The 144,179-nt window shown below is 45.9% G+C and overlaps 1 long non-coding RNA gene across 7 annotated transcripts; it reads right to left on the reverse strand.

Annotated features, from left to right (window-relative positions):
* Positions 1–25,457: 25,457 nt before the first annotated feature.
* On the reverse strand, positions 25,458–91,087 carry LOC124983197 (uncharacterized). 7 transcript variants are annotated; one of them, XR_007108365.1, is made up of 5 exons: positions 90,957–91,087; positions 89,285–89,432; positions 43,578–43,612; positions 27,846–28,055; positions 25,458–27,557 (listed from the first exon to the last, which is right to left on the reverse strand). It is a non-coding gene; the product is annotated as an uncharacterized LOC124983197 (long non-coding RNA). The 7 variants fall into 7 exon arrangements; XR_007108369.1 differs by having other exon boundaries at positions 25,458–26,836; positions 27,288–28,055; XR_007108367.1 differs by adding an exon at positions 42,385–42,433 and having other exon boundaries at positions 25,458–28,055.
* Positions 91,088–144,179: the final 53,092 nt, after the last annotated feature.

Consider the following 144,179-nt stretch of genomic DNA (forward strand, 5'->3'; position numbering starts at 1 on the left):
CTTCATTAGAAATCAAGCCACAAACTTCCTTATCCTACATGATGTGTGCCAATCTATGTCACAAAGCAAACTCCAATGGTTTGTGATACATCTATTTACCTAGCCACCTGTCTACTAATCCATCTCTCCATCTGTGCATCTATCCTTCCATCTATCCAGCCACCAACCACCTGCCCACTCATTCTCCTACCCAACTGTGCATGTGGTCTTATCTGTCTATCCAGCCAACAACTCTCCACTCATCCACCCACCTGATTATTTATCCAACCAAGTGTCCGTTCTCCCAATCTACCTATCATCTATCATCTATATCTATGTGTCTATCATGTATGTACCATCTATCATCTATCTACCTATCATCTATTTATCATCTATCATCTGTCTATCATCTATCATCTATCATCTACCATCTATCAACCTATCATCTATCATCTATCATCTGTCATCTATCATCTATCTACCATCTATCATCTATCATCAATCTACCATCTATCATCTATCATCTATCTATCATCTATCATCTCTCATCTACCTATCATCTATCATCTATCATTTGTCGTCTATCATCTATCTACCATCTATCTATCTTCTATCATCTATCCATCCATCCATTCACCCATCCTTCCAACCTTCCGTCTGTATGCATCTATGTACACACACACACACACACACGAAAAGAAGTGACAGACCATAAAAAATAACTGAAATTTTGCTTCAAATCCTTTGGTTAATGCCCCTCGGTCACTAAGTGAGTGACTCTTGCAAGTCTATAAACTGCAAGCATCAGGTGGAGGTTGGCCTGCCTCCTGGTCACAATATTCCTTGAAAATCTGGAAGATCTTTACGTCCATCACTACATTCAGGGTCCCTTCCCTTGCTCTCATGCTTGTCACAAAATAAATTTTGACCTCGGGTCAGTGGTGTAATTTTTTTTTCATATAAATGAATTGTCTAGAATTAAAATGATATTGATCCACTCTAAAGTCAAAAAGTTTCTCTTAGATAAACATAAACTTATTAGATGCATAAACTTCTCTGTCCTCAAGAGACACAGGGGTCAAACTTAGGCCAGGTTCAGAGAATCAGTCCCCCTGAGCAAGGGCTGTTTTACCTCTCCTCACCTTATTACAGGTTAAACATATTCTTATAGAGAGGATCATATTATATATATGGACAGAGGAAGAGAGAAAAAATAGCTTTGTAGTCATAGTAGTTCTCTGTCGGGTGTTCTGGACATTCATTTTCTAAGAAGTACTATTAGAATTAGAAGGAGCCAGTTATAAGCACATTTTTTGATATTATAACATTCTTCCTTTATCAGATAACAATGCAAATATTTCTAAATTCCTGAAGCCATGTAAGTATTATTATTTCAAACCCTATAAAAAGACAGGAAAATGGAGAAATACATTACCTTACCTTTAAAAATTGCTTAATAGTCATATCACAGAATTTTGAGCACATTATCTGACTGATAACTACTCCTCAATCTGCTGACAGAAGCAACCAGTCATAAGAGGGACAGTAAAGTTGATTTTACTAAAACCAGCTGGTAGAGTTGAACTTCTGTGAAAATATGTGGTAATAAGAAACTTTAAAAGACAGTGCTTGTAAGGATCGACTACCATAAACCAGTATATGAAAAAATTTACCTGGCACATTTTGACTTTCCACTTCGTTACAGAAAATAAAAAATATTTCAGGTAAAACTCATCTCAGGATGTTTGTTTTTGTGGAAAAGGGAAACTTCAGGCTCAATAATGCTGCAGCTAAATTGGATTATTAAAAAGGAGGTGGTGCAAGAGAGTAATGCTCTCACACTGTGATTCTAGTTCTACCCTCATCAGCAGCTGGGTTGGGAACTTTTACACTGTGCTTTGTTCTGGGTGGAGTGATGGAATCTCCATTGCGCCTGGACAGAAACGATCCTTTTTGCCCAGCATATCCACATTTTATATGCAAAAGTCTGTCTCCATTCAAGTCCCCTTCTAGTCCAGCTGTCCATGCACCACAGTGGACAGTCTCACGGTAAAACCACTCAATGACTGTGATGTCCCTTACTGAGAACACTCCAGTGTGACATCCCAAGCCCACTGGCCCTGTACTCTGTCTCCAAAGGCGGGGGCACCACCTTCTTCCATCCTGACCTCAGCCCAGGCCTGCAGCAACATCCCTACCCCACATCGGGCACCATCTGCTTCTACCTTGGCCAAGACACAGGGTCCCTCATGTGTGACACAGTGCATTTTTTTTTACTTCATGCCTTCTCTTACCTTGTCTTTTCTTCTGTCATCTCCCCAGCCCCATAAAATGAGTTCTCCACTGTCCCTCCTTGATACCTCCCTCATTTGTTCCTCTGGTCCACGCCCTCTCTCATCCCCACATGGTTGACATCCAGCCATACTGGAAGTGCCTTCCTTGCCTGCAGTGTGGGAACGAGAGCTCTCTGCATTTATCTCCCGAGCCCAGGTACAGTAACTGGCTCACAGCAGCCTTGATAAATACTACCGAATGCACGGGGGTTTTAAATATCACCTCTCCTGTTTCTCTAATCTTCAGGTAACATCATGAAATTAATATTAGCAAGGAAACACCAGCCTGTGTATATTAAAACCTTATAAATATGGGATGGAGATGGAAACAGACATTAAGAACAAGTATTTCAAAGGAAATACAGAGGGGTAAAACTAGAGATTAATCTTGGTTAGTATAATTTTTCTTTCTTTCTTGCAAAGCACACCTCATTGAGAATATATTATTGAAGATTATTGATTATTCATGACATCTTGCTTTAATGGAAAGGTCAATGGGTTTTCCATTAGGAATTCTTTTTTTTAATTTTCAAAAGATATTTGGAAAAACAAAATTTATTGTTGCAATTTTATAGTGAAATATTTATGTATAATATTTATAACCTGCATTTTGAATGTATAGGGTTTTAAAATAATTCTAGTATAAAGCTGCCATATTTGACCAAACAAAAATATAAAATAAACAGTTAAATTGAATTTCAGATAGATAATGATTTTTTATTTTAATGATATTCTATGTCATACTTTATAACATATTCATATTTTAAAAATTCATTATTTATCTAAAATTCAAATTCAACAAGTGATTTTCTATTTTGGTTGGCAACACTGTTCCAAAATGAACAAAATGAAGTTACAGAAAGTGCTAAGTTCAGAAGTCACAAAATTCCAGACTAATACTCTATCAGCCTGTCCTATGCATAGAAACAGATGTAGCTGTGAATAGAAATGCAGATACAAATGCAGATAAAGACATAAATTCCATGCAGATTCTTCCTTTGTTATGCCATGAAATTATAATGTTCCCAGACATCCTTTCTTCTGATAAATAAAAAAGAATAATGATACTGAAATTTTATGCATTTTAAACCAACTCCACACTTTCTTGACCTGTGGACTCTGTATTCTGGGGAGCTGTGCCATGGTATTCTCATTATTTATCATAAAGGTTATTCTTTTGTTTTAATATTCTTACTGAAGAGTGACCCTGAATCATCTCAGAGCAATTTCCTCAAAATAAATTCTCTTCCTATGCAGCTGAACTCAAACAACTCTTTTTGGACCAATTAGTCTAACTAAGTATCCAATAAAAGAATCCACATATTTTTCACAATTGGATTTTAATTTAATGACAAAAGAGATCATGTTCTACTTAGTCCCTCTAGTCACAAGGAAGGGGTGGCAAACAACTCATCTGCTTTCAGTGCCGCAGGCCTCTCTGTGCTCAGCAGAGAGCTAAAGGCCACAGACTAGACTGAGTCCCACCTCCAAGGGGCTTTCAACAGTCTTGAAGTCAGAGCGAGGTCACCAAGTACAGGCAGCAACAGCCCATGAGAAGCAACCTGCCCTCCTCAGGGGAGGCACCAGACCTGGGTAAAATTAGCATAATTCACAGATGAGTAAACAGAAAACAAAAGCTCTCATTAAAAAAATTTAAATCAAAATGAAAGAGAGAGAAGTAGACACAGCACAAGAAAAGGGAGGAAAGGACAGTTCCTAAAAGACGTTCAAGAAGAGTCTGCTTTAGTTCAGTTGAAAGAACATTTAAAACAACGTGTGAAATCCAGCATTGGAAAGCCACAGGGAACTCCTGACAGAACGTGGCCAAGAGGCAAGCCAGCACTCCAGGAGAGTCCGATTAAATGGCGAAAGCAAAGGTGTGATTATGGAAATTTAACCTGCATTAGACTCGGTAATGAACAGAGACCAAGACTGCAGAAAATTGAATCAGTAGAGTGGATAACCAGCCTTAGAAACTGCCCCACATTCATGAATAAGAAAGACAAATATAAGCTGAGAGGATGTGAAATGGGTGTAATGGACATGAAATTGCATGTAATTTGTGTCCTTGAAAAAGACTCAGGGCACCAGAATGACAAGCCCCACCAGACACATGACAGGAAAACTCCTGGGGAGACCCGAATCTGCTTGTCGAAGAGCTTTCCAGATAGCAGAAGAATCACTGCAAAGAAGAACTAAACATCTAGGAGCCCTCAGATGAAAGTCTCACACTTGAAGGAAAAGGGAAAGTCTTACAGGCTTTAAAGTAGAAAAATTAGATCAATGACTCAGAAAGAAAAAGTAAATTGAATTCAGATTTCTTCTTTCCAATATCAGATAACCTTCCAGAATTACAAACAGAAAAGTTTCTAGTGTAAAATTCTATATTCAGCAATGCATTCAACAAATATTTATGAAAGATCATTTCTTACCAAACGCTGGACTTGGTAGGCTTTGCCCTGTAGGTGTTCACGTTTGGAGGTAGTGGGAGGGCTTAAGGTGACCTCTACGTCCATGAGTATCCTAGTCAGAAGCCCAAAGAAGTGAGGCTGCCACAGTGGCATGACTGGAATTTAATCAACAGACAAGTGTCCTCTGAGGTTGCAGCCGAGGACGCTGAGCTTCCTTTTCCCCCAGTGTGGGGAAAACGGCATGCCCTAGTCCAGAACCACTTTCCTTAGACTGGAAATGGGAAGAAACTGAAGCAAAAAGATTCCGTTTTCTTTAAAAGGCAGGAGGAAAGTTGATGTTGACTCTGTGGGTAATGCAGTTTCTTAAGACTGGATCCTTCCTGTGTGTATTCCCACAAGCTGGTGAAACTGGCTCTTCTTCCAGAGGGAGGCCTACCCTTTCCTTAAATGGCCCAGGGGCCAGAGTCCTGAAGACAGCCTAGCCCCAAGAGCAGTCTCCTTCTGTACATTGCTGTCACTTTTATCCCTTTCCAAATTCTGTCCTCCATAACCTTCCCAAGGATCCATGCCATGGGGACACCACTGCATGGGATGCGCTGTGGTAGGGCTCCTTCCAAGGGGAGCTCTGTATCCCGCCCCCTGGCCAGTGCCCACTAAGTACCCTATGTGCAGACTCACAATGCCTGGCAGAGCCCAAAACCTCAGACCCAGCAATCAGCAGAATCAGCTACATTTTGCCACAGAACTGAAGGACAAAAGAATTGGAAGTAGCAGAAAATGCCATTTACACTTATTGTTTTCTAAACAGTTTTTACAATATAGTTATAAACCTGAGTGCAAATATCGTTTTTATATGTTGACAGATAAAATATGTAATCTAAAGAAGTTTCATCTAAGATTTCAGAACTATCAGTGAAAGTGAGTACTGGTTTAAAAGAAATAAAATTGCTCTGAATTCCATAGAGCATATTTCTGACATTGAGCATTAGAAAATGCAGCCTTGAAAATGCTTTTGAAATGCACTGAACGTCTCATAGGAACAGTGTGTCAGTCCACGTGGCCGTCATAACAAATCACCACTGACTGGGTGGCGTAAATTCTCCCAGTCTGAAGGCTGATGTCCAAGGTGGAGGTCTGCACTGGTTTGGTTTCCATGGAGGGCTCTCCTCCTGAACTCCAGATGGCCACCTTCTTATTTGTTCGCGGTGGACTTCCCTTTGTGAAGAGGGAGGCTGCAGGTACCGGGGAGAGGCGAGAGGGTGAAAATGGAGCTTAAGGCTCTCCAGGGCCTCCTCTCAGGGATAGCCACCAGGTGTCAACCGTATCCCCTCCTTACCCAAGCACAACCCACTATGGGCTAGGACTGCCACATCTGCATCTTGGAAGGACACAACCGTCACGGTTCAGAGCAAGCAGCACTTACGGTTTCTACACTACAGACCGAGGGAACAAGAGGGGGAAGCATGGGTAGGATAGAGGACACAGGAAGACAGAAAGAACGTATCCAGAGATGCCAGATGGGACTAGTTAACTAGTTAAGTTAACTAGTTAACTTAACTAGTTAACTCTGAACTAGTTAAGAGTGTGCACCAAGTGGGAAGAGCTTCTCTTTCTAACACAAGGCTCTGAGAAACCTGAGTTTCCAAAATAAACTTCCAAAAGTCAAAACAAAACATCCATAAGCTATGTCAGGCAAGGATAACCAAAAGAGACGAGGATTATAGTATAAATAAGAACAATGTAGACTTTGAGAGACAAGGATTATAGTATTAATAAGAATAATGTAGAATCCAAGTCAAAATAAAATTAAAAGAGAGATTTATCACTATCCTCTATGAAGATATAACAGAAATATGTATTCTTCCAAAACATATATCATAGCAATATATAAAGCAAAACTAGAAAGGGATTTCATGCATTTGTTTACTTTGCATTTTAAGTGGGCAAAAGATAGAAAACTTCCATTGCATACATTTTAACAAGTTTTCTACAGAGCAAACAGAATGATATGATTGTTTGCTTATACTATCCCAGAGAAGCAAATTAAAATGTGTTTGAATTAGTAAGAGAGCTTGGTGAGATAAAAGGGTTACAAATTTTTATACCAAAAATCCATGACTTCTCCTTATACCATAAATAATAATCAGAAAAGCATAATGATAAATATCACTTCAAAATATATGGGTGAAACTACATGAAGAAAGCTGGAGTCATATAGAATGTCCAAGAAGATATTTTGATAAATGGAAATTTCTTAGAGGGCAAGCAATTAACATGGTAAAACTGTCAATTCTAAGCCAATTATAAATTTTATATTATTACCTTTATAGAAGTCCCTTCCTGTGCTAGGGCTGCCATAGCAAATTATACCTGTCCCTCAGTATCCCCAGGGGATTGGTTCCAGTTCTCCATTCTGCCCAGCCCATGGATACCAAAGTTCAGGGGCACTCATGTCCCTCACCTGAAATGGCACAGGGTTTGCATATAATCTATGGACATCTTCCCATATATTTTAAATCATCTCTTACAATATACTTTTAATGCTTAATGTAATGTAAATGCTATGTAAATAGTTGTTAGACTGTATTGTTTAAAGACTTATGACAAAGAGAAAGGTCTGTACATGTTTGGTATAAACAAATTTTTTTTAAGATTTTTGTCATCTTTAGTTGATTGGATCCACTGATGGGGAACCTGTGGATTCAGAAGGCTGACTGTAGTACTGGTGACTGGTGACTTCAACAACAGAATCCTGTTTCCCAATAGTTCTGGAGGCTGGAAGTCCAGATCAAGGTGTAGACAGGTCAGTATCCTCTGTGGATTTTCCTCTGGGCTTGTAGATGGCATCTTCTCCCTGGATCCTCACATGGGCATCCCTCTGCCCTTGTGTCTCTGGTGTCTATATTTTCAAACTGGATTAGGGCCAAATTTAGGGACCTCATTTAAACTTAATCTCCTCTTTAAAGCCCTCATCTGCAAATAATCACATTCTTTGGTCAAGACTCTGGATATGAGTGTGGATATGAGCTCCTGCATTAATGAAGGAATATTCGTTAGTGGTTCTATTATGAGAGTTGTACCCTAATAAGCCATCCTATTGTAATGGACGGATTGGGTGGGAATTACAGGCAGTTAAGACATGGTATGAGGAGGTGGGCCACTGGGCACATCTTCCCTGCAGACCCTTCCTCCATCACACCTTTCCACCATGATGTTTCCCCTCACTTGAGCTCAGAGCAATGGAGTCCACCAACCATGGACTGAATATCTCAAACTGTGAGCCAAAATAAACCTTTCCTCCTCTAAGTTGTCCTTGTCAGGTATTTTGATCATCACAGCAATGAAAACCGGACTAACACAGACTCCAATTCACAAATTGGGATAAATTCAGCCTACAACAAGAAGGTAGCGGGAACGGTCTAAATAGCGGCCAACCCTGTTTGCTCTACCTGCCTGCTTCCTAACCAGTTTGCCTTTTGTGCCCAGGGGTTCTGGGTAGAAGTGATGGGCCCCATCAGACACACTGGGCTGTGCGGGCTCTCCCCTGCCACCCTCACTGGGAGGAACTTGTGTTCAAGTGGGAGGAACACAGCAAAAGTTTCCTGGATTTCTAAGTAGCCACTGGGAGGATTCCCACCACACGCCTGCTTCAGGCTGAAAGAGGAGCAAGAAACAAACTACTATTTGGGGTAGGTCATTAATTGTACTGCAACAAACGCAGATAATTGAAAGAGAACACAGGACCCAGAATACACACACCACCACATGCTCTGAAACATCATCCACTCAAGAAGTTAAAGACCTTCATGATTCTTAGAGAGCTCCCATTAGCCCTTCAAATGTGTCATTGGAGGGAATCGTAGTCTAAAGTACTGAAAAGGTTTAACCCAATCAACATCATTTGCTCATGACAAAATCCTGCTTTATCTGGGGACCAGTCTTACCACAGGAAATAAGTGACTCTCGGAGGGACTTTGAGCATTAATGTTTCTGCAGTGATAAAAGGGAAAGAACTGTGTCCCCAGAGCAGAGCCTGTAACCGAGTCCAAAGCATGCAGTGGTATCAAAATAAACACATGCCTATGAGAGCCGCAGACACACATCCATAGCTCAAAGATCCGTGGACAAGGAAAGCATGCCCAGGCGCCGAACCGTGGCCCTGTAACACTCCAGACCCCTGGGGAGCAGTGTTGTTTAATAGAGTCACGATGGACATTCCGAAGAGTCCATTATTCTGCCAACTCCTGCTTTCATTCAGTCTAAAATTATCCTCCAACTGAAAAGCTAGGGACATTAAAACTTTCTCCATACTTCAAAGGTAAACATCAAAGGGCATAGAGTTTTCTTAGCAGATCTGCAGAGCAGAGCCATGGTCCTGCGATCCCGGAGCAGAAGCTTGCTCTCAAAGAATACGGGTGTCAAAATCCACAGAGCTCTCTGTGGACAGCACCTCCGGTAACTTGCATTAATGACACTCACAATTAGAACATGGCCCTTGAGCACCTGTATAGGCAAAGACTGGGACATCTTTGAAAGAAGTAACCAAAGTCTTCATAAAATCCAAATCCTTTCAAAATGGACAGGCACAGGCAAGAACGGTGAGGTTGAAAGAGTCAAAATTATGAATTTAAAAGAGGGAAATGAAAGGAGGTGGGTTCTGCGTTGCTCTGCTCAGGCCACAGTAGAAGCTGCGTGCCACACGCGTGTGAGCACACGCACACCCAGACCCGCATGCTGGCGCCACTTTCCAGGCAACAGGGGTTTCGCCCCTCAGCATCCGTTGTGTTATTCCCCCGGTTTCCTGTCCGGATGTCATGCCTGCAGCGTGTTGGAACCACGAGCCCTGGGTGCCCACATACCTCTACCACCACACATATGTGAAGTCTTGGAAACTAGGGAATATCAATAAGGTATCACGCCATGCTGGAGACGAGAAATGAATACAGTGCTATCTGAATCACTGTGGTTGTGCAAATAGCATGTGGTTTAGATCATGCTTGGGCATTTCCAGGAAGATTCATGCTTTTTTCCTTATGAATTCCACATCAAATGTGGGACAAAAATGCCAGAAATTCGTAGTAGTGGGAGCAGCACATACAGCCAAGATCATTCATCCCGTCCAAAACAAGTACTCCAAAACCTTAATAGTACTCAAATCTGGTCCAAGCAATAAGACATAGAAGTCCTACCTTCTTTTATGTTGTCGCCATCATTCTGAAAAAAATATATATTAAATTTCTACTGCGGCAAAGCCAAGATGAACCCCATGCACATCCCAGTCCGGCATGGCTGGAGGGACAAGGGCAGAGCCTTTGGGCCACAGGAGACAGAAGAAGCTTGACTGCTGAGTGGAGCCAGAATATTCTGTGTTGCAAGGTGGATGTCATTCTGCATGTCCCCAGGCAAACCCCACAGCCTTGTGGGGAAACCTCTGCAAAGGAAACTGAAATATAAAGTAATTGGGGGGAAATTTCAAATAGCACTCTGTACACCCTCAGAAATAAGTTGAAAGTATCACATGCCAGTAGCACATGGATGGTTCGAGGAATGGAACTGAAGTTCAGAAAAGGATGTCTGTGTTCGTCAGCTTTTGTGTCGCTGTGACCAATATGCCTGACAAGAACAACTTTGAGGAGGAAAAGTTGATTTTGGCCTACAGTTTCAGAGGTCCAGTGCATGGTCAGCCGACTCCATATCTCTGTGCCTGAGGTGAGGCAGAACATCATGGTGGAAGAGAAAGGTGGAGGAGAGCAGTTCAGGACATGGTAGTCAGAAAGCAGAGAGCTTTGCTCACCAGGGACTGCCTCCAGCCATATTCCACCTGCCTACAATTACCACCCAGTCAATCCATATCAATGGATTAATCCAGTGACTAGGTTACAGCTTTCATAATCTGATCATTTCACCTCTGAACATTCTTGCTTTGTCTCATACACATCCCACATGAGGTTCTGGGGGACACCTTGTATCCAAACCATAACAGTGTCCCTCCCTTGCCGTGACGAGAGCAGCCGGATCCCATCACACCCAGGAAAGAAAACAGCTCAGGGAAAACCAAAGAGAGGAAGCAGAGCAGGAGCACAGAGGCACTGCTCTGAGTTCCGTGGTGACTGGAAGGCCACTTCTGCAGGCTCTGTGGGCACGTGGGAAACACCAGCTGGACAGGCCCAGATCCGATTCCAGCTCTGCTGGGAGAGGGCTGGAGGCCAGCAGAACATCTCTGTCCTCTTTTGTGATATCAACTTAATTTACCCTGCATCTGACAGGGAAGCCTGAATTTCACTTGGTGAAACTAAATGACTAAGCTGTGCTTCCGTGTGCTGCCATTTATTCTCTGTAGTGATGCTCATTAGCATTGGCTGGCCACTGAGGAGCAGGAGCAAGGCCTGTCCTTCCACACCGTGCCGTGTCTGTACAGGAAGCCTTCCCGCAGAGGGAGGGCCGGGCTGCGTGTTTCGTCCACTTACATCAGCATGCTGCAAGATTTAGAGGCCGCGAAACAGCTATTTTGAACCCTGGAAAGAACTTCGTAATTGAAGATTGACAAAACCAGGAAAGGAACAAAGACATAAAAATGTCTGCAAAAAATACTGAGTTTAAAATTAAGCTGTGTATTTTAGAAGTGCATTAGACAAAAAGAATTATGTTTTCTAAAGCAATCAGATAAACGGGCAAGGAGAGACTGACAAATTATATTTAAATGTATGAGGATGAACTTGATGATATTTAAAAACTTTGCAGCAGACAAAAATCCTGATGATCTATCTCTGTCCACACCTGGGCCACTCCCTTCTCTGACTGGAGGCCAAGAGCAAGACCCTGAAGAGGCACAATGCCTCGAAAAGCAGTGGGCACAGTGCACCTCACATCCACTGGTATCCTATTGGCCAAAGCAAGCTGCTCCACTAACCTCAAAGTCAGTGGGAGTACAAATTTTTATGCCCCTTCAGGAGAAGGCATGTGAAAAAAAAAAAAAAAAATCTATCACACAGATGGTCTGTAACGTCCATGTGACCTGGATAATACTATGGCCTATTCCTTAACAGATAGCCACAGTCATGTCTAAAATAAGCATTGGGGCATTCCAAACAATAGCCAAAGAGAGCAACGCAGGGAGACAGAAAAATCCAAAATTGCAAGAGCATATATAGAGAAATTTAGTAAATAATAAAGACAACACTTTGAAACAGTGGGGGAAAATCCAATAAGGATGTCAAGATAACTGGTTAGACATTTGGGAGAAAATGAATATTTCTTTTATGCTGACATCCGAGACACAACAGCTGGGACAGATTTTTAAATTTGAGAAATAAAACAAAAAGTAATAAAAGAGAGCCACATAATCATTTTGATGGTCTCTGAGAGAAGTCATCTTTAAGAAAGGCATAAAATCCAGACGCCACCCATGTAAAGACTGTCAAATTCCATATGAACACAAAGATAACTTCCGCATGGCTAAAAACAAGCCGGAGTGAAAAGATAAGAAACAGGTTAGGAAAAGGATTTGTAACATTTCCATAAGTGAAACATTAGTCTCCTCAATGTGTAAAAATCTCAGCACTGATAAGAAAATCAACCAAAAAGGAATTAGACAAAAATAAAGCTAAGAAAACATTTCGCAGGGAAAGAAGTGCCAATGGATCTTAAATGAAAGACGATACTTCTCAGCCACGATGACGGAAATGCGCAGTGGTGATTTCACAGTTGGCATTTCACCTGCTGGCAGGGATTTCAAGCAGATGAGGACATTCTCACTGACAATAGCGAGAGCAACCAGGTCAGCTGAGCCTCTCGGAGTGCTGGCCACTTCTATCAACGTCCAGAACCCCAGCGCCTTTTGACCAAGAACCCTACCTCAGCTCACAGACGCACCTCGTGTGTGTGAAACATGCACAGAGCCGTGACACGTTTCCCCTTTACACCTCAAGCACAGAACTGGACCTCGTTGGTGACGTGGTTTCGTCGTTGGTCCCAAAACGGCCCTTTAATTACTTGTCTCGCGTAATGTGATAACGCTTAGCGAGACACCAGCCAACTCAAGATGACCACCCAAGGGCGCCCTCTGGCCTCGACCTGGGCTGACCACAGTGGGCACGTCCTCCTTATGTTCTGAGAGCCAGTGCATCCATGTACCCTTAGAAGCTCAGGCGTCGAGACCGTCTGCCCTCTGGTGTGTCCTCGTTGGTGTCAGCTTTCTCATGACTGAGACCCAAAGGCCTAAGAGTGACTGACAGGAGGAAGAGCTCTTGGCTCGGTTTCGGAGGCTCAGTCCAGGAGAGGCAGAGCATCATGCAGAAGGGCAGGAGGGTTCGCTCCAGGGGCAATCTCAGAGGCCGGCGCTGTGAAAGCCCTAAAGGATGCGGGACAGGTCCCCCATGGTACCCTGCTCCATGTGCTGCTCGGATTCTGCCGAGCTCAGGTTGGACGATCGTATCCCACCGTCCAGCAGCCAGACACGCCAGATGCAGCATACTGGCAGGAGAGACCAGCGCTCCTGCGCTTGTGCCGCTGGTGGCTGGGCGGGCACGCTCCTCTCCACAGGAGAAGCACAGCTGCTGTCTGCAGGGTGACGGGCTCGCTCACTGGTCTGCACTCAGTCTAGCCCAATCCCTCTCCACTTACAGTTATGACCAAATGCTCTGCCCCTCACTTTGATACAGTATGTTGGTTAAATCATACATATAGGCCTAGTGCGCGTGCGTGGTCAGGACCCTCTTGCCGAAGATGCCATTAAGAGTCAGGCACTGAATTTATGGACAAAGTTTTAAGAACTCGGTGGTCTAGGACACACCAGAATGTCCCCTTAAGATACAAGGCAAGCTGTCCAACTCCCCAACCTTCCTCTAAAAAAGAATGATGTGTAATCCCTTTTGGATTTTTTAAGAGACATCATTTGTAAGGCAGTTTTAGATTTAGAGAACAATTGCACAGAAAGCAAGGAGAGTTCCGAGATACCCCATCTCGCCTACCCAGTTCTTCCCTTGTCCTGTCCCAACGGAGCGTGCATCTGTTACAGTGACGAACCCAAACCGACATCCTGCTCTCACCGAGAGCCCAGTCTTCCTCAGGCCTCACTGTCAGTGCTGTGTTGCGTCCGGTGTGGACACACGCTGCAGCCCCACTGGAGAGTTTCACTGCCCCACACATCCCCAGTGTCTGCCTGTTGAGAGGGGTGACAGAGGATGGGAGAGCAGTAACTGAGATCAGGGGTCTCTGATGACCTCATGGTGTAGCATGCCCAGTTCCTGGGAATGTTTCTGTGCAAGGGCACAGGATGCCTAGCTCTGTAGCAGGGCCCTGCATGAGGAGGCTGTGCAAGAGCCCTGAGTTCTAACCTTGATCTCAAGCACACAGCTCCTGGGAAGAAAGAAATTCTTAGGTTAGACAACCACAGTGTTTCACCAGCTCCGCTTCTCCAGTTCCTGCCCTCCTTACACTAACTTTAAACAATGGACTTTCTTGAGAGCTACACAAAGCTCCTAACATTGCACTTTGCAACCATGGATTGCTACTGCTTTAAAGCTACATAGATGTCCTGTTTCTGTAACATTCCCGAATATGAAGAAAAATGGCTGCATAGTCTTTAACCTGATAACGATACATATATAAATAAAGACCGCTGGAGTAACTCTTTAGACCTGCATCTCCATCAGAGAGCAGGCTCCACCTGATCCCAGCTTCATCTTCAAGATCTGTGTCTGTGAATCTTTATTTTCCAATCCCCCTTTGCCCCTTGCCAGACCCAAGAGTTTGGTCGCACTGGTAGCGACATCTGCCTATTCATCTGGCCTCCCCTGAGTCCTGGCCACCATTGGTCTCACACTGTCCCCGTCTTTCTGTCACTTCCAGGTCATCATACAGCTGGAATGACACAGGATGTAGCATTTGTTGGGTGTTCTTCTCAGCAGTATGCATTTAAGATCCTTCCCTGGCTTCTCATGGTTTGATGGTTCACTTATTTTTCTCACTGAAAAATTTTCTATAGCTTGGATGTATATTTAGACATTTCCTAGATATTCTTGACCATTTTCCTCCCATATAATTTTTAAATAAGATTGTACAATTCTATGAAAAATATCTTCTAAGGTATTTACAGCTTTCTATTACAGCTCTACATCAACTTGGTAAGACTCAAAGGATGTCTTTGTCGCTTCCAATTTTTGGAGATTATGAATAAAACTGCTATAATCATCTGTGTGCAAGTTCTGCTGTGCATGGGAACATTCACCTCCTGTGGGTAAACTCTTGGCCGTGTGGTGGCCTCTTCAGCGCGCAGCACTTGGAAGTCCGCTCTGTTCTTGGGTAATGTGGGAGGCTGCCATGCTTGAGTGCAGGGAGAGCAAGAGATTTCCAGCGGGTCCCGGTCTCAGTGCCGGTCACCAGGTCACACGGTCCCGCCGAGCAGAGGAAATCAGGACGCTCTGTGGAGTCTCGGCCAACACCTCACAGGAGAGAGACCACAGAGTCCCCTGACTCCAGGCCCCGGGACAGCAGGAGAGCACACATCTGGAGCTGTCCACTAGAAGGTGGTGTGATCAGTGTCTCTAGGGTGCTGGATCTTGGGGCCTCTAAGCAATTCACTTCCAGACAAGCCATGCAGGGCCAGAGGCATGAGTGAGTGAGTTCAGGGCCAGTGGCCCCAACACCTGTCACCTGCCTGTCTGTGCTGCACTGACACCCACCCCCTTAATTCACAGAGAGTTCCTCATGGCCAGTTGAGAAAAAGGGACAGAATGTCTGCCTGATCCATAGATGGGTCAGCACAATATGTCATGGCTACCAGCAATGATAAGCTGTGACATGGCATCTGCTTTCAGAAACTCCTTAAAGGGCAGGCACGGTAGAACCCTCAGACAGTGCTGGGAGGGAGCCCGGATCTGAGTGGGTGTAAACTGAGAGACACGCGGATGGAGGCTCCTGCCCGACTGGCTGGCCAGCAGCCCACAGGAAACCTAAGACAGGACAAGGGGAGAAGCGTGACCTTGAACAGGAGGAGGGAAAGTCGCATGAGCACCCCTGCCTGAGCTTGCACCAAGACACCCTGGATGACCATGTGGAAGGGTGCTGTCTCTCAGCTTTCAGCCTCTTTTAGCCTCTGCAGTGCTGGGGCAATGGGTCCAGGAACTCAGTCTCCATTAGAGGCAGACACAGAGCTTATATCTGAGACCAAGAGCCGGGGCTGCCACAGCGGCCAGTACTACCCGATTTCTAACCGGTAGCAGCACAGATGCACTGACTCCCGAGGGTTGCAGCCTCTTCTGAGCAGCTCTCCTAACACAGGAGGTTGGCAGGCCATTACAGCACCCCTGCTTCGCCCTGGACAAGGGAGCAAACTTTTTCTTCCTAGAGTCAGTCTGTACCCTAAATATGTACTTGACTTCAATACCCACCATGCCCTGACCAGCACAACCCACCCAAAAACTACATAATGCTTATATAACTGCAAAGGCTTTATATTCCAAATACTTTCTCAGACAGAGGAACCCATTTTATGGTTCACACCATAGAAGTCTAAACATGACTTACCTGTGTCCAGTCCCATGACCCAATAAAGGGTCAGATAAGACGCCGCCTAAAGGAACCGTGTCCTGCCTCCCCAGGGGCTCCAGCAGTCAGGAAGCATAAGCAAGATCCACTCTTTTCGCATCACTTTGGTGAGCAGAATCTGCTTCCTGCTCCCTAGAAGTAGGCTTTCTGGCTAGATGTCCTGGAGAGCAGGGGGCATACAAGTGTGGGTGCCATGGACTCTGAAACTCCAATCCTACCTGGCCATTGTAGGTCCATCACATGGGCAGACCTGTGGTCCAGGAAAGGCTGGAGCCCACCGAGGGAGGTCACCAGGCTGCCCCGAGGAGGTGGCAGTGCCCCACACCATGGGCAGGGCTGAGGACTCGAGTCAGCTGCGATTCTGCATTGTGTTCTTTTCTTGGTGCTTCTTTATGGAAGGAGAGTAATAAATGAAGACTCATAGCACACTCAGCTTAACAAGGTCACAAGCCCCTCAGGACTGATGGTCTGGGTCGCACCACCAGCCAACCTGTTCTGAGGAGCCAAATGCTGAGACAGGGAAATCTGTACCCGGCAGGCAACTGTTCTCCGCCACCTGTGTCCCATTGCTTGTGGTGCCTTCATTCCGTCCTGAGACCGTCTTTGAAACAGGAAGGTCTTGGGAAGGTTCTGTGTGCTCCCTGCTCTTAGGGCTCAGTGAAGGGCATTCCATCCTTTGAGGGTGAATTTGAGGTTCTCGAGAACCGGAGGTAATGAGGAATATTAGTCTAGGTTCCTCAGAGGAGACAAAAGTTAATGGTGGCACCACCATTAAGTCCTGTGAAATTCACACAATAATTCTAATTCTTGTAGCACAACAGGTGAGAATAGATACTCTTGTTCCACTTTCGAGTAAGAAGGTTTATTCTCCTCTAGAGGACAGGCTTAAATTTCAGCAACAAATTATAGGTATCCACGCACAAATAGATCTCAGCTGAGGGCCATCAGGCAGGGCAGTCCAGAAAGTGGCTTCCCTGTCCAAACTGCAGTTGGGGCGTCAACTTTCTAAGAATCGTGGACGTAGAGAGATGGAAAAGGAGGTACAGATGCTCAGAGATTTCCTCAAGAGGAGAAACCAATCAAAGGAGTTGCTTTATCAATAATCCTGGTAGAAGAGGCAGCCAGCAGTCACTGTGGAGGGAGGAGCCAGCCAAGGGCAGGTCGGCCGGGGAGCAGAGGGACAGCCAGGCTGGCTGGGCTCTGGAGAGTCCTCCAAGTGCGAGGAAGGAGCAGAGACAAGCTTGACTTGGGCTTTCACCCTGGCTACAGGTAGGTGTTGAAGCAGCAGACCCACAAGGAGCCCGGAGAATGGCCTCAGGTAGGCGCAGCGCAGCCTGGGCTGCTGACGAGAGAAGCAAGGACAGCCAAGGGTGAGCTCCAGGAGGACACTTGCGGGGAAGGACCCCAAGTGTCAGCCGAGCGAGGGGAGGGCAGTGACCTCAGGCCTCTTTGAAGACAGCAGACCCGAACCCATGCAGCCCTGAACCACCAACAAACCTGACTCGTCTGGAAGGTGATCTGAGCGCAGATCAAGCAGGGCTCCCCAATTCCAGGAAAAATAGTGACAAGGTTAATCCCAGCTGACAGCATCCTGGAAAAATTCTGAATTTTGAGGACATAGGAAAGTATCCAGGCACTTAAAAAAAAAAATGTTACCTACAAAGGAAGAAAATCAGACTTCTCTTGATCTCTAAATGTGAGAAGACAACCACAGCACATCTAAAGAGATTTGGTGAGCAACAGATGTGATCCCGGAATTCTCCACACAACCCAGTGATCTTTAATACATGAAAACAAGAAAAATATCCTCAGATATAAAAAGAAAGACCTCAGGAAATATTTCACCTGTTTAAATCTGTAAAAATTCTTTAACTATATAAATATAAGTTGAGAACGGAGAATTCATAGGATTAAGTAACTGATATTCATTTTCACCTTCTGAGAATCTTTCACAAGGAAATATATTTGAATGCAAACATTGACAAATGATGACATTACATTTTTATCATCAATAGCAAAAACTGAACAAAAAAATTCTCAATTCCAAAATGTGGGTAATATCTCCTCAATGGCATATACAATTCAGCCGTGAGAAACTCTAGTGTGATAAGCAGAATCTAAAAAGTGGATCTCATGGGAGTTGAGGGGGGCAGGTGCAGGTCAACAGGCACAATGTTACTGCTGGATAAGAAAAATGGTTCTGGTTCTCTGGCACAACAGGTGAATAGTGCATTATTCATCTCACAATGGTTAGAATCTGGTTCTCTGGCACAACAGGTGAAGAATAGTGCATTACCCATCTCACAATGGTTAGAAGGAAGAATTTGAATGTACTCACCACAAAGAAATGATAAAAGTTTCAGGTGATGGACATGATGATTTTCCTAACCATTAACCAGCACACATACGAATTACGACATCATGCCATACCTCATAAATAAGTACAAATCTTACCTGTCAATCAGAATTTTTTAAAAAAATTTAAACCTCTAATATGGTACATTTTAATACTGTGGGAAAAAATTGCAATGCAATGTTCAGAAAAAACTGTACATTATTTATAGATACACACATATACATGTTTTATGGCATAATACTACGTAAAGAAAATTTCAAAAATTAAAAAGAAAGGTAAGAAAGAAATATCTCAAAATACGACAAGTGGAATTTCAGAAAGTTGGGACCCTGTGTGCCCTTTTCTCGCTCCGCTTTGACACTTCTGTGTTTCCTGATGTACCACTTTTGTGATAAGGAAAGAGAAGTAGAAGTGGGAACAGCACAACCCAGAGCTGGAGGAGAAAGGAGAGACGGACCCGTAAAGAGCAGCAGCCGTGCATCGAGGACTGAAGCAAGAGAATGGAAAGGGGACCGGCGCTAGACCTGAGGTAGGCGTTGAAGGCGCTGCGAGTCTAGAAGTGAGAAGGACTGACTACGCTCCAGAGCAAGTGAGCAGATGCACACGGGAAGCCCAGAGAAGCAAGTGAGCAGATGTACACAGGGAGCCCAGAGAAGCAAGTGAGCAGATGCACACAGAGAGCCCAGAGAAGGCGAGGGGGAGTTTTTTTGAAGCTGGATTCCTAGGGTTTCTTTGTTACAAAACTTTCATATCAGAATATAAGGTTTTGATAGCCCAAGACTCCTTTAAGAAAATGTGATCCCAGAGGGGTGGGAATTGAACCAAAGCCAACTGCGGCAGGTGTGAAGGCAGCAGAAGAGCCAGAGACCCTGGGTTTCCTACAGGTGCTCCGCCCAGGAGCTCAGAAGAGGGGCTCTCAGAGTGTGCAAGGTGGAGGCCCATAGAGAGGACACGAACCACCTGGCGCGAGGAGATTGCCGGGACGCCTGGTTCACAAGGATGAACAGCGAGTCCCAGTGCAGAATCTGGAGAGGTGAGCGTGTCAGGAAGGTGGGTGGTGTGTTCCCGACAGAGCCAGAAGCCAGTCAGACTCGGCAGGGGAGGTTGCTGGTGGTGTAACTGTCAGTGCCGGTGAGACAAAGGCAGCATTTTAGGAAGCATGGAATATTATTTGCTCCAATTCAGTCCCCAGTGCTTCCACTTTTCCTCCCTTTCTCACTCTGCCTTCCCTCACCTCTGCTTTACTTGGTCTTCTGACTATTGCTTATATATTTTTAATGAATTCTTTATAGATAGACATAAAGGTGACAGTCACAGTGGCACATTCACATCTGTACATAGTATAGTTTAGTCAGCTTCATTCTCTGTTCCTCCCTTTCCTGTCCCTCTGCTCTCCCCCTCTATTCCCCTGCTCTACCACACTGATTTCCCTTCTATTTTCATGAGATCCCTGGCCCTGGTTCCCCGCATGTTTCTCTAGCCTATGAGAGAAGCATTTGGCAATCAGTTTCAGAGCATGGCTTATTTCACTTACCACAATGTTCTCTAGTTCCATCCATTTACCAGCAAATGCCTCAATTTTATTCTTCTTAATGATTGAGTAAAACTCCACATTTTCTTTAGGAGGAAAAGTCTCATTCGAAATCTGCAGATTAAACTAATAATGAGTTGGTAAGGAGTCCAAGGAGACAAAGGAGAAGTAAGATAGCAGGAAGACTCAAAATTCCTATCCACGGGAAGAAACTCAAGACATACTGCATACACGGAGACCAGCAGATGGCTGAAGGGACAAGGAGGCAAAGGTCTGTTTAATCCGTACTAGGGAAAGTCTTGACATCTGTGTTCCTCAGACTTGAGCATTTGGAGTGGCCACACCTTAGGGTGAAGTTGCTGGGATTGGACAGAGGTCCCTGGAAGCTCCTGCCAAGGCTCCAGGCTCTGAGACCAGTCGATAAGCTGAAAGCCCAGGTTACAAGGTCCTGCGCTGGACTGAACAAAAGCCACCAGGCCACCCGACTATCAGCCTGACAAAAGTCCTGGGTGAACTCACCTAATTCCATGACCAGGAAGAAATCTACGCCTACATTACTCAAGGAAACTGCTGGACAGTCTGCAGGCAGTCCTGGCTTCTGTCTCTGCCTCTGACCCACACCCAGTGCTTCCCCCTACTCTTTGCCTGGAGGGAAACAGAATTTGCTCCTGGTCATCCCCTAAGCCTCAGCAGAGATTCCCTAGGTTTGTTCTTGGGTGAAATAATTATCCTCTACCACACTTTCAATGGGCCAAAAATTCTCTAGTTCCAAATCAGGAAAGAGTTCAGAGGGAAACCCCAGCCCCTCCTATGCCGTGGGCCTTCAGAATCTGCCTGCTCCCAGTCAGCTGTTGGAGAGGTGGCTGAGGACCTGGGCCTCGCCACACTGGATGAACGGTTCTTCTTCTTTCCAGTGCTGGTGTTCAAAATAAACTATGCCATGGAAGCCCAGATGTCCCCCAGCCAGGGTACTGCTTCCCGGGATCTCCATCTGTCTACCCTGTGCATTGGCCACTAGCCACATGTGGCTACTGAGCCCTTGACATGTGGCTGGCATGAATCAAAATAAGTCCTGAGTATAAAATGCACTGTATTTCAAAGATAGAATACCAAAACAAATCTATGAATACTTTTATAGTGATTACAGGTTGAACTGATATTTTGAGTTTAATGCATTAAATAAAATATATAACTGAAATCAGTTTCGGCTGTGTTTGCCTCCTATTTTGTTTGTTCGATGTGGCTATTAGGACATCTTCAGAGACACGTGTAGCTCGCGTTCTACTTCCGTGGAACAGAGTGAATCTAGATGGTGCCCAGGAGGTCATACATGACAGCAGCCGTGCCGCCCACCTGGAGCAGGCCAGAGGACCACTGCAGGGTGGTTCCGTAGCCCGCCGGACCCACCTGCACCACTCTGATGCAAGGCACTGGGGCAAACCCAGGCGACTGTATGTTTCACAACTTCCCGGGTGACATGGTGCCACTGGGCCAGGGACCACACTTTGTGTTACAGAATATGGTAAAATTTATACCATTTCCCCCAGTGGCCTGGGCATTGTTTTAAGAAAAAGGTTTTCTTTGAATTATATGGTTCTTCTATTTAGTGAACACAAAATTTATTTTTTTAAGATGGAACAGAGGGACACAGGAGAGGAGTCCATGTGAAGACAGGTGCAGACAGTCCCGATGCTGCCACAGCCAGGCAAGACCAGGCCCCCGGAGCTGGAAAGGACAAGGAGGAATCTTCCTGAGAGCCCTGCAGGAAGCACGTCCTGCCAGCACCTCAGCTGGGACTTCTGGCCTTCAGGGAATCAATTTCTGTTGTTTTAAGCTAAAAAATAAAAGCACACAAACAACAACCTTGGCAGGGCAGACAGTTCCTGAATTTACTCTGTAATATCACAACAAACAGGGTTAAAGTCTCAGCCACTATCAAGCATTCGAAGGGTTATCGTCAGGTGAACTGCTGCAGAAAGAGATCCATTCCCCTTAGAAGAAGAGAGAACACATTCAGAGTAGGCTGGGCTTCGCGCTGAGACGGCCAGCGTAGGTGTAGACTCGCGCAGCGGGCTTTCCTTCAACTTGGATGGAAACATGGAGGCTCTCTCCTCCGCCCCCAGGCTGGTGGCCAGCACAGTGCTGCGTTGGCAGCTTTCGACTCTCAGCCCCACCTGGGTCAGATTCCCACTCTCCCTTCATTCATGTTATAGTCAAAGTCTGAAAAGTTACTGCAGAAAGAAAATCCCAAGGCAGGAAGGGTCCCCCCACCCCCATTGCAAGTCCCCAAGGGCTGAGAACACACGTCACTGGAGCAGGTGGGTGGGAATGCATGAAATGCAGGGATGAAAGGGAGAATGTGCTGGAGTCCAAGAGCAAAGGGAAAGAACGGAGCCCGAAGTTATCCGAGCTTCAATTCCTCCACTGGCCAAGGGACCTTGGGCACTCAAACCAAGCCATTTCCTGCCCCTTTGCAAAAGCAGGAAAAGAGCAAGCTTGGGTGGCAGATGTGTGGTTGTTCTTGGAGACAAGGACTGACGAATGTCAGGCGGGGTGAGGAGGAAAGTGTCCAGAGCGGCCCTGGGCAGGAGCAGGAGAATGGATGAGCCCTGGCCACTGGCTCTGATTCTTGGGGGAGAGGAATTCCAGAAAACCAGGGGCAAATTTGTGAGGAACTTAATTTAATAAAATCATTTTGAGTAGTAAGGGTGAGGTCATGTCAAAGAAGGATATTCGGAATTAGTCCAAGAAATAAGATAATCCAACTGTAATAATGTTAATAAATATAACACGGCAAACTAAAAGAAGGTATTGGCACCGATTTACTGAATAAAAATTAATAAAACAATTTTTATTTTAGGACGAGAAGGAGAGTGTCTGTCGATTTTTTTAGTGAACACCATAATGGAGACCATGCATCTGAGCAGGTGAAGTTGGATATTAGCTGTGACCTCCACCAAGTCTTTTGAACTCTTTGATTTTCTATTACCTTGTTTTACAATGAAGTTTAGCATAATTTCTTTTTTTATTAATTTTTTATTTGTTCTAATTAGTTACACATGGCAGTAGAATGCCTTTATGCACCTTGATAAATCATACATAAGTGGCATATAATCTGTCATCTTTCTGATTGTACATACTGCGGGATCACATGGGTCATGCAGTCATATATGCACATGTGGTCATAATGTCTGTTTCACTCTACCATCTTTCCTATCCCCTGCCCCTTCCTGTCCCTATTTTCAAGTTCATTGCAATTATTGCAGATGTGATAAATAAAAGATACGTCACGTGTGGTAGAATTCACAAGCTCACCAAGAGGTCATTACTGCATTGCTGTTTTCTTTACTGTAGCTTTTATTATTTTTTACTCTTAATAGCAATTCAGAGCCCAGTTTCACTCCTCACTTTGTCAACAGGTTTAAAATAAAGTCTTTGCTTATTGGGCTGGAAATGCCAAAGGGAGTTAATGCGGAATGTGGGACCACTGGCCAGCTGCGGCAGCCCAGGTCAATGACCAGGAGCCCCACGCCCACTCTCCCTGCTGCCTCCAGGGCCTCAAGCTCCTCATCCACCATCTACCTGCTCTAAATAAATAGCAGCAAAGCCCCGGATGCTGTGTTCCCTGGACAGGTGATGACGTCCGTCCACTGCCTACAGAAGCCCGCCCTCCCTTCTTGGGGAGGGCAGCTGTCCCCAGAGACAGCTGTCTGATTCCTGAATATCAATGGCACTAACCTTTGATGCCAGCACACATTAACCTGTTGTTGGAAACCGATTGCTTGATCCTCAGACTAATGAGTTCTCAAACAGCCAAGAGACATCTTAAGTGCTCAGAAATCATCTGGCAGGTGGTAGGAAGGGACACCTCTGATGGCTCCCACCCTCAGTTTGCCTCTTCTGATTTGTCAAGGAACAGAGGCATCTGTGGGAAGATAACTCAAACCTTCCATGTGCCCACAGGGCCAGTGTCCTACAGTCCCTCAGTGAACTGAGGGCATCAAGGGCCACTGCCAGGCTTCTAAGAGAGCATTATAAAACAGGCTTAGCCACTGGTCGAGGAGAAGCCAGGGCCCTAGGCTGCAGCTGAGTCTGGGAATTTGGAGACTGCCCTTGGGAGACTGAAATGTCAGCATCTCCAGTGACTTTTTCTACTTCACCCAACCCAAGGAGTCACCACAGGGTGTGCATGCCTCAGGGGAAGGCTCTGTAAAAGTAATGAAAATTGTTTGACCTCATACCCAGTCACCCCGCTACAGTACCCTAGGAATAAAGAGTCCGGAGAGACTCAGGCTTATGTCCATCAAAGAGGCTGCCCACCACACTCTGGGACAAAACACCAGTGGAGTATTAATGCAGAGGACTGGACCTAAAGGGATGTTGTAGGCCATGCAGGTATTCACCAAAATGGGGTGAAGGGGAATGATGTTGGTGCAAAACGTAAGCAAGATGGATAGTTGGGTGTTTATTGAAGACTGGCATTGGAGGAGGTATCAGCTTGGTTACAATGAAGTAACAAGCATCCCCAAATCTCAGTGGCTTAAACAACAAAGTTCTTCTCACTGAGATTGCATGTACCCCTGGGGTTGTTCAGGGCCTCAATTCAATTCCTCCTCACAGCAGAAACCAGGTCAGAGGGATCATGATAATCATCCAGAACGTTTCCTGTTACAGTGCTCAAGAGAAAGGAGCGCACAGAACAGCGAAAGTCACAGGCACAGCCTCTGGAGTCTCCTGCAAGCGCTGAGGACAGTGCAAACAGGGGCAGGTGGTCCCAGGAGCACATGGGTGAGAAAGGCGGCATGTGCGCAATCCTGATGGACGCGGCTGCATTTGCTCTCACAGACCAGTCTTTACACAACTACCAGGCAAAATATCGAGGCATTGGTCACTGCTGGACAGGTCCTCAGACGCTTGTGTATGAGGAGCCCTAAAATAGTCTGCATCACAGCTGTGGGCACCGCCGTTTACCGGTGACAAGTTCTGCTTCCTCAGACGTGGAAGTATAAAGTCAGAGAAGCACGCCAAGGCAAGCAAACGAAGCAGGCTTTATTTAAAGGTGATAACACAGACTTCCACCAGGAGGCAGAGGGGTCCATGGCTGATGTTCCAGAGTCCCAAGAAGTGAGCACACCCTGCCTCTTTTATCGATTAGGGTCTCTTTTGTTCTCCTGTTCTCTCCCCCGCTTCTCTCTCTTCTTCCTGCCTAGTGACTAGGCCCAGGAGATGCCATGACATGGCAATAAAGGTGAGCAGCAGATGGCAGGGGAGGGCCGTGGGGGGCTCAGGCAGGTGGGGCATGAATTAGCAACTCCCTGCCTGCAGCTTTACTGGGAAGGGTAGTTAGGCAGGTGACCTTGGTGATCAAAAAGGTGCTGGAGACCCTGACATTCCAATCTCCCAGGGGCGGCCTCCAACTTCCCAGACGCAGACGGCCTTCATTCCTCCATTCGACCAGATTTCTTATTCTACGTTACCTGCCTGTCCTCACTTCTGACTTCACTGTGACACCCCAGAGCTAGTGAAGGGCCTGAGGTACTGGGCCACAGAGGCAGGAGAAAATGGCCACATCGAGCGTCCCAGGGGGACTAAAAGGAAAATGGGCTTTATTCCCCCGGCTGCAGCACAGATCCACCACCTAAAGTGGCTTCTGCTGAGCGTGTGCTCCTGGGGAGCAAACCCAGGGCCACTTAAAAGAAGAAGAAAGCGAGACAAGAACAGCTGCTTGGGCTGTCAGTTTAAACTCGGAAGTGGGATTCTCAATGCCACCAATCCTGCAGTGCCCCCATACAGAGCAGCAGCACCTCAGCTAACAACCCCAGACCCACCGAACCCCCAGATGGTAAAATAGTATTTTCTGGATGAAGTTTAACTTGTGTCAAGAGATCCTCACCAGCAAATGGGAGCTTCTGGAGTCTCCAAGTTTCCCTCTGCTCGGCTGACCACACACAGTTGGTGCCACACCTGGCCCTCCTCTGCCTTGCCAACCCACTTAACTGAGAGTGCAAAGTTGGGTGCTTTGAGACTGACCCTTCCCTCAGGATTTCATGGAGGATATTAAATTAAACTGCTTTGTCCAGCGTTCTGGCTCTTGGAAGCACAGTGTCAGTGCCGCCTCATTAGTAAGTAAACTAATCCAGACCTTGGCGGGCCGCAGGATTTGGCTCCCACCATTCAAATGGACTCAAGATGGCGAGTCCCTGTGCCAAAGTGCTGATTGGTTCCCACATAACCCTTAGCCAAGGCTTCCAAACAATTTGCAGAGACACAGTGCTGCTTCCTGAGCATACTGGAAACCCTGTGAAAAGAAAATAAAAAGCAACTTAGCTCTGCCTAAGTGGTTCAGCATTTGTTTGCTGCCTTTTTTGATAAGGAAATGTGCAGAGCTGAGTGAGTGCTGTTCGCCGGGGGCCAAGGAACACTGCAGAAACTTGGAACAAAGCCCAGAAATTGCATCCGAATGGGTGAGAATGTGCAAAGGACTTGCTTAGCAGACTGCAGAGGGCCAGGTGCTGGCATCTGGGGGGGCAGCGAGGCCTCAAGGATCCTTGGAGAGGTTTGCCAAGATGAACCCCTGAATTCTAGTCAGAAGTTGGTGGGTGTGTGCCTTTTCCAGGGAGAATTTCATCTCTCTCATCAGATTCTCAAAGCCATCCAGGATGCAGAGCCTAGGAGGAAGCTGAGAGACAGCATTCAAAGCTTTGGAAACATGAACCAAGTCTGCTTTGCGAGTCAGACTTTTCTGATTAGGATGGTGACGTTTTAGAATAACGCGCCCTCTGTGGGCCAGACGCGGCTCTCCAGCCATGCCCACCCTCCACTTCTGTTTGCCCAACATTTGCTAGTGTGGGGTCTCTGCTCCCGCCACCTCAGGCCAGCTAGGGCTTGCACTGTTCGTAGCAGCATATGCTGTCCACCGTCCACCTGATGGGAGGGAACGTTTAAGTTTAGTGCCACAGTCACTTTTTGGCTTCTGCTGAGGTCCTTGATGCTGCCTATCAGGGGCCCAGGGGACTCGCAGGGTCAGAGCCAAAGGCCTTAATCTCCCTGCCTCATCATGCAGCTGCCCCTCTTTGCATCTCAAAAGAATGCCACACTGGTCAGAGCCATATCCCCAAATAATCACTCACCTAGTTAGCTGAACACACCCTACTCCTGTGTCCAGACTTCTAATCAATTTCCTCTTTCCTGGCTACAACAGTGTTTTGTTGTTTTTTTTTTTAGTGAAATCACTAATGTCTTCTCTCCACATTTCCAATCTTCAACTCCTGCTTGATTTCATGCTGAACGTACATAACTGTTCAGTAGGACGTGTACTTATAGAGTGTCTTATGCACACAAGAGACATGCTGCAGCCAGGTACCATCTGATTCAAGACCCTGGCCACTCTGGAATTCTCACTAATAAACACAAGGCAAGTTCACAAGCAGTTAGTACAGAGAAGACCATGAATCTGTCACAAGAGAGCTGCATGTGAATTCTCTCAGGGGTAACCAGGCCCAGTGCGTTCAGCCCTGGGTGTGAAGCCCATAAGCACAGCCAGGAGATAAAAGAGTAGAGAAAGGTTCATTACTTGCAGCAAGTAAGGAGTACTCTGGGAATAATTCTCCAAGCAGTCTCTCCAAGGAATAAAGAAACAAGGGCTTTTATTGGGAAGACTGATTCATAGAGGAAAGATTCCTCATCACCTGGGGAGGTGGGCACGTTCCTGAGCACACTCAGCTGGAGACCACACTTCTTCAAACATGGTATGTTCCAAAATGGCGGACCATAACACCTCCTGAGTGGGAAGTGTAGTTCACAATGGGCCAAGCTTACTCTACCTCGCCTGGAGGAGTAAGTCACAGTGACTGAACGCGTTTGACTGGCACCTTGGAAGTTTCTGTGGAAGGCCTTATCTGAAACGAAACAACAAAAGAAAAAACTATAAAGGAATGATAATAGTCATCTGAAGGAGCAGCAGTGTCCTCCCACCACCAAGCCTGGGTAAATTCCCCTAAAAGTACCTGCCTAGTGGCTAACAAGGATCTGAGAAGAAAGGGAAAACATCCAAGATAATAATGTGAAATAAATATCTGGTCTTCATTCTGTTTTTTGTCACATATCTCCTAAAATGCTTGTCATCTCCAGAGAAAACATGTCTTTTGTATGGTAATGAGGCAAGTGGTGTGTGGCACAGGGCTGGGGTTGGAAAGTCTGAGGACAGCCTGGGGTCACCCAGCAGGACGAAGGCTGGGTTAGAGGGCTGGGACTTTCAGCCCCGCTCATTCTTCAACTTCCGGGGCACAGGGGCTGAAAGTGCAGCGGTGACAATGGCCAGTGGTTGATCAGTCGTGACTAAGTCTCCACGACAGGACTGGGTTTGTGGGTGTTCCTGATAACTGAGCACTGGCAGACCTGACGAAGGCGGCAAAGCTCAGGCCCTTCTTGCCCCACGTTGCCCTGCACATCTCTTCTGTCTGGCTGCTGTTCATCTCTTCCTGTTCTAATATTTATTGTAATACATGGGTAAAAACAAGCACCATAGCCCTGTGTCCACAGGTTCCACATGTTCCGATTCAACCAACCACGCATCAAAAAGTTTTGAAAAAAAATTACATCTGTACAGAGGGTGAACAGACTTTTTGTTATTATTCCCTAAACAATACAGGGCAATAGCTATTTACACAGAATTTCCTTTACACTAGGTTTCATAAGTGTGGTTTAACGTTTGCGCAAAGAGGATGTGCATAGGTCATATGCAAATGCTACGGCACTTCATAGGATGGATCGGAGCATCTGCGGGTGTGGAAACCACCAGGGGTCCTGGAACCTGTCCACTGTCGGCACCAAGGGACAACTTTGACACATTTCTCTGAGCTCCGTGAGCCTCTCCGGCAAGTTAATTTAACCCAATGCGGGGGTCCTAGGAGCCCCCAGTTGAAGCCATCAACTAAAAGCACAGTAGACAAACTTATACTTGTGACTGGTTCCTGAAGTGGGCAGACAGAGCATGCACCTGAGACTTAGCTACCTCCAGGTGGGTACTGTCAGAACCAAACAGAAGAAGGGGCACCCAGCTGGCATCTGCTGGAGAATTGCTCAGTGTTCACGAAGAAAAATTCCCACACATCCGGTGTTGCAAGTGTTCTGTGGAGTGGCGGAAGTTGAGGGGAAGCACTCCTTGGTGTGAGAAAAGCCTTTCCGGAAGAGGTGCCACAGCCCAACCCTGGGAAGTGGAAGGAAATCTCAGATCTAGGTGCAGAGTTGTCTTAGGCCATAGCTTGTATTTTATTTGGGAAGATCATGAAAATTAAACTCTACAGTTGGACAGTGGTCATTTGATGGAGATCCTGACAGGAAAGAGTGTCATGAATTCATTTGCCTTGTTAGCATGTGATGAAGGTGAGATCCCGGTGATATCCGTGCTCTTCAGAGTCTCCTTGCTTGATCTTAATGAAGCGTAGTTAACTCGAGTGAGGGCTTCCAGGTGGGAGGGTCTCTCACACTAACACTTGGCCTTTCCAGTCTTTGTCACTGGGCGTCCTAAATCCTTCTACACTGGGTGAAGCACATTCTCTACTGTCCATCTCCTTCAACATGTGAACTTATAACTTCCTTTACACTGGGTCTGTTTGCTCTTCATTTCCTTTGGGGGTTTTCTTTCCCTATCCTCCCTAAAGAGCAAGGGATGTCCAGTTGAGCCCTCAGAGCCCTTGCCTGGCCCTAGGTGTGAGTGCTCTGAGCCCCTTCCCACCCCTCCCTGCAGGGCTGCCAAAGACCACCTCTGTGTTGATTCCCTCTTCCACCCAGGCTCTGTCCCCTCTCCTACACTCAGATAATCCTGCCTGTTGGGCTGTGCCCCTTAGATTTTGAGACACATCTCAAACTCAGTCTCTTTAGGGCTCAGTGGGCTTCTTTTCCCACCATAGCGTGCTTCCTCTCTCTTGGGAAGAGATGGTGGCTCAAATTGGAAACCACATTGTCTCCCATGACCCTGCAGCATCCCTAAGGGCTCCCATCTAAACTGTCACCTGATTTCCGATTCCTTCCATGATGCCACAGGGCGTTAGGCATCCATTCCCACCCCACCTTCATCACCTGAGACCTGAGACAAATCCCTTGTTACTCTTCTCTGAAATTAGTCAAAGGGATCCTCATGATGAATCCCTTGCCCTGGGTCACACTCCCCTCAAATCCGTCTCCACTCAGTTGCCAGAATCTTTCTAAAACATTATTTATTTACACTGTCCTTTTCCAACTTAAAACCCATCCATGCATCCTGGAAGATGGAAATTCAAGCTTCTCAAGATGATTCACAAAGGCACCATGATCAGGCCCTCTACGCCCCACACCCCCGACCCCATCTGGCTTCCTGGTCAAGCCAGGTCCTCAGGTGCCTTGCTGCTCCTCCTGGCTCCCTGGTCCCATCCTCTGTGGAAGATCCAGGTCAGAGGTCCTCCCCAGTGTTCCTCCCTACAGCATGCGGTGCGTGCTCTGGTATATGAAGTGAGCACTCTTGCTCTTTCCCTCTCCGCCCACTCCCGCTCCACATTCCGCCGTAAGCTCCACATCATAACCTCACACAACCCAGCATGCCTATGGTTGGCAGAGTCTTTGCCCACTTCATGGACTCCCCACAGAGAAAGCAGTGGGCCAGGGTTGCTGCCCTCTAGGGTCTGAGATGCTTTTGTATGTAAATCCAGGTAGATTATCACACCCTATTAATGCCACATACCAGATGCAAGTCTGACTTCTGAGTGACCACAGCACTGTCTCATGTCAACCAGGGATTCTCAAGGATTGTTCCTAATGGGGAGTGAAGCTACGGGCCTACAATTCCACTCAGAATCTAGGCTTTACTGATTTAGAAGATATTCAATGTCCATTTCTGCCCACATTTAGCTTTAATTTGTTGAATGTTGAATAAAGACCACACTATTGTTTAAATACTTTTTCTAATACCTTATTTAATCTTCACAACAACTTTGTGAGAAAAAAAATACTGTGAATAATATCCTCACTCTGTACTTGAGAACACCGACACAGAGTATGCAAACATCCTCCACCACAGGGCGCCACTTAGATGCAAACTGGGATGTGGTCCAGGTCCTCTGGCCCACGGCCCCAGGAGTCCTTGAGCTCAGCTGCTGCTCAGGGCACCTCCTCCTTTGTGTAGCTGAGTAGTTGCTGGTTGTTTTAGTCAACCTTTGGGCTGCTGTGACTAAATGACCTGACCAGCACAGTTATAGAGAATGAAGAGTTTATTTGAGGGCTCACAGTTTTAGAGGTCTCAGTCCATAGATGGCCAGCTCCATTCCTCAGAGCTGGAGGTGAGGCAAAAGATCCTGGCAGGAGAGGGTGGCAGAGGGAAGCAGCTGGCATCATCAGAAGGCAGAAAGAGAGAGATTTCACTCTCCAGATACAAAATACATACCTCAAAGTCGTGCCCCCCATGAACTACTCCCTCCAGCCACACCCCACCTGCCTCCAGTTATCACTCAGTTAATCCCATCAAGGATTAATCCACTGATTGGGTTAAGACTCTCACAACCCAATCATTTCTCCTTTGAACCTTCTACCATTGTTTCACACGTGAACTTTTGGGGGACACCTCACCTCCAAACCATAATACCAGTTTTGCTCTTTTTACGCAATATTTCAACAAACATCTTTTTCATGTGCTCAGAAACCATGAAGTAGCTGCGAATTTACATTCCAAATAAAACAGAATAAGTGATGTTGTAAAAACCCTTATAGGTACTAACACTTGTTTGCTGTTTGTGATATTTTACTAAAATCATCCCATTGAATTCCCATAACAAAGTCCTGGCTTATCTTCTTTCCCCCCATATTTCAAATATGTTAAATCCTATTCTCCATTCTATAATGATGATATAAAGTTGCAGGATTCCTCTTTGGAAATGATAAAAATGTTCTCTAAAAATATCATCAAAGTTAGCTTGCATAATTTGTTTTAGTAATAAGCCCTACACTTTTTTTTTCATTCAATTATAGATCAAAGGATAGAGACATCATTTTGGAATGGGTAAAATCCATCATAAAGCAGGATAAACCCACTTCATGGAGAACAAAAAAGAAAGAAAAAAGAGAAGTAAGTGCATTTAAATGGAAGCACATAATCAATTAGTAAAGACATTAATTAATTAAATAATTCCTCTATCCCATCTCCTGTGGGAGATCTAAGTCACTAAGGTTTTAGTAAACACCTGACAGATCTGCAAGGGAGATTTGAGCAAAATTGTCAATTTTGAAAAATTACTTTGACAGGTGCTAATCACATGATCAAGGGTCGGTAAAAACTGTGGTTTCAAAACATAGTCCTCCTATGAACACCGGTCCTTACATTTTCTTCGCATGTGCACTATGGTGGGTTCCCAGACACGTCTTCCAGTTGGGGTGTTTTGCACCTGTCCCGCAGGAAAAGCAAACACAGGCTTCCTCCCTTCAAAGCTGGAGGCAGCAGGTTGGCTCCCGGCTATGCTGAGGCTGCTCCTGCAAACCCCTTGTACCAGACACAGAGTCAAAATGTTGTTGGAGAAACACCCAGGAAGTCAAAAGAGTCCAGAATTAAGTAATGCAGGGATGGTCAGGAATGTCCTGTCCAGTGCCATCGGGTTAGAGAAGCCAGCACAGTAGGGAAATGAGCTCCTGATGGCCATGTGACAAGCACAGGGACAACCCAGGACTCAAGCAAGTCCCATCTCCTCGCCCAGGGACTCTCCCACCACTCCAGAAAAGCAGAGCACAGCAGACTGAGAGCTCTGTCACAGCATCCAGACCTGCCGCCTGTCCCCTGGCCCCTCCCTCCCTGCTAAGGTTGGAGTGATTTGATTTCAAGAAAGAAACCCCACACCCAGGCACAGACAAAGTCACAAAGGAGGCAATTAAAATCACTCGGGCTTTGCTTCGCGTCTACCTTGCACTCCCAGGCAATGGCAGGGTGCCTCACCTGATCTCACAGAAGCCAGGCTCACCTGCCACGGAGCCTTCTTGCTGTCTCCTAATAATTAGCTCCTGTGAGACCTGCATCCGACTGGGCCAACCCCTGCCTTAAACCACCTCTTTAAAGACTCCCCCAGGCTTCCAGCACAGTTTTGTTCAACTTTTATTTAAAGCCGTCTCCCTCCAGCAGCTCATTTCCCCTGGTCTCCGGAGTGGCCCCTGCAGGCGGACTTCATCATCAATGAAATGCGCACCGATCAACAACTTTGAGCCCATGACAAAACCTAAATGTGTCTGATGTGCTGTGGACACGGAGGAGGCAGAGAGCTTGAGAAAGGGCAGAGTTTCCCGCAGCTGTTACATAAATAGCAGAGCCAATTAAGATTCCAGCTGCAGAGAGACAGAGATACAATCTGGAGCAATAATGACTCTGGACTGTGGACGGTAGGAAAACAGATTCGCCTTTTACCCCCAGGTTTGGTGATGAAGACCGTGAGCAGGGCGGGCAGCTGGCAGCCCCAGCGAGTCTCTCCTGCCTGGTCCAGCAGAATCCGCGCCCCTCCCGCGCGGGTCCCGAAGTCCACAGCACCTTTTCACCCCTCTGCAGCTCGGCTGCTCTTCTCCAGTGAGGTCAAAGAACTTGCCTGAAATAGTTCTCCAGGGAGGAATTAGCCTTTGTAAGGAGAGAAAACTGGAAGGAAAAACCACTTCCCTGGCCATGTCAGGGCATGAGTGAACACGAGAACTCCGCTGTGGATGGGTGTCCAGGCCTCAGGCGCCTTGGCAGGAGACTCACCTTCAGGTGTGCATGCGGCCCACCAGGGCACCAGGCCTGTTTGTTTGTTGTTTGCTTGTTTGTTTTGTCTGGTTTAAGATGCCAATTTATTAAAATGATGGAAACAGGTCGGGCACAATGGTACACACTTGGGACGCCAGTGACGCGAGGCTGAGAGACGATCATAGGTTCAAACCAGGCTCAGCAACTTTAGGAGGCCCTAAGCAACTCAGAGAGAACCTGTCGCAAAATAAATAAATACATACAAAGGGCTGGGCTGGGGACGTGGCTCAGGGGTTAAGAGCCCCTGGGTTCAATGCCCAGTACCAAATAATAATAATGAAAGTAACATTTAGCAAGACGGCATTGTGCACTCGTTCCAAGCAAGCTCTTGGTTCTCCTGCCCTGTTCCTTAGGTATTCCCCACGCACTTTGATTCTTTCATATATTTCTCTATTATCAGTATTTTTCCGATTTAAGGGAAAAATTCAGGAACACAAAAGATCTGTCCCTTTGGTTTTAGGAAACAATGAAGCCACAAGAGTCTTGACTGACAGAAAGGGTTACTTTGTTGTTTTTATACTTTGTTTTAATTTTCTTCTATTAAACAACCTCAAAATCCTTTTTAAAGTAACTCTACCACCTTTTTAATTTTTATTTGGCAGTCCCTAGAGCCGAAATGCTATCTCCTAACTGAGCTGCAAAACTTCCCCTTCCTGGCTGCCAGGCACTTGTGGAAATCCCATTCAGGTTTGAGTCGTGAGCATGGGTTTCTTGGGCTTCCTCTCCGCCCACTTTGATACACTTGCTGAAAATCTTCCCCCGCTGCCCCACCTGGACGCCAGTCTATTTTTCCCTAGAAGTTTCTCCTGAGACTGAATCACTGTTGCTATTTCCTGCCCCTGGGCTGGAACAGACTCATGCACCCTCTGGCTTGGCGCATTCTGGAAGCTGGGTAACAGCGCTTCAGACAAATGCCCTGCTTGGTATTAGAGCCCGGGAGGGCACAGTGCTGCCCAAACCCTCCTTTGTGGGACAGCAAGCGATACTTCTATCATTCCCCCAAACTGCTGACCTCCTATTGGCACCACGTCCGTCAACAGCAGTGAATCTTCAAAGCTGCAGCTTGCCAGCATAGATTTTCCCTTGATTCTTGCTCTCTAAACATTGTCCCATAAGCTAATTATCATATTCCCAAAATACATGCGAAATGCCTTTGTTCCCATTGACTTCAGCTGGTTTCTGCTGACTTCATCTTGCCGGCACTCTCACGGACCCCCTTTCCTGGGCCCCTGAGGTGCTACTCACTGAGACGGCCACTCAGCCCTGTACCATTCCCTCATTTGCATGTGAGTTGAATCAAGTCATCTCCTTAAACCAGAAAACCTTCCAGCATCTTCCCATTATCTTTAGAATGAAGTCAAACTCCAGTGGTGAGCCTCAAAGCCCCTGGTGCCTGGTGCCTGACAGTGTCCTCACCTGTCACTCACCTGGTGACAGTCTAGACACACCCACCTATTTTCTTCTTCATACCCCAGGGTTCTTGGTCTCCGGGACTTTTTCATGACAGGGAGCTCTCTCAAGTTAGCAGGTTGTGCGACATCCTTCAAGTGTTCAGTAGTGTCCCGTTACCCTCACACGTTGACAAGACCGCAGCAGGCCTAGGAGTTTGCTCCCAGAGTATCATGGCTGGAAGTGGGAGAACCACAGGAAGTAACCTTGGCTACTAGGCACCATCTCCTCTATGGTGTCGTCGCTGCTGCTGGCTGTGGGCACAAGGTTCTTCGGCATGAGTTCTGCACTGCCATCCACACGCATGTAAAGCTTCTGACCGTCTGGGCTTACCTGTCATTGCCATGGGTGTGGGCAGCCATCCACTTGATCCTAACCCCCATTCAGCCCCTGAATGCTCACAATGGGTGCTCAGCACGGCTCACAGGGATAATGTGAAGGATCCACGTTTTCCCTGCAACTATTAACAGGGCAGCTCAAAGCTGTCCCTAATGCTTAGTGATTAGGCCAGATGTCTGCTTCTGTCTCCATGCCAGGAGCACAGATGATGTTTTTAAGGTAGCTGTGGCAAGAAAACGGACACTCTGACCTCCTGCAATCTCTTTCAAGATGAATGCTCTAGTTCTGACATTCTTGACTGGTGGGTCTTTATTTTGCAAGTTAAGAAACAGAGATCCAAAACAATCACTGATTTGCATAATCTGATATGCAAGAGTGCCAGGGAGGAAGGGAGCTCAGGACCTGGGCTTTTCTAAGCACCCTGCTTCCTCCGTGCGGGCTGTCTCACTGATTTTGGACGAATGGAGGAGTGAGATTTGGTTAAGAAAGAAAAAGAGAGGAAGACACTGTAACGAGACAAGGAAATAATAGGAATTGCTGTAGTCGTGTGTTATGTAGTGATAATAAGCTGTATGTGACATTTGCCTGGACTTGCGGCAGGATGACCCTCCTGATCAATGCCAATATGAACCTTTACCTACGATTTGAGTGGGGGCTCCTAGTACAGTCGTGTTCTGGTCTTTATCAATGAAAACCAGAGCATGACTGGGTGAAAATCACTACTTAAAACCCTGGACTCTTGGAGCAAACTGTCAGCAGTACCATGACCAGAGGACTCCATGTCGCTCTGTCTCTTGACTGCTGCTGTCCACTCCATCACTGATTGCTGATCGATCGTTGTCACCGAGGCCAGATGACTGACCACCTTTCCCACGGTGATGACTGCCACCCAACCTCCGACTTATCAGACACCCAAGGACATCCAAAGACATCCAAGGAGCTGAGAGAGGCTATGGCTGAGAAGAATCCCCTCGGTCTTGCTGACTTCTTGACTAAGAGACGTTGCATTGAGTAAGTGCATGGGGATTGGCCTCTAGGTGAACAAGGGAGTGACTTCAATGTATTGTGACTTGCTATCAGTAGGGATGTTAAGCTGAGTGTGCGCTGCATGAATAAAATCCACTTGTTGAAGCCAAACTTGATTCCTCTCTTACTCACTGCTTGCGACAGACACCATTTATCAAAAGAGTAGACACCGGAACATCCCTGAAATATGACCCTTCCCACCGCCTTGCAAGGATTAGAAAAGGCACCAGGTGTGGGTGGAAACAGGCCCTTCTCTGGTCCGCCAGGGGCTGGGGGTGGAGAGGCGCCATCTCTGTGGGAAGCAGTGTCGCAGTGCTGAGTGGGAAAGGCCGTGTCCACTGCAGTGCTGCCCGTGGCCTGGGAAGCAGCTAGGAGCTGCCCACGCCCATGTGCGTCAGTAAGACCAGGACCAGGAAACAGGTTTCCACACGGCACAGCCCTGCGCAGCTTACGAAGGCGTTTCTGGAACGTGGCAAGGCCACGGGGACAGATGAAGAAGGACAGGAGGAACGACGCTCTTGTGCTTCAGTCCTCACGGGAGAGTTCCAGAGGGCTGCGGAGGGTAACAGGGCAGCAAGGGCAGCATCTCCAGCTGGGACTGGCCGGGACACAGAAGCGAGTGGAAAATTAGTTTCATCCATTCTGTAACTTTACTTTATGCATGTGTGCTGTATAAAAATAAAAATCAAATAAAAATTCACAATGCTCACAGTTTAGCAGAAAATAAGTCCACTCCGAAACTGCCAAGGAGAGGCCACCTGCTGCTGAGGCTGCGGGTGCTGCTCAGCGTGAGGAACGGCCCCTCGAGAAGCTGGCTGTCAACAGCAAGGGGACATGAGCACCGCTTGCTCCCCACTCCTGTCTTGTTTTGTGTCCTACCACCTCCAACTATTTAGAAGCTTGGTGGTTTTTAACAACGACTCTCCGTTGGAAATCAACATGTGTATCCATCAAACTTGGCACACGCATCACACCACACGTGCTCTGATAAACCGTTCCCTAAGTCTCATGGATGGGCAAAGAGGTAAAGAAAAGGTACTGCACACATAGAATGCAAAGTTACCTGACTCTAGGAACCGTTCAATGTGTCTTCTAATACACACGGACTGACTTTGCCAGTCTCCTCTGACATACGTTATACCATATATATTTTCTTAGAAACTGTCTCAGAATATTTTTGAGGATGAAGCTATGTACATATAACTATAGTAAATCCACAGCTACAGGAAGAGATCCTGAATGTTTCCTTCTTTTAGGGCTACATAGTCTTCCACAGTATGTCTATGCCCATGTTTCGTTACCAGTGCATCTGTTGATGGATATGCATGTAGGTATCCAACCTTGGTTTTGAATCATGCTACATGCACAGGTGACTGTGGATAGCTCTGTCAGATCCCAACCTCAATCCTTTGGGATACATCAAAGATGAACCTGGAGACCATTAAGTTAAGTGAAATAAGCCAAGCACAGAAAGACAAATTTTGCATTGTTCTACTTAGGCGGAACATCTAAAGTAGTCAGACTCACAGAAACTGAGTAGAATGTGGTTGCCAAGGGTCAGGGAGGGAAAAGGAAAGCTCTGTTCAAAAGATAGAAAGTTCCAATCATATAAAATGGATATTCTAAAGATCTGCTGTGCAACACTGTGTCAATAGCTAACAATGTGCACTTTAAAATGTTAGGAGGAGCTCATGCTAAGTGTTTGTAACACAGTTTGAAAGAATAGAATAGAAGATATCATGAGTGAATGAGCTTGAGTGAACCTCACAAACAGAGTGACCTAAATACACACCACACTTTTCATTTCCAACAAACACATACTTGAAAGATTCTTGTAATACTTTGAAAGGGAGAGTTCAGAAGAAACTGAAATTTGTAGAACACATGAATTGCCTGCCTATGAGTTTTCTTCAACAATAATGCAACCACTGACCAGGATTCAGGAACTTGGTCAAGGTCAATTTCAACTGGCAAAATTACTTTGAGTATTTGAATGATTAAAACAAAAAAAGGTAAATGTTTATATAGTGGTTACATCATCATACATCTCTGAGAAAATGACAAAGGACAATTCCTTTCTAATATGAAAAGACTGAGTTTAAATTTTTGTGATATTTTGGTCAAAAGACAAGTCTCCCCAAGTCGAAAGCTGGTCTGAGTCTGCTGGCAAGCGGGCAAAACCCTGTTGACAGACAGCTCAGTCACTGTGGACTGTAGGGGCCACCTCCACTTCCAGGTGGTCACCCTCTCAAGACACAACTCAGCACCTAAGAAATAGACTACTTGACCTTCACTATCTTGGAAACAAGTAGAAACATCTCATAAAGGAACACTGAAGAAATTATCTATTGCTGTTAGTCTCATCAAGGGTGCGACCAGATTAGCTGAAACACAGAGAAATGAGGCTCTTCCGCATCATGTGAAATTTCCTGTTGGCTCTCATAGAGAACAAAAATGAATGAATTCACAAGATCAACATTTATAGATGATAACTTAGACAAAAACACAGTTTGCAAATGAGTAAAATAGAATCTTAGCTGCCAAGAGCTTATGATAAGTTTTAAAAGACCTAGTAAATAATTTGTAGTGCAATTGACATTCATTTGGTGATACCGTCCCCAAACTGAATTACATACCTGGAAAAAATAATATGTGACTCTATCTAGAACACAGAAGAGTTGTTGGCATCTCCTAAATGTATTGCCATTGATGTGAGCTTAATGGTGCTCTCCTGTGTGAAAGCCCATCAACCGAAAAAATAATTCTGCTCTAATGGGCCATAGCTCTGTTCTCTAAAATTATGAAGACTTAAACAGCTAAAAATTGGTGTCTGAAACATGCTGACTAAAGTGATTTTAGATGGCAAATCAAGAAACAATTTAACCCCTATAACTCAAGAAACACAAATTTATTTTTTTAAAAAATGCAGATGCTTACAAAATGAACCAAACTTAAAAGTGTTAAGTTAAAGATTTATCAAACTTTCATTTGAACAGGAAATATGAAGAAATTAAAACTTTGATCCCCACCAGTAAGGAACACACTGTTTAACAATGCCTTTATAAATAAGCGATTACAGAATGGAATTCTGACACAGACCCAAGGTGTATGAACCCTGAGAGTACACCCTGTGTGAAATAAGCCAGACATAAACCTGTGTGGTTCTCCTCACACAGGTACCTAGAGTCATCAAATTCAGAGAGACAAAATATAATGGTGTTTGCTGGGGACTAGAGGGGTGGTGAGATGGGAGTTCAGTAGACAGAGTTTCAGTTTCAGAACATAAAGGCAGTTTGGAGATGGACACAGTGAAGGCTACTCTACATTGTCTATAAACACACACTGCAAGTGTTAATGCCACTACTCTGTGTAGTGTGTGTCCGTGTCCATTAGACTGATTTACATGCACACATCTATACAGATGTATGTCCAACCTATTGTGCAATGATAACTAGTTGATATCCTGAACTAGAAAATTTACTCCCTATTCGAAGTAACTCATAAAAAAACAAAATGCCAATTTTAAAATCGAAATGCTGGTTTGAACAAAAATGTATTTTTCATTTATAACTTTTCCTCCTTTCTCCTGTTAAAAAATGACTTGAAAATCAGTTAAGAAAAGAAACTGAGTAGAAATACTTTAAAGTTTCTATCTTTAATTTATATATTTTTTGAAAAGTATTTACATATGAGTAATATAAAAAAATCACACATAAGTGATGGAGTATATATAATGAATTGTATACATATAATCATAAACATATACAATAAATGATTCTCAAATATTTTAAAATAGAAGAGAAAATACAGCAGAACATGTGATTTGAGTTTTTTAATGTCTAGCTTGGACACCTACCTTCTGTTGGAATACGGATGGGAAGAGGGCCTTGGAGCCTGCTAGCTCTTCCAGCATGCACTGGTCAAAGGGCAGAGGTCAGGCAGTGGCAGTTACTATTCTCCTATGTGAGCTAATTCAGATTTAAATGTAGGGTGGAAGGAAGACAGGAGGGAAAGAGGGAAAATAAAAGAGAGGCATCGCTGGGAACACAGAGTAGCAACAACCTCCAAAAGTCTCCTCTCCATAAAAGCAGTGAGGATGCTGCCAAAATTGTAAAGTCAACTTAAGCTCTGGAAATTAACCAGAGGCTTTCAACAATGTAGGGAGGATTCATGCAGAAAAAATACAGGAAGGTCAGTAAGAATGGGGCATTTTGTGGCATTTTAACTTATCCTAAACCCATCTCCCTTTTCTTGGCCCCACAGTATCCTAAAAAAAGCACAGCCCACAGCCATGATGAAAACCAGCCGCCATGCAGCCCTCGGAGGGTCAGCTCAAGGTCCAGGCTTCCCCAGGCCCCAGCCTCAAAAGTCTGCCATTATTTGACATGTCTGTCAGTTCCCTGGAAACCCCACTCAAAGCGTTTTCATGGCTCAGAGCTCTCTCAGTGCCAACAGCCCTTTACCCAAAGCTGTTTGATGAAATTTTTAAAATCAGCACCAATTGTTGCCTGAGGCATCCGAGGTGACAATAACCGTTAAGACAAACAGAAAGCTAACTACAAAAGATAAAAGAAGGCTGGGAACGACAGGGCTCTGAAAAGATGGGATGCGCTCCTGGGATCTGGGAGGTCGTGTGGATGCACAGGGCTGTGCACGCGCCTGAGGAGCACAGGAGCCTGACAGAGGGCTGTGGAGGCTGGGCTGCAGCTCAGGGGTGCTGTGCTTCCAGGCGTGCATGAGGCCCTGGGCTCAACCCCAGTACTGCAAGAGAAACCTGAGAGGGCACTGAGCTCTCCTGCCAGCCATCTCTGAGCGGTGGAACAAGCAGGAAGTAAAGGCCACAGCAGAGCTATAAAGTGCACGGAGTACTAAAGGGTGCACCAAATACAAGAAGCCCCTTGGAAAAGACAGACTTAAAGATTCCAGCATTTAAGAAACACCTGCCTGATTGTTCACTGACTGGTCATTAAGCTAACTGGCCATATATGTCAAAGAACACAAACTTCACAGCATTTGGAAAGTTAATGCATAAATAAACAGCAAAGATGGTATAAAAACAAAAAACCCGGGGAATGTCCAGTTTTCCACAAGAAATAGTGTGATAAGCCATGAAACTAGAAATGATCACACATATGCAGAGTAAAAACAAGTTCAATAGAAAGTGCCCTTTAATAAGTCAAACTGGAAACAGTCCACAAGAAGTTCAGATGTTGGACTTACCAGACCAAAGGCAATAGATCAGCCATTATAAATACGTTCATAAAACTTAAGCGAACCCTGCCTAGAGAACAATGAGGAGTCACCAACTGAAGAATATCAATGAGCAGGTGGAAATTCCCAAAATAGCCAAATACAAACCCTTGAGTTGAAAAATATAATAACTAGAATTAAAAATTCATTAGAGGAGCTTAAAATCAGATTTGAGCTGGGAAAAGAATGGGAGTTTTAGAAGAAGAGAAGAAAAGGAGGTAGAAGAATATTTACCAAAGTAATACTTAAATGCTTTCAAACTTTATGAAAAATGTTAATTTACAATCCAATAATTGAAAAGTCCCACCTCTGTATGTACAATAATCAAACTTTTGCAAGACACAAAAGATAATTTTGAAAAGAGCTAGATAGTGACTTACCATATAAAAGAGACTCAAAAAGATAAATAGCTGTTTCTTATCAGAAACCCTAGAGGACAAAAGATAGTGATATGACATATTTAAACTTCTGGGAGAGAGGAGATGGAGACTGTCAACCTAGAGTTCTATACCCAGTCAAATTAACCTTTAGAATGAACAAAGTAAGACACTCCCTGATGAATAAGAATGTGCATTTTTGATAGAAGAATTTCCATGAGATAAGTAGTAAAGGAATCCACATGAAAAAATTAAAAGCACCTACAAAGGTATATACCTAAGAAGATAAAAAGTATGCATAAACTTATTTCTTATTTCTAACAATTTTGCTCTCTTATCTGCTTTAAAAGAAAATAGTGCAAAGTCATACTCATCTATGTAAACATACTATGTATGGAGGTTTAAAATGTTTGATAGCAACAGTCCAAATGAGGGAAGAAGGTAATAGAGTTACAAATAGCAATGTTTTTATATAACACTAAAATTAAGTACTAACTCAATAGAGTGTGTTATAAATTAGTATACTAATTGTAATCCCAAGGGAAACCATTAATAACATTACTCAAAAAGCAATAGACTAATAAAAAAGTAAAGGAATTTAAATGGCACATTGAAATATTTATTTAAATCAAAAGAAGCCAATAATGCAGAAATAGTAGACTGACAAAAACCTATGTCATAGAGAAAATAAATATCAAAAAGGCAGATGTAAAGCTTATCATATTAATTACATTAAATGTAAATGGATTAAAAACTTCAAGTAAGAGAGAAACTGGAAAATTTATTGAAAATACATAATCCAACTTTCCATCTAAGACACAATTTAGATTCAAAGGAAAAAATGGGTAGAAAAGTAAAAAGTTCAAATATATACATTTGAAATTAATAACCAAAACATTGTTGAGTAGTTATGTTAATATCATGCAATGAAGACTTTAAGACAAAATACATTATCAATAGAAAGGATATAAACATTATTTTATTATTATAAAAGAGTCAATACACCAAAAAGAAATTTTTAAAAATATGCAACTAACAAATGAACAATAGAACTCCAAAAGAAACACCTACATTTAATCAACTGATTTTCAAAAACAATGTCATGATAATTCAATAGGAACAATTACAACATTTTTAACAAGCAATGCTGGGACAACTGGATATCCATGTACAAAAGAATGAAGTTGAACACTTACCTCACACCATGTATGAAAATGTACTTGAAATGTACCTAAGACATAAAAATAAGAATGAAAGCTATAAATCTCTTAGAAGAAAATATCAACATAAACCTTCATAACCTTGGAGTAAGTTATGATTTCACAGATAAAAATACAAGCAACAAAGAAAAATAGATAAATTGAACTTAAATAAAACTTACAAAATTTTATACCTAAAAACATATAATGAAGAAAATCAAAATAAAACACAAAAGAGAAAATATTGGCCAATCATCTCTCCTATAAGACCATTATGCATGTCTTATGAAGACTAATGTGTATGTGACATATTATGTTGTATTATTATACATATATCTCTCTGGACATGTTTATACATACATTTTAAACTCTTACAATGCCATCACAAAAGAAAAGAAACCTATTCAAAAATATAGAATGGATTTAAATAGACAACTCTCCAAAGATTTATCGATGAGAAACACATGAAAATATGTTCAACATTACTATTCATTCAGAAACTGTAAACCAAAACCACAGTGATACAATACTTCATGCCCATGAGACAGCTCTGATCAAGGAGAGGAACACTAACAAGAACAATGAAAATGTAGAGAAACCAGAGCCCTCCCGCAATGCTCCTGGGGAAGTCTGGAATGAGTTCCCATTGACCTAGTGATGCCACACCTAGGTTTAGAAAGCAAAAGAATTAAAAGTATAGATCCACACATAAATTTGTAGGTAAGTATTCATAGAAACATTATTCACAATGGCCAGAAAAAAAGAACTGAAGGGTTCATCAACTGAGAAACAGATAAAACAGTATATACATACAAAGGAGTCTCAGCTATGAAAAAGTGAAAGTCACAACATGGACAGGTCTTTAAAATATTATGGCCCAGTGAAATAAGCAGACACGGAAGGCCTCATGTGTTTTAACTTTGCCGTTTTTCAAATGCCAAGGATAGGAGAATCCATAAAGAGAAAACCTACATTAGCAATCGCCAGGGGCTGGGGATGGAGGGCTGTAGTGCTTGCCAGTGAGCACAAGGCACGGAGTCCCCATGAATTTTAGTGTTACTCTCTCACCTGAACAAAATTTCAAATTTCACTACTAACATCTTCTGAACAAAAGAAAATCAAAAATCACTGCCCCAACACATTTCCTTGTGCTTTCTTTCCTTCTTCCAGTGTGGCTGTGTTTTGAAGTCACCATCGGGGCCTCCACCAGCACCCCTGGGAGTCACTAGCATCAGTCATTTCTATTCCTTAAGGCAAAGCCACGCCTAGAGCAGCTCTCTGCCAAGGTGGGGCTTCTTGGTCCTACCTGCACAGTTTCAGGGTGGAAATAAAGTGACTTAGCCATGTGCCATGCTGACACTGGCCACACTCAGGGCCCATGCACACTGCTCATGGATCGAAACAGGCAGGGAGAGAAACAGGCAGGGCTCCACTCTTCCAGGAGGTGACACCCCAGAATCATATGCCTGACTTTGCCTCGTGTCCTTGTTCCGGGGCTGGTATGCATACCTAGTGGCAGCTTGAGGCCATGTGACAATTTAAGATAATTTGTAATTATGAAATACTTAAAATATAGAGAAAGTGCATCTGATGATTTAATAAGCCCATTATCTCATACTTGATGAGAAAGTTTCTAAAAGACTAAAATCCAACAAATGCCCTTAATGTTCCCTTATGTGGGTTTACCTTGATCCCACTGTCTTTTGTTCCCAGAAGGGAAGAAAGGGAATCATCCTGAATCAGCATTTATTATGGATACACGTTTCCTTATGGTTTTATATGATGTGTGTGTATGTGATGTATAGACACCTATCTCCATAACCACATAGGGAATCTCATACTACACGAACTTTTACCACTAACTTTTTCATGTATCTTTATATTTTTAACAAGTCATTCTATTTTATAAATGTAGCTCTGGTTCTTTGATGTTTATTGCTGTTATGATTGAATTTTATGTATATGCCATGATTTTATCTACTTATTACTCTGTTCATGGATTTTTATTTTTTCTGTTATTTTGTTTTCTACGTTTGCTTTGTTACTCTGTTTCTTCTTTCCCTGTATAATTGTTTTTGCTGTCATGAGCACATTGCTATGAACCCTCTCTGTTTTGCCTTATTATGAACTTCAGACAGCACTTCTCGAGGAAAGACCTACCAGCTCAAGTGCCCACAAACTCTGAAGCGTCAAGCGCCAGTACACCTTGTTCCTTGTCTGCCGGGACCACGGTCCATGCTGGCTGCACGGCTGCTGACCTCCTGCATCCCTGAGCCTCGCTTCCTCAGCTCTTCTCCCCTCTACGTCACCTTGTCCAAACCCTGGGGGGATGTATTCCCTTAGCTTATGCAGAATAGGAGGATCTCGAAGCAGGGCCTTACTAAAGGCTGTGGCATCACCGGCATAAGCTCCAGGTCCAGCCCTACCCCGTGCTTTGGCAGTCCAGGCAGGGTGCACCCATGTGAACCACCATTCTGCTCGATGTGCTGAGGACCCATTTTAGACTTTCCAGAGGAGGTGTCCCTAAACTGATCCACCATACTCAGAGCTCAGCTCCAACAGAGGAGAAAGGGTTAAGCTCTTACCATATCTAAGTGCTGTGCCCAGTACTGGCCCCCTGTTCTGGGAAGTGCCTCTTCCTAAGATGACCACATGTAGATGAGTAACCCTCCACTTGTCCCATGACCCCAGCAAGTCAGCTAATGTGAATGCGCTCGACTTAGGTGGTAGCTTATTTCTCAATGTGTGAGCTGTTTAGACTGAAGTAACATCCGAATATTATTAGTTCATATCAGCACACACACACACACACACAAACACACACACCAGGAAAAGCAAAAGCAGACAAGGACAACAAAGGTTCTCAACTAGGCGCGGGGTAGTGATGCTGCCTGCCAGCACTGCAGGATAGTTTAGCTGCTATCAGATATCCCACACACGGTATCCCCACGGTAGAGTAAAACTCAGCAGAATGAAGGACACAGCTCTTCTCAGGAACTGGAGAGCCGTGAAGAGGGCAGCAGTGCTGGAAAGGGGAGGCTCATGGGGCTCGCCCACCGGTCCCTGACTCCTCTGTGAAGAGAAGCAGAGTAACAGCAAGTAGCTGTCTCTGATGGAGACGAGGGCAATGCCGGAGCGCCCAGAGTATTGAGGACCTGGGGGCAGTTTTCCTGAGAGCAGGTAACCACAGAAAAGACATGCTGGGAGTCTGGTGGGGCTTGAGTTTCATAAAACACTACTGATCACCTCAACAGACCCTAGTGGGCTGCTGAGACCCCAGCACTGCCAGGCCTGTCATGCAAGTGGAAGTGAAATGTCTGAAACCATAGCAACAGGAAAACTGAAAGGGGCTCGTACCTTAGGAGTCTGCACTCATTGGGAAGCGGTGAAGATGTAGCTGTTGACATACTCGTAGGTTCAAGTCCCACAGGGCCTTGTGTCGATTACCCAGGAACGGAATGAGACCTCCCCACAAGTGTTCCAAAGAGTTAATAGATCAAATAAATAAGTAATTAAAAAGTGATCATAATAAAAAAAAGAGGCTATCCTATACAGGAACAAAGAACAGATGAGACAGATTTTAAAAACAAATAGCAGAGCGCTAGACTCAAATCCAACCACATTAGTAATCCACTAAATGTAAATGGATTAAGCATAAAATTGAGACATAGATGGTTGAACTAAACAATAATGAAAAAAACCAAGATTCCGTTGTATATTCATAGGAGACACACTTAAAGGACACAGATCAGATGAAAGTGGAAAAAGGGATATACAATATGAAGATGCTTCATAAAAAATAGTTACCTAACCAATCCACATAAGAAGGTGCTCAGCGGGCAAACTGAGAACGGAGTGAAATACGGTGTGCCTGCGGTGGAGTGACGAAAAGGACCAGAGACTGCAGGCGTTGGCAAGTCGTCGGGCTCTCGTGGGCTGCTGGCAACTCAAGAACCGCAGAGAACTGCTCTGCAGCATCTAAGAGGGCCAACGCCACGCCCCGCGGAGGACCTAGAAATCCCGCTGGGTGAGGGGCACAGCGCCACACCTGATATCCACGTGCATTTTGCACTTAAATTATGTCTCGCTGTAAAGATAAGAAGTCAAGCATCTCTCTGCTCGTACTTCTGGGTGTTCTGTTCTCTCCCTCCTGCACCCCGCCCAGGTGGGTGCTCTCCCAGGTCCTGACCGTGTAACGCGTCTGGTCTCCCTCCGCCCCCTCGGCTCTGGTGCCCTAGCCCGTGAGCTCCACACCAGTCGCCTTTGCAGAGCGGGTCATCTTTCCTCGCCCTCTAATTTCAGTTTTGAACTCTTTGGATTTTTCCATAAACATGGTTTATGGTTCTCAGAAGTCAGAAACCAGCATACCTAGATCTTAAACCTGCTTCAGATTAAAAACAAACACAATCTCAAGTCCCACTGTTCCCTGGAGTCTGAATGTGGAGGGGACACACCCGGGAATCTGTACTTCAAGGCGGCAGACGGGACACCCACAGCAAGAACTGGGAACCTGGGGATGTCCAGGTGATCTGGTGTAGGAGACCCAAGTAGTCACAAATCAACTCCCCTCTGCTAAAAAGCAGGCACTGGATCAGATGCACCAGAGTACAGGAGCTGTCCCTGGCAAGCACAGAGAGGAGCCCACTCCTGGTCCCCTTGCCCACTCCCCAAGAGCACACAGTATGCCGATCCCCATGCAAACCCCGTGAGGGTCACCCGACATTCCTCTTTCGAGGCTTCCGGAGTGCAAGAGCCAAGGAAGTAACTCACTGAGAGCTTTCTCCTTCTGACTCAAGAAAACAGCAGCCTTCTCCCCAAGTTCCTTGCAACTGTGGCCCAAAGCCAACACCTCTAACTGAGCTTAAGTTTGCAAAAGTCTATAAGCCATTACCTCTACTCCTATTAAATACATGAAACTCAATTCGAATGCCCTGTTCTTCTTCCTGAGCCCCCACCCTCAACTGGAACAAACCAGAGACGACTGCCTTCTCCCCACTGTCCTCTGGGAGGGGTCGGACTTGTCATGAATCGTCAGTGTGCCCCCTTCCATCACCATCAGGAAGCAGGCGGCATCTGACGGTGCCCAGCTCCATGGAGGTCCTGAGGGAGGACCTGGAGGTCCAGAGGCCAGGCCCAGCCTCTACATCCCAGGTCTGTGACATCACACCCGGCTCAGGGGAAACCACCTGCCGTCCTGGACTTGCTTCTGCAGGCTCGGTAACCGCCTTCAACATATCACCTGACCTAGGCTCCTGCCTCCTGCTCTGGGCACAGGGCTTTCCCTCCTCCTGGAAGCTCCTGATGAACCATGACAAGCAGCAGAAAGCCGAGCCAACCTTCTCTCTCCCTGTAAGAGAGCTGTCTCACGGTGGCACAGCCCCGAGGCCAGTGTGGAGGTCTTTGTTTCTAGTTCTCTATTGTGGATGTTTCCCACTCTGTCACACAACAGGAAAACAGAATCCTCCCCAGCCTTCTCAGTCCTCCATCCCTTGAAGACGTCTACAAATTCACATTTCTAAACAAGTCCCAGTTGAGCTGTGTGGCCATGGTTGATGTGTGCAGCTTTCCACATCATTCTTTTATCAGGATCTGGTTACACCTACGAATCTTTTTCTCATGAAAGAATGAGAAGTTAGATGGTTTTGTTTACATGTGTGATCGAAACTGTGGGGCTGTTTTGTGATTTGTTCCTGACATCTACTCTGGTTCCACAACGTGGTTTTTTAACATTGATTCTTATCGTTTACTGGGTCTTAATTTTGGCTTAGCAGACAATCATACAAATATCTTTTGCATTATTCATACAGAAATTGTCAAGTGCAGGGATCTGGTTTTTCAAGTTGCAAAATAGCAAAATGATTAAGATAGAGACTCTAAATCTTTACTCCCACATTTACCAGCTGTGTGATCTTGGATGAGTTACTTCACCTTGCTGTGCCCCAGTTAGCATAACTGATAAATGCCCAGCATACATGAGATGTTATACAGGTGTTAGCAGTTATAATTCAAGCACATGAACTTAAGTTGCTTGGATCATGCAAGTGTTCTTTATCCTTAAGATTTGTTGTGTTTTATTCACCAATTACTGAGGTAGATGTTTTAAAACCACTTCTTATGATGTTATCTCAGCCTTATTTCTTCCTAAAAGCAAATCCCAAAACAAGGATTTTGGTTCGAGTGCTTTGCTTGGGAGGTAATCCCGAGAAGCATCTAGTGCAAGTGGAGAAGTGGGCAGTGGTGGAGGGCAAGCAATGAACCTGCGTTAATCAATACAATGCATGAATTACTGTCCAGTGGGTCATTCTCCCTGGAGACTGAGTAATGGCCGACTCCAATGAAACCCACATCCTGATTTTTGGAACTTGTGACTGTTACCTTACATGGCCAAAGAGAAGACTTGGAGATGTGCTGCTAAGGAATTAGAGGAGTGGGCTCCCCTGGTCATCCAGGTGGGCCTGGTGTGCTCTTTCTTGGAGGGCCAGGGGAGACTGGGGATTGAACCCAGGGCACTTTACCACCAAATTACATCCCCAGTTCTTTAAAAATATTAATTTTGAGACAGGGTCTCACTAAGTTGTTGAGGCTGGCCTTAAACTTGTGATCCTCCTGCCTCAGCCTCCCAAGTCCCTGGGGTGACAGGTGTGTGCCACCACTTATGACTTGGGCCTGGTGTATTCTCATGAAAGGGACACTCACTGCAGACAGAGAGGTGGCAAGGTGACCTCAGGGAAGGAGAGGCTGGAGTGGTGTGGCCACATCCCAGGAAGGCCAGCAGCTACCCGAAGCCACCGGAATGACCCCAAGGACCCATGGAACAACCTCCACCCACCTCCCTCCTCTTTTATTAAAAAAGAGAGTGAAAGAAAGATGTTTTTAATCTTCAAATTATAGTCACATATCTACCATTTTGTGATCTTCATCTAATATTTTAGTTCACCTTAAATTCCAAAGTTGACAGGATTTTTTAATTCTGACTTGTTTTGACTCACTAAACTGCGCCCCACTTCATTGTTAATTACTAATGCTTGACTTCACTTCCCACTTCTGGGGTTGATACTTTTCTTCTTTCATATTTCTTATGAGAGTTTCCGAGTGGCCTATTCTCTCTGTCAAAATCACATTTGTTCTGTCTTCCTTCCTCAACAACAGGAAGGCTCCCTTGCAGCAGAGAGGCTGGTGTGGACCACATTATTCTATCAATGCCAGGTCTTTCTTCCCAACCCCTCCTTCAAACTCTATATGCTTATATAAATACATATATGCACATGCATAAACAGACGCAGGCATACATGTGTATGCAGCATGCATACCCTTTCATAAATGTGTGTATACATACACATATAAATATGCATGTAACACATAAATATGTAATCGTGCATATACACAAATGTAAACATATGTATGTCTCTGCACATGTCCCATAAATATCTACTTATATTTATGTACACCATAAAAGTGGTGTGAACATGGTCCTGTTACCCACAGGTCTCTATTCACCCAAAGGGCTCCATATGCTCAGATTTGCTGGAACACTTGTGGCCTGTGGAATTGTCACAGGAAGACAGATCTGTCTGGAAGAGGGCCTAAGGAGTTCCCCGAGAGGGATGTGGTAGAGGGGAGTCACCTAGGACCAGGAGTTGTCCTTGACAGACCTGAGGTAGAGAATTTTGGCATGTGTCAGTAGAGGCACAGATTTATTTAGGAAATCAATGGTTACACGTTCAAGGGAGAACACAGGGCATCCAGAGAGAGGAGTGTTTGACGTGTTTCTGGGGAAACTGCGTGTGGGGTGGGCTTGGGAAGGTGTGCTAGGGTGCCATCAGCCCTGTCATGCTGAGGACCCTCTGACTGACGCAGTCTGTTATCTGATAGATATGTTTCGAAAGTCCCCTAAATTTCAGGTTTCTATAAAAAAAGTCGTAAAAAATGTTGTTAATCTATTTATTAGTGGGCTGATTAACAGCACACAAGGTAATTATCAGCGAGTAAATTTATGTGTTAACGTTAAGGTTCAAATATTTCCTAGGAATTTGGAAGTGGCAGGCCTGGAGAGAGACTGGTGTGTGGGGTGAAAGGCCTGGAAGCTGTGCAGAACCTCAGGTTACAGTCTTATTGCTTCGTCCTTCCTTTATGTCTCCTCTGACCTCTTTTCAAATGTTCTCTATCCTTTCTCAGTATCATGGAGGACATCGGCTCTCAGAGCTCCTGTGACCCTCAAACTTTCCTGAATGCTGAGAGTGATTGCAGCGTCCTTTGTCCTCATGAAGCCATGCCTGGTGGCCCCCACAGCACCAGGAGGGACAATGGTTGCCAGAAAGATCAAGCCGGGTTGCAAGCGGGAGCCTGCAGTCCCACCCCAGCCTCTGGGGAGGGAGAGGAGCTGGCGGCTGAGGAGAGTGGCAGTGGCCAGTGCTTCCATCGGGCATGCCTGTGTGCTGGGACTCCCACAGGCCTCTGGGCAGCAGGGGTGGAGAGCTCAGGGCCGGAGCCCAGGTCCAGGCGCAGGGCCGGCGGTGCCTCTGCAGAGGGAGTGACGCCATCCCTTCAGCTCTTCCTCAAGAGCCGACTGATGGGCAGGAGCAAGCTCTTCCCGAGTGCTGAGGTGTTCAAGGACATCTTCGCACCCAGGGAGGGCTGCTGGGAACCTCTGACAGTCGCTGAGGGTGGCTGGGGCGCCCTTGTGCTGTGGCGCCTGTGCTGACTCAGTTAGTGTCAGAACAGACTCGAGCTGTCAGACACCCCGTTGGAATGAGAGAATCAGAGGGGGCTGGTGTGGAGAAAAGCCCACCAGAACCGGAGCAGGTCCTGTGAGGTTGGCAGAAAGTCTTCAGGAGGGAGGCGAGGAGTTCGGAGCTTGGGTAGCAGCCCAGGCCATGGGAGGTACCAGAAGCAGCTGCTGCTCTGACCCCCACAGCAACTGGACCCCACTAGTGCATGCACAGCCCAAGTATTCACTGCAGCAGGTACAAAAATTAGAAAATTGTCTAAGACTCCAGAATCTCACTTCATTCATTTGGCTGTGGCTGCTGCAGAGTTTTAAGGAGGGTCTTCAAATAGAACTCACATGGCTGTCTCTTCCCGGGTGCCTGCATCCCATGAAGATTTGCTCCTTTCCATGAGTTTTTGTGGAATAAAATTTGATACATTTCTTTGAAATGTCACATAGTTGTATCCCTCCGTCTGGTGAATAACAGGTTCATAAATATCAAAGAATTACTTTCATTTCAAATAAAAATGTTGGTATTAGGACTTAAGAATCCCTGAAGCTAAGGAACCCCAGCAGAGAAGTTAACCATTGCTTTGTGAGAATGTGTAGTCTCAGGAAATAAAGGGGAACAATCACAATATGATGACAAAATTGTGAGGCACGGTGCTGAAGGTCAAGGGCAAAGTCAGGCAGCCTTGTCTGGACTGAGTCAGAGAGCAACGGGTGCGTAACCACTCTACATCACAAAATAAAACACAGTTACGAACTTTAAATACCATTTAACAAAATAATTTGTTTTAGACTCCATGGTACTATGGTTTGATAGATCTATTCTCGAGGTATAAAATACTATTTTTTTTTAAGTAGCTAAGAACTCAGTAAATTTTCCCTACGTAAAGGCCAAATCCTTTATTGAATCCTTTCTTTCATTAGGAACTTCCCAACATAGCTATGTTTTTCCACCGGACACAATAATTCATCAGTTGGGGACGTTGTGTGTGTGGAATCTGTAGGGTGTGAAATGTAAGGCTACGGTGTAAACTAAAGATCTGGGTTCCTGAAATTCATGTTGCAACCCGAACCTCAAAGTCATGGTAAGGGGGCGTGGGACTGCGGGACCCACCGGGGAGGCATAAACAAATGGGTGCCCTCAGAGACCGGCCCAGAGAGCTGCCTGCCCCTTCCCAGGGGGAAGACGGGGAGCAGGTGCCACCCACGAGCGGAGGTAGGCCCTCCCAGGCACCAAATCCGCTGCCTTGATCTTGAGCATCCTTTCTCAGAGCAGCAGGGAGCAGGCTCCTGCTGTGTATGGCCAGTTGGTCTTTGCTACTTTGTTACAGACGCTGACACAGACTTGGACAGACTGTGAAGACAGACTCCCTGGGTTAGAATTTACCATTTAAGCATTTTGTAAGACTGAACGAATTATTAGGATCAGTTACCCTCTGCTTTGTTCTCTGTAAAGTAGATAATAACAATAAATAGATGACAATGACAGTGAGACACAGGATCGCCATGGGGACTCTGCAAGGTAGTCAATGTGTCATGTTCAGCAGTTCTGGCACAGATGAGCTCTGGTAAATGCTTCCTATTTTATCAATTTATTTACTTTATGTCTTTAAAAAGTCAACCATTTAACAGAAACACAAAACTTTCCATAGTTCACACATAAAGGAGGAAGCGGCAAGAGCAGGGTGAGTGTTTCAGACAGCCTGCCTCGGGGGTTCACCAGGAGCCACTTGCTCCGGTCACTGAAGGAGGGACCCTGGAAAGGTGGGGGGAGCGGCCTTTGAGACAGACGGACTTCAGAAATGGCAGGACCTGAGGAGAAGGAGCAGGGCCAGTGCGGCTCAGGCACCTGCGTGTCCTGACCTGCCTGCGGTGACGACAGATAGGTTGGAAAGCGCAGACCAGGGGGGCTGGGAAGCCCAGGCTGCGGAGGGCACCACCCACGTTGATGTGACTAGTACCGCGATTTGCAGGACCCCAAATGTGTTGCATTCCCTGTCACCATGGATGATCACCCGCCTGCTATGCGCTAGCACTGTAATAATGACGTATCCACCTGCATATGCAGGACATATCCGTTTGTTGGTATCCCTAACAGCCCTGTCCGGTGGTCTGGTGTGAGCACCGTCCGCTTCCACAACAAGGTCGGGGAACCCAGAGCTGCTGCGGTCACACCACCCGGGGCCCAGCTAAATCCCTGAGGCCCTCTCCAAGGTACCTGGCAACACCACACCCCCAACTAGAATTCAAGCTGCGGTCTTCGGCCGGCAGAGGCCCTGCGCCATCCAACCCGACTTATCGCGTCCCCTGCCCGCAGAGAAACACGAAACCGGATCAGGGCAAGTTCTTTATTTTCTGCAGTCTGCTTCTTCTGGCTGGCCAGCAGCGGCAGGCCGCTCTTGCAAGTGCCTTACATTACATACAACAACCAATCAGCTTATAGATCACGAGGGGAAAGCATGGACAGTAATGGAGCACAATAGTGTGGATATAGCAATCATGCAGTGTCCACGAGGACCCATGGCCAATCATATTAACTTCCTCAAAATACGCCACTTGTTGGCAGAGAGTATTAGTCTGCTGGAGGTACCTGGTTTTGTTCTCAGCACTTCCTTGGCACCTTGCCAGGCGCCATCTTGGCCACGCCGAAGGGCTGGGGGTCTGCAGTACCCCGACAGCTCCCCCTTTTTTATTTATTAAAAGAATGCTGGCTTGGGATCGTGCCTGTCTTAGGCGGAGTGGTCAACCATCGTCCTTACCCGTCATCGGATAACTGTAGAGCATGCTACAGCTCCTGTCTTAGGTCGGTACGCGGTTACCTCCTTCCTTACCCGTCGTTGACTACCGATCCAGCATGCTCAGCCAGACTTGAGGAGAGCTGCCAGCCTCTAAGGCCATCATGGCTTGATGGAAAATGATGCGATCTCTGGCATGAACTTGGCGTATATGCATGATAAAGCGTGTGAGGAAGATAATTGCAATAATCATTAGCACACACAATGCTCCCATTCTTGCCCATTGCTTTACAAAACTGAAGGAAGAAGATAACCAATTTTGCATTTCAGATATAGGGGCTACATTAACTCTAGTAGAATTAAGGCTAACAATTTGTGATCTAAGAATGGCAGTAAGATTATCAAATTTATAAGACCAATTGGCACGTAGCTGAGTAGATATGATTTTAGACAAATTTGCTGCATAACTAAGATTATGATAAGCTACAGGTGTAACGCACAGTCCCGGCAGATGATAAATACACCCCACGCTTAACAGTTCTTGTAAAAGGTCCATTTGTTCTTGAAGTAAGTCCACACGCTGGTTCACCAAAAGTAGTCCTGCTTTTAGGTGTTGATCCACTGTTTGTTGAGTAGACAGAGCAGTAGCTGTCTGCTGGACCACTTCATTAAGCTTAGTTGCTGACTGTACTGATGTTGTCAAGGCTACAGCTGCTGCGGCGGCTGCTGCTGCTGATGTAACTATGATGGTAATGACTGCTACGGTGATTCCAAAGTCCCTCTTATTTCTGGAAAGCAATACTGGCAATTCATCATCTGTAACAGAGACTGGGACTGGTAGGAAGGTAGGAACACACATTAAGTCTGCCAGCAGGAACTTAGAAGCATTTTAACATTGAGAGATAGCACAAATCTGAAGTACAATTGAGAGAAGCAGTTGTTTTGTTACATAGTTGAACTGTTCCTCCTAAGAGACTAAAAAGAGGTTGTAAGTTAGTTTATTCCGTGGAAACACACAAACTGAGCCGCAGCTCCAGTAAAGCACCGGGTTACCCTTATTACCCAGAGTTAAAAAACCCCAAACAAAGAGACAAAGAGAAAGTTTATCTTTAGGGGACCTGAAGGTCTCCTCTATTCCCCCTTTTTGTTTATCATGGATAGAATCTTATATCCATTTGTCCATCCTGCCTCGGTTATCAGTTTGCTTAATCATTTGGTACTGTTGAGTAAGGACCATAGTTTGGATTGTTTAAAGGGAATAATACAGACTTCTCCCGGCAGGGAGAAAGCTGATATTTCGAAAGTCCCGAGAAGTGAGCGCACCCTACATCCCCTATAGGCAGGTAAATTTGGTAATCAATGGGCTCCGGAGATCCTTGACATTTGTAAAGGCAGATGGCTTCATGGCTTCATTTCCTCGAATTGACCCGATTCCCTATTTCTACACTAACTACCTGTCCTTAATTCTGGCTTCATTCCCCGCTTTAGCTATAGGAACTCCCAACTGCTTTAAGGAAAAGGGGGCGTCGGTCGTTCTGGCTGCTTCGAAGCTGAAAGGGGGCAGTGAGGGGCAAGCAGTTTGGAGTTCCTTTTTTAAAAATCGGGTCAATCGAGGGGTCTGAGGCCATCTGGGGGTGGGTGCTTCTATGATAGAAGAACAAAAAGACATGAGTACTGAAATGAAATTAGTACAAAGTAAATGTTGCAGCATCTGGAACATGCCACTGAGTATCATGAAAATGACAGAAGTCAATCTTTCACCAGGAGGTGGAAGAACTGAGAAATTGTTCCCATAACTAGACCTAGCAAAGGCTGGAAAGGACAAGGCCTTTATTTGGGAACTTTAACATTGTCCAGGTTATCAGGAATGTAAACACAACATTTAACTCTTAATGTCATAGATATCCCAAAAAATATAGTTAAGCTACTTAAGTCATCTGATTGTGTAAAATATCCCTTTATTGGTATAACCTGTGTTTAGTAGAGAGCTCTATATTTCTGTTACTTAGGGCTAGGTAATCATACGAGCAAACATAGATTAAGTCTACCTGTGTAGCTTAGGAAGATCTGCAGGCCTTAAACTGACTAAAAACTTCTGACTCTGGCAGTTTTTCTTGATTGTTATCAGGCACATTTGTTGAAGAATCTTTTTTTTTTATTTGTAGCTTCCAGTCTTTATTCTAGTGGACTAACATAAGTGTACATCTTAAGTTACATTTAATTATTATTTTTTTTAAATGCCCAAGAATGGCTATATTTTGGTTTTTACTGTTTTGCTGGGTGTCTAGGATCAAGCTGGTCAAATTGACCTGGTTCCTGTCTTGTAAAGGAGTCAGCTGAATTCCCACAGGGGTCACTTGTAGAGAACTGAAGAGCAGCTTCTTAGCTCCTCCAGTACCATTGGTTAGGCAGGGTCTCCTTGATGAGGTGACTTCTTTAGGAAGCATTAAGGGATGTCTCCCTTTTTTTATGACCCTCCTCTGCAGCAGATGCACTGAGTGATTTTTTATCCTCTAGTCTCATAATTTTAATCTCTAAGTTTGATCTTAATCATCTAGCAAGCCAGTTTCACCAGTCATAAAGTGAGAGTACTGGACTTTAACTTTAATGTTCATAACTTTACAGTTATTTACCCTTTTATCTAACTGGAGTCTGCATTAGTTCTGGAAGTTACTACTATCTGTTCTATAGGTGATGGCTTATTATCATAAGTTACCTAGGTTGCGTGTTTTTGAAGCAGCTACTTCTGCAAAACATTAACAGGTAACAGTTTTACAAAATGAAATTAGCAAGAGTAAAAATATATTTTGTTTGTATAATAGCTATCTTGAATTTTGACTGAGAACCACATTATATTTCCTATTTGAGATCATAGTAATTTTACAACAAAAACCAATCTTTTGATTATAACTTTAAATAAGCTGAAGTCTGACTTATTTTGGAGTCACTCTAACATGTAGTAAGGTGAGAGGGAGAGCCTTATCTCAGGTAAGGCGTGACTCTTTATAGATCTTAAGTGTTCTAATTTTGATGTTGATCTTTGCTTCTTCCTTAAATATCATTAAGTAGTTTACATATACTGTTTCCTGAGTCTATACAAACTTTATAATTAACACAATTTAACATTGTATCTAAAACATGAATCAAAGAAAGGCTGAGAGAGCTTTTAACTTTCCTTTTGTGTGTCAAAGTGGCAAAATATTTTTATGTTTTACAAAATTAACCTTTAAACAAGTCAGGCTCTAATGTTTAGAAATACATTTACATTTGAAATTTTTTATCTCAATGTAAAGTATAACCAATTTTACATATATCCTATTGATAACAGGTCCTCTAATAGAACACTAAATGACAGAAATTAATCCCCAATGAAATTTACTCTTTATAAGCTTAAAATTACCATTACAGACAAGTTTATCTGGAGAATAGCAGCTTGATAAATTTCCTGCTTTAAAACTTGTATACCTGAAAAATATGAACACATTTAATATACAACTAGAAACCATTTACAATTACCTTGACACCTTTTTTTTCTTACCAAATTTAGTTTTTAAAGAAAAATTTAGACTCTGTAACACAGTACAATACTTTAACAGTTGTTTAACCATAATTGTATACACCCCAATTTTTAAGACTAATAGTTCTAAAGAATAAAACTTAAGAGACTTGTTGAAACTTGTCCTTTACTTACACACAGACTTTCTTACTCAGAAACATTTCCTTTTTTTTTTATTTACCAACCTATGAAAACACCAAGAATGTTTAAGTATGATACCCCATGTAATTTAAGAAGTTAAAAGTACTTGATGTTATTTAACAATTAGCATTTTAACTTTGTAAATTAACCAGACGTCTCTACAAACACATTTGAGTAATCCCATACATGTTAACTCCAATTTATTTATTTTATAAAAACCAAGATATCAGACAAGTGTCCTGAACAGGATCCGTTGTCTCTTTCCTGCTGAAGAAAAGTCCTAGAAGCAATTGATATTAGACATTGTTTAACATTAACATTTCATTAGTTTGACCACCTGGAGACTTGTAAGTTATTTTTAAAGATATTTTACTTTTATTAGTTTACCCAATTTAAATTGAACCTTTTTAAATCACGTGAATAAAAGTATTTGGATCCATTTTTAAATTTTAATTTTAAGAGCTCTCAGTTTTGACAAAACATGACATTAGACAGCACGACATACAGATAACATAAAATTAAAGGCCTTGTAACTTTATAGGTAAATGTTCATTGCAATGAAACAGATGTTTAAAAACTTCAGTTGAATAAAAAATAGAACTGATCAAAAAGAAAAAAATCATTAACCTAGGTATGTAGGATCAAAATTATGAGCTCAAAAATACAGCATTAAAGAAAAACAAAACAAACAAAGAATCCTAGAAAATAAGTTAGTTAAGTTTAAAACGGACACCCCTTTTTTTTTTTTTTTTTTTTTTTTTCTTTTCTTTAGGTTACCCCTCCTCCTTCCCGCTGATACTGCTGTAATTTATAATCCATTGTAGGCTTTGACAAGGCCAGGCAGGGGGGAGGGAGGATCACCCAGGACTTTTTAACCCTTTTTTTACCTGGTTGAGAAATCAGATTAGGTTTGAATGCAGAAAATCATGAAACAATTATCTCCCAATACTTGTGGGGACTATGGCTACTATATTATGTTCCCACTCTTTTTGAAGACTGAGAACATGATCGTTCCTCTTTAATTTCTTCTAAGATCTGACTTCCTTCTTCTAAAGGCCCCTTTAAATCCCTAAAAGGGTTTTTTGATTTACCTTGCTGCATCAAACAAGATTATTAACAAGTGACCATATTGCCAGAGCTCCCATTGGCAAAGGCTCGCGTCTCTCCGCGTCGCGCAAATCCTCTCCTAGCTGTTCCCACTGAGGAAGATTTAATAATCCCTCGTCTAAAAACCACGGAGAGACTTTCTCTACAGTATCTAGGAACTTGAAGGCCGTGTTTGCCTTCAATGGTGTTCCGTGATTTTTTTTTTTAAAAGTTCTCTAAGAGGCCGCTGCATTCTAATCTTAGACAGATCCGTTCCCATGACTACGAGGTAGTTTACTAGTTTAAACACACAAACAAAAGACAGGCGCGCGCACGCACACACGCTCACTCACACACGCACACAGTTTGGTACCACTTGAATCGTCCCTCCCACGGGGAACCTTTTATGATGAATCGTCCCTCCTCTGGGGAACCTCTTATGATGAATTGTCCCTCCGCTGGGGAACCTCCTGTGATGAATTGTCCCTCTGCTGGGGAACCTCCTGTAATGAATTGTCCCTCTGCTGGGGAACCTCCTGTGATGAATTGTCCCTCTGCTGGGGAACCTCCTGTAATGAATTGTCCCTCTGCTGGGGAACCTCCTGTGATGAATTGTCCCTCTGCTGGGGAACCTCCTGTAATGAATTGTCCCTCTGCTGGGGAACCTCCTGTAATGAATTGTCCCTCTGCTGGGGAACCTCCTGTAATGAATTGTCCCTCTGCTGGGGAACCTCCTGTAATGAATTGTCCCTCTGCTGGGGAACCTCCTGTAATGAATTGTCGCTGCTCCGCGAACCTCGAGACGTCTCACCTTTTGAACTCTCAAACTAATTTTTCTTGATTTGAAAACTTATGTGAACTTACCCTTATATTTTTTCTCGTTCCGGGTGTTCGGCACCATCTATCGCGTCCCCTGCCCGCAGAGAAACACGAAACCGGATCAGGGCAAGTTCTTTATTTTCTGCAGTCTGCTTCTTCTGGCTGGCCAGCAGCGGCAGGCCGCTCTTGCAAGTGCCTTACATTACATACAACAACCAATCAGCTTATAGATCACGAGGGGAAAGCATGGACAGTAATGGAGCACAATAGTGTGGATATAGCAATCATGCAGTGTCCACGAGGACCCATGGCCAATCATATTAACTTCCTCAAAATACGCCACTTGTTGGCAGAGAGTATTAGTCTGCTGGAGGTACCTGGTTTTGTTCTCAGCACTTCCTTGGCACCTTGCCAGGCGCCATCTTGGCCACGCCGAAGGGCTGGGGGTCTGCAGTACCCCGACACCGACTCTCCCCAGAGAGTTCGGATATCACATCCCAAGCCACAGGGTTTCTCCAGGTCTTTGTCAGCAGCAATGAGCTTCAGAAATAAGAAGCAGCTGTTTGACGGATTTTTTGAGAACATGAGCAAGAAAAATCAGCAAGGTGAGGAGAGGTATGCTTGCCTCACTGCAGGAACCTTAGAATTAGTGTGCACGTAGGCTGTTTAAATGGCGCAAGAATCTGTTCTACTACGAATACACAGAAAGGGGAATGAAAATCTTAAAACTTTTAACATTGTCTAAGTCACAAACAAAAAGAATGTATCTGTATCCTGCATCTCCAGCGCGGCTTCTCCTGTTCAGTCCCTGCGGCACCAAGGCGTCAGTGATCAGCATCTTCTCTGAGAAGGTCCCTTCCACTCAGCCTCCTCGTTCGTCTGGTATTCCTCCGTGGTTCCTGGTCTTCATGTCACCTTGAGCTGACCATGCCCACTAGCCACTGGCCACACTGCTCACTTTAGAAGTGTCATCTGTTAAGGGGAAACAGGGCTTTTCCTGCTGGAAGCTAAAAACTCATCCAGGGACTCCACCTCATTAGCATGGTGAATTAGCCTACAGGACAAACTGCCTCAAGCCATATGCTCACAGACTGCAAACAAAAGGGAAAGAAATCTCTGGAAGTCTTCAGCCTGCCCAAATGGCTTTCAGGCTGGGTTTCCTTGAGGCAGTCAAGAGTAGAGTTCCCACCAGTACTAACTAAATCACTCCCAGGCCTTGCTGCAGACTCTGACAGGTTGGGAAAGTGCCCTCCACACTTCAACTGAGTGCTTCAGCTGAGGAGGATACCAAGGACTACCTTGCAAATGCAGAACCAGCAGGGACCTTGGGACAGAGCCTTATGGGTGGCAGAGTCTCCAACACCCAAGCTGCTCCTTTTCCTTCTCTCCACCCTTTTGCGCAGTGGGACTCTGACAGCAAAAGTACATTTACTGAGCACCTACTAGGTTCCAGTCCCTGTACTTAGTTACTTTGCTTTAGCTAATGAGGCATATATTGTTACTTCTGCCATCCCAATGAGAAATCTGTCACTGAACATTGCCAAAAGTCACAGCTGGGAAGTTTCAGGGGTGGTAAGTGAAAGAAGTCATTCTTAACTCCTCGGAGGATGGAAGAGAAAGAAACTTGAATGAAAGTTTGTCGAGTCTTCTCGGGAGCATGCTGAATGCAGACACCGAGGTGCATTTCTCTTAGACCTGGGGAATGGAGGGGCCCCTGCAGTCCAAGAGGAAGCTAGAACAGGAAAGCCTGTCTGGCACCACATTCTATTTTATTTTTATTTTTATTTTTACAGACTGCATTTTGATTCATTGTACACAAATGGGGTACACCTTTTCATTTCTCTGGTTGTACATGATGCAGACTCACACCATTCGTGTGGTCATACATGCACAGGGTATTGATGTCTCTCATCCCACTATCTTTCCTTCCCTGCCCCCTCCCCTCTCCTCATTTCCCTCTTCACACTCCAGCACTCCTCCATTCTTCCTTTACCCCACACCCTCCATTATGTGTCAGCATCTACTTATCGAGAAAACAAAAAGTCCTTGTTTTTTTAGGATTGGCTTATTTCACTTGGCATGATATTCTCTAACTCCATCCATTTACCTGCATATACCATAATTTTATTCTCCTTTATGACTGAATAATATTCCATTGTATATATATGTACCACAGTTTCTTTATTCGTTCATCTACTGAAGGACAACTAGGTTGATTCCACAATCTAGCTATTGTGAATTGAATTACTATAAACATTGATGTGACTGCATCACTATAGTATGCTGATTTTAAGTCCTTTGGGTATATAACCCAAATTGGGTTAGCTGGGTGAAATGGTGGGTCCATCCCAAATTTTCTGAGGAATCTCCACAATGCTTTCCAGAGTGACTGCACCAATTTGCAACTCCACCAGTGATGTATGAGTGTACCTTTTTCAACACATTCATGTCAACACTTATTATTGCTTGTGTTCTTGATAATAGCCATTCTATTTGGAGTTAGATGAAATCTTAGGGTGGCTTTAATTTGCATTTCTCTAATTACTAGTGATAATGAGCTACATTCTAAAATTCAACAATACAAGTTAAATCCTTTAACCTTCTCCCCAGATTCTTCTATTTAGTTTACCCGATCAGAAGATAGGACGAGATTACCAAAGATGGTGTGTGACAGAACAAGATGCATGCATTAAGATTCCTCATATCATACTTTTCAGAAAATTGAGCAGAGGAGAAAGACAGAGGCAGAGAGCAAGGTTGGGAGCTTCAGAGGAAGACGGGAAGAGTAAGAAAGAAAGAACACACACCTTCCAGGTAGCCTCCCTGGGACCCTCCCGAGGCACACATCTTCCATCTTGAACTATATAGAGGGACGCACAGCAAGGCTAGCTCCCGCCCAGAACAAATAGGGCTGGTGAGCTGCAGAGGGGAATCAGACACCAAAGGTGTCACAGAGCTTCAGAATAAACAAAGACTAATGGGACACAAAGTCTAGAAAAGGAGGAAATATTAAAGGGTCACCCAAGAATTTGAAAATCCCTTCCCTAGAGACATTGCCCAAGCCCCTGAGAATGTGGTTTACTTGAGGCAGAATTTAGTTGAGTTTAGCTATGGAGCTGGAGGCAGGAAAGAACAGTGGAGGCCGTGCTGTTCACAGGGAGTTGGAACTGGAGACCTGCTGACCGTACAATCAGGCCCCTCTCAACATGTTGTCAACTTCTGCAGCAACAGAAAGGAGGAGGCTGTGAAGTTCAGTTAAGGAAACACCATCAAGTATTAGGGGAAATACCCGCCATCTCTGTCCCAGGAGACTACTTGTGGCCCAAGCCCTGTCACTTGTGGCAGTTGGATGGAACTGGATTGCCTCACTCATGTGCAGAAGCTTAGAAGTCCATCCCACAGAAGGAGAGAGTAGAGGGGCAGGCACCATAGACCCAGAAAGCATGGGGGCGGGAGGCAGAGAGGGTGAGCTAACAGGAAAGTATAGAAAATAAAGTAATCAAAAGAAAGTACAGAAAATAAATGTACCGCACAGGGTACAAACATTGGAAGTAGTAGACAACAACTTTAAAATATCTAGGAGCTATATGTTCAAAAATTGAGAAAAATTCACACAAAAGAGATGAAAAAATCAACACACATTTTATAGGTGAAAAACACAACCTTTAAAACCACAAACTCGACAGGAAGGCAGATTAGGAAATAAAAGACATAGAAGCAGAATCAGGGGACATGAAAAGGGAGTAAATTGAAACAACAAAAAAACACAGGCCATGGATGAAAATAAAAGAGGGTTACAGGAAATCTTAAGGATAAAAAAATAGAAGTCCAAGAAACAAAGAGCAGAGAAACAGAGGTATGGAATTATCCAAAAATGTTGGCAGAAAAGTTTCCCAAACTCAATTATAGGACTTTTCAAATGGAAATTTATTTTTGCCCATCACAAGTTAGAAAAATAACCAAAAATAAAGCACATTGTTGTAAAGTTTCAAAATATAGGGATAAGAAATTTTAAAAATTAAAAGATTCAGAGAGAAATGCAGGCCCACTATAAAGAAAAATTTCTAGATCAAAAAAAGCAGAAGGGATTTTAATATATGTGATGTGAATCATGTGCATTCACATAACATCTGAGAATTGAAAGAATTCCACCTCTTAGATCTCAGTGGTTATGAAGTACACCTTGGGATTTCTGGGAAATAAATGCTTGCAAAAACAACAAACAACCCCAGACACAAATTATGTCTAATACATCCCAGCTTTTTAAATTGTACCAAACAGCAACTGTGTATTGAAGTCTTCAAGATAATGATGTAATTATCTTTCCAAGAACTTTCAGACGTGTGTTCAGTAAATATCAGTTGAGCACCTACTAACTTACCGTGCACTTAGAGTACAAAGGTAAAGTTAAAAACAGGTTTTGCATTGGTGAGACCAGAGATGCTCGTGGCCTTTCACATTCACACTATCTCCAGGCACCCAGACGCTACATCAGCCTACGCTAGAATTACCTTACAACTCAATCCCAAGCCACGTCAACATCGATGACTCTGCCCCCAAAAGAAAGCCTATTTAGGGAGTTTAGTGTGATGATTGCCATAGGAGCAGTGTAATCCCCACACAACTCGACCAGCAGCCGATTCCTAAAGGAACCCTGACGTGAAGTCGGCAGCTGCAGTAGGAGCCATGTCACTTGGTTAAATGGAAAACAAATGGGCCTCTCCAGCTGAAATAGAAAAATCAGTCCTTTTAACAACCGCAAAATAACCGGTGTTTTTCCACTCTCACACTCTGTGTGAGAAAGAACTAAGACCAATGCCTTCTCTTCCAGAGCCTGGGCATAAATAGCCACCTAAACAACTTCTAGGTTATCACAGGCACCACCATCATTAATATCCATGAAACTGAAGAGAGAAGACGCTTTCCATAAGCCCCACGTGGAGATCAGTAGAATATCTCATGGTTGTACTCCTACTCAAGCTGTCTTTTCTTTTTTAATGAAATGAGGAGGAAGGAAAGGAGGAGAAAACCTAACAAGACCCTGAAGCAAAAATAAATCCAAGTAAGACTGTGCATAAGATATTGTTATCTGAGGAGTCCTTTTGTTTGGATATAGAAACAAAATAATAACAACAATAAACTCATTTTGTTTTGTTCAAGATAATTCTAACTTTACCTGTGTTTATGTGCAAGGATGTAGAACAAGAATGTAATAATGCATTGTTTGCAGTTCAGTATATTACTTAAAAAAAGGAAAACCAGGGTCCATAAAAATCTTATTTAAGCTGATCTTTCTTCCTTTCTCCTTAAGGAATGGAAACCTGAATGTGGCATGCAATATTAGCTTCACCTTTAAACTTGAGAAACAATTAACTAAACCTCCCCTCCTAGTCTAAGGAGCATTTATAGGAAAAACACAGTGCACTGTCCCAGGAAGTCCGTGATGATCGAGAGTCCATCTGTATCAGGACCTGTGACTTGATTCTCCTGCAGTGAGGATTATGGGAGAGGAGTCTCCAAAGAGAAACAGGTCGGTTTAACTTGAAAAGGCCTTATTATTTTTTTTAAGTTTACAATTTATTTACCATAGGAAACAATACTTCAAAGTGGCTAGGAGCTCTTGGAATTAGCCTAGGTCTGAGTCCAGATTTGGCTGTTTGTCCCCTGAGGTAATTCACTTTGCCTCTCTAAGGGCTAGCCAGAAAGAGGTAATAAAAATGTGTCCCACAGAGGCATGCTGAAAATCTGGGCACGCACAGCAGCAGCCGGTCCACGTTACCCATTAGTGACTCCTTACAGCTATGACCACTATCCATGCGCTTATGAAAGCGCTTCGTAATTTGTGATATTGCAAATCTACAAATTGTACAATTACATTTTCTTTACATTTGTAAAGGTATTTTTAACAGACTTGAAAGGATTATCTATTAATTAATATTCATTTATTCTGTTTACTTTTAAAAGTATAAACTTACTTTTTGGTTGTGTTTTATGAAATAAGTCTAATGTTACTTAATTTTTAATTTACTAGGTTTTGCTTCTATATTCACGAATTTCTTTGATTTAATTCTTCATTTACTGTGTTGTATTTCTCAATGTTTTCCCTAAATGTGTTTTAGCTGAATGCCGAATGTTTATTCACTCTGATGGTATTAACAAATATCTTCCTCATGTTTTTTCAATGTAAAATGTTAGAAGAAATCTTATCCATTTTTGTTCTAACTATTGTTTTTTGCAATAACAGAGGGCAAAGCCTCAACTGTGAATAGCCCTGCTTTGATGGTCCTGGTCTCAGTCTCATAAATGAGAATAAAAATGTTTGCAGGAAGCACACCATTCTCACCCAGGATGCCTAGGGAGCTGTCAGAGGCTCCTCGGTGTGCAGCAAACACCTCCCTTCTAACCCCCGTGGACTCTGGGACGAGGCTGCTGTCAGAGCCCTTCAGCTTCCCTTGTTTATTTCTAATTCCATAATGCTTCCAAGTTGACGTACTGGCAGCAAATGCGTGGTATCCATTGAGGTTTCCCCACGTTTTTGTAAATGTCGCCTATATTAAGTTTTTTTATCTTTGCTCTATTGGTTGTCTGCTTGGCCGATTGCTGAGACAGGTGTATTTAAAGTCCCCCACATTGATGTGACTTTGACATTTTCTGAATTCTGTATTTTAATATGTCCTGATGCTATGATGTTCTGAAAATAAGAACTTTGAAATGTATATCTTCAGTGACTATTTGTCTCATGAAAATAAAGTAGTATACAGGGTTAATATAAATATCAACAAATTTCTAATATACTCTTTCTGCACCTGAATGGATTTCTGTGAGTACTACTCTTAGTAATTATTAGGTAGATGGATGAAAGGTGATTGATAGATGATAGATGAAGTTTGGCTTTTTCTTTAGGTTCTAATTGACAACAAAAGACATAAATGAGGAAAATCTTTTGTTTAAGCTTGGAATATGAATAGAATATAGTTTCTAGGACTTGGAATGTGCTAGTTCTTTTATGTGACAAATAAAAGCATGATATTAATTCAGACATTCAGAAAGGTACAGCCATCACACAATGTAACCAGTGCCTGTTCCTATCATCCAAGTTAATCACTTGGCTCTCACCCTCGGTCCCCTACCTCCACACTCTCCTGTTTCCTGACATCAGTGTTCTTGGTTCTCATGCACTTCTGTGTAGCATCCCATGTATGTCAGTACATGACTGTCTGCACATATGTTTGGATATTTTTAAGCATGTTCCCAAGTGGGGTGACAATCTAAATAGACGGCGACCCCGTGACATACTCCAAAGCTTTGGTAGTCCAAGCATTATTTCTAAAGCTGCCAGGTCATCTACAAGTTAACAGAGTGCCAGGAGAGGAGCCAACCCAGCTGTTGTGACAAGAGAATAAGTGAGCTCAGCACTTGTCATAAAGAAGTATTTCAATATTTAACAACAAATAAGACTTTATCCTTACATACCAACCTACTATCAGCTCTAAGAATCCAAAATTATGTCCTGCAATTTCTTTATTCTCACTGGACACTGTTAACACATTTAATTCAAACACATTTATTTTCTTTGCCCCACCTTAATCCACCCTATGATCTGCCCCAATTGTTGATCCATTTTGTTGATGATGGAAATTTAACTGTTTCAGCGTTTCTACAATCATAAAGTTGTTCTAAACATTTTTGCACCTGTACCTTTACCTAGGAGTTGAATTCTTTTACAGTACTGTATTTGCATTTTTAACTTCATTAGTTCAAAATAGTGCTTGTGCCAAGTCATACCCCCATAGCTACATTTAAATGTTCTTAGTGCTTCCTTCTTGCCAACACTTGATATTATCAGACTTTAAATACTTGCCAACTTTCCAGATTTTCTCTCTTGTCATTCCCTGGTTACCCATAAGCTTGACAATCCTTCCACATTTGTGGGCCTTTGATTTCTTCCTGGGTGCATTGCCTTGTTATATTTCTTGGATGTCTGTTATTGAAATTAACTTTGTCATAATTGACGTGTAATGGGGTTTTTTTCTGACTGCAAATGTTTGTCTAGAATATGTGCCACAAACATCTTTCTGTGTAACACATCTCCTTTCGCTTTCTCATGTTCTCAATAAGAAGTTGGTTATTTCTTTTTTGTAATATAATTGAGAGTATCAATTCTTTTTTCTCTATCAATCATGTTTTTGTCTTTTATTTAAGAAATGCTGATGAAAAATTATTCTTCAATATTTTCTCCCAAGTTAATCTTGGACTTCCAAGTTTAAATGAACTATTTAAAGCTCGTTTGGGATGGACCTTGAGGTTTTTTATGAGGCTGATAAGTGCCCCAGGCCATATGAGCAATGATACCTTCATATATGTGTGAGTAGACATATTGGCTTTTCAATCATTTGCCACTGGCCTGCTTGTCAATTTCAGCATCTACCTCATACTGCTTTAATTACTATAACTTTGTAATAAACCTTTCCATATAAAAATAAGGATACCCATTTTTCTCAGCTATTTTTACTTTTTTGTTCTTCCATTAAAGAAAAAAACTCCTTTTCAAGTTCTGTTAAAAAAAAAAAAAAAAAAAAAAAAAAACTTGTCACAGTTTAGATTGGCATTACATTCAATTGATGGAATTATTTGAGGATAAATAATACATTCATCATAAGGAATCTTTCCATTACAAAATATTATATGTCTTCCAAGATTTTTGAAGTTTTAAATTTTTCTATATATGGCTAAGACAGTTAGATGGCATGTTTTATTTTATACAGTTTTCTAAAAGTTGCTAGAAAATAGAAACTGTAATCCACTTTTGTAAGTTTATCCTATATCTAGCAACCTTGAATCAGACAATAAAAATGTCTCTGTTAAAAGTGAAAAGTTAATACTGTATTTAATTTCTCTACCAGAAGAGGAAAGGGAATCTGGAAGGTGGGGAGAGTCTTTCCCCCCCCCCACCTAATTTTCTGACTGCCTTCCTATAGGACTCAAATCTTCCTTTGCTACTGGGTTATTCTGAGGTTATTGGAGAACATTCACTTATGGCGGTGTCCTCCTCCCTAGTATGTGTTGTGGATTCTTTGGTGGGCTTGGGTTTTGTCTTCAGTTTCTTTCCCTCTTCCTTACATTTTTCAGATTCTGATTCCAGTGCTAAACACTGCAAGAAATGCATATTTTTTATTTCAAAAATAAAAATGTGAAGAAGGGGAAGACATAAACACTCCTGTTTGGTGAGCTATCTGGTACCACAATGCCAACACTTTATTCTCCAAGTTTTTAAATATTAAAACCAGATGCTCACAAAGATATTTGCACCTGAAAGTATAACTTTCCAAGATGCTTTCCAAAATGTGCAACAAGTTCTCTCCTTCAAAATTATGATGTCCATTTATCCCAGTTGGACTTTCACAGCTAATGAGGACAACTGGCCTAAGTGAAGTTTCCTACTTCATGAAGGGAAACTTGAAGTGCCCGCTCTTTCATCCTTTTCTCACATCCTGAAAAATGACAAAAGGCAAAAGCAAGTGTCCTGCATCCAGACCTCTTGATTCTTTCCATGAAGTCACTAGTTTGCCTGCCAGGTAACTTGGAAGGTTTCCTTGGCTTCCTCTCCAGGGGTAAGATGCATTTTCATTATAACTTTAAAATAAGAAAGATTCCTAAAGATAATCCAAAATGTGTTTATTATAAAGGATAAATTGGACCATATTAAAATCAAGAAATTCTATCAGCAAACATCTTCAAGAAAATTAAAATGCAAGCCAGAGATGAAAGAAGATATATGTAGCATGTATATTTGTCAAAGAATGTGTATTCATGGTATGTAAAGAGTTCCTCAAGTCAATAAAATAGGCAAACAAACCAATAGAAAAATAGGCAAAATATTCAAATAGGTACATCACAAAAGAAAATGTAAATTCCCAACAAGCATAAGAAAAATACTTAACTTTTGTTAGTTGTCATGAAAATGAAAATGAAAATCATACCTACCTAAGTGACAAAATGAGTCAATCTCATGCATTGATTGGTGGGAGCATAACTTGGCAAATTGTTTGACAGTGTCAATCAAAGTTGAGCATACGCATGTCCTATGATACACTAATTATCGTCCTAAGGACATAGAAATGTGTACATGTATCCACCAAGACAGGTGCAAAAATATTCATATTAGTACTACTGCCTTACAGTTCAAAGTGGGAAGCAGCTCAATGTTCATCAAAACAGGTGGACAGATAAATCATGCAATAAACCTTTGCCAATCTCTGTTATGTTGTAACAAGCAAGTGCAAATTACCATGGCAACCTACGGACGATTCTCCCAACACACCGATGAGGAAAAGAATCCCAGACACACCCTGGGCACTTGATCTGTGCAGCATCCTACAGGCAGATAATCCACAGTGTCAAAAGCCAGAGGAGTGAACCAGGCAGCAGGTCAGTGCCTGACCAAACACCGCTACATTCCCGGGCTCACTTTGTACATGTGATCAAACTGTTCTTTTATGGTTTGTCTGTTTTCATATAAATGTCACATGCCCATTACAAGTATCTAACAAGGAAAATGAAATTTACCAGGGTGCTGTTGGGCTGTTGGATTGTGTCACTGTGAAGAGGTGAAGTAGTATCATAAGAAAAATTAGTCAAACAATTCTGGAAAGAAAAGCCAGACCGCAACACAGAGAACATTCTCTTCCCCTCTTTTCTTTTTTTATAGCTAAGGACCTTGAGTTTAATGGAAGTCACTTGCTTTGCCCACCCTGATACAACTACTGTGCGTGCGACGGTAAATCAGAACCAGTACTCTGGCTTCAGGTGCTCTGCTATTTGCTTCAACCACGGAAGAAAGTAAAGCAGCCTCTCGACACTAAGTTCTGTGACTTGTCATGATCAATGTCCATCTTCTGAAATTAGCCATTTACTCTATAGCAGCAAATGTTTCAAAGAATCATTTCTTTAGCCTTGATGTTCCATTTTTTTAAATAGGAATATAGAAACAAAGATAAAAGCATCACAATGTAAGAAAAGCCAATGGCGAGTTAGAAAGCAGGGCAGAGGCCATCCCTTGCCTTCACAGGCCCTAAGTTTCCATCGTCACACTCTAAGAAACAGAAAACCCCATCTTGGTTTCTAAACATTTATCCATGAACTATTTCAAATGTGCAGAAAATACTATGGTGTAACTGGCACCGTCTCAGAGTCTTACAACCTGGGATTCACTGGCTGTGAACCTTTTGGTCCCTCAGTCATGACTGATTTTATTAAAGACATGGCAGCCGGAGTCATTTGTCCCTATCCCACAGAGTTCCCCAGCTGCCCGGAGATAACCACCAACCTCTATTTAGTATTCATGCATGCTTTCATGTATAATTTTTCAAACTCTTTAAATTCCTATGTCCTCCTATAAGACTGTTTTAAATTACATAGATCGATGTTCTGAATGTGTCTTTATCTTAAGATTATTTAAAATGGAAAGTTCTAAATGACTTGCCTCAGGATAATTTTTCAAACATTCCCATGACAAAAGTCACTTGGGGGTTCATCCTCTAGGGCTCTGAGAGGCAGGCGATAATTGCAATGTCCTGTTCTGTCTGTCACATTTTATTTCTTAAGCTTCCTACATGTACGTGCAGTCTCGTACCTGTTTATAATTAATTACATCTCGAAAGAGAAAGGGCAGTAGAGAATGCGATTCTGTTGTTGACAACATCAGAATTGGTTGGAGGTTTCTTGGTATTTCCTTTCAGCCTCTGCCACCATTTCTTGCTTCACAAAATCTCAATAAAAAAGAGAATTGTTTTCTATTCCCTGACTTCAGCAAGAAGGTCATTATTCTTTTATTGGGTCGCTTTGCAGTAAATAGATTTCATTTCTGGAGCTCTGGATTCCTGAGCTGTGTTTTCACTTTGCTGCACTGTTGGACAAGCAAGCTCCTTTTCTGAGTCGTCCATGACACCTCCCGCCTCACCTCCCATACCCGAATCAGCCTCATCTTATGAGACAGGAGCAGCTCTGTCCCCTAACACCTGTCCCTCTGCTCTGTCCCAACCTCCTCCTCCTCCTCAAGCCCAGAGCTGTCAGTCGCCTCACGACACAGTGACTCACCCGCATCTGCTGCTGTGTTTTGCTAATCTGTTCTCATCATAGCTTCTCCAAACAGAAAGAAATCTCAAGCTCATACCGTTCTTTATGTCCCTGCGTCACCTGGCTCTTGTCACGTCTCCACCCTCACTTGGGGTCTGCCTTCCTGTCAGCCTCAGCTCTTGAACCACGGTGCACCTGTTCAGGCACTCCATGCACCTGTGCCCCATCCCTGCCCGAGCCTCTGCCTACCCCAGAGCTCTGCCTTCGCTCCCCATGCAACCCTTTCCTGAGAGGTTCCCCTGGCCCAGGATCCTCCTGCGGTCCCCTGCGCTCTCCCTGTACACACCTTCCGGTGCGTGTGTGTGTGTCAGCCTTTCTCCAGCTCAACACAAGCTCTGTCAGAGCCAGGACCACATCCGTTCTAGCCACAGTGAGCACCAACACTGAAACCCAGCACTCGGCAAACTCTCACCTAGGGCAGGAGCTAAGTGAGCAGTCTTTGAATTGTCAAGCACGTGTGTTTGCGTCACCTCACTAAGGTGAGCAACTCGTAGGTACGTCGTCAGTACCTACAGTACCTTGTTTCAAAGCCCCTTATGCAAAATGGCCTGTGTTGACATATAACCCAAGCTGCTCCTCCCATGTTCTCTAAATTATCTCTAGATTACTTACAGTCCCTACGACAGTGCAAATGCTATGGAAACAGGGGTCGTGTCACATTGGTTAGGGAACAGTGACAAGGAAAAGGCCTGACTGTGTTCAGCACAGGCATAATTTTTTAAGTATTTTTCATATTTAGAAATATATGTGCAAAGTACCAGGCTCACCAGTTAGAGAGCAAGTAGCTGCCATTATGGCTCAAAGGTGGCTACCCCACTGCCTGCCCGGGAATGGGGCACCCTGCCTCCCTCAGCAGCTCTGGGCCAACGAGCATGCCCCATGCATCCCAAGGCTTAGCCTGTCCAGGGAGGACCCACGGGGAGGTGAAAGAGCACAGGAGTGTGATCAGGGCAGGAAAGCAGACCGTCCGAATGCTGGGAATGGAGCAGCCCCTGTGTGCTAAGGGAGCGTGAGCTGGCCAGTTACAGTTCTGGAAAAGGCAAGGAGAGAGGAAGTGGACCCCCCCCCCCAAGCTCTGTGCACTGCCCAGGCCTGCACTACTTCTTCACCTGCCTTCTGTCCTCACAGAAGGGGGAGTAGCACCCTCTCCCATGCTGAGAACCTCAGGCTCCTCGTGGTTGGTATATCTTAGACCACTTGTGCAGGAAGCCTTCCTTAGAGAAATTGTTCATACTTACATATTTATACATTGAAAAGAAGCAAATTAGGAAGTTTTTTTGTTCCTACATGATTTAAACCTATGCATACATGTGATTACATCCATAATCATACCTAAAGGTATGGCATGATAATTTGATTTTCCCCCAGTATGTCTTCCATGTATTATTAAGGAGTCTAAAAAGCAGAAACACCTAAACTTTCTGAAAATTTTGCTTTCCTGTGGATTTACAACATTCTGTCCACACTTAAAGGTAATAACAAAGCACTACTAGAGGTAAGTTTGACACCTTTTGAAATTGAGCAAAGAGTAGTATGGTTGTTAGTCATGAAATGGGGTTCATCCTCCAAGGGAAGCCCTCCTCACCTGGAACAGAGACATGTAGAAACAGATTGTGTGCCAAGAATGTGCACAGATCCTACAAAAGCTCAAAAAACCTAACCTCAAACCACAGAAGCAAGATGACCCTGGCTTCAGTTCTGACATCTTTACGATTCTCTAGGCATGGAAGGCATGTACTCCGAAGGGAAGTGCTGAGATTTACCTTTCCAATATTAAAAATTAAATATAAAATTATGTTAACAGAACAGTTAACTATAGAGCAAAATAGACAAATGGAACCAAACAGAGTGTCAAAAATTAAACCCATGTATATAAACGAACTTGGTATATGATAGACAACTCAGAGGGTTTTTTTGTTGTTTTAAGTCATGGAACATTTGCTATCTTTATGGGTAAACATTTTAACAAACTGCAGTGGGGTGGGCTAGCTGTTCACACAACTTCTTCTCTGGTCTCCACGAACCATGGCTAAACACCACCTGGGCTCCAGAGCACCTGTGGCCTCATGCCTGATGCCTGGCTGGTGGAACTTGGGCAGAGCCAAGAACTCACTGGGAGGCCCGTGGCTCTCCCACTCCTCCAAACACCTCAATGCCCTGTGCCACTGGCGGAGCTGCCGTGCAGAAGGAGCCCCAGTCTCTGAGCCTTGTCTTAGAGGACAGGCCCCTGCCAATCCAAAACATTCTTCTTGGACTTACTTGATAGAGTCGACGTTTATTGAATTAGACCACCAAGATTTGAAGGTTTGTTTGTTAAAGAATCCGGCATTGCCTTCTGAGATATGGATTTTTCTCTTCACACCATATACAATGTAACTCCTGTCATTAAAGATCTTCAAGGTTAAAACATCTGACTATCTCTAGGTATAAATATAGAAAAATACATTTATGACATCAAGGTAAGAATGGAATGCTTCAGCAAAACACTGTGGTAAAACCACCACCAGAAACAAAAAGCTTAGCGGCAGGCGCGCTGGTGTGCGCCTGTAATCCCAACAGCCGTGGAGGCTGAGGCAGGAGGACCACAAGTTCAAAATCAGCCTCAGCAAAAACAAGGAGCTAAGCTACTCAGTGAGACCCCATCTCTAAGTAAAATACAATCGTGCTGGGGATGTGGCTCAGAGGTCAAGTGCTCCTGAGTTCAATCCCTGATAACACCACCCCGCCAAAAAGCTTAGCAAAGTTAAAAGTAAAAAGAAGGCTGAATTATGAAATGTATTGTAAGCATTCTAATCAGATTCTAACCAAGATGAGACAGGAAGAAGGCGTTTCAAGAATTTTTATCTTTACCTTTATAGATTGAACTAATCTGAGGAAACGGTGAAGCATTCTGTGAATCACTGCCTTTCAATACGCCCGGTACAAAAAGACAAGGCAAGTGGCTTGATTCCATCTGAGACAGAGATAGAGTAAAATGGACCCCACGTGGAGGGGACAGACGGAATTCAACGTGAAGAATCAGAGGCCCCACTTTGGGACAGGTGCTGTCTTTCAATTAGCTTGAAACTTGGCTGATTTGGGGTGAAAACTGAATGACGATATGATTAAAGTCATCAGCTGGGCATTTGATAGTGCTCCATAAACAGGATCCAAAGACAGCCAGGAGGGGCTTGATGGCCTGGAACACAGTGAGCATTTTAATTTAGGGCTTGGCCTCTGCCTAGCACGCCACCAAGCCCTCCGCACCAAGGGCACACACCTGCGGTGACAGATCAAAGAGCCAGCTTGTGAATTCATCGTCCATAGCCATAGGACGGGTAACCAAAGGTCTCTTTCAACTTAGACATCCACGGGGTCTTTGCCAACTGGTGATCACCACCAAGTGCAGGAGGGAGGCCCAGGGCACCTGCCGCCTGGTCTGTGCTGCGGGGACTAACAGGGCTGTGGGCCCACCCCACCAATCCCCAGGGAAATGACTTTCATTTTGCTAATGACTCATGTTAAAGGTGATGTTTCCAAATAAAGTGCACATTCCAGTGGCTTCTGACTCCTCCCTGCATGCAATACATCTGTTTTCTCCTTACTCTTGAATGGGTCTGCATGTAGCTCTCACAGTCCCCTGCAATCTTTCCTAAAGGAGAAAAAAATATCTAAATCCTTGACACGCACCTGCTGCCCCATACGGTAAGAACTAGCAGGTCCGTGGCTGAGTGCCCTCTTCTCCCATCCCGTCTGCTTCCAGCCCTTTAAGACGCTGCTCTGACACTGGCCAGGACCCAGGCCTGCAGGAACTGAAAGGCACAAATCACTCTGGAGCAGGCTCCTGGCTACAGAAAGTCCATCTGCATGTTAGCCCATGCAAATCAAGCCACTGGAAAGGGTCTTTCTGAATAAAACAAAACAAAACAAAACAAAACAAAAAAAACCCTAAAACAAAGCAAACAAAAACAAATAGAGCTTCTTTTTAGGGTTCAAGAAAGAAAATGCAAATTCAGAAGAAACTGAAAGGGGTTTGTGTGGGGTCATGACTTCAACACATTGAAGAGACCAGACCAAATTAAAAAGGAAGGCTGATGAGCTTGCAAGATGCAGGCAGAGAGTGCGCAGTAGCTCTGAAGTTCCCGCTTCCCAGCAGGCTCCTGGCGGGAGGTCACAGCACTGCCTAGGTGACTTGCCCTGGCATTTCTTTCTGCCATGCCAGAGGAGAGAACATTGAGGAAGAGCTGGAGTCCCGCGTGGTGGGTAATATGGTCTACCAAGTAGAAACCCTGATAGTGGACGTCACGTAGTGACCACAGAAAGAATTCTACATCTATCTCTTTCTTTTCTTGAAAACAATGCGCTCAGCAGAGTCCAGCTGGAATCCCCACTACCCTGACCTCTGGTGCAGAAGCGGTAGATGATCAGGGGAAGCGCATTGTCTTCGCCAAGCCTGAGAGAAGGCAAAGTGTGGGGCACCTAGGGAAAGGAAGTGACCACTTCAGATTTTTACAAAAGAGTTGGTCTGTAAAAACAGAAGGGGGAATTCTAGAGGTTGATGACCTCTTGGTTGTGAGATTTTTTTTTTTTTTTTTTTTTTTTGTGGTACTGGGGAATCGAACTCAGGGCCTTGTGCTTGCCAGGCAAGCACTCTACCAGCTGAGCTATCTCCCCAGTCCAGTTGTGAGATTTTTGTTGATAATTATAGCACAGGAGTATTTGTCAGGCAGGAAGCTTCATTCCACCATCATGCTTTGCAAAGCCAAGGAGAGCATGCCTCTTGCTCAGAACACAGATTCCTCTCCACCCATTTTTTTTCTCTATCCTGTTTTATTAGTGAGCATTTTACTTACCTAACATGTAACACTTTTATATTTAAAATATCCAAAATTTCCAAACCATAAACTTCACTACATTTTCAAAATTTGCATCCCCTATGAAGTCCACTTACTGTATCTTCACTTCATCCGAATGACAGCTCGTGTGGTGCCTAGAAATTCTGTAATTATTTTAGTAGACATGTCATCATAGCAGCATCTATATTTACAGGGGGCTTTACAATGAATTCTCACCCAGTGGCTCCATTCTGTTTTGTTTCTCTCAAGGACCCATGAGTAACCTACGTAAAGCATGGGTCGCTATGACCCCTCCACCATATGTTGTCACCCATCCAAGAGATGGTCACAGTCACATGGTGTGAGGCTCTCTCCTTTCACAGTATCCCTTTGTCAACCTGTTTCATTAGTCATATTTCTCCTTATCAAACTATTAGTGGACTTGTTTGAAATCTAACTTCATAGCTAGTGGAATTAGCTATGAAGCTACAGAATGGAGCCACTGGGTGAGAATTCATTGTAAAGCCCCCTGTAAATATAGATGCTGCTATGATGACATGTCTACTAAAATAATTACAGAATTTCTAGGCACCACACGAGCTGTCATTCAGATGAAGTGAAGATACAGTAAGTGGACTTCATAGGGGATGCAAATTTTGAAAATGTAGTGAAGTTTATGGTTTGGAAATTTTGGATATTTTAAATATAAAAGTGTTACATGTTAGGTAAGTAAAATGCTCACTAATAAAACAGGAGAGAGAAAAACAAAGATTCCAGAACAAAGACAGAAATGCATTATCTTAACTATAAAAAAGACCCAAAGATGACTCTAAGCTTCCATTATTAGGAGACACCAGTGTACACTTCTCTCTTCATGGCTGAAGAGTTGAGGTGCTTTCAGGCCTTGTGAAACTCCCCTGAGGCAATCCTCCTCCAGGAAGTAAGTGCAATGGCCCAGGAGAGACTGTCTCCCAGCAGCCCATGGAGACTCTGAGGGCCTGGCTGACCTGGGATCTCTGAACAAATAGGAGACTGAAGATTAATCAGTGGCTTCTGAAGCACAGTTGATTATGTAAGATTGCATATGAGCAAGGAACAAGAAGCATCTAAATCTGTTTTCATTTCTGACAGACAAGACTGCAGCTTTATTACCTCACAGTTCCACTCAGTCTCAGTACCCCAACCTTTGGGGCATGTGGGGGCCAGGCCAGTTCACAGTGGCGCTTAACCTGGGCTCCAGGGCGCAGCTTTCTGGATTCCTCCGGCTCCTCTGCACTCACACAGGCACGCCCATGGGTACACACACACACCTCTCTCAGTCCCCCCCGCCACAGTGTGTCCCCTGCTCCGGCCCTTGCGAGCTGCTGCCTTCACTGGTCTGGCTTCTGCTGCTCTGTGGATTGCTGCTTCTCCACCAGCACCCCTCGAGGGACTCACTCTTCCTCATCCCCACCACCTGCTGTCACTCACTGCTTCTCTGGTGGCCTGTGCCTTGAAGATGGAGACAAGTATTCTCTGCAGTTAGGGGCTGCAGAGTCCCCAGGGCCACCGAGGTTTTCGCTTCACAGTTGTCTTTGAAGGAACTTGACACGTCTTCAGAATGGCCTGGAAGAGTCCTACATGTTCTTGCTGCAAATGGCCAGGCCTGTTCCCTGATTGTTTCTGCTATCTCTTACCAACCCTTGCCAATTGCTGGGGACCATGGCATATACCAACCCATTTTTAATCCCTGAATCTCAAGGGCCCAACCATCGTTCCCCATCATCTCAGTCCTAAGGCCCCACTGCTGGCAAAATGCCAGGTGAGCCATCTTAGTATCCCCAAGGTCCTGGGTAGACATGAGCACTGAGCCTCAAAAAGTCTCCTCTGGGACATCAGAATACAGAAAATCCCCAGGGACCATGGCATCTCTGAACTTGCCACTCAGACACATCCTCACAAGCCCCTGCTGCAGCAGAAGGAGGCATCAGAGCTAATTTCATTCTGTGCGTGACGACAAGCTTGCTAGGAGAATGGAATAGATCTGGACAGATGCAGGGAGCAGAAGCAGAGTGGGCTTGGAGCTGACAGCCATCAGAGGAGAGAGCAGCGCCTGCAGGAGGCGCCCCTGGGAAGGCAGTCACCCTGAGACTGGGAAAGATCAGGTCAGGCACACAGAGGACCCGGATGCTGAGGCTGAAGACGTGGGGAAGGGATTCTGCACTGGGGGAGGGAGAGGGGAGGAAGTGGTGGCAGACCGAGAGCAGGACGTCACAAGATCGTGGTGTCCAGATGTCCCCTGCAGAATTGTCTAGTGTGCAGTCAGTGGGGAACTGAGCTCGGAAGTCAAACCAGCTTGAAAAGAAAATCAGTCCAGATGATGTTTCTACAAAGAGGTTTTCCAGTTCACGAACTATGCATGGGAAGGGAAATAGTGTCCCCATTCAAGTTTGTAAAAGGTCCCAACAAACAGCTTTGAATTCATTACACCATTAATGGCAGCAAGTCCTGTTTTCTTGGCTCAGATATAAGAGCAACATGGTTCTTATCATTCTTGCTCTTGCCTGTGGGCTTAATATCGGTGGCATCAGCAACTCTAAGATGCTACCCAAAAATGATTTGTTCTTCTGCAACTTAACCACAATAAGTCTGGTGTATGTGTACTTTCACTCCTTACTTTGAAGAGTCTGCACCTGAGCACTCATGACTAGTCAATCAACACAGGCTAGGGGGTGGGAAATTGGATGTCATTTCATGATCCATTTGAGAAGAGTATTTTCTCCCTCAAAAATTGAATAGACTGCATCAGAGGGCATCGAGCTCTGATCAGAAGTTCAAAGTTTAAACCTGCCGTGATATGTATATTAGAAAAGAACACATTGCATTTTCCAAGTGTCACCCTAGATTATTTCTTTGTCCTTATTTTACATCATTCTGCAATTCTTATACTCATAGGATCCTTCAAATGACAACTTAGTAGGATCTTTCAATTCCAAAGTCGATGGAAATGATCATATTAAATATCTGAGTGTAAAAATTGCATCTGTCCAGTCATTTGAGAACTTAAGCATCAAGAATTTTGCCACAAAAGAAGTTGATGATATCAACTAAATATGTGCAATTAGTCATTAAGACACATTCAATGTGTCGTTCTAAGGGTTAAAGCAATATGCTAATACATGAATTTGATCAGTTCCTGTCATGGAAAATGTAGGTGATAAAGGCAGGCACACTAAGCTTAATTAGATCTTCTTTAGCACCAGGCTCCGAGCTAAGCACTCTGTGTGGACTGTCTCCCGGGATGGCTAACATTTGCATCCCTATTTTACAGGAAAAAATGAACCACAGAATTTACATAACTTGTCCAGGATCACTTGTCTAGCAAGCTGCATGTAAACCACTCAAGTGGCTCCTGTGAGAGAGGACTGCAGGCTGCCACAGGCTCCCCAAGAGGGGACGGCAGCAACAGGGATGCAGGCATGTGTCACAGGGCGGCAACAGTCACACAGGACCACGAGGGCCTGCATCTCTGGACAAACACACCAGTAGTACAAGTCCTCCCTTATGATCCTGGTATTCCTACCGAAAGAAGAAATATAACTTCCCTGACATGCTCTGCAGATGGCTAGTTGTTCAGCTCGGGAACACTTAGATGGACCCTCCTGTGGCTCAAGTACTGAAATCTCAATCTCTCTCTGTCTCTCTCTCTCTCTCTCCATTTGTCTTTCTTTCTCCTGCCCCATGTCCACAAATGGCAGCCCCCTATACACCTAGCCCTGTCTTCAGCGGGTCCTTTTCCTGTTAACTCCCTGCACACAGAGATATCATCTGCTTAGATGATCTTGTTCTTGAGCCCTGAGGAAGAGGAAGAGGAGAGAATGGCCAAGATGCAGGAAGATCATCTCTGAGTGCATTACAACCGACAAAGGGGCTCCCTCAGTTGACCCCCTTGAACAAGAACACCCTCCGCCAGTGTTTTCTCTGCTGTGGTGGAGCGGAAGGGGAACCTCAGCAGCTCCGGAGATGACAGGCTGGGCTTTTACCCACCAACACAGCAGCTCTTACTGCCGTGCGGGAGGCTTGCAGTGGCTAACGGGAACCTGTCAACGATGACCACAATAGCAGAAGCAGGAGACAAGGCAAGGGGACTGAGCAATCCCCTTTGGACTTAGTGCAGTACAGCCCCTGAGCTGTGTGAACTGAGAACACCTAGGTGGTTGACAAGCTAGTACGCACCCCATACAGGAAGGTAGACGCACCCTCCAATAGAATAGCACCAAGTCCCTTACCCCGATATACCCACAACTTGCTTATGTATAAAAATAAAAGCTCTGCTGTGCTCGGGCTTCAGACTTTAGGAATGAACCCTCTGGGCCGTGGCTTCCAGATCTCAGTGTCCTGACCCTCATTTCCCACGACACTAGCCTTCTGTTTTACATGGTCAGTGACTACTGCATGGATCTAGAACTCAGAAACACAAGAGCTCAGAACCTTGCAGCTGTAGGATTTAAATAATAAACTCCATCACATTTTAAAATTAAAGAACCCTAATGTTTCAAAAGTCATCATATGAACAGCTCTCCCTCCCCTTGCATTTCTTATAAATATATCAAAGTAAGTTAAGCTTTCTTAATAAAGAAAAATAAAGGAACAGCTGTGCGAAAAAGATAGACATTTTCTGGTTTATTCCAGTATCTCTTAAAGTTAATTAACAGTTTTTATTCCTTAATCACAATAAACCACTCTTTTTTTTTTTTTTTTTAAACCTTTCCCGGGGCCACTACCCACACTCAGTGTCCATTGCTGCTAACGTGAGGCAGAGCAATGACTTTGTGGCTTTATATATACCGTCCTGGTTGCCATCTGCTCACTTCAATACCCTACCATCTTGCCACCCAAGCATCTTCCTGAGCATCAGACTAATTATTTTCCTGCTCAAAAAATTCTGATGGATTCTGTTTACGTATGGGACTAAATTCTTAGCCTAGCATTAGACTAAGTTTCATCTTTTTTTTCACATTTTTTAACTTTTAATTGACATATTTATGGGGTACGCTGTGGCATTTAAATACATGTAGACACTGTGTGATGATCAGATTAGGATAATTGTCATATCTATTACCTGGGATAGTTATCATTTCTCTGTGCTGGGAATATTTGAAATCCTCTCTAACAGCTCTTTGAAGCACTCCAGTAGTTGCAGTGAACCACAGTTATCCTAGTGTGCAACAGAACATCCATGCTATCCCGCTCATCCAGCTGCACTCTGGACCTGTAAGCATCTTCTCACAAACTGGAGACTTTAAACTCATGTCTTTAATGGAGTTTCACCTTTACACAGTCTTCTTAAGCAACATTTGTTGAATTTAACTCTTCCCACCGCTGAACTTCAGCCTTCCCTGCTGGGACCATTCTGGCATTTGTTGGCCAATTGTACTTCTCTTCTCAGCGCGAATGAGTCTTAGAGAAAAAAATCCATCTATTGTCTTGTTGTCAGGCCACATATCCAGCCCATCTGTGCCTATGCCGCAGACAGCTTGAGGGACATCTGTTAGCCACATACGTTAATGAGACTCTATAGCCACATATCCATCAGAATCAGGAAGTCAATGAAACTAATTTAGCACCCCACATTCTCTAGCCAAAGGCCTGCTAACGATGAAACCCTAAGATATATTATGCCCTCAGTTAATTCCTTTCAGTTAACTTTGAAACTTTGAAATAATCCTTTCCAATTGTCTCATAAAAACTAAGCAATTCAAGCACCAATGGGAGACGACTAATGATATATTTATCTCATGATGGCTCAAAATATTCGTTTAGTTTCATCTTTAAGCAGTCTTCTTTATCTACATAAGTTGGCTACCTCCCTGTTTCTTCTCTTCTAATAATTTATCACTTCTCTGCCTCTGTGCAGAGTAATTTATTCTGAAGATTTGAGATTATTTTACCTTGCAACTCCCAGGAGGAAGAAGATTTCATCTCAACTGTATTTTTTTAAGAATTAATTTTTAAGTTTCACATATAATTCAAACTACCATCCTATGCCATTTCCATTGAAATGTTTATTCTGGCATTTTTTATACTAATCAAGAGATGAACATTGTTGGAAAAAACTTAATCTTATACCACAGTTTGATTAACTAACAAATAATTCTCTATTGCCAGCTTGTTGATAGATGGGTGATATTGCAGGAAACAGCATATTGCATCTATCAACATACAAGATGGAAATCTAAACACTGACCCAACATCTGAGGCTAGAGGGCACTTGATGAGGAGCTTATACATGCGTGTATCACTTCAGGATGAGGAATTTTTAGTAGGTGAATTCCTCCCATGTTAGAAAATCTCCATAATGCGACTCGAGGAGAAATATGAGTAGTGTTTCCAGGAACCTTGATCTCTTTTTAATGTCTTCCATTATTATGTAAGTGATTTGCTGTCTGTTTTGCAGATATAAGGAACTGAATGAAGATATACTATAGTAAGCAAGATTCAACAAGAGACAGGTAAGATATAAGTAACCCAAACTTCAAGATGGACAGCCTCCATGGAATAAATGAGCCAGTTGAAAAAGCCATTCAAAGTCAGCTAATAGGTAAGCACTAATTAATTGAATGACTAAAAATTACAAATATCTAGAAATGTGTAGAGGCAGGTCCATATAAGTATTCAAAAATGGAAAATACCCTTATAAGTTCTGAAAGCTTGACTATTTCCATAAATTCAAAACAGTCAAAGTCATATTGAATTGAATAAAAACTAAATATCACAATATTGTACTAGAAATGAGACTTAAATAAATTTCATTAAATACAATCATACTTAATTATAAAGTTGGGATATGATGGAAGAATTTTTTCTTCAGACCGTAGGTGATGAATTCATTCTGGGCATGAAATATGATCAGCAGCCTCTCTTCCAATAGACATTGAGCCCTGACGGCACACTTCATTTGTTAATAAAGCATGTTTTCATTTTTTACGATTTTCTTCCAAATGTTCTCAATAGAATGTTTGAAATTATCCATGAGCTAATGTGAAATCATTTTTAAAAGATAGTATCATTTTCATAAGATCTAAAAGTACATCCAAAAACACCAGAGCAATCAGGTTAAGGAGACTGAATCCATGTAATACACCTCAGTTGATAAATTTGGAGAACTTCAGTTGAGAGGAAATTCACACACAACCACCTCTAAGTTGTATTTTATGGAGCACGTAAGTTCCCTAAGTGCTATCTTCACACTGCCGATGGCCCATCTATATGAACTATGCCTTCCCACCAAGAGTTCTCCAAATCTACCCACATTTTGAAAATTGTTATCCTTTCTCCTTTTATTGTCAGCTATAGAGTCATAAAAACACAATGACTCTGTGTTATCAGAACGGAAGTTGGTTTCATAGCCTCTCCAGAACCACTAAGTCATGCAGTACTGCAGAACTGTGGCAGAATCTAAGGCTGTAATGGATTAACTCGGACAACTTGGCTCTTTAATTCTGTCTCTGTTTTAAGCAAAGACACAAGTTCCTTAGAGGTGTTTCCCCCACCGTGTGCCCTACTTTATGTTTTAATCATGTTCTGTACTTTTCTTTCTTGCTGTTTTTGTTGTGTTCCTTTCAGTACCAGGGATGGGGCCCAGGACCGTGCAGGCCAGTTGAGCCTCTACCCCTGAGCTGCACCCAAGGTCCTTACTTTGGTAAAAAAATAAAAGTTGCCCTTTGGAAGCTAAAATTCATATAGCTATTTTAATCTGTGGAAAAGGTTGGTGTCCCCCTGGGTGTCGTGAAAGTGTTTGTATCCAAATAGGGCGCTTAAAACAACTCCAAAGTACATTCACCCTGGGACTTTGTGGAAACCATCAGGCAGTCCTACATGGTAATTGAATTCTAGTGTTATTTCCCCTGGTCTTGGTGGCTCATGAGTCCTCTCAGCTGAACAGAACTAAAATTGGAACTGAATATTATGTCAAGGAGTATGGAGCCAGCAAGCCACCATGGTGCGAGGACAAAGCCAAGATGCAAACATTCTGAGCAAAAATGCCCAGAGGAGAGCATCTAGGGAGTAATACAGCAGACACCTCCTTTTGCCAAAGACAGAGAGATAAACCTGATCCTGCAGAGTTTGTGGCAAGGTCTGTAAGTTGGCTGGTGTTGGCGCTCCTCCGAGCAAATGGGAGCTGGAGCTCGGAGAGTAGAAGGGAGTTAGCTGTTAGAAGCAGAACACAGAGGAAACCCAAGCTTCCCCTCGTCAACCAAAGACACACATTTAGGTTTTAAATGCTAAAGCATTTATTTAGTGCATATCACACTTGTTGTGTGAGCTTCCTGTAGTCACTGCACAAATGCCACAAATACAGTGAATTAAACAACAGAGGTATATTGTCACATAGTTCTGGAGGCCTGAAGTCCTAAGTCAGTACTCCTGAGCTAAAATCAAGGCCTCAGAAGAGCACGCTCCCTGGGTGGCCCCACGGGAGCGCCCACCCTTGCCCCATCCTGCTGGGAGGGGCTGACACATCCTCTAGCTTGTGGGTCAGCAGCCCTTTAGAAGCTCTGCTGCATCACCTTGTCTTCCATGGGTCTGGAAGTCTCTTCCGGGGACATTTCTGATGGCAGTTTACAGCCCACTTGGAAAATCCAGGATCATCTCTATAATGGTTAATTTGGATCGTCAGCTTGATTGGATTAAGAGATGCCAATGATTAAGAGGCTCCTAGGTGTGTCCATGAGGGCATGTCTAGGAATGATTGGGATGTGGGATAGTGAACTGGAGATCCTCCCTATGTGTGGGCAGCACCACCCAATAGGATGGTGGCTTGGATGGAATAAAAGCTGGTAGAACAAGGAAGCAGAGGCAGATGCAAGCTCGGCTCTTCTTGAAAGGGATCTTGATTGCTGCTTCAATTGTCTTGAGGATATCAGACTCTGGCTTCTTCGCTCTTCCAAAGCAAGTCTGCCAGTGGTTCTCCAGGGAGATTCCAGAACCCTTGGTCTTGGACTCGGGTAGCACTGTTGATCTTTCTTCTTCTGGGACTTCTGCATCTTGAAGTGCACAGTTGCTGGTTCCTCCAGCTCTGCAGACGGTCATTGTGGACTCTCCAGCTTCTGGTCTTGTAAGCCAATCTAATAAATCCCCTTTTTATAATCATACTTCCTGTTGATTCCGTTCCTCTTGAGAACTCTGACTAATACAAGTCCCCATCAAGATCCTTAAATTAATCACATCTGCAAAGATGCTTTTCCCAATAACAACACAGCTTGCAGGGATTAAGACCCTGACATCTTAAGTGTTGGAGGGGTTCTTCTGACCACTAACTACACAAATTAGATGCTTAGCCATCTGTTAAAACCAGCACGTCTGTTGGACATTGACTTATCAGCTTTTTATCTTGACATATGGAATCACATGAAATATTAACGAGAACGACAACAAAGAGTCGCTTTTTCAGCCTATCCCACCTCTGCTCACACTTTTCCGTGTGATGGGAAAAGGCAGTTACCTAAAGGCAGACACTGGACTTTGTGTTGTCACGAGCACAAAGTGGGTGTGCTGTAGCCCCTGTGGCACTGCAGGGCTGCGGCCCTTGCAGCAAGACTCCCCGCGTCCACTGACGAGCCTCATCAGTGCTGACAAATGGTATGTGGTCATCATCCCCTACATTGAGGATTGCATTCTTATGTTTAAGTCAGGGTTTAGAAAGAAAAAAAATTACTCTTGTTGATTTCCCCCGTAACTGCATCTTCCAAAGTTCTAAATATGAGTAATACTTACACTCTCATCAGAATGCGAACACGGCAATATTTTGGTTGCCTAAATGGGGTCCCCGACAGAAAATCGATGAGGTTACTTTAAGTAACATCCATTTTAAGCTGCTTCACAATCCTAGAAAAATTCATTCCAAAGTGTTTTTATGTGAGCTAAAAAGATAGAAGCATATTCTTTCTTCTCCTAGTTACACAGAATGTTGAAGGCCGGTGCTGTGTCAATTCTCAAAGAACATGGCTTGCTTTCTGGAGCATTCACTCTCCCTCTCCTCTACTGTGAGCTGTGATTTGTTTGCCTTTGTTTCCGTACCAACTATAACATTTATCTCAAGTTAACTCGTGCCAAAACTGAACGATGGCGCACCCTTGCTCCCCCTCTTCAGGCGCCAGGTAGAATTACAGGCAGTAGTCGCAGGAGCAGAGTGCTATGGTCTGAATGTCTGTGTCCCCCCAAAATTCGTAGGCTGAAAAGCTAGCCGCCGTGGTGATGGTGTGGTGGGCTGGGGCGCTGGGAGGTGAACAGGTCAGAGGGTGAGCTCCCCGATGAAGGAGGTCCCAGGGAGCACCCTTGCTGCGCCCACCCATGAGGACAAGCAGGATGGTGCCGCCTCTGAACCAGGAAGCAGGCACCCACCAGAACCAGAATTTGCTGGCACCTTTATCTTGGACTGCCCAGCCTTCATAACTTTGAGAAATAAAGTTATGTTCTTTATAAACTTCCAGGTCTAAGATATTTTGTTATAGACATCCAAATAGACTAGGATACCCAGTGTTTTCAAAGGACGTGTAAACCCATCAACAGCACTTAGTAATTGTTAATATTATGGTACTCATTGCACGGGACTAAAATCAGAAGGTCAAGGTAAGTTCACCCTCTGAAAGTTCATTGAAATGCGCATCAGATGAGGTGAGCTGTCTGCAGAAATCCCTTCACACAACCCAATGTCTCTGTTGGAAGCAGAAAGACAGACACCCAGCAAAGTCCTGACCAGGGAGGTGAGCACTTAGTAGTTTTTGAATCCTGTCCTTTTTCATTTCTTCAGAGGAAAGGTAACTTAAATTCCTAGGCAATAGTTAGCCTGGAGTCTTGAGAAAGGATCAGTAATTTGTCAGGTTGTTTCTGATACTGTTGGGAAGAATGGTATCCCCCTGACGTGCTCAGGAGTTCAGTTCCCTTCCCATGGCTGTTGGGACCCCTCAGTGAGGACACAGGTGTCTGGCCATTCTTCCTTCTTCTCCCATATTCCCACAGGCTTCTGAGCATCATTTTTGGGTACATCAATGTCTATGGAGAAAACACCCTGGTGGGGGTGCTGACCTATGCACTCTGGCCTTGGGCAAGAGGTGGCTCCATCATCAGTTCAAAAGTTAGCCTTCTGGCTCATCGCAGTCTCCCATGAGGACAGGTGAGTCCTGACCCAGACAGTCCTCAGGATTAGAAACCTATAGAGTCGCGAATCCAACCTAGGGACATGGGGACTACACCAGGCTGTACCGCCCAGAAAGCCCCAGGAGCAGCCCATGGTCCTCAGACTGTCCATCTCATATTGGAGGAAATCGAGCTGAGCATATGTGTCAGGCACTGCAATGGCAACTGCAGCGGAAATGTCCACCCACCCTGGCCCCCACGAAGCTCAGAGTCCAGCAAGCAAAGCAGCCTATAAAATGCTCACAAAGCCTAAGGGTTTGGGTAGGATCAGCCAGCAGAGTGAGGATCAGAGTTTACAGGTGAGGAAAGGCACAAATGAAGAGTAACGTGGAAAAGAACCAGGTGCACCCAGGAGAGGAACCAGCTCTGGAGTTCAGTGAGAGAAGAGGAGCAGCCCAGAGCACGCTGGAGAGGCCAGCTAAGCTGGCTGGGTGTGGCCAGCAGGCCACCTTAGCATTCCTGTGATTTGCTCTGGATTCAGGGGGACACCTTGAAGAGACTTCATCCTTGTAAAGTGCACCTACCAGGCTCTTGGCTCAATCTTGGCTGTAAACCTCTAACAGAGAAGCAGAAGGTGAAGATGAGAAGGAGGCAAACTTCCTTTCCTCTTCCCAAGGAGCAGGAGGTGTCTCAGGTGGCAACCCAGCACCCACGAGCCAGCAGGTGACTACACTGTGGAGCAGAATGTATGTTTTGTGACTGAATTAAATACGCCACCTCTTTCCATACTGCCTGCAGCCCCAACCTCCCCACTGTCTGTACACGCTGTGTAAGTCATTTTACGTGCAGGACTGCAGAGGACTTGAGTCCCTAATCAGTCTCAGTCTGCTTCTTGTGCTGTAAAGGACTACCAAAGACTGCGTAATGTTTAATTAACTGAAATTTACTGGCTCATGGTTCTGGAGCCTGGGAAGTCCAAGGTGGAAGGTTGGCCCTTGGCAAGGGCCTGCTTGCTGCATCATCATAGGACAAAGGGGAAAGACTGAGGGAGAGCAAGAGGGGAGGGGCACATCCTTTCCTGAGGAACCCACTCCAACAGTACGGACCTGTTCCCAAGACAACAGCTTCAGTGCACTCAGGAGAGTGAAGCCTCATGACTAGTGACTCCCATCAGGTCACCTCCCAATGCTGGAGATTGTACTTCCGACCTGTGTTTGGGGGACACACCCAAGCTATTGCACAGCCCGTGTTCAGGTTACCAGGCTGTATGAAGCGTTCATCTAATCACACTGAAGGAACCAAGCTGCACAGACACAGGAAGAAGTAATCATGAGCCCTCCTGGGATCTGGAATCCTTTGAGAACAGCAGGCGCTGTCTGGCCTCCCCCAGGAACTATGCGCATGAGCAAGCACACGTGCACACACGTACACTCTCGCACACACTTTAGCTACACAATTCCAGAGAAGCACACGTGACCTAAAACCACTGGAGGACCCAACTAAGAACCTGTGGACATGAGCAGCCACGGTCAGCTGAGAAGCCATAGGAGGCCAGGAGAGGAGACGGATTGACCCAGTGGGACTTTCCCCAAGGAAGAGATGAGAAAGGGAAGCTGTAGCCACGGCCTCTGTTGAGCATTCTCCTTTCACACATGGCCCACGGCTGCCTAGAACTCTTCTGAAAATTCTCCATAAAAAGAAGAGCTCTACAGCTTCAAGGGTTCTCATAAAGACGGTCGAGAAACGTCCAGCCAGCATGACACATTCACGCATTTTCTACACTCAGCCCTCAGATCAGACCCGCTGCTGGAAGGTTCTCAGGGGGAAGAGTAAAGAGCAGAGGCCATCCCAAGGATAAATACACTGCTCTCCTGTCCTGCCATCCACCCTTGTCCACCTCCACCCAGGACGCACATGTCAAAGATGTAACCACCTCAAAATAAGTAAATTGATTTTCAGAACCTGACTCCCTCTTAAGATCTCTAAATCTGACTTCTTCCAGAAGCAAAGGTCCAAGAAATTCTGCAGTTTTCCAATGAATTCTGCCAATGAATCTGTAGCCACCCTACTGCTGCTGAAAATGAGGAACCCATCCAGGGTCAGCTTTTCTCAATGTCACCACCATTAAGTACCACATTTAACTACTGAAAATCGCCCTCTGAGATTCCCAACACAATCTGGACTGCCGAATTTTAAACAAACACATGTAAATTATATCTAAATCAAAAACCCATCCCAGGCAAAGTTGTCACTCACCTCAGAAGACTGAAAATGACACACAAGTGCCCGCACAGTGTGCACAGTTGTGCAGCAACGTGGACATAAGGGCCTTCCCCCGTGTCAGCAACCTGGAACTCTGAACGCTGCACCCGGTTACCACACCTAGCTCCCTCTGTGTACTGCGTGAAGCACCCTGGGAAACGGTTGAGTGGGACACAGCCCTCGTCTGAAGTGCTCACCAAGGAAGGAAGCAAAGGCGCTGCACCCCTCCGCCCACCACCAAGCTCCTCACCAAGGTAAACGTTTCCCTCCTACGCCTCTTGGGATTTTCCCTGGGCAGAAAAGACTCACAATGGGCCATCTGTCACTGGAGACTTCACTAGAGAACACATTTTCAGGAGAGTGAAAATTTTCAGAAATGACTTCCAAGCCCTTGGCATGGAGCCTTGGAACCAGAAGATCTTACAGAGCAGACTTTGGAGCAGAGAACAAGAAGAACGTGTCAGCAAAGACCCTGCTGAGGAAAGACTGGTGTCCTGCCTCCAGATGGAGGACCTCAGACACGTTGAACGTGGAGTATCTCAGAGGCTAGCAAGCGTACTTGCAAAGCAAGGTTCCAAGTTAAGATGCCAGCCAGCTCCAGAGCTCTGGGCTCACGGTGGGCCAGAACATCAAGGAGGAAGGGTGTGCAGGAGGAAAGCAGCTCAGGACGTGGCGATCAGGAAGCAGAGACAGCTCTACCACCAGGGACAAAATATAAACCCCAATGCATACTCCTAGTGACCCACCTCCTCCAGCCACACCCTACCTGCCCACCAGTTAATCCATTCAAGTGGATTAATGTGCTGATTAGGTTAAGGATCACATAACCCAATCACTTCACCTATGAAAACTGTTGCATTATCTTACATATGAGCTTTTGCGGGACACCGCATATCTAAACCATAACAGGAAGTAACAACAACTAATACGCAGAGAATGGGAGAGAAAGTGGGAATAAAGATTCCTATCCTCCAACTTTAGGGGATGGGGTGGGCAATAGTCCTGAAGATTATAAAGAAAGAGTGGGATGGAGGATCGGGGGGAAACTTGAAGTGCTCACAGACAGGCGTGGGCGCCTTACTTTGACAGTTATGCTTTCCTTTGCAGGAATGATTAGGAAAGTCGCACCACATGAGCGCACTAGGGCAGCTCGACAGCCACCATCTTTGAAGTTGGCCCTATCCCGTTAGAAGCCCGGCCTGCCTCCATGCTCACCGGCAGCAGGCACAGGCTCTGTGGTGAATGGGGAGTGAAAGGCCCTTCTGGAACAGCCTGGCTGGCAGGTCTCAGGCCCCATCCCCCTAAGGAGTTGAGCGGGGCAGCCTGCACACCCCAGTCTGGGCCCTCCCAAGGTCGGGGTTCACTCCACTCATCTCACCACCACCGCTGCTCACTGAGGCTCTTCCCAGTCCAGTGTGGAATTGGGTGGCTGGGACCCCAGCTGTAGGGGAGACACAAGCAGCCCTATCCCACGAACACAGCGGGTTCTCCTCCTTCCCGTTTCTCTTCTCACAAATACTGTCCTACTGCAAGTACCAATGAATAGGGTGTTGGAAAATCACTCAGCCAAGGACGGTCCCTGCATGGCCAAGTATGGAATGGATACTGGGCAGCCCCAGGGCAGCGCAGCAGGGCCTGGGTCCCAGGGCTCTCCCCTCCTGCCTCCTGGTACCATCCGGTGTGACTGGCACCCAGCAAGGCCCAGCTCACCTGAACCGTGGATCAGGATTAATGGCAGAAGCAAATACCTCACTTAGATCCTTGTTTTATTCAGAGAGTAGCTGTCTTAAGTCGACAGGAATTACATCAAAAAGAATGTCTTCCTCCTCAAGGACGTCTTCCTTCACTCCCGTGTTTAGGAAAACAACTGGAACAATTCAGTTTCAAATAAAAAGTGAAGAGACTTCTTTCCCAAGGTTGGAAGATAAAAAGAAAATAAAATGATATGGGTTTGCTACTTTAAAAATGCTCTAAAGGTCAGCGATACAGTTTTGAACACTATCAGAAAATTCAGCATGACACTAAATCACCATGGAATCCTAGCGGGGGCTTATTCTCCACGCCATACCTGGGCAGTGCACAGCCACGGAGGGGCTGGGCGCACGAGAAAGGATGCTCACCAGGCTTCTCTCTGGGTTGGTGGTCGTATTCTAGTGCCTCTCCAAACCCCCTCTTCAGTGGGGACCTCTTCAGTGGTCCCCGTGGACGAGGCACATCCTCTCTGTCTTGTCCCTCAGTCAATGGGAAATCGTTAGGTGTTGGGATTCTTTGTCCAAAAGTGCGATTTCTTCCAAACAGCTGGAGAAGGAGAAGAAAAACAAAGATCCAGCAGCAAGTATCTAAAAATTTGACTTTCAGGGACCCGCCACCCATTTGCCCCCAATTCCCTGTGGATTAAAGTTGTGACATTTTTCCAAAGAGTGGAATGAAGCCATCAAACTCTCACATCATTCTCAAAGAAAGTCATCTGTCTGATACACTGTTGAACAAAAACATCATCTCTGTTTTCTTGTAAAAACTTGTGAAACCCGGGTCTGGTCGAGAGGACGGAGCAGAGAGCACGTGCCACGTGAACCTCCAGACCCTCCTCCGGCTAGGCACAAAGTTCAAAGGATCTCCAGGATGTCTGTTCAGAGGGAGGGTTCCCAGGCTGAGCGGCCTCCGAGTTCACCCCCGTGGAGTGTGTTTCACCCCACGGTCACCATGGAAACCTGTCCTGAAGGCTCCTGACATACGTTCAGAAGACTGGGTTTCCTCTGTGTGCCTGGCGCGTTCACCCTTCGCGCACTTGGGAGGAGACTTGCTTCCTCCGTGTCTGGAGGTGTTCCTCGCGGGGACTCAACCCTCTTCGCCTCCTGGGTGGGTATCGACCCCGACCTGGAGCTTCCACCTAGCGGTTGGTTGGTGGAACCCACCGCAGACTGGGTGGGCGAGGCGGGACTCCGCACACACCTGGGCCTCCAGCTCGTCTCCTTCACAGATGTGGTCAGAGCAAAATTTCTATACCACCCAAATCCCCAAATTTCCACAACCAAAGGAGGAGCCAAGGTTTCCCCTCTGCTCGCTGACCCCATGTAGAGACTACTCAGTCAGCTCCCCGGGTCCTTTCTGGCTTCAGTTCCTTTGGAGGTTATTCAGGACCCTCAGAGGTTGATCAAGCCTCTCGTCCACCTGCTTAGGCCTCTGTGGGGAAGGCAGGTGGGCTACCTCTAATGGGCCCGGGTCCTACCTGGTCAGGCGGCTGCTCCCAGCTCCCTAGCCCTGGTTCCCGCTCCTCTTGGCTGGGTTCTGTTGTGCTCTGCGGACAGCAGCTCCGTGCAGGGTCTCACCTCGCCTACAGAGATTGGGAGAAGACAGGCATGCTCAGGCCAGCCCGGGACCCAAGGCTCAGTCCAGGAAGGAGGCTGTGCGGCTGAGGCCACCCCAAGGCCTTTGCTTTTCTGCTGTCTTCTCTCCATTGAGCAGACATGAGGACAGATCATGGAGCATCTTATGAAGCCGCGTTCCAACACTGCACTTGAACTTGAGGCCCAAGTCAGGCGGAACACGTCCGGGGCATCATTCCCGTAACCTGGAAAGGTGCGGCGTGCCCTGAGCTTCCCAACTTTTGTGCGCTCATGGAGTTAGTGTCTGAGCGTCTGAAAGTTTTCTCAACAGGAAAATGCTTTCTAATCGCCAACCTGTGTTTGGTAACATACCAAAACAACTTCACAGAGTCACCGGTTGCTGCCACTCCTGACGGCCTGAAATGGTAAAGATTTTCTATCTCATCAAATAAAAAGAGAGGAAAGAGCCGGGGTCCCCATGGAATCAGATGACCCACTGAGACAAATCCAGATGCTTCCCAGACTCAAGTCCTGATCAGCCCTTTCGATGCTGCGTGTCACTTACAAGAATTTTCACTGCTGCTCAAGATACTGTTTTATTTTTACTTAAAGTGATAACTTTTTATGAGTTTGCAGACCACCAATCCCAATGGTTTGAGAAATACCATTGAAGATACAAACACAATTTTCAATTAATTGGTAAACACCCTGTTTATCTTTTTCCTGTCTTCTTCTTGTTAATTTCTCATAGCTCTTCAAGTTATGAGGAAAGATGTGTTTCACATCACATCCTTAGCACTTGTCAAGGATCAAACAGCACCACATATAACGTAACATTCCCATAAGAAATCATGGTCGTGTGGTGTCTAAGACACATTTTGTCCAAACATGAAAGGTCAGAGAAAAAAGGGACGGTCCCTTTGGGAGAGATTTGGTGAGTGTTGAAGACAGGTGACACCTTCCAAACCAAGACGTTTCATACCTGGAAAGTTTTCAAGGAAAGAAGAAACCATGTGTGCTCACACAGAAAAGAACTGGAAGATTTCTGATGAGCCCGAGAGTGGAGGCATAAGAAGAGGAGGGCAAACAAAAGTAAACAATCTGAGCTAGTTGAGGCACAAAGGACACATTTATAAGGACTGGGGGTATCTCAGAGAGTCCCATGAAAGAGATTCTGCCAGGATGCAGGAATGTACGGAAGCTAACTGGCTACTATGTGCAGTTACTGAAGTCGTACACTGCACAAGCACCTGGTCGTTGCCTAGGGAGCAACTAGGGTGGGGCAGGGAGAGTGTCCTGCCCTCTTGCACACGGCCACATTCACCTGTGTCAGTGGTTATCACCGGGGCAATTTTTTTCCCAGGAGACACTTGCCAGCGTCTGGACGCAGTTTTGAACATAGATTTCGATTGTCACCATAGTGACCACTGTTGCCGAATGCTAGGAACAGGGACGCTGCCATAAACACGAGTCAGCCTCCACCACAAGGAATGACCAGCCAGATGCCTGAAGTTCTGGCCAAGAACCTCCAACCTGGAGGGAATGGCATTTTCTAACTCCCAGCAGGGCGCAGCCCAGTGGGCTGACGGAGTGCCGCTTCCTGGAGGGGACCCTTACTCTAATCCACAGGAAGAGCCCGTGGGCCCCGTGCTCAGTCCACCTTGGACCCTCATTGAGATCCATTGGAATTTCTGGAGATAAAACCCACCTGATCCGAGGCTTAGCAAGGGCCTTCCAGAGCCCTGGCCCCTCTTCCCACCGCAGGGGTGCAAGAGGCTAGATGCAAGGGCAAACGGTCCAGGGTGTGCCACCGAGATGCCCTGGGGCGACCCCTCGTGAAGAGCTGCTGACCACAGGCCGTGTCCCCTGAGCTGGGGGTCAAGAGCACCACAGGCCCCCCCACTCGGGCAGCAGCCTCTTCCGAAGACGCGGCTCTCCTGGCCCAGGAGAGGGGAGGTGGGAGGAACAGCCTGGAACTGCCTGGCTTGTAGGCAGAAGAGCTCTGGACGAGCCCAGCGGTCGTCTCCGGCGGGAAACCACAGCTCAGGAGGGCAGGGCAGGGCCGAGGTTCACTTTGTGGCTTTGACACAGACGAGGCTGAGCACAGAAGAGGGTGTGGCGGAGCCAATCCACTTGACACACGAGTCCGCGGGCTCCTAGGCAAAGCCCTGCGCTCTGAGCAAAGCCCACCAGGAGGAGCCGAGCGCGGACGAGGCCTTGGCCCTTCTGCACCATCTGCTCTGAGCACAGGCTTCGCCGTGTGAACAGTGAAGGCAAGTCGGCCATTCAACGTCAGAGCCTCACCTCCCTCTGCGAGGACGTCCTCCTTCAGAACACTGGGCCTCCTGGCCGGGGCCTCTCCTTGCCTCCCTTGAGCACAGTCCCCAACAGCAGCGTTAGGTGCAAAGCATGGAGCCTGAGGAAACATGCAAAGCAGAGCCACCAGGTTCCGTGCCAGACACGGGCCCTTCGAGGTCGGTCTTCAGGTTGTGGCTGCCACGCTGCCGGCACACGGGGTACTTCTTAAGGGGGGGGAGCAGGGAAGGAGGCGGGTGGATGGCACAGGGCAGAGCAGCCAGGCTCCCAGGTCCAGAGCTGCCCCAGGCCGGGAGGACAGGCTGCACGCTCTACCTCCAGCGGTCCAGGCACCCGCCACCCAGGAGGGAGAAGGGTCCAGGTGGTTCTGCAGCCAACTGACCCTGGAAGAGGCGAGAGCCTGTGCACTGGTCACCCCAGCACCAGTGGCAAGGAGACATCACCGCAGGGAACAGGACAGCACATCCCCACACCTGCCACACCTGCTCAGTCTCCCCGAGGTGCCTACCTTTATAATGCCCAGAAGGCTGAGCGAGGTCTCACGCCCAGGCGCTCATTCACCCTGCCGGGATTTAGGGCTGCTGGGCACCCCGTCCAGCACTGTTATCCATGGAGCAGACTCCATTCAGGGCCACGGTGTCGACTGTCCCCAAGGCCTTAGTCACGGGCTGCCATCAGAGGCCACCAGGAAACCAACTAATTCCCTAGGCTTCAGGACCCCAGGGAGTCCAAGGTCAAGGCACTGGCAAACCTGTGCCGGGCTTTTAGATGGCCATCTTCTCACCACGTCCAGTTGCTGTGGGGGCAGAGAAAAGCACGGGACAGGGGGCCTCTGCTTTCTCCTGGGACAAGACGAGGACTGGGCAGAGCTGCAGAGACAGGTGGCCCGCTGACTCCGGTTGCTGCCCCTCCTGGCGTCTACACCTGCTGTCCTCTGATGCCCTGCTCTGCTCCAGCTGTTTTCCCCTTAGGAGAACTTGTTCCACTCAAAGATCAGGTTCAAGTCAGAGGAGTTGTGCCCTCTCCCCGGGTCTTGAGCACATGCCGTAGCCGCAACTCCTGGGCAACCATACCCACAGCCCTCCGGCGTATCTGCTCTGGGCTGCTGAGGGGAGGCTCCCTGAGCCAGGGGCCACGGACTCCTGAAGCCCCCGCCATACCCAGTGTAATGCAAAGCCGATCTCCTGCCCCTTCTGTTGCACCACAACCTAACTTGCCAGTCTGAAAGTTGCTCCGCCAGCCCCTTACGCTGCAGGAATTTCCGGCCTACGCTACAGCCATTTCCTGCTTCCCACGTTACAGCCTAGCTTGTCCGTCTGAACATGCTAGCTAGCTATTGTTTCATCAGCCAGCTTGCAAGTATTCTCCTCCGCTATTGGTTCCTTCCAGCCCGGGAGATTCAATATCTGGGAGAAGCGTCTGCGCCATCTTTCTCTTTCCCTTCTTTTCCAACCCCGGAGCGGATGCACTAGTCATCCACCTAATAAAGTCTCTTGCATGAGGTCCTGTGTCCATCGTGGATTTTTGGGAGCTATTGTTGAGCCGCAACTGAGACAGGGTGTCCAGAGCGCCGGTTCCATCGGAAGGGCTGGAGCTACCAGGGGTCCCGAGCTGAGCTGCATTTTTCCTTACACCCAGCAGCTCTGCCAGTGGAAATGGGGTGACCACAGAGTAAGTGAAAGTCCAGGAAAAAACAAAATCCCCCTGGAGGGAGACCCTAGCCTTGAGGAGAAGTGCGGAGTCTCCGAGGGAGACCTTAGCCTTGAGCACTCAGATTGCTCCCTAAACTGTGGTCCCAGTCCTGCCTGTGAGAGGAAGAAGCAAATGTCACAAGAGACACAGAAGGCCACCAAGGAGAACTGCGCTGCCAAAAGACCAGATGGGTCCTCAGAAGCATGCGGCAGTGTCAGGCCCTGCCTCGGTCTCTCGGAGGTCAGTGCTACCAGTGTGAAGAGATCAGGTGTGAGTGTGGCGTGGGTGTCACGGTGCCCTGCTTGAGCCCGAGGGTAGGGACAGAGCTCCCCTCCAGCTCTCTGTCTTGCTCCGCGGTGAGGCATATACAGGGTTTGCAAGAACTGACTTGTTGGGGTTCGTAGCTAATTACAGGGTGCCATTTGATGTTTCAATACCTGTCTATGTTGTGCAGTGTTTCAATCAGGTCAAACAGATCTGTGTCCTCAAAACGTGTCATTTCTTTATGGAGAAGGCAAGATCCTTCCGTTTGGCCCCTGTGCTTATCCACAGTCACCTGCTGTGCACCTGCACACCAGGACCTTCCTCCCAGCTGCCTGAGACTCTGTACCTTTGATCAGCCCCTCCCGAACCCCCATCCCACTCTCCTCTGCCTCTGGTGACCGCTCTTCTACTTAAAAGAATTGAGCTTTAAAGTAAAATTTCCATTACAAAAGTCCAGATTCCAGTGGGTTCAAGTCCTAGTCTTTGAAGATGCGGCTCATTAAGCATTTCAACCATGTTCGGTAGTTCCTTGCATTGTCTTCTTCTCAGTACATCAATTTTTGTCTCTAATTATATTGATTTTAGCAAATTGCCGTGTCTGTCTGAGCTGATTTTCAAATATGAACAGCAACAGCTTTCAATGAAAAGGAAAAACAAGCGACGTCCTCCTTTAAGGCAGAGCATCCCCGACCCTTCGGCAGGAGAAAACAGGCCTTAGGAGGGAAGCAAGAGCTGCCTGATGAAATGATGGGATTCTGCAAAATAAACAGCCGCTCCAATTCCAGGCAATCATAGCTGCACCCCTTAAGTGTTCGTTATTCTTCTTGCCTGAAAACTAGGTAAAAATCAAGGGTTGAATCTATATTTACAATTTCAAGTTTATGCCTCAGAGGGTGATCAGGCGACAAATCAAAAACTAAGCGATGTTTTAAAATCAAACTATTGAGTGCTTTCATCAGCCACGGAGAACAGCCAACCGCTCATCTGCCGAAAACACCAGCTTTCCCTTTTAAGAGCAGAATGCATGTCCGCCTAGCTTCGCTGCTGCCTCCAAGTTCTCTGCTTCCCACACTTGCCTCCGGGTGAACCCTCCCTCCAGCCAGGACCACCTTTCCTGCGGCCAGCATCATGGAGACACCCCCGGCGTGCCTCCCGCCATTCAGTCCTTTTTAAATATTCTGCGAACATCTAGCATCACACCTTTGCCAGGCGCTGTGCAAGGAGCTCAGGATTGGGCTGCGGGACAGGCATGGTTCCCACCACCGTCTCCTGAACCTGGCACATGCCGTTTCCCTCTGGGACGCTCCCAGTCTGCTGGCCACACAGACCAGAGACCTGCCAGGCACCTGGGCCTCCTTTCTCCTGCTGAGTCCCAGCAGTAGTCAAAGGCCAAGTGCGACCTCCACAGGACAGCCCTGAGGCCCATGGCCTCCCACCCCAGCTCAGGGCTCCCTTGCTGAGTCTCTGCTTGTCTTCCTCCATCACCTTAAGAGATGGATGCCTGTCGAACGGGGAGAAGATGGCGAGGTCTCGAGCTGCAAGCTGGACCCCACTGACAGAGCACACGCCTTTTGTAATCGTGCCGGCTTCTGAGTCAGACAAAGAGGAAGAGGAGGACTTAGCCACCATCTCCCTCATGAAGCACCTCACACTCCATTGGCCAAGGCCAGTCAGTGGCACTTCCTACCTGGAAGCTGGGCAAGGAGAGGAGGCGAGTGACGTGATCCTGCCAAGCGTCGGGGAAGAGAACTGCAGTATTTAGAGGCCAGTACTGGAGCCACCATGGACATCTGCTGGGCACTGGCCTCTACCGAGGACTGATCCCCCCTGACTGAACACTGGTCCACTTGAGGAATCTCACACTCTTCAGAGCAGGACAGTCTACCAGGAAATGACACCTGATTCCACAGTTTGGCCCAATATCCCCATCACCTGTGATCACCTACCCTGCCCAGGGCAATGTCCAGTTTCCAGGTCACCACTCAGAGAAGTCAGGTTAATGACCAAGCCACAGATTTTGGAGGAGTGAGTCCACTCCACACTCTCCAGCAGAGGAACTTGGCCTTGGCCTTCTTACTGAATGTAGCATGGTAGGACTGTGCTGTCACTGGGCTGTTGTAAGAACTAGTGGATAAACATACCCACACCAGCACCGTCCTGCCCGTGGAAAGCGCCACACAAGCACCTGCCCTCTAGTTACTATCCCCCTCGTACCAGGTCAGCCTGCAACACTGCCTATGAGCTTGAGTTAAACTGAATTAAGTGCCGGAAGATTATTTTCTGTAGTCACTACTGCAGCAATAGAGAGGTAGTCATTAACTGTCAGTTCTCTGGAAAATGAGACACTGCCCTAGGATAATAACAACACCTGCCTACCTACTATGTGCCCACCCCACGGTTTTAGAATAAGTGTCTCTGGAAATGCATTATTCTACACAGGTCCACATACATTTCCACCGCATGCTTAAAAGTCTTTTACCCCCACTTATGAGAGGTAAGATTCTGAGCAACAGAATTCTATTCAGTTCTATTCAAACTGAAGATGAGATGCAGATTCAAGGTTTAGGGGCAGAAGTTTAAGAATAAACTGAGAACTGTATGACAAAATGCTCTCAGGACCTAAAGAATGTGTAGAACAACCAAAAGTTCACTGCGTATACATTGCCAAATATCTTAAGTCATCCTCAAGAATTTCACTGGACTCTGAGTAGAAATCCTACAGCGGCAAACTTCTAAATTTAAGATACCTGCAGGGTCCTGCTCTTCGTAAGAGTCACTGAGCCCACCACCATCTTCTCCTGGGCTGAGCGTCAGTCTTAACTCCTGGGAAGGTCATCACGAGGTTCTGGTAGAGGAGGAAGAGTGAGAGTGGAGAGAAGCCCCTCACCGGAGTAGGAAGCCCAGAGGGAGCAGTGAGGGTCCACACAGCAGGGCGACCCCATTGTCCACACTTGAGAAACTTGTTAACGTATGCAGGTGGGAGCGTGGCCACAGGAATTTACGATGGCGGACTGAGGCACAATCCTGTCTGAAGGCATCCTGGAAACTTTCTGCTGTTGCACACTGATCTTCATCTAATATTGATACAATTTCAATTGTCCATATGAAAAATGAGATCTTAGGTAGATGGGGACAGCACCTCCCAACCCAAACACCCTTCTAGGCCACCAAGTCACCAGGGCCACAGCGAAGCCAGGCTCACCTTGGCCACTACCAGGCTTCATGACTTTGCCATCTTTTCAAAGTTAGAGAAAATTCACAAAATATCCCCAAATGTTCCATAAGCCCCTGATTCCCTAGATTATAAATTGCTATACCTTGTCCCATTTGCCTCTCCATTCTCCCCACACTAAGTTGGATACATCAAGACATGGAGGGCTTCTGAAGATATTCTCAGAATGAAGACATTCTATATAACAAATTCTCTAGACAACAAAGACATTCTCTCTTCTGTGTATAACAATCCTTGAAATCAGAAAATGCCTATATATATGTAAATATATATAGGTAAATATAACATACATACAGTATGTATATACCTGTATAAATGTGTGTATACGTGTACATACGACATATACATATGTAACACATATGTATATGTTTTTCACACACTTACATATACACATGATGTGTGTGTGTGTGTGCATGCACAGGGCTTCCCTTAGGTCCCTGGTAGAGGTGAGGCCCCTCACAGGCTGGGTCCTGTGTTGACTGACTCCAAGAGATCTGATGCTAAGTCTGCTCCCCTGCAGTCCCTGTCCATTGACCACTGAAACAGCAGCCGAGTTTGGGTGCTCAGTCATCCCTCAGTATCAGGGGAATTGGTTCCAGGATCCCAACAGACACCAAACCTGTGGAAGCTCAAGTCCCCTAATAAAATGGCATAGTGTTAGCACATGACTTACGAACCTCCTCTCGCATATTAAACCACCACCACACTACTTATAATACCTAATACAACATAAATACAATGCAAACAGTTGTTATGCCATTTTGTTCAGGAAATAATGACGAGGAAAAACCCACACAGGTCCAGCACAGGTGCGATTTTTCTGACTCTTTTCAATCTGCAGTTGATGGGATCTGCAGAGACAAACCCATGGAGATGGAGGCCAACTCTGTGAGAAATATGTCATCTCCCAGATTCTTATTAATCTGACATAAAAATCCACAGCCCTCTGTCCTTCTGTCTTTTCCTAAAGTCAGTTGTACCATCCTAGAAGTAGATACCTTGCTTAGCTTTAGTCAACAGACATCCTTAGCCTTTTCTCAGGCACAGTTTTATAGCACTTCCATTTTCTGGGCTATGGAACCTGCCCTGGCACACACAAATACACACACACACACACACGCACACTCATATACTCACGCACACACATACACACACACTTATATACTCATACACACACATACTTACACACACACTCATACAATACCCCACACACACTCATATACTAATATACACATACTTAAACACATATGCACTTACACACATATCCCCCACTCATATATTCCTGCACACACATACTTACATACATACACACTTACACATACACTCATATACTCATGCACACATACCCACACACTCATATACTCATGCACACACTTACACACACTTTCACACACACACCCCACACACTGACATATTCATGCACACACACTTATACACACACTTGTACCCCCAAATATACTCATATACTCGTGCACATGCACACTTACACACTCACACTCCCCACACACTCATATACTCATGCACACACACTCACACACTCACATATTCATGCACACACACTTATACACATACTCATACCCCCAAATACACTCATATACTCATGCACACTTACACACATCCACACTTACACACACACACTCCCCACACACTCACATATTCATGTGCACCCACACACTCACACACATACGCACACACAAGCACACACTCCCATATTCATGCACACACACTCACACACTCACTCACTCACACTTGTCCCCTCAGCAGCTCACTGATGCCCACAGCACCTCTCCTTTCCCCCTAGGAGGCCCTTCCCTGACATCAGATTCCATTCTCAGCATGGACCTGAGAAAACTCCCGCAGGTACCTGTCCCTGTGAGCCTGGACAGCAGTGCCTCCACTCCACCGGCTGCTTCCCATCAGCCTAAGGAAAGCTGTGCTTCCTCCATCTTAAGAGTAGTGAGACCTTCCACTCAGCATCTCAGTAGGCGTCTAACCAGCATCTCAGATTCAGCGTGTAAGCTGAGACCCCCATCTCACTCTCCCCACCAGCAGTGCTTCTGAGAGTCTCCCCGTCAGTGTACAGCAAATCCACTGCTCAAAAACAAAAGGTCTTGATGAAACCCGGAGCCTCGCAACTCCCTCCACTCTCACCCGATGCTCAGTCCATCCAGAGGTCCCGCTGGCTCTGGTCTGAAGGCACGTCCAGACTCTGAAGCCCCAGCAGCCCCTCGTGTGTCTGATCCAGCACAGACCTAGACACGCACACACAGACCTGTCCCTGCTCTGCCCCGGCCGTGCAGACCCTGTGAGGCTAGGAATGCAAACAGTCCTGTGCAAACCCTCTGCCCAGAATCTTTCCAGGGCTTCCATCTCACCCAGAATTAAAGTCAAAATTCTCACGGAAACTTCCAGGTCCTTCCCAATCCGCAACCCCCTCCTTAACTCCTTTGGAGTCCCCCTGCCCTGCTGTGTATGAGGCAGCATACGGGGGGCACGACGGATCCCCATTCCCTGTTGTTCTCTGAACAGGGAACTCCTCTGAATGCTCTGTGCTCCCACCTCAGACAGTCGATGGTAGGCACTGCATGCACATGACCTTGACTTCCTCCTCAGCGTCCTTCTCATTTTGCTTCTGCCTCTTCAGCTGGAAAACTAATAATAATTATAGGGAAGGCAAACTTGCTAACACCCTCTTTCCTTTTGTGGGAAAAGTCCAGAAAAACGGTCACACAAAACCTATGAAAGACGATGAAACACAACTTGGTATCCAAGGGTTGATGCAAGAACTGAAATGACTCAGCCTGTGCAAAGGGGTTTCCTGTGCATGACCCTCGCCCTCCAGGGAGGTGGCTGCACTGGGACACGGCCCTACTGCACTTACTCGACTGTCTTCTGAAGAGCTAAGATGCATGTTACCAGTGGTGGCAGCCACCCATGGTGATAACACGTGCCCAGTCTCAGCAATACACAAACGTGGCCAATGCCAGCAAACCAGGAGGAGCCTGGCCAGCCCACAGGACGTGATCACACTTGGAGCGTCTTCAGAGAATGGTTCTGAGGTTCAATCAGTCAAATGTTCAGCATGAGTCATGAACTTGTACCAAGTTGGGTGAGCTCCTGATCCTCGGCAGACTCCTTTGGCCCTGATTGCCAATAATGGAATCTCAGCAGTGCTTCAAACCTTGAGAAGGTCACTCCTCTTTCACAGAGTTCAGCTTGTACCAAAAAGTGAGCCTGGCAGAGGGGGAGAGGTGTCCTGACTGACTTCTTGCAAAACGCTGCGGGGATCATCTAACCAGGCTGAACGGGGCAGAGCGTGTCCCGGACTCTCACGTCTGCCAGCAAGACTTCTGTACAATGTGGAACTGGAGATCGCCTGGGGAGCGCTACAGAGCACGTCTTAGTCATGCTTCCCGTGATCAAAGACACTGGGCAACACTGTTCATCACCCTGGAACACAGGAAGTCAACCAGGGGACAAAAACCAAGCTGAAACTGCTGGGGTGAAAGCAGGCTCTGCCCTGGCCGGCAGGCCGAGGCACCTGATGAACCGCGTTCCTTCATGAAATGAGAAGAGGTCTCAAAAGGGAAATGAGCCAAGAAGTCCTCAAAGTGGTTCTCCTGGAAAGTGGTGTGATATACTGGAAGTCCTCGCCACCCTGCGACTCTGCCCGTGCACCATGTCTGTGATCTGTCAACAGCAAGCCTCACGCTTCTTGTACCTGGAAAACACGATTGAGCATCATCCGTAATGCGTTTCGTAGGGGCTTGAGAGGGGAAATCACTGGTGTGATTTACTCCATCGGAATTCACAGCAGTTCCCTATACATTTAACTATATACAAAGTTTAAACTGTCTTTTAAAACCATACATAAAACCCAGACGAATCATAGAACCACAGCAGGAGTGGAGGTCTCATGTGCTCACAGGGTCCAGCAGGGAAAGCTAATGCATCTCTAGGGACTGGGTCCGGGTGAGCCCAGAGTGCCCAGACTGTCTTGTGGGCTACAGAAGGCACCCTGCCCTGCCCAGGATGCCTGCGGAGCGAGAGTGAGTCCCCACCCGGCAGTGAGGCCCTCGGATCTGCTCTCCCATGTGTAAAGTGTGGTCCCCAGCTTGGCGCTGCCAGGAGGAGATGGAGACTTTGGAGGTGGTAGAAACTCTCAGGGGGGCTTGTGGAGCGTCTGACTCTCACTCTTTCTCCGCTTCCCAGCTATGCAGTGAACGGCTTTACTCCAGCCTGGGCCTCCTCCATGAAAACTTGCCCAAAGCAATGGGCCAGCTGTTCGTGGACTGGACCCTCCAACCTGTGAGGCAAAATCAATCTTCTGTCGGCCGAGACCTCAGGCCGTTACGGTACTGACAGAGGCCCTGAAGACACCGGGGGTCAGGCCAAGTGCAAGGCCAGGGATTTCGGGGATGACAGCAGACAGGACAGTGTGTTCCTCCCATGCAGGAACTAGGACACAAATTCTTAAAAAGGAAAAAAAACCAAAACTCCCATATAGGAAAAAAAAAAATGTATCTCTATGGCTCAAGTCAGCCTGCTAGACTTCAATATGTAATTTCCCATCACGTTTAAAAGATAAATGTTCACCCCAAAAGGAAAAGGTTGGTATGTGAACAAATATTTTATCTTATGTAGAATGACAAAGTATTCCATTTTTAGGTGATAAATAGCACGGTTACATAAATATGTAATATAACATTTACTGTGGGGTGAAGATCCTGGTATTTCAAAAAACAAAATGGAAAAATACACACTAATGAAATCTTACACTGCGACTCTGTCTCAGATCGTGTCTGGACCTGCTGCCAGGAGCCTCCACCCGTGCCTCTGAGGGCTTCATTCCCACTGGTGGTCCTAGGGCAGAGTGCCCAGGACCATCACATGTGACTGGCATGTGGTCCACAGAAGGCGCTCATCTCGCCCTGCCCAGGATGCCTGCAGATCCAGGCCAGTTCCGACACAGCAGTGAGGCCCTGGGCTCTACTCTCCAAACAGAGAGGAATCTGCCCTCTTGCCCTGGAGTCCTTCCCTACGGAGTGCACATCAGAGCTCTGAGTGTCCTCTGAAGTCCCCACTCCAACCTTGGGTATGAGGACAGCACAGGCCAACCCTTCCCCATGCAAAGAGCACCCTCCCCAAAGAAGTCACTCACTAGATTCCTCTCCAAAATCCTCTTTAGATGCAGGCACCTTTAGGTCCTTGACGTAGCTAAGGAGTTGAGGGACAGGTGCCCGTGGCTCCTGTTCAACGTCGATGGAAACATCAGAGGAGCATAAATGGGGGGATTCTGCAGGATACCTGGCCAGTGTTCCCCAAGATGAATCAGGCCATGGCTAATGCAGAAAGCCGATCCCCTGCTGTAGACTGAACAGAACTAAGAAAACACCACCACCTCATGCAATGTGTTCTTCTGGAGTGAATCCTGAATGGCCAAAGGACATCAGCGTGAAGCGCCAGTGATGCCGCCTTGGTCTTGACACAGGCGCCATGGGACTCCTTGATGTGGACATAAAGGGACCTGGGTGAGCTGTGCAGGGGAATGACCTGTATTGCTTTAGTATTTTGTTGCAAATAGAAATTTTGCTCAAAACCAGAGTTTTTGTTTTAAAAAGAAGAAAAGAAAATTTTTAAATGAGAATTATAAGTAAAGGAGTGGGAGCTTTACTCTGAGATGTCAAAGGACAGCTCCAAGACCCAGGGGCTCTGCCAGGTCCAGCTTTAGGATTGGCTGCTGTGTCCTTCCATGAGGGACAGCATGTGTGGACAGTCTAGCAGGCATTTAGTGCCTACCTGGCTTTTGCTATGCATCACCACTTTCCTTGTTCCTGAAAAGGAAGAAATTGCAAGGTAGGTCTCAGCTCCCATGCCCAAAGGCAGGGAACTTTCCAACAGGTTACGGTTTGAATTTTTAATGTCCTCCCAAAAGCCAGTGTGTTAAGCAGTGTAGGGATGTTTAGAGGTCAAATGCAGATTTGAATCTCGGGGGATACTTCATGTCAAAACCATTACCTGCCCCTTGTATAAAATGGTGTAGTGTTTACATGTAACCTATAAGCACCCTCCTTCTACACTTTAATCAAGTCTAGATCACAAATAACTCCTAATATAACAGAAGTGTGTGGAAACAGTATCTATATTGCTTAGGAGTAATGTCAAGGGGAAAAGTCTGTAATGTTTGTACGTTCAGACATTTTTTCCAAATATTTTTGATCCAAAGTTTGCTGAATCCTCTGCTGTGGAACCCACAAACACAGAGAGCCAACTGTACCCCTTGAGAGGTCCTCTCAAGAAATTAAGGGACATACAAGAGGACACTTAATGTTTTTTCAAGTTATCCCATGTGTTGCACAAAGAATAGGACCAATTATCGAACATCTTCTAAGATCTTCATGACAGTCATACAAGCTATTTGTAGTGTCATTTGCATAAGAGGCTCTGAGTTTGGTCAACTTAAGAGAAAGTCAAAGAATCAGTTTCTGAACAAAGCTCTTGAGTTTCCTGTAAGGTCAAATGCCTCCACCTCAAATAAAGACCTAGAGATCGAAGCAAGAGGAACGAAGACACAGGCAAAATTGCCCAAGCAGACAAGTGAAGGCCGACAGTGTAAAAACGTCATGACAAAAGAGTCCACCAAGGGAGGTTAGGTCAGCTGCAGTTGACTTTCTACCCAGTACTCCCTTTCTCCACCTTCCCCTGTTGTATTTTTATTTTCATATCTGTCCTTTGGCTTACAGCCAGTCATTTTTCTTATTCAAGGATTAGTTCATCCTTATGTTTTGTGCCAGGGACCAATGATAAAGTCACATAAATTTTGCAATAAATTTCCTATTTCCACACATCCTATTTTCATATGAACTGTCAAGCTTAAACAAAACAGCCCTAAGAGTCCCTCCAGCTGCACTGAGCTTCACACAGGCTTCTTCCTGCGGGAGGCCCCAGGCCTCCCTCTCTTCACAGCATTTACTTTAGAAAACTTGACATTGTAAGCTCTTTCTCTGCTCCTTTGAGATGCAAATCTTCTCCCCGCCTCTAGCCAGGTTTACAGACCAGAACTGTCTTTCTCAGGGGCCTTTAGCCATCTCCTGAAATGTAGTCATCCCTAAAGGCAGGGTCTAGGCAGGGTCTAGGTAGGGTCTAGGCAGGGTCTAGGCAGGGTCTAGGCAGGGTCGGTTAGCAAAGCAGACCCTGCCTCCCGCTGACTCCTCTCTTCTAACTCACTTCACCACTTGCAAATTCTCCCCAATTGCAGCAGAGTTGACTTCCAACTCTCTTCTATCTACTACTTTGTCCCCCAAATTGCAGTATTTTTGAATGGCGTTTACCTTGCCTGTTTACCTCCTTCTGGTATAACTGTTGCTGAAAAACTAAGGAAATCTAGATGCCATGAGCCATCTCCAAATAATAGGAGGGGTCTGTGCCTTGATGCTGGAGGAACCACAGATGTGCAAGTGCCCCTTGGCTCTGCACATGTGTAAGGTGGCAACAGTCACATTGGTTTACACCAATGTTCCATCCATCAGTCATTTCTTATGACAACTTCTAAAATTCTCATCATGACTAATTTCAATTCATTTGGGAAATAGACTGACTCACATTAAATCCCTATCAAGTTTATTTTCAAGTCACAATATACGCCAGACACCTTAAGGCGTCTTGCGAGTAAATTTACACCACATGCTGCCAGAGCAGGTAGGAGATGGCATAATTGCATGAGTAACTTGGAGGAAGAAAGAAAAAGTGCATGGATTGCAACTAGGACTAAGCAAAGTCAGAAAGTGACAAAGAACAGTATCAGAAATCCAGAGGAAAATAATCAAGTAAAGGGAAGGGGGAATAGGTAGATCAAGGGATATGGTGACATATAAAACTTAGATCAAACTTCCCACCCACCCTCCAAAAAAATCATCCCTTTATAGACAAAAAAGCAAATGCCAAAGAAAGAGTAGGTTGTGAAAGGGGAAATACTAGGGAACGACATTGACCAAATTATATTGTTATATTTTGTGCAGGTACAATAGGTAAAGATGAATCTGTGCAATTATGATGCACCAATAAAAATATGGAAAAAAATCAAAATCCCCACACAAAAACATGAAAGCATAGGTAGCTTGGTTCTTTATAGGAATAGGAGTGCCCTCCTTCAATGGATCTTCCATTTCCAAAACACACTGCTGTACTGCGTAAAGCAAAAGGTAGAAAGGAAACCCGGGGAGGGAGGAGAAATGGGGGTTGCTGTGGTTCAGATCAGAGGCCTCCCCAGAAAGCTCATTTCTGTGTGAGATGACACAGGAATGCTCAGAAGGGACAGGTGTAGAGTATGAGGGCTGCAACCTAATCAGGGGACTTCGCGACTTGATAGGTTAATAATTAAAAAGATCGCTGTACTTGGCGGGGAGGTGGGTCACTGGGGGTGTGCCTTTGGGTTTATACTTTGTCCCTGATGAATGGAGCTCTCTCTGCTTCCTTTTTGCCATGTCCTGAGCTACTTTCCTCTGCCACACTCTTCTGCCATGATATTCTGCTTCATCTCAAGCCCAGAGCTGTGGAGTCAGCTGACCATGGACTGAACCTCTGAAACCATGAGCCAACATCAACTTTTCCTCGGCCAAGTTGTCTTGTCAGATCTTTTGGTCCCAGTAACAAAAAGCTGACTAAAACAATGGTTATTCCCCTAAGGTGACTAGGAAGTTAGGGACAAGGCCAGAGCAGAAAATCAGGGCTCCTGATTCACCCTCAATGCTTCACTTTGTGACCCCAGACCCTTGATGCCAACAGAGCTAATTACTGAGCATGGTAATTATATTCTCCCTCCCTAACTTTCCCCAGCAATTTCAATTACATAAGGTGTTGTTCCTTCAATTCAATCTCTCGCTGATAATAAATAAAACTCTCAATAATCCAGTTGAGGTAAGATGTAATCTCATCCCCTTTGACTTCAAGAGCCCTGGAGAGTTCACCTTCCCCCAGTGCTCTCCAGCAGGAGGATACTTCTGTGCAAAGAGTACTGTGGCTTCCCACTTCTGATCTTGTCCCTGGGGTGCCTCTGAATGAATCCACAGCCTTTGGGTTTCGGTTCATTGTCATCATTTTAAAATGCATCTATTACTTGCAGATTCCTGAGTCAAGGTATAATGAAAAACTCAATTCAATTTAAGAGCAAAAGAATAAAATTCCCCCAGAAGATGGGTTGGGATGATAGGCGGTACAGGATTGAAGGGAGATTGAAAAGGGTCCCAGAGGTGCAGAAGATTAAAAACAGGGAAGTTTAGTGTGAAGAGATCTGCAAAACCCAGACAGGGCATTGGAAGAGGATTTCACAGAACACCTGACTTCCTCAATTCCAGTGGTGCCAACCGGGACTGTGGCCCTTCCTGACCTTGACTGTCGTTGTGGGGAAAAGGTGAGTTCTGAAGTTGCCATAGCAACCTTCCTTTTCAGACTGTGCCTCTCATTTTCCTCAAATCATCTTCTGTGAGCTGCTTATCTCCTCCTCTTTATCAAGTTGCTGGCTCCCCTTCAATTATTTTTTAAATTTGAGTTAAAGTCCCAGCTGTATTGTTAAGAGTTCTATACACATTAGTAAAATAAAATCACTTCCTGCCATAAACCAGTGGCTCCTGGCGATGAGCTTTATTAAATAACTGCCATTGGAAGCTCATTTTAATTGTGAGTTAGTGTCCTTGAGTGGAGTGTGTGAGAGAGAAAGGATGTGGGAGAGGAGGAGTCTGTCCCAGGGCCCGTTTATGTGAACAGACTTGCCCTCCACTGTTGCACTGAGTCTGTCTCCGTTTTGAGGTTCCACAAATCCTTCCTGTTGCATTGATCACCTCAGGGGCTTCAGGAGGGGAAGTAGGAAGGAGGAGGTGGCCCCAGCAGGGTAGGGCTTCCCGGTGGCCTTTGGTGGGTGGTCCTGCCCACTCCCCCTGGCCGCCCGCTACACACGCCTTCCTCTGCCAGGGATGTGTTCAAGGAGACACTGCAAGAGAAGGCCCCGCCCCTGTGAGCCACCGTGATTCAGTTCCATGTTTCCACTGCCCTCGAGACTTATTTCAGAGTGCCCCCTTCAGGGACAGCCCCCTGCAGCCCGTGAGGCCTGGGTGTGAGCCGTCAGCTTCCTACATGAGGGAGGTTTGTCTATGAAGAAGTTCCCGACGTTCAGGATTTTTTTCTCCATCCATGTTTGTTCACTGGTTTTAAATGCTGGTAAAGAAGCTGCTACTGACAGTGAATTAAAACCGCCTTCATTTCATTCCTTCCCGAGCCTTGTTTACCCCAAGCCTCAATTGATTGTTTTGCTCAGTGTGTTTAGATTTTTTTTATTATGTTAGGTGGTAAAAGCACAAAGAGAAATGTGGATCAATGCTCAAGCTCTTTGGGTGATTCAAGTTCCGTAGCATATTTTACGTAAGATAACACATGTCATATGTGCATGTGATACATGTCTGTACATGCATATGTGGACTTGAACACACGTGGAAGATCTGAGAACACTTCGGTAGACTTGAAGCCCTTTTTGCACAGCCATCGTGGGAAGACTTGGGATCTTTGAAGAACTGTACCCACGACTGAGTAATCTGAAGCTCTAGGTGTCAAGTCAGCTCTGATGTGCATACATAATGTTTTCTTGTGGATCTTCTACTAATGTAGGCATAACTTGTCTTTGTCATTTATAGGTTTTAGGGTCTGAAAAAAGTCACAAACTTTCAAAAGCATGGGGTCCATCTCTCTATAAATAAAGATGTCACCAATATCCAGGCTTCGCTAGGCGATCAGGAACGACGTATGTGCCTGGCACCAGGGAAGTTCCAGGAAGCAAGCTGTGACGGGAGCAGACCCACAGGCCGCGCCAGGCTGGCAGGACTCCTGCCTAAGCAATGCTCCCGGGAGGAGCAGAGCCTCAGCTCCTCCACCTTCCTCTGAGCCCAGCAGCCTGCATGGAAGGGGAGAGCCAGATCCACAAGCCCGCCTCCCTCAGTCTGAGTGTGGACCTGTCTGTCTACAGACCACTAGAGGAAGAAGAAAGGGCAACCTTTGAACCTGGCTCTTAGGGGTTAAACCACATAAACCACATTGCATAAACCACAAAGCTAGTTAGTGGCAGAGCGGGCAGCCATGCCCAGCAGATAGGCCTGGTGGCCAGACCCTGGGGGAGATCAGATCCTGACTGGGGACCCTAGACCCCCACCTCTCGCCCTGCCCCATGTGACCTTGTCCTCTCCAAGGTCCTTCTGCAGAGACTGCTGGGACAACAGAAGGCCCTATGTCGGAGTTCATTCTTGTGCCATGATTTGGGAGGTCAAGGGGTGGGCCCTTCCTCGGGACCACTCACCTAGAGCATGCCTTCCCCTCTGCTTGGCTCCTGCCTGTCCACCTCCTGGCTCACTCCCTTCCTCCCCCCAGGACATGGGCGTGAAGACATGACCTGCCTCTGTGCACCAAGATTCTGTGTGCATCACACCAACTCCTTGGTAAGACGTCGGCAAGGCATCTGCTCCAGCGGTGCCCCTGAGGTTTAGCTTTCCTCTTAACTCCTGATTACCTGTGAGCTGTCCGTGAGGAGGCCCATCAACAGGAAGTGCCCTGCAGCTGCTGAGAATCTTAGCCACGTGACATCCACTGATCTTTAGCTGACCAAAATGCTCTGAGCAGAAAGGAAGGGCGAATTGCAAGCTCTGGCCTGGGGCGTCCCATAAATAAGACAAAGGGCACAATCAAGATCACTTTGCCACACAACAGGAAAAACTGGCCTTAAGTCAGATTACAGAAGAACGACTTCCTCAGCCAGTAGCCTCCCTCACTCCCCAGTTCTCCCCAGGCCGTTCAGTTCCAAAGGAGAAAAGGAAAGCTTCCAGAAAGCAGCGGAGCTCCTGGAGGGCAGAGGCTCCAGCGACGCTCTCAGTGAAGAAGTGGACCCCGGGGAGCTGGTTTCCAGGGCCGGCCACCGCCTCACTGATGAGCAGGCACGGTGGGAAGGCAGAGTGCACTCAGTCCACATGGCCTGCTGCCCCACATCTTCATCCAGTTACTGTCCCCCACCGTCCTCCCTGCGGCTTTTCACATTTGAACTTCCCACTGGCAGATGCACTAGGTACGGAAGGAGGAAGAGCACCCACCCCTTTAATAGTATTTGATGTCCAACTGGTCTACCTACAGGAGTGTTCATCCGTGCTGGAGTCTTTCCAAAGTTCTCAAAGCCATTTTAGAAGACATCCTTCCTGCTGGCCTTTCTGTGTACCCTGGCCAGTTCCTCCAGCTGGCATTGTGTTTGTTTGCTAGGGCTGCCATAGCAAACTACCACAGACTGAGCACTTGACCAGACCTGGGCTGCCTCCGTTCTGGAGACTGGAAGTCTAAGGATAGTGCATAGCACGCTGGTGTCTCCAGACCACTGTTTATTTGTTTTTTTTTTTTCCTTTGGGTACCAGGTATTGAATGAGAGAGGATTAACCACTGAGTCACATCCCCAGCCCTTTTATATTTTATTTTTGAGACAGGATCTCACTGAGTTGTTGAGGCTGGCTTTGAACTCGCAATCCTCCAGGCTCTGTCTCCAGAGCCACTGGTACTCTGTTCCTAGCTTGCAGAGGCTGTGTTCTCGCTGTGTCCTCGTGTGACCTTTCCTCTGCACACTCCTGGTGTCTCTTCCTCCTTCATAAGGCCTACAATTCAGGCTCCACCTCCAAGACCTCACCTAACCCTAGTCCCCTCTTTCTAGGTCCTCTGTCTGAATGCAGTCATGTTCTGAGGGGTTGGGTGAGGGCTGCATTCCTGAATCCGAGGAGGGCACAATCCAGAGCACAGGGTTCTACAGCACGGTCCATTCCACACCAAGAGGGGACCTGACCCATCCCTGTGCCTCTGCTCTTATTTGCCTGGGAGAAGCTTAGGGCAGGTGAGGGTGGACGGGTGCATCTTGAAGTACAGTCACTGCTGTGATGGGAAAGGAGCCTGGGTCTTGGGAGACCTGCTGACTGGAGCACAGGCCACGTGGAGACATTGCTGTGACTTCGGGACTTTCTCCTGCTGCCACATGAAGATGAGAGAAGCATTATCAATTTGGAGGTTTCATGTGAGCAACCCAAAAGCTTAATGAGGGAAATGAAATGATCATTAGAAACAGAGAGAGACTCAAGAGCACATTTAACTTGTAACTGGAGGCAGAGAACTTTTGATAATTACCACGTGAACTTGGTAGAGTCGCTGTCTTTACAGGAGTCTCAAGTCAGCCCACTAGCGGATGTGATGCGTGGGCTGTCTGTCACAGACACTGCAACGAACAGAAGCAAGCACCGCATCCCCATCCTGCCGAGCGTTTCTGCTTAGCTTGGTCACTATTCTTGTCATTTTCAGAGTATTCTGAAGAACACAGAGCGAGAAAGTGAAACCAACCCCATTAGAAGAACAAAGACTAGGCCTGTGAGTGTGAGGTCCTGGGTTGGATGCCCCAGTATCAAAATAATAATAATAATCTGGGGGCGATCCAAGATGGCGGACTAGAGGGTGACTGCATCTCCAGTCGCTCCAGAACCCAGGAGTTAAGAAGGGGAGGCACTGAGAGACTCGGACTAAAATAGAGCCACGCATGAGTCTGCCCACTGGGTAAAGCTCGGCCCGGGTGGCAGGCCCAGATAAAGGTGGCTTATGGGAGCCGGGCAGGGCAGCTAGAGTCTTCCACAGGCAGCCCTGCGCACTCCGGCGGTGGGCCCCGCCCACTAAACCAGCTTCTCCAGGTTCTCGGAGCAGGCCTAAGTGAGAGCCTTTCTGATCAGAACAAGCTCCAAGTCCCGGAGCCAGCGCAGCGTGCTCCGGCCCGCAAGCGGCTTCAGGGACCAGGACGGCAGCCAGAGACCTCCCTAAGCAGCCCGGCCCCCTGCGGAGTGAGGTGCCTTTCAAGGCTAGCTTCTTGGAGCAGACCACCCAGTGAGAGCCTTTCTACATAGAGCCAGCCACAAGTCCCCGAGCCAATGGAGAGCTTCGATCCACAAACAGCCTCTGGGATCAGGGCAGGGCAGCCAGAGACTTCTCCAGGCGGCTCTGCCCACTCCAGCCGCAGGCTCTATCCACGGGGTGATCCAAGATGGCGGACTAGAGGGTGACTGCATCTCCAGTCGCTCCAGAACCCAGGACTCATGAAGGGGAGGCATTGAGAGACTTGGACAAAAATAGAGTCACGGGGTGAGTCTCCCCCACTGGGTGAAACTTGGCCTGGGTGGCAGGCACAGATAGGGGTGGCTTATCAGAGTAGGGCAGGGCAGCTAGAGTCTTCCCCAGGTAGCCTTCCACACTACGGCGGTGGGCTCCTCCCTCATGGCCAGCTGCACAGTGCAGGCCCCCAGTGAGAGCCTTTCTGCACAGAGCCATCTCCAAGCCCTGGAACCAGTAGGAGGCTAGGGGCAGCTTTCTTCGGAAGCACTGCATTATCAAGTTCCTCCAACACTTCAGGCTACTGAAGGCTGGGAGGTGATACACTGGAAATCTACCCGGACACTATAAGCCAATAGAGGAAATCTGCAATATCTCACAGTCCCACTGACAGCTGACCAATATGAGAAAACAAGGGAAGAAAATGTCCCAAACCTAGATACTACATCAATAAAACCCAATGACAGCACAGCAGAAGAAATGTCAGAAAGGGAGTTCAGAATGTACATAATTAAAACAATCAGGGAAGCAAATGAGGAGATGAAAGAGCAAATGCAGGCATTAAAGGAGGAGATGAAAGAGCAAATGCAGGCCTTAAATGATCGCACCAATCAACAGTTAAAAGACCAAATATGGGAAGCAAGAGATCATTTCAATAGAGTTAGAGATACTGAAAAAAAAAAAAAACAAACAAACTGAAATCCTTGAAATGAAGGAAACAATAAACCAAGTTAAAAACTCCATAGAAAGCATAACGAATAGGATAGAACACCTGGAAGACAGAACCTCAGACATTGAAGAAAAAATATTTAATCTTGAAAACGAAGTTGGCCAAACAGAGAAGATGGTAAGAAATCATGAACAGAATCTACAAGAATTATGGGATATCATGAAAAGGCCAAATTTAAGAATTATTGGGATTGAGGAAGGCTTAGAGAAACAAACAAAAGGAATTGAACAATCTATTCAATGAAATAATATCAGAAAATTTCCCAAATCTGAAGAATGAAATGGAAAACCAAGTACAAGAGGCTTATAGGACTCCAAATATACAAAATTACAACAGACCCACACCAAGGCACATTATTATGAAAATACCTAACATACAAAATAAAGACAGAATTTTAAGGGCTGTGAGAGAAAAGAATCAAATTACATTCAGAGGGAAACCAATAAGAATATCAGCAGATTTTTCAATCCAGACCCTAAAAGCTAGAAGGGCCTGGAACAACATGTACCAAGCCCTGAAAGAAAACGGATGTCAACCAAGAATCTTATACCCAGCAAAACTTACCTTCAAATTTGACGATGAAATAAGATTCTTCCATGATAAACAAAAGCTAAAGGAATTTACAAAAAGAAAGCCAGCATTACAGAACATTCTCAGCAAAACATTCCATGAGGAAGAGATGAAAAACAATGATGCAAATCAGCAACAGGAGGAACTAGCCTAAAGGAATAGCCAAATAAAGGAGAAACCAAATCATGTCAAAAAACAAATATGAGTCAAATGACTGGGAATACAAATCATATCTCAATAATAACCCTGAATGTTAATGGCCTGAACTCATCAATCAAAAGACATAGACTGGCAGATTGGATTAAAAAGAAAAATCCAACAATATGCTGCCTGCAAGAGACTCATCTCATAGAAAGAGATACCCATAGACTAAAGGTGAAAGGATGGGGAAAAACATATCATGCACATGGACACAGCAAAAAAGCTGGAGTATCCATCCTCATTTCAGATAATGTGGACTTCAAGCCTATGTTAGTCAGAAGGGATAAAGAAGGACATTACATGCTGCTTAAGGGAAGCATAAATCAGCAAGACATAACAATCATAAATATCTATGCCCCGAACATTGGCTCATCCACATACGTCAAACAAATCCTTCTCAATTCCAAAAATCAAATAGACCACAACACAATAATACTAGGTGATTTTAACACACCTCTCTCACCACTGCATAGATCTTCCAAACAAAAATTGAATAAAGAAACCATAGATCTCAATAACACAATCAACAATTTAGACTTAACTGACATATATAGAATCATCCAACAAAGAACGAATACACTTTCTCCTCAGCAGCACATGGATCCTTCTCTAAAATAGACCATATTTTATGCCACAAAGCTAATGTCAGCAAATACAAGAAGATAGAGATACTACCTTGTACTCTATCAGATCATAATGGATTGAAATTAGAAATAAAAAACAGAAATTAGAATAAAAAACAGAAACTTCTCCAATACCTGGAGATTAAATAATATACCATTGTATGATGAATGGATAACAGAAGACATCAGGAGGGAAATAAAAAAATTCTTAGAAGTAAATGAGAACAAAGACACATCATCTCAAAATCTCTGGGACACTATGAAAGCAGTACTTAGAGGGAGATTTATTTCATGGGGCGCATTCAACAAAAGTAGAAATCAACAAATAAACGACTTAACACTACAGCTCAAAGCCCTAGAAAAAGAAGAGCAGACCAATACCAAAAGTAGTAGAAGACAGGAAATAGTTAAAATCAGAGCCGAAATCAACAAAATTGAAACAAAAGAAACAATTGGAAAAATTAACAAAATAAATAGTTGATTCTTTGAAAATATAAATAAAATTGATGAACCCTTAGCCACACTAACAAAGAGAAAGAGGGAGAAAACTCAAATTACTAAATTCGGAATGAACAAGGAAACATCACAACAGACACGTGTGAAATACAAAACATAATTAGAAGCTATTTTGAAAATCTATACTCCAACAAAACAGAAAACCTCGAAGACATCAACAAATTTCTAGAGACATATGAATTACCTAAACTGAACGAGGAGGACATACACAACTTAAATAAATCAATTTCAAGCAATGAAATAGAAGAGGTCATCAAAAGCCTACCAACAAAGAAAAGTCCGGGACCAGATGGGTTCTCAGCCGAGTTCTACAAAACCTTCAAAGAAGAGCTCATTCCAATACTCCTCAAAGTATTCCATGAAATAGAAGAGGAGGGAACCCTCCCAAACTCGTTCTATGAAGCCAATATCACCCTGATACCTAAACCAGACAGAGACACATCAAGGAAAGAAAATTTCAGACCAATATCCTTAATGAACATCAACGCAAAAATTCTGAACAAAATTTTAGCAAATCGCATACAAATATATATTAAAAAGATAGTGCACCACGATCAAGTGGGTTTTATCCCAGGGATGCAAGGTTGGTTCAACATCAGGAAATCAATAAATGTCATTGACCATATCAACAGACTTAAAGTTAAGAATCACATGATTATTTCAATAGATGCAGAAAAAGCATTTGATAAAATACAGCATCCCTTCATGCTGAAAACACTACAAAAAATTGGGGTAGTGGGAACATTCCTTAATATTATAAAGGCCATCTACGCTAAGCCCATGGCCAATATCATTCTAAATGGTGAAAAACTGAAAGCGTTCCCCCTAAAAATTGGAACAAGGCAGGGATGCCCTCTTTCACCACTTCTATTCAACATCGTCCTTGAGACTCTAGCCAGAGCAATTGGACAAACCAAAGAAATTAAAGGGATACGAATTGGAAAAGAAGAACTCAAACTATCCCTGTTCGCTGATGACATGATTATATATTTAGGGGAACCTGGAAATTCCACCAGAAAACTTTTAGAACTCATAAGTGAATTCAGTAAAGTAGCAGGTTACAAGATCAATGCTCATAAATCCAATGCATTTTTATACATAAGTGATGAATCTTCAGAAAGAGAAATTAGGAAAACTACCCCATTCACAATAGCATCGAAAAAAATAAAATACTTGGGAATCAATCTCACAAAAGAGGTGAAAGACCTCTACAATGACAACTACAGAACACTAAAGAAAGAAATTAAAGAAAACCTTAGAGATGGAAAGATCTCCCATGTTCCTGGATAGGCAGAATTAATATTGTCAAAATGGCCATACTACCTAAAGTGCTATACAGATTCAATGCAATTCCAATTAAAACCCCAATGATGTACCTTGCAGAAATAGAGCAAGCAATTATGAAATTCATCTGGAAGAATAAAAAACCCAGAATAGCTAAAGCAATCCTCAGTAGCAAGAGCGAAGCAGGGGGTATCGCAATACCAGATCTTCAACTCTACTACAAAGCAATAGTAACAAAAACGGCATGGAATTGGTACCAAGATAGACAGGTAGATCAATGGTACAGAATAGAGGACATGGACACAAACCCAAATAAATACAATTTTCTCAAACTAGACAAAGGGGCCAAAAATATGCAATGGAGAAAAGATAGCCTCTTCAACAAATGGTGCTGGGAAAACTGGAAAACCATATGCAATAGAATGAAATTAAACCCCTATCTCTCATGCTACACAAAACTCAACTCAAAATGGATCAAGGACCTCGGAATCAGACCAGAGACCCTGCATCTTACAGAAGAAAAAGTATGTCCAAATCTTCAACTTGTTGGCTTAGGATCAGACTTCCTTAACAGGACTCCCATAGCACAAGAAATAAAAGCAAGAATCAACAACTGGGATAGATTCAAACTAAAAAGCTTTCTCTCAGCAAAGGAAACTATCAGTAATGTGAAGAGAGAGCCTACAGAGTGGGAGAATATCTTTGCCACTCATACTTCAGATAGAGCGCTAATTTCCAGAATCTATAAAGAACTCAAAAAAATCTACACCAAGAATACAAATAATCCATTCAACAAAGGGGCTAAGGAAATGAACAGACACTTCACAGAAGAAGATCTACAAGCAATCAACAGATATATGAAAAAATGTTCAACATCTCTAGTAATAAGAGAAATGCAAATCCAAACTACCCTAAGATTCCATGTTACCCCAATTAGAATGGCGATCATCAAGAACACAAGCAACAATAGGTGTTGTCGAGAATGTGGAGAAAAAAGTACAGTCATACATTGCTGGTGGGGTTGCAAATTAGTGCAGCCACTCTGGAAAGCAGTATGGAGACTCCTCAGAAAGCTTGGAATGGAACCACCATTTGACCCAGCTATCCCACTCCTTGGCCTATACCCAAAGGACTTAAAATCAGCATACTACAGAGATACAGCCACATCAATGTTCATTGCTGTTCAATTCACCATAGCCAGATTGTGGAACCAACCTAGATGCCCTTCAGTTGATGAATGGATAAAGAAACTGTGGCATATATATACAATGAAATATTACTCCGCAATAAAGAATGATAAAATTATGGCATTTGCAGGCAAATGGATGAAATTGGAGAATATCATGCTAAGTGAGATAAGCCAATCTCAAAAAACTAAAGGACGAATGATCTCACTGATAAGCGGATGAGGACATATAATGGGGGTGGAAGGGGTTAGCATTAGGGTTAGGGTTAGGTTTAGGGTTAGGGATAAGGAGTGTGGTAAGAATGAAGGAAAGAAGGACTATATAGAGGGAAAAGAGGGGTGGGAGGGGTGGGGGGAAGGGAAAAAAATAATGAATCAAACATCATTGCCCTATGTAAACGTATGATTACACAAATGGTATGCCTTGACTCTATGTACAAATAGAAAAACAACATGTATCCCATTTGTATACAATAATAATAAAAATATATAAATAAAAATAATAATAATAATAATCTGAGGGACGTGCCATGGACTCACTCAGGGTCCTTGCTGTGGTCTCCTATGGACCCAGATGCCTTTCCCTCTGAGGTCCCAGCTCAGGGTCCTCCAGAATACAGCGGAGGCCACAGGTGCCACCTGCTGCCCACACTCCTGGCTTGTTCTCGAGCTTACTGTTTATCTGTTTAACCATTAGGTTTGTCCCTACCGGGAGCAAAGGCAGAGGAATGCAGAGAACTTCACGCAGGGAAAGGCACTTGGCCATTCTGGCACTGATGGTGCAGACGGAAACTGGATCCGCAGACACTGGGAGGTCTGCCTGGGGTGATGTCGCCAGACGGCCACAGAACCCAGACAGGAACCCAGCTCTGGCCCAGGCCCAGGCTCTTCCCACCCGTAAGCCTGGAGGGCCACAGGTGGCCTTTGGTCGCTCCCCACAGGCCTTGCACATGAATCTGCGCCCACAGCCAGAGAGGAGCTGCCTCCTGGCACCGAGCAGCCTGAGCAGTGGCAAGAACAGGCACGGGAGGCGCTGGCCGTCCCCGTGTCCCCGGACTCCCATCCAGGGCTGAGAGCTGTTCCCGAGTCTTTCCCGGCCCAGCCCTGCGTCGCCCACACAGGGATGTGGTAAGATTGCTCCACATCGACTGAACCTCATCTGCCAGCCAGCAGAGTTTTATTGCACCTGGGACGTCGATGGCCAGAGGGAAGTCATTAAGAACGGGAGTTATTCTCTGGACACGAGCTCAGAGATGAATCACCGCTGCATCTCCGCCTCTCCCCAACAGCACCGCGGAGAGAGGAGGCCAGCTGTGCCCCCTCGCCCGCTTGCCTCCCTGGAAACGCCAGCCCCGCTCCCTCGAAGTGCGTCTGCTTCCCGACCACTCTCCGCTGCCACCTGGAGCTGCCGCCTCCCAGGGGTCTGGTCCCGAATCCAATTTGTGGCCTCCAGAGACACGTCTGCTGATGAACAGTGTCTGTTCATCATGGAAGAGCAGGTGTCTGGCCCGAGTCTCCCGCTGTGGCAAGGAGGGGTGACAAGGGACAGCGGGACGCTTCTTACAAATCACTCACCATCCCATAAACACCTTCTCACAAATCGGAGTCTGGCTGTGGCCGGCTCCCCCGCGGCTCCAGCTCCGCCGTGCCATCCTCGCAGCCTCTGTCCTCACTCCACCCGGGAGCTGTCCTCGCCGTCCTTCCCCCTGCCTGCCACACCACACTGGAGTCTGGGTTCTCTCCTTCCCCCAGGAGAAGCTGAGTCGCATCACCACGGTACACAGAGGTGACGTGGAAAAGCGTGTGCAGCTTGAAGTCAAAGGTCGGCTCTGCAACGCCATGGGGGTCACTGAGCGCCTTTCCTTCCGTCTGTGGAGGGGAGCCCCGCTCTGGCCTCAGGGGCCTCCCCCAGGACTCACAGACTCCATGCCAAGCACACCGCAGGCGCAGGCACAGGAAGGGGCTCGGGAGCCTGTGGTCGTCAAGTTCTCCCCGCCTTCTCCCTGACAGCAGCCGCACCGCCCCTGGTCATGGCCTGTGACAGCCCAACTCAGAGTCACGATCCTGTGTCCAGGGTCGCGTTCCTTTAAGCACCTAAGGAAAGCTACTCTGCTACTGAGAAGTAGTAAGTAAGCGTGGCAGCTCAAAGCCAGACACGGCTAAACGTCATCCCATAGACCGAGCTAAGCGGCGGGCAGGACTACCCGTTAGGCACCAAGAAGTCCCCGCAATTTAGAAACCACAATCCCCACATCAAAAATCTCAGAGTTCCACTGCTGAGGTATGAAACAAAATGGGGACGCAAGGCATCCTGCAGCGAGAGCCGCGCAGGGCTTCTCTGGACACAGGCACACACACGCACCCACAGCGCACGGGGTGGATGCCGGAGAATGAGGGGGTCAAGCCACAAAATGGGGCAAGTATGTCGACAGCTCCAAGGAGTGACCAGCAGGGCCGGAACCGCTGGGAGGACTTGGAAGGGAGGCTGAGCCTTCTCAGAGAGCCAGAGGATGGGACGTTGGACCGCAAAACAGTCACCAATGCCCTGGGCCACCTCCTGTCACCAGAGCGGCCACCAAGCTGTCTCCCCCAAGTCCTCAGCCCAGGGAGTACTTGGAGAGCTTGGTGGAAGGGCTAGAGCCCAGCTTCAGCCCCAGAGACTCTGACTGGAGCCGGAGCCCCCGCGTGGATCTGAGGAGACCAAAGGGAGCCTCCTGGAGCTGGTGAAGAGGGTGGCCCTGCTCCAGGGACCCTGCAAGGTGTGCGTAAGAGGTGCCGTCCAGTTCTGAGCGGGGCAGGGGCAGGCGGGCAGGCGTGGATCAGAGCACACGGCCCTGTGGGAGCGAGAACAACAAGAGGCACATCCACACACACAGCACTCTGACACACCCCCGAGAGTGGACGCAACCACCCACCGGCACACTACACCCCTCGGCTACTACCTTACTCAGTCTGCCCATAATGGCTCTCAGTCTCACATCGGAGCCCCTCATTCCACAGCGGACACCTGTGTCTTCGCTGCTGACCATCCCCCGGTCCCCCCAGCTTTGGCGCCTTTCCCTGGTGGAGTCTGACTAACCTCTCACATGGAAACTGAGGTCCAGGGGCTGCTCTCTGACTGGAGGCAAAGGCATACCCTCACCTCAGGCAGGGGGCGCTCTCATGGGGCTTTGGTTCTGGAGGAGGACCAGCGAACTGGACAGCAGACAACTGGCCAAGGTGACCTCAGGTGTTCCAGTGCCCAGTCACACCTGGTGCCCAAGGGCAGCAGGGACAGGGCCTCGCCACAGTATACTCAGGAAGAAAGCTGCAGGCTGCATGCATGGTGCCCTGCATGGTCAGCCTCGGGGCCCTGACCTCCAACCTTCCCTGTATCATCTCAATAACTCTTTTTCTGGTTAAATTAGACAAAGCCTGTTTCGTTGGCTTACACCCATGGATCCCCTTTGTCAAGCCACTACGAAACTAGAAGGCTGCAAATCTGATCTGATTCTCAGAGGCAGCCCTTTCTGCCCTCTTTAACGACGTAAGTCTCCACTATGAGATGTTCCATAAAAACTTAATAACCGTGAAACCACTTCTTTTGCAAAAATGTGACTCCTTGAAGTGCTCAGCCCTCACCGAATGCTTGCAGCCCAGACTCAGCCGTGTCCACAGGCCTGCACCGTGTGACACTGCAGGTCATGTTGCCAAATTGCTTTTGATTTTTGAATGTGCAGATTGCCTTTGTGGAAGGAGCTGTGGCATGGGAATGCATACGCGAGGCTTGTTAAGTATGCTAGTTACACAGGAGAGAATGATGTCATTGTTCTAGCCGTACATGGAAGTACAGAGGTGAATCTGAACATAATGCTGCAGAGGAATCTGTCTGAATTCTTGCATACAGCATCTGACCTGAGGAATAAGGTGTCATCAGCACCTGCATTTGAATGAAAAATCTTTATTAGCTAGTTAAATAACCCCCCTTACCAAAACTCTTATGCATAGAAAGACTTGATGCCATTTCAAATTGCCCTTTCCCATCAATTATAGGAGCCCAATAAAGTGGGCAATTTTTGATTCTTTTCTTTAGATGTTTTTACTGTGACTGTCTCAGATAAGAGAAACTAATCGTCACGATTCTATAGTGAGTCTTATGATGGATTTTCGGTTACTAATAAAATTTGCTGTCAAGCTTCTTTGGCAGGTCTGTTTTTATTAAAGGTCATAAAGAAGGTAGCCCATTGACAACTACAGGCCACACCGGGGGATTTCCAGCGCGGTTCACACAGTGACACCTGGTGGCCATGATGTGTCCCTGCACTGCAGAGGCTAGCGCTGGGAAGGCAGGTCTGTGCATCTCTGTGGTTGTATCCACGTGTTCTTATGTTTGTGTGTGCCCGTGTCTCTGCGTGTGTGTGTCAGTGTGTGCATCTGTGCCTTGTATGTGTGTGTCTGTGTGCATCTGTGCCCATTTATGTGTGTGTGTGCATCTGTGTCTGTATATATATCTGTGTGTGTTTGTGTGCATCTGTGTGTGTGTGTGTGTGTGCATCTGTGTGTGTTCATCTGTGTTTGTGTGTATGTATGTGTATGTGTGCATCTGCCTATGTATGTATGCATCCGTGTCTGTCTGTGTGCTTCTGTGTCTGTGTGTATCTGTGTACATCTATGCCTGTGTGTCTGTGTGCATCTGTGTCTGTGTGCATCTGTGTGCATCTGTATCTGTGTGCATCTGTATCTGTGTACATCTGTGTCTGTGTACATCTGTGTCTGTGTGCATCTGTGTCTGTGTGCATCTGTGTCTGTGTACATCTGTGTCTGTGTGCATCTGTGCCTGTACCTTCATGTGAAAGGGAAAAGGAAGCTCAGAAGCTGGAAGGCCCAGCAGCTGCCACATGGGCAGCCATTTCACCTGCTTGGCTCTCCATGTCCACTGCCTTTTATTTCCCAGGGTCCCCAAACAGGGACCCAATTTGTGCCATTGGATATGGGTGGTTAACTGATGTGTCTGCCCCGCCCTTCTGAGAGAACTCATGAAGTGCAAGCTCATTTAGGATCAGGTTTCACTAGTATTTCCAAATACATGTGCAATAGTGCCTATCTTTTCTAAAAATCTTTTCTCCGTGAGTAAATTGACAGAATGACCCTCCACACCCTCAACTAGATATGAAAAAGAGAAAACAAATCTTCTTTCTTCCTGTCGACGCCAACAAACGCTCTGGTTTTCACTCATTTTCTTTCACAAGCTACATCTCAGTCTCCCTGCTAGAAACCAGCTAATCAAATTCCACTGGTTAAACCACACCCCACCCAGCTCTGGGTGGTGGCTGTGCAACAGGATGGGAGGACACCGGCCATGCTGCCAGCCAGCCCTGTGTGTGCCTTCTGTCCCTTTCACCTATGTCAGGAAATCAGGACTGACCAGGTTGGGCAGGGGAGCCTGCCCAGGGCAACCCCTGAGCACCACGCCTGGGACAAGAGGTGAGCAAAGCCTGAGGCTCACGAAGCCTTCTGAGCAGAGACAGCCGAGTCCCCAGCAGCCGGGGAGGGTGGGAGGCAGTCACTGAGCCAAGGACCTTGGAAAAGTCAGTGAAGAGAAAGAACGAGGGCGGTCCCCCATAAACATGTGGCCAGACACCCACAGGTGTAAAGTTACAAAGATAAATTTGAGGGTATCAATCAATCAGAGGTCACTTATCACAAATTGATTATCTGATGTCATCTCTATGTTCGGAGAGAAGATAGATGCAAAATTCAATTTTCCAGGAAAATCCCCCACCTCAAGATCTTTGATTTGGTATAAACAAAGACCCCCACCCACATACGGGGCACACAGACAGGAATCGGCACCTGCGGACCTTCCAGGGCCTTTTCAGTCTGTCGCAGTGTCCCCTCTCAGTGAGTCACGTGGATACCAAACAGATCTGCCTAGAGCCGGCAGGAAGGCGTGAGGCCTGTTGCTGAGTGACGGTCCTCCCTGCCACTCAGCCGGCCACATCCCCGTCCCCTCCTACACCTCATTCCACATCCAGGCCGGAGAATCGGCACTTTCAGATGACATCAACTGCACTGCCTTGCTGGGGACAGGAGAAGCTCCCCACATGTGTCTAAGATCAAAAAAATTAAAAATGTAGTCAGTGATGGCTGCCTTCCCTTTTGGGAGAAGAGTCCACACATCAGTTGATTGTCACCCTGTAGTAAATTGTGAAAGGAACCATTCTTTCTACCAAGAGGCCTTTGCCTGCTGTATACCAAGTCTTCCTTCTCGCTCCTTTGAATGTACAACGACAGTCCATTCAGTGCTACATGAAGGGTATCTTTTTAAAGTCATTTAAAGCAATAACCTGGAATCGTAATTTAATTTAATTTAAAATCCAATTGCAAGTGGTGTTTCCAATGAGAATCAATCAACAGAGGTGACCATCAGATGACCAGGTTCCTTTTACACTTGGGTCAATTCCCATGGGCAGTCTCGGTGACCATTACAATGAAATTCACCACGCTGCCCCAGGTGTCGCTTGTCTTTTGATTTTGATTTTAAATTGCCCTTCAATTACAGAAACTTTAAAATGTGAAACAATGATCTCAAAAGGCAAAACCATGGTAATTAGTTCAGGTCAGTTTTCTCTCTGCTTATACATTTGTTTGACTTCATAAAATGACAACTAACTTTGCTAATCCACATTCCAGAGTAAATTTGCATGACCTTTGCTGCTGGCTTGTGTTTTAAGGCCCCTAGGGTAAGGGTGGCATAATTTCATAGCTGCTTTGCCATGAAGTTATTTCCTAAAAAACTCACTAATTTCAAGTTCCTATTCAAATCCATCTCTGTTCAGGTAGATTTTTTTCCAGCATTACATATTACAAAGTCAGAAAGTCCCTTCAATCTGCATAGAACATTACCTTTGAACAATAAAAATGTCACAAATTCCTCAGCACCATAAATATCACAAGGTCTTCAGCTCTAAAACTCAACCCGGTGATGTAGAGCTCAGACTAATATATTTCACATGCTACACAGGAAAACCATTTCTGTAGGCATTATTAGGATTAGTCTGTGATTCCAAGGACAGAATTCCATGACGACGCGAGCCACATTCACTCATTTGCTATTCATGTATTCACTCTTCATTTACCAGATGCCTGTTTAGTAAGCACCTCTTCTGAGCTAGGTCACAGACTAGACTAGGTGGGAAGAGCAAGCAGAAAGTGTCGCCATCCAGATAAATTCAGAGTCCTAGGATGACACACAGACCAAGGGATCCACTCCATCTGGAAAAGTCACTGAAATGCTCTCGAAGGAGGAGACATCTTAACTGAGTTTCATTAAATGAACGTGGAGTTAGCACACGCAACGCAGGTATTAATACGCGTAAGCGTGTTGGGTTTCTACTAGGCCGAGGCCCGTGGCAGCAAGAAGGTTGGCGTGGAAGCAGTAGACAACACTCCAGCTTCCAGGCCTCCGTCTGTTGTGTGTCCATGGGCACTTGGCGTCCTTCTCTGAACCTCTGTGCTGCAGTGACCAGCCGAGTGCCTTTCCAGTCTGAAACCGTGTGACTGCAGCTCCAGACGGAAGCCGCTCTTCTCCCAATCACCCTCCCTGTGACCTCCAGGCACCACTCCACGGGCTCAGGCGGCACGGAGGTCCAGCCTGAAGGCCCTGCTCAGGGGTGGTGATCCTCGCGGCACCAGGATCACCTCCCTGGAGCTGACCCAGTGCGCGCCCGTCTCTGCCCACGGGAGGGGCACTTCCAGCAGAGGAAGGAGGAAGCGTGGACAGTGACAGGTCAGGGCCTCTGTTCAGCTCGCAGGCGCTTCAGGAGGAGTCTGGATGAGACTCCTGGATGGAGGCTGCTGGGAGCCCGGGGAGCCTGGGTGGCGCCCTCCCGTCCTCCTCTTCAGGTGAAGAGTCCTCGGGCTTCCTTGCCTTTTCTTCTTTTTCAGCCTCTCCTCCGCGGTCTCCCTGTGGCTGATAATTTAAAGCTCTCCTTTTCTATCTGTTTTCAAGGTTCTTCAAAGACACCCTCCGGGGCTACATCCAGGGCCCCAGCCACACCGACTCTGTGGGTTCCTTTCAGCCTTTTTGGCTTATCTTGTGCACCTGCCGTTCTTCATCTTTCAAGAAGACCATGCTGAAGCCCCTTTCTGACTCCTCCTGCTCTCCATCTCGTCTCCTGTCACCCGCTCCCCAATACCTGTGATGTACCAAGCAGAGCAACACGCACTTTGCGTATGAAATGCAATTTTTCCTGTGTAATAATGCGGCAGTTTGTAAAGGAAGCAAAACGGGGATGAAAAGTCAAAGGTTTACTCAAGTTCCTAAGGAGCATAACTGGCAAGTTCAGGAACTGAACCAGTGTCTACGAGATTCTGAAATTAACAGTCTTTGCACTGCGGTATTTGGAGCTCTGCCCACTCTGTAAAGGAGAGGATCCGATGCTCCCTGTGTGTTGTGCTAACGTGCGGTCCCGCTTTCGTCCCACACGGTGAACTGGAGACACTGAGGCTGGAGACATCACCACGTTCGTTTCTGTACCCCCCCCCGGGCCTTCACACAGCGCCAAGCGTACAGTGAACGCTTCATATTGTTAAATTGAAATTATCCGAAGTTCCAACTTGTAGTTCCTAAAAAAGCCCGAGGTTTTCCAGGCAGGAGGTTAATGGCCCCTGCATTGCTTTTGTTTGGACTGGGAAAAGTTACTCTAGCCGTTGAGCTTGTGCCGCTGAGCTGGAGGGCAGCGAGTGGCCCCCACACGCCCCAGCTCATCCCGCTTCTCCACCTCTCCCACCACAGCTGCTGGCGTTGTGTCCCACCTGGACACTTGCTGTAAACAACCAGCATCCTCTTCTAGTTCAGTACCTGCTTCGAACCTTACAAATGACAACAAATAAATGACCTGTCTGGAGTCTGGAATGAGCCCTGCCCCTGAGTCGCCTGGCCCGGGTGGCCTGCTCTGAGTGTGCGCTGTGTGGATGGGGATTAACGGTGTGGGGTCGGCATGTGTGACGGAGATGATCAAAAGACAGTGGAGTTCAGCCCACAGGAACATCTGCCGCCGTTCCACCTCCTCAAGGTAAGCTGGAGCCGAGAATGCAAAGGAGCCAAGAATGCAGGGCCAGCAGAGGAAAGGGCTACACTGACCCACTCCGCCCCGCTCTAACCGGGAACCTGGTGTTCATTAACAAAGCAAGGCTATTTGGGGCAAGGTCTTTGTCCTCTGTTTCCCTAATTTTAAAGGAAGAAAATTAAATCTGATGCTCTGTTTGTCCAATTGTTAAAGTAAATAAGTGGAATCACTTGGTTCTAGAATCCCTTTTGTTCCTGTGGCTTGTAACTCCCATCTCTGGGCAGAGCAGTTAGAATGACTTTGATAAATAAAGTGACTCTTTCAGGTCACCAAGGAACAAGGACCTTTTGAAGTCCATGTACAGTCACTGATTTCCCATTGGATGTTAGCTCAGACAGTACGGTCGACACCCCCATCCAGGGAGAACGCATTCAGGGGTCCTCAGTGGATACCTGATGCTGAATAGTACCAAGCCCCGTACATACATGTGACAAAGTTAGTTCACAAATTAGGCATGTCAGGGGTTAATAACAACAACCAATAACAGAACAATCCTAGCAAACTGTTGCGATGCAATTTATTTCAAACCTTTTGTTTCTTTCTGGAATTTTCCAGTGAGTGCTTCTAAACCATAGTTGACTGTGGGTAACTGAAACCACAGACAAGGGAAAATGACTGTCCTTAGCCATAAAACCTAAAGTACTTCCACCTCCATACCCAGAGGTGAGCAGCTTCCGTTACCCCTGCTGATGCAGGGGACAGGTCAGTGAATGGGTGGCCGAGAAGGGCCTCCACAGCCTCCGTGTGGCTGCTGCAGGGAACCTGGAGGTTCTTCACAGCACAAAGGAGGACGAGACTGAATCCTCTCCAAAGGGCGGGGACCAGAGCAAGGCACATTCCCCAGAGGGCAGGGGACCAGATCTGAGGCCCATTCCCCAGAGGGCAGGGGCCAGGCTGTGGTACCTCCACCCAGAGCCTCCCTAGGGCTCATCCCCTCAAACTCTGCCCAGGGAAAACCCACGCAGGGTTAAATAAGGGGACAAGTCTCTCTAGTACAGGCTGAAGGGCCTCTTCCTGGCCCTAACAAAGGTGAGGAAGTATATGTTCAATAAGTGAATCCCCAAAATTTATAAACGAGGGAGACTTCAATCTCAGAGATATGTAAAAGAAAGTGGTGCAGGGAACTTTAGTGTTTCTGTTGTTTAACTTAAGTTAGGAAATTTTCTAGTCCAAAAAGAAGACGAAAATGAATGCTGGTGTTAGGTGAGTTTTAGGCCCACCAGAAGAGTTTTTTGAAGAATTTCCACCATATATCCTGATTTTATTGGTAAAACAGCCCATAATAATAAACACTCATAAGAAGTTGCCAAGTCTACCGGGTGCAGTGGCGCATGACTGTAATCCCTGCTGCTTGGGAGGCTGAGGTAGGAGGATTGCAAGTTCAAGGCCAGTCTCAGCAACTTAGTGAGGCCCTAAGCAACTTAGTGAGACCCTGTATCAAAATTTTAAAAATCAAAAATGGATTGGGGATGTGGCTCAGTGGTACAGCACCCCAGGTTCACCCCCAGTACCCCCCCAAAAAATGTTGCCAAGACTGAAAATTTATTCCATTCAACATATTTTCAGAGAGATACTTAACAGCTGTGCTCCTGAAAAATGTATCATAACTGTAATTGACTACTGATTAAGGTTTTAGGTGAACAACTCACCAAATCAGTCTCTTCTGTAAACACCTGAAAAATGACCTTCAATTCAAGCAGAGAATTGAAGACTGACCACAGTCTTCCAGTCTTGCTCAGTAAGAATCCAATGCTATACATGAATGAGTCACAATTACGGTAAATATTACTTACCATTCTTCTCTGAGGGAAAAAAGCAGAAAAAATTGAAAGCCTACTTAACTCAAGAATTTATTTTTCATTTTTAAACTTTGGTGCTACAATTTCTTGGCCAAGAATATTTTTTTCTTATTTGGAAGCATCACCTGTTGACTAATGTCCAAAGGAAAAACTTTAGCTTTATTGGAACTGATTTTTCTGTAGCGACTCGTGTCAGTTAATAAAGATTTATCTGAGGACACATATGCAATCTATAACATAATAATAGACCTAAAACCTAAAGAAATCAGTATATAACTGCTCCAGAGGAGAAGATAGTGTGATCTAGACCAAGAGTGAGTTTCAGATTCGATTTGCATCAGAATCATGTGGTGGGCTTGTTAAAACACAGCATACTGGATTCCTTAGCTAATGCTTCTGATTCTGTAGAAACTGGGGTGGAGACTGAGAAATCACATTTCTTACATGTTCAAAGGTCACCCACCTGCAGCTTGTCCAGAGACCAAACTTTGAGAATCCCTGATGAAGCTGATCTGACTCTGACCTGGGATTTTGGAAGCTAATGTCTAGCCCTGAGTGATGCAACATGTTTTCTGGCTTTATATAACCTCGCTATATATACATTTTGTCCTCTGTCTCCTCACCCAAGAGCCCATGCCTTCTCAAAGCTGACTCATCCTATAAAGTCCTGCACCATGTTAAGCAGAGATTATGAAGTAAGATGCAAATACCCCATCTGCAAGCCATCTGCCTTCAAGTCCACATGGTAACCGTTCCTAGGAAAGGGTGCCAAGGAGCCTTCTATCAGAAGAGCTTCTACATCCAGGTTTCCTAAGAATTATCTAAGAGTACACCGTTGCTGTACCTGCTCAATCTTGAACTTCAATTGTCTTGGAGACTCAGATGAGGAAAATGTTTAAATGTTTCAGAAGTACTTCATATAGGGAGCGATATTGGTCAACAATTCCATGTTAAGTAGGAGAAATAAGTTCAGGAGATCTACTGGACAATATGGGGACTGCAGTTAGGAACGATATGGTGTACTCTTAAAAAATGTTCTTGCCATAAAAAAAAAACTTGCAATTTTTAATTAGCTAGATTTAACCATTCCACATTGCATATCTATCTCAAAACATCATATTACACATAATTTTTACTTTTTAAACATTACCCACCACACACACACCCAATTCCTTAATAGGCACTGGGTTATAAATGGATCTTAAAATAAAAAAATGGAGGTTTGATATAATCAAGTTGTTCCCCGTTGGTACTTGGAAAATGACCCACCTTAGAGCCACTTAGCAAATCAAACATTTTTGTGCATTTCAATTCATTTGCAGAGAGCAGCTTGCACCCTCTGTATTGATTAGGCCTCTATTGCCATTGATAAAATTGTTAAAAAGCCTCAGAGCGCCCCACCTTCCTGGAGGCCAGGAAGAAGGGCATGTTGACTCAGTGTTCTAAATCAGACCAGAGCATCCAACCTGTGGAGTAGATGCAAAATTCGGACAAGTCGCTGGTGTCCAATTCAGTTTGCAGACCATTTTGTCAGAGCTCCCAGTGAGCCAAACTTAACAGCAAATAGGCAAATTCACCTCTGATACGCGCTGGAGGACAGTCACCCTGGCAGCAGTGGGACGGGGCTGGCAGCAATCAAACACCACGAGCTGCTTCCTCCTCAAATTGGAGGCGAGCGGGACAGACTGATGACACACCACATGCGGCTCCGGCTCAGACGCTGGCTGTGGAAGGCAAGCAGCTCCAGCTGGGCCACTAGGACAAGCAGGAAGCCAGGAGCACCCGCTGGCTCAGAGCGAAGCCCCGCAGGCTTCGGCCACCCCGGGGAGTCTGATGCATTTAGTATTGTCCAGAGGATTGCTGAATTTCACAGCTGCCAGGAACCTTGGCCATCCTGACTGCTGTTTCTCAGGCTTTTTACTGTTTCCTTTTTGAACACCCAGACCTTAAAGCGAGTCTTTTGCAAGACCTCGTCCTGGCTCTCGATTCGCTGGACTCTCAACGACTCACCTTTATGTGGATGACTCTCACGTTTTTATTCCCAGTCTTGACCTTGGTCCTCAGCTACAGATTCGACCACTAAGAAGCCTGCTAGACACCTCCGAGGGCGTCTCAGAGCACATTTCTTTCAGGGAGATGAGCTAAAGAAAGCTCATTATTGCCCCAGAGAGCTGCTAACTCTGCCATCCCGTTGTCTGAGTCAATGGCAAGCCTGGGCTTGCTGTCACCTGGCCCCTCACCATGCCTCACTGTGGGCCCAGGCCCCCTACCCTGGGCCACTGTAGTGGCCACTCTCTGGTGCCTTCCTTTGTCCACCCTCTCCACAATCTGACAGCTATCTCTTAGAACACAGCTCAGCTCCAGGTGCACATTTCTGGCTTCAACTCAATATTTCTTCTTTGCTTTGCAGAATAAAGTCCAGATTTCTTTAAGTGAAAATGCAGGCACCCATCACCTGACCTGTCTGCTTCCTGGTCTTCTCTCCCACACCATGCCATTTTTCTCTCACCTTCATCCATACACTGTGCTACTTAGAGCTGCTGAAATAAAGGAGTCTGAACTGACCATCTACAGAAAAGAAAATACCAATCAACTTCACTAAAAATCATAAAAGTGAAAATTGAAGTTCAACCAAGACTGTATTTCCATTTATCAAATTGGCAAAATCCAAAACTTTGCTCATATGCTCTCAAGTCATGAAAGGGGCACCCCACACTTTGCAGGCAGCAGCACGCAATGGGAAGCTTCACAGACGGCTCTCTCGGAAAGTCTTACAAAACGTCAGGTGTGCCTCGCATTGCAGCGGCTCCAGAAGACTGCCACGTGATCCAGCCACAGGCCTCTGCCCCTGCAGGGTGACACTGCATGTTTGGAACAGGAGCCCTATTGTGCAACCCCATCAGGAGATGGAATCTATTTCTCCTGCCCCTGGACCTGGGCAGGTCTTCGGCCAGCAGAATGCGGTGGTGTGCCAGTGTTGAGGGCCACCCTGAGAGCCCTCCTGTGCTCCTCTGTCCCTCAATTCTCATCTCCACATCAACAAGCCATACTGGGCCCTGGAGGTGACGACACACAGCTCAGTTGCCTGTCTCTGTAGCCAAATGCCGACTCGCATGTGAGACTATCCCAGAATATCCTGGACTGGACCCAAGCCCAGCCATCCAAAGGTGGCAGATACCAACCAACCCCAGCTGATTCAGCGAAGCTTTGCCCCAACCTCTAGAGACACGTCACGACCCTATAGACTTATCTCGATAATAAATGCTAAGTGTTTTTTGTTTTAAGCACCAAATTTTGAGATGGCTGGTGATGTACTAGTCACAAACTGATAGGCCCACAGACAGGGAAATTTGGCTCCAGGAAATCTGTCGCACAGAAACAGCCACCCAACTACAAAATGAGCCCCGACCGAGTTTTCTCACAGAAACTTGCTCAGAACTTCAAAAGAAAACAAAGATCATTTGGAAACGTCATCAATAGAGAATTACTAATTAAGTTACGGTATACCGCACAGGAGACTACAGTTACATCCTGGAATTGGCTCCTGCAAGGAAGCCCTGGGTGCCTTCTACAGAACACTGCCGGGTGCACCAGCTCGGGGTAACAGCACAGTTCAGAACAATGGTCACGATAAGCTACCATTCACGCAAGAACACGTTTTTTTATGTGCACAAGCTAAATGGCATCAAAAGACACACAAGAAACTGACATCATTGGCTGCCTCTTAGAAAATAAATTGAGTGACCAAGAACAAGAGTTACGAAGACAATTTGAATATGTGTGTGTGTGTGTGTGTATTATATTTAACTTTTGAACATTAACCCAGGTTAACATATTTCAAAAATAAATAGTTTTCCTAGGTCTTCCTGAAGACTTTGTGCTACCTGCATAAGGTCATGCACCAATAGAGTTATCTCCACATGGACAGGACTTGTTAAGAGAATGCTTAATTAATAGAAAACATGATCTGTGCTAACACCATAGAAATCAGCAGGAACCTTTGCTGTCTTCCAGTCCCACCTGTGACTCACCACCCATCTGAGCCAGGTGGTCATGAACTCTGGCTTTGACCCTCTGCATGGCAGGGAGCTCCCTGTCACATACTGGGAGAGTAGCGAAAAGTCAAACACACCTCTAAAGAAAAAACAACTTGGTTGGCGTAAAGCTATTTTCTTACAGGCGCATTATGGATGTGATAGTGTCATTGCGTTTTCTTTAATTGTGAAGAAATAGAAATGGCTTGGACCAACCCTGATCAGGGAAGGCTACATACACAAGGCACCCAGAGTGAGTGGAAGAGTGTGCGAGGAAGACCTTTCATCCTGGAAGACACTAGGGTTGCGGAAAATCAAACAAAGGTACAGAATTGTCTATTCAGTATAGTATCATCAGCATTCTGAAAGAGAAAGGAAATCATCCAAGAAACCGAGAGCAAGAGCTGGAAGGAAGGACAGTAGTGAATGAGTGGTCACCACCTCGAGGCCCTGGCCTCCCACCGTTCATGACTGCCTGTGTTCCCATCACACTCACAATTGCACTGAGAATTAATATTTACTAAAACCTTGAACATCAATATTGTATCAATAACAACCAGCACTACAGTCTGGATGTGGTTTGCACCCCAAGAGGTCTGTGGATGGAAGTGGGGCCTTGGTGTGCCATGTGGGACAGGGTAGAGCCTCTAAAAGGTGGGGCGGAGTGTGAGGAGATGAGAGTCAGGAGCCAGACCTCAGAGGGAGTGTGCTGGGCCCACAGAGCAAGTTGGTTCCCACAGAACAGGTTGTTAAAAGGCGAGGAGACCCCACACGTTGGCCCTTCCACACGTGGCCAGTTCCACTTCCCTGCCACATTATGATACAGCTACAGGGCTATTGTCAGATGACAAACAGACAGACTCACAGAATCTCAGAATCTCAGCCCCATAAACCGCGAGCTAAATAAACTCCTCTTCTTTGTAAAGTACCAACCTTGGATATTTCATTATAGCAACAAAAATGAACTAAGACAACAATCCATTGTGTACAACAATCTATTGTGTATGATCAGAGAACATAAGGAAATTAAGGGTTGGGGATACAGCTCAGTGGTAAAGCACTTGCCTCACATGCACAAGACCAGAGTTCAATCCTTAGCACCAGAGAGAGAGAGAGAGAGAGAATATAATCATAACACTCAAGATATATCCAGTGCTTCACTACACAACCCCAATATCTCAACATAATAAGTCTTTTTCTTGACACTCAAAACTCAGCACAGGTGGATTGGATGTCCTCTGTCCCTTGCAGTCACTTGGGAATCAGGCTCCGTCCTGCACACAGCTCTGCTTCCTCTGGGTCCTCAGAGTCTTCGTCCCTGCTAGAGGATGGAGCAGGAGGAGCGCCCTTGGGAACGTGCATGGTCCAGGTGTGCACGTGCAGGCACCACCCTGCCCAGCCCCACTGGCTACTGCTCAGCACGTGGCTACATCTTCTTTAAGGGAGCTGGACACTCAGAAGCTCTGTGCTCACCCAGGAGGAAGAGAGGCAGCCTGGGGAGCTGTCACCTGCCCCCGACACCGTCTTCAAAGAGGCTCATGAAAGAAAAACATTTTGAGTTATTCCTTAAAAGTTGGAAAAGACAACTTGGAAAAAATAGTGATGATAGGATAGCTGGATAGTTTGGCAAGATAAGGGCAGAGAAAGATAATTAGATAAATCATTTTCAAGGGAGAAAGAACCATTAGAAGACCAGCCTCTACATTTTGTGCTTTCCATCAAAGTGAGGAAAACGGGCTTCACACTCTGACAAGGCTCTGCTCCACTTTCAACTCTGCCTCTCTGCCTCTGTGAAGTCTTGGGCAGATTATAGATCAAAACCTGTAGTTCTCATGTGTAAAATGAAGGTAATAATGCCCAACTCACAATGTTATCATGTCACGTCAGGGAGATACACAGTATGCATTCAACAAATGACAGCCCTCACCTTAGGTGGCAAAGAACAGAGTCACCCGCGACGGATCCTGACTCATTGCCATGGTGCAGGATCAGTGCTGGCTTTGACATCATCCAGAAGAGCAATGATCCCACCTGTCCAGGTTTTTAGGACATTTCCAATATCTTAAATTCACTCATTCATCTACCCCTACTCCCACCCCTTAAAAAACAAACAACCCAGGACAGGGGAAATAGAAAAATTATTTTTCTATCTCAGCAACTAAGACAGGGATTACTGAGCATATGGGATGGACACGTCTGCTTCTTAAAGAATGGGTGATGATTATAAACGAATTCATTCTAGTTTGTACCACATGGTTCTATGTAAAAATCACCATTTATGTAACTAAAATGATTCTGTATTTCTAAGTTTTGATCAAAGGTAGCACCACCTAAGACCAACACCCTAATAAAAGACATTTCTTGCAGGTTCTCAGCAGCTTTCACAATGTCTGCAGACGTGGGAGATACCGAAAAACAAAAGAATCCCAGATTTCCAACTGCTACTCCTGCCCTTTGACGGTCCATCATCAGTTCCGATTCGTGACTTCCTGTCACTGTGTGTGACTGTCAGATGCTCCATTCTGAACACCTCCAGCGGCTTTGGGAGTCCTGGTGCTCTGAGCCACAGCTGGATGAGGAACAGCTCCACCCTTCCCCTCCTGACCTGCTCCTTCACTAGCTCTTCCCCGCCTACTCTGAGCCTGGCACTGGTGGAACTCTGGTGAGCAAAGCAAACCTCTGTTCCCTACCTCCGATCCCACCTAGAGGAGGGGACTCCAGCATTAGGAACCCACACTGACCAAAAGTGTCCCGGCCTGAGAGGACGGGGGAGCTTCTTTCATTTCTTCCTGAGAACAGCATCTGTCTGTCTGCGGATGCTGCTCCAACAGAATGTCGGAGGCTGGGTGATTTGGAAGGAACAGACACGTATTTCCCCAGTTCTGGAGGCCGGGAGTCCAAGGTCGAGGCCCCAGGAGTTCACTCTCTCCTTCCGGGGCGGAACCTGGCTGCCCCCTCTAGGTGAAAGGGAAGGAGGGGAGGCAATCCTGCTGCAGCCTCTTTAACAGGGTCGAGCACCACTGGCCAGCAGGGAGCCCTGGGGAGCTGGTCACCTCTCTAAGTCTCAGTCCTGTCACACCAGCCGTGAAGCTTCAGCACATAGGTTTTGGAGGGACACACTCAAACTACAGCAAATCATAAAGGTCAACGAGTCTTATTTATGACGCACAAGATGGAGAAAACTGAAGCCAGGGGAAAGGATCAACGGAGGTGCCGCCTGCATGGCCTGGTGTGAACGATGTTTCTGGAAAGGCCCTGGGAACTGCCCAGCATCCCAACCACTGGGACGTCCCCTTCCAGCCCACAGCGTGAGGGGTCCACCTGGCCTGCTCATCTGAGCACAAAACGCAATCCCGCTACCAGAGAGAGTCGCAGACCAAAGCGTCCCTCCCTTCCACGGCCTGCGAATGCACAGCACTGAGGACCTGCAAGCCCCTGGCCACCAGCAAAGCAGCGTCCCTCAGGTCCTGGCAGGAGTGGCATGCTCATGTGCACTCAGGAACTGGCAGAACCCAGTGTGGCCAGGCCAGTGCCCGGGAAGAGGCAGCCGAGGACCCCCCATGGTCTTCAGGGTCTCACGCTGTGATGTTCAGACTTCCAAACCTGCGGTGAGGAGCCCCGTCAGGCTTCACTCCACGCCAAGGCTTGAACGTCGACTCCTAAGATTGAACCAGTGCGCCCAAGTCCTTACGTCTATTTCCATGGCTGGAAATGCCCAGGCGAGAGAAGGCCCTGCTGTAAGTGACCCACAGGGTGCTGGAGGCCAAGGGGGCAGAGACCAGGACAAGATGGCAGAGCTGAGGGAAAGGAGGGGATTAAGGGAGAGGAGGAGGCCATGCCTGGCTGAGCACAGAGGGACAGGCCTGCGGGACTTGAGGGCAACCCTCGCTGGCTCTGGCTGAGCCCTGGGATTGCTCCAGGGGCTTCTGTGGACAATTCAGGCTGTTCCCACCCACGTAAGGACGCAGATGCCGTCACTCTCCTCCTGAGATCAGGCAGTGGGGAGCCAGCTGTGGAAGGATGATTGACACAGTGGCACGACTGTCAGGAGGAGTAAGGTGACCACAGGGGGTTCCCAGCGAGCTCTCACGGCCACTGGGGACCCTCCTCCCCACCAGCAGCAGTCGCTGACCCGGCTTATTCGTTAATGCTTGGAGCTGTTGGGATCATTCATATCTGACTACAGACAGAGAAAAACATAGTGGAAATCGCAAAGTAACGTCCAAAGCACAAAAGCGAGCTTCAGCTCCCATCAAGAGCCTGTCTGCTTGGACCGCGGGCCCTGACGTCACCTGGACTCCTGACAACAATACCAAACCCTCCCTAAGTATTCAGTAGTGCGCAGAAGGCTCTCCTCTAAGCACTGGAATATACCAACTCATTTCACCTCCAGAATGGCCCTAGAAGGTGACCTAGGCATCGTTAAGTGTCCATCATGCCTGAGAGCAAAAGGACTGATCTCTGATCCTCGTATAGCAGTGGGTAAACAAAGAACAATTTCAGATATCTAGGAAAGTCGCACAATTAGATTTATGAAAAATTCCTCCTTTTTCCTGTGCATACAGCTAAACCCCACTGTCTAACCTCCCTTTGGGTTTAATTACGTGCTTGAGCAATAGCCAAAGGAAGATGAATGGAGGGGACCGATACCTCTACCTTGGTCCCATGTTCTCATTCCTTTCCAAGACACATGGTACAGACAAGCATGGCAACTCAGAAGCCACATGTAGAAGACAGAGTGGAAGGAACTGGGGTCCCTGAGTCACAGCCTGGAAGAGAGCCACCCACCAACAGGAGCACCAGGAGGGTGAACAAGAGACAGAGTTCTGCTGTTTGATCTGTCCATCTGGGGGGAGGTTGCTTGTTACTGCATTATTTTAAGTATTATCCTACCTTCCAGGTCTATTCCGCAGGTGACATGCGTTAGCATGTGTACAGTGTTAGAGGGGAGCTTCACGAACAGTACTAGCTGCCAAGGGTGCGTTTGGAATTGTTGTTAAAAGGTGAGCAACATCGGGTTCTCAATCCAAGCAGATGGCACAGGCAATTAGATCGATTTTTAAATGTGACTTCAATATGCATCATTTGTGCTTTTCAGCTAAGCAAGTTTTGCACTAGGAACACCACAGATGAAGGGCATCAAACATCAATCATTCAACAATTGGAAAAATCAGGGCACAGCCTGCATGCCACATCCAAGGGTTCACAGGTAATGAAGCCTCAGAGCCTGCGTGTCGTCCTCAGACAAGCAGCACGGGCCTCGCCTGAACACTTCCCGAGGCTTTGGGGGTCCCAGCGCTGAGCCACCGCTGGAGGAGGAGTACCTCCACCCTTGCTTCCCCTCCTGCAGCTCAGCCCCATCCCAACCCACGAGCCAGAATCTGCCTTCTGACAAGATCCCCAGGGAAATGCTGTGCACAGGAGAGTTTCAGAAGCAAGAACCACCTTGGCAGCCTCTGCTTACCGCTGCTCTCCCTGGGAAGCCCCACCTCCAGCGCCCACCAAAACTCATCGACCTGGAGAGCAGACAGGGCTTGGGAATGGGAGACCATTCCTACTATCACCTCATTGCATTAAGTGACAAATATTTAGCATGAGGAAGTTAAAGCAGACAGAAGTCAAATGACAAAGAAAAAGAAATGAACGAAAGTATCAAAAATGACTCCCTCCCCCGTCGTCTCAAATCAAAGTAGACGATGAACTGATTTACTGTCCCCTTGGCGTTTTCTTTTACTTTGAGAATTGACTCTCCCAAAGAATTTAACCTGCGACCCAGCCTAACACTGACTCTCGGAGGCTGCCCCCGAAGGACGGCACGCTCGTGCAGGAAACCAGGGTTCACGGAGAAGGCGCGCAACCTGAAAGCGTTTCCGGGCTTTGGTGAGCAGTCCAGCCCTCGTTCTTCACACCCTCATCTTCTCAGCCATAACGGGAACTCACGATGGGAAGAGCAGATCTCTCACATGCAGAAGTTAAAAACCACAAACAACACGGCTCCTAGCAGGGGATGCGGGGCGGAGACAGTGCAGATCGAAGGAGAAATGCGGGGCTGACTTCCAATGGCTTTTTCTTTTTTTTTAACTTCTAGAATAGCTCAGTCATTGTCACAAAGAAGTCACCATAACCCTTCTTTCTGTCCAGGATGATAAATCTGCACTTTAAACTTGCGCAGCCTGCTTTCTGCATAGGTGAGTGGAAAGATGGTCGTGAGATACGATCTGAAGAGCCTGGGTTTTATTTCTCAAAATAAATCTTAGAGCTTGGTTCCTTGAAATTGATCATGAAAACACTTTTGGTCTGGCAGGGGAGTAACCTGAAGACTGTTCGGCCATTTAAAGCAAAAGGATGGCTAGTTTTATTTTGGAACATTTTACTCTGTGTTCATATCCTGCTGGTACCTGAATGTTCCCAATAGCCCAATAAGGGATACGGAAAACCTCATTTTCACAGGAGAAACCACCAGACAATAGGTTGCCCACCCAAGTCCCACGGTTAGAAAGGGAAGAGTCAGGTGACCACAGTTCAGTCCTTGCCAGTGTCCACCCCACCCCACACAGCTGGAGACGATGCCAACTTAAGACAGCCTGACCAAACCTCAGCAGGCCTTGTCACATTCCTGTCCAGTAGCTGAGTACAGGACAAAGAGTTTCAGCCTGACACTCTCAGGTTAGCCCTAGAACATTCAAGGAGGAGGATGGGGAGGGGGAGAACAGCCTGGGTTGAAACCCAGAAGCAACCCCACTACACTCCATCAGGTGGCTTATGTCAGGGTGACAGGGGCCAGAGCTGGGCACGTGTACCCGTCTGGTTTGGGTCATGGCAGAAGTACCATGAGTACTAATGCTCAAGTACCATCCTTAAGGATGGCGTCCACTGTACTGGAGGGAGGTGAAATACCAGGGGAGGTGTGACCACAGCCATTGGTACCCTGCTTCTGGATTAACAGACTGGGGTCCAAGGTTGGACTGTAGTGACGGTCACCTGGCTTCTCGTGATGCTCCACTGGTTTTAGGAGAAGTCTCCCAACCTTTTGCCACCTGAACTCTTATCTAGGCCCTTCCACACAGGGCATTGCACCAGTTTTGACGGGCTGTGAGACGGGCCATGAAAGTGTAGATGGTGGTGGCGTCCAGGGGTCTGCACAGGACACCTGCAAGACGAGTGCAAGCCTGATGTCCAGTGCCCGGTGTCCACCCAGGGGACAAAGGTCTCCAACTGTGTCAGAGCTGGAGGGAACAAAACCCACCACCTTGCAGGCATGCGGGTCAGAGCGTCCCTGGGAGGCAGGCTGTCTGGGGAGCTGTGACCTCTTCACCGGGCAGCCGAGTGCTGCTGAGGACAGGCTCCCGGCACGGGCTGGGGTGAGGCTGGGGCGCTGGTGAGCTCTGCAGAACTGAAGGTCCCTAGTAACCATACGCTCTGTACACCCATAATTAAAAACCTAAAATTTTAAAACCTTTCCAATTACAAGACCATTTCTACCTAAGCAATGTTTCAAAACTTTAAAGTTTCAGATGATAGGTTTGCAAGAGGAAAATTATGTCTATTATCTATTCTGTATGTAGGTGCTCGGTTTTCTCATTTAAGACTTGGGTTTCCATGGAAACAGACGGGGGACTGTTAGATTTCCTTTAAAATCTCCACTCCTATACACACGCCCTCGACCCATCCAAGTTCTTAGTCTTAATCTCTACCACTAGATTAATATTTATTAAAAGCACTGACCCCCCCAAGGGACAAGTGGGGACAATGCATGAAGCGCCCCCACACTTCTCATTCAGTAGTCCAGAGAGAGGGAGTGTCCGCAGTCCAGTTCTGAGGGTGGAGAGAAATGAACGCACTGCTCTGTCCACCTCTCACTGGTCCTCGCAGACGTGTGACGGACAAACAAACACAGAGAAGCGTCGGCCGTGCCAGACACAGGCTGCCCACGTGGGGAAGCGGATGCGATGTCTCCAGGGCAACCAGGAGCCCTGCGCTGCCGTAACTTTTTGGATGGAATATGAATAATCCTTTAAAAACACTGGTACAATCCCTTGGTACAGTTATTCTCCTTCCAAAAATAACTGTAAACATGAAAATATGCTGCACACAAATGTGTTTGTAGTAGCGTGATTTCTAATCACAACACAGAGGAAAACCACATATTCACCAATAATGAAATGTTTATATTCCACTGATGG

The sequence above is a fragment of the Sciurus carolinensis genome, chromosome 4 (assembly GCF_902686445.1).
Source record: "Sciurus carolinensis chromosome 4, mSciCar1.2, whole genome shotgun sequence".
Taxonomy (NCBI): domain Eukaryota; kingdom Metazoa; phylum Chordata; class Mammalia; order Rodentia; family Sciuridae; genus Sciurus; species Sciurus carolinensis.